Below are 133760 nucleotides of genomic sequence, written 5' to 3'. Positions count from 1 at the left end.
TTTGATATTTACAGTGGAGCATGCTCAGATTCGCCCCCATTTAGCACCGCTCTAAAAAATACAATTGACAAGTATACTTGTCAAAGGCAGTGAATGTTAATATACCAAATTTATTCTGAAGTGTCACTTGAGACACTTTTTTTTTTTTTAATATAAATTTGGTGTTGGTGAAACGACTGCCCATAGTTGGCTTTTGGTGTCCACATGAAATGATGTGGTGGGCCCGGTCTGGCCCCTGAGCCTTGAGTTTGACACCTGTGGCTTAAACCATATAAATCATCAAACACTATAAAGTAATAATAATGAACATGTTCCTAATTAATGGCTTTCACAACAAATGGTCAATTTTCCTGACTTATTGATAGAGAAATGGTAGTCATGCCCCTGCCTGCCACCAATTTCTGTAAGGTTGCAAAGTTTTATTTTGTAAATACACGAACATCTGCTAAAGTACACTAAATCTAAAATAAACATTTTCATCATCCTTATATACCGTTGTACTTATACACCAAATAGTTCAATGTTATTGTTGTAATTTTTTATTTTATATTTTAAAACAACTGGTTTCTATTATTGTGGGATTTTCTTGATAACTGGTTTGCAATGCAGACCACATGGTTTATTAATTTCGCACCGTGGCGCTGTTGTTTGTTTGACGTTGACACACAACCCCCCAGAGGCGACGAAGAAGATCTTTTCCGGAAGCTGCTTTTGGCGAACACGCGGTACGTCCGGCCTTTCTAGCGGCGAAGCGATAAGCAACATGGTGAATCTCTTCTCGGCTCTCTTTTAATTAGAAAATGTAAATGTTTATCGCAGCTAACCGTAATAGCAGATGTCCAATATAAACGCGTAAGCAGCTAAGGCCGCGCTATAGTTGACTTTTTATAAGTAGGCCGCACTCGACAGTAAGAAAAATGCTAGTTTAAACTGCACCAGCACAAACTAGCGCCGCTGAGCTAAGTTGCTATGTGCTAACGCAATGACGACGTGAGCCTGAAAGCTCATTTCGTGGTTGTTGATTTGAAACTACCAACGTGATAGTAATTTAACTGATGGAATTTGTGTTTTATAACATTATTGGTGTAGTAGTCAGTGCGTTAAATGTAATCATGTTACCTAAGAGCTCGTGTAAAGCGAGGCAAAATATCTACGTGCTTCACTTGGTTCTCTTGTCTACGATGATGTTTGTTAAGCTGATGTACTGCTGATGCATTCACAACTGCTTACCAAAAGGCTGAGACTTGAGATGTCAGTTTTGTGCACTGATCTGACTGCATTGCCCCCCAACGAACAAATGTTAATGGAGACCGTCAACTATCCGAGTCTTCGCCTCGTTATAGCCACTTTTTATTTGACATTCTGTTAAATGTCATTTCATGCAGGCTAAGATCAAGGCAAGAGATTTGCGTGGCAAGAAGAAGGAGGAACTGCTCAAGCAGCTGGATGACCTGAAAAATGAATTGTCACAGCTTCGTGTGGCCAAAGTAACCGGCGGAGCTGCATCGAAGCTGTCGAAGATGTGAGTGCTGTGCTGTGTGACATAATGAATTGTTGGATGACTTGATGTGGTTCTGATTTGCCATTATGTGTCAGTTTTGTTGCAACAATGACTTGGCTTAACCACATTTGTCATGTACTGGGGAGAATTGATATGCTGTCACATTGTGAGTTGATATATATAACCTAAATGCTAAGATAGTTGCAAATATATTTTGTTCTTCCAGCAACTTTCTGGTTTCTGAATGCATTTCGTTTACGCTGTACTTCTCTTTTGCAGTCGTGTTGTCCGCAAATCTATCGCCAGAGTCCTGACGGTCATCAACCAGACTCAAAAGGAGAATCTGAGGAAGTTCTACAAGGTGAGGAGGAGCATTTGCAGCCACTTTTCTACTTGACCCGAACGGCACCGCTCTTTACCACACATCCCTAACTCGCGTAAAACCAGGAAATGGGCGTGGGACACGGAGTTGCTCGATTTTTGCTGTTGGCCACGTGACGGCGTGGCTCTCTGCTGGGCCCCAGACGACTGGCAGTGCATAACCACTTGCAAGATGATTCTAAATTTCGGTCCCATTGTAACCGTTCGGCCCCGGAAAAAAGTCAAATGGAAATGCGAACCAATGTTGACCTGCTGTGAAACCGGTCCAGTGGAAAAGTGGCGTTTGAGACCTATGACGGAAAACGTCAAACCACTAATCGTATGTGTGATTGTTGCTGCTGCAATGATTTGATTGACCTCACAAAAATTGAATGTGTTGAGTACATTTTTTATTTTTTAGGTAATGAAAGATGATTGCTGTCTGAATGACACGTCATGTGGTCATACACATTTTCATGTACTCGAGTTGAGGAAATAAATAAATAAATAATGGTTTAGACACTTGCAAACTAAAGTATAGCATTGAGTGCTTGTCCTTGACTTCCTAATGTAACTGGGTCTTATTTGATTGATTTTTAGGGCAAGAAGTACAAGCCCCTGGATCTGAGGCCCAAGAAGACCAGAGCTCTGCGTCGCCGCCTCAACAAACATGAGGAGAGTCTGCGCACAAAGAAACAGCAGAGGAAAGATCTCCTTTACTCGATCCGCAAATTTGCTGTCAAAGCTTGAAGCGTTTTCTATCTACTAAATAAAACAAGTTAAAGTTGGGCCTATTGTCCTCTTCACTATGAACTTGGTTAGTCACTTATGCTCTTATAAACTATACTACGGTAATAGAATTTGAATAGCCGTCATTGTTATTGTATAAAATGCAACCCTTTTGGTGCCTTTTATATAAGAACATGCACTGCTAATGGAATGAAATGGGGGAGGGAAAAAAAGTACAAAAAAAATTACAATTATATTTCACAAATGTGCAAACATTGCACTTTTGTCAACATAATTGCAAAGAAGATATACATTATTGCAAATCTGGTAGAACAGTTCAGACTTAATTTTGAGTTTATTGTAGTGAATTTAGGGCTGTCAAAATTAATCGACAACTACTTTAATAATCGCGTAATTGTTTGGAGCCATTTTTTTTTTTTAAATTGTCCAAATCCTCTGATGTCAGCATATCAACAGTAATTGATCATAGGTTTCTGTAGTCCTTCATGAAAGCAGACTGATTGACTTCTGTTTGATCACAATAAGACAATTTGGAAACATGTTTTAATCACTATACGAATACGAAGTACAAATTAACCACCAAAAGTCATCATTTGGGGATGCTTTTGTAATAACACTTAAATGCAAAATTCAAATGAATCTGGTTAGTTGAATAAGCAATAGAATAATTGATTCTAAAAATGTGATAACGTGTTATCGGTCCGGTTTTATGTGACCTGTACCGACGGCCCAAGTATAGCAGTTGGGAATCACTGCTTTCTTCATCACAGTGGTGTTAGCAGTCCAGGAGAGGTCGTTAAGAGGTCACTCTCTTTTAGAAAAAAAAAAGAGGTCACTCAGTCCCCGTTTACATAGAGTGGATCTGTCATAGTTAAACATGCAAGTTTTCTGTAATATACAATAATACGGTTGTGGCCAAAATGATTAGCCCCGCCTATCAAATTAGACAAAAGTCTTGATTTCTCCATGGAAATGGCCATTAACAACACGTCATGCTATTTGAGTAACAAGTTACAATCCAAAGATGAGCGATCTCTTGTGACTTCCAAGATGAGTCATCACCGTGATGGTTGGGTGTGCATATGTCCATTAAAAAAATAATGTGATATTTCCATATGTGGGTTACAATACAATTCAAGAGTTCACCGGAGTCTTAAAACTTTAGGAATAGCTTTGTAACCTTGCCCGATGCATAACCGTCAATTACAACACCATTTGTGCCAAAAATGTATGTGGAGTCAAGTAAGGACGCAATCAAAACGCTAATGTTTGAAAGATGCTACTGATTAGCATCTGTACACTTGTAACTACTGCTGTTGACTTTGAGTAATTCCTTTCACAGTTCATACTGGCGTACGAGCGATCCATGCCTTTTGATATCGTTTCCGTGACAATTTTGTCTTTTTCCCATATGTGGCCAACAAGTTTGAAGCGCTTTCATTCATTTTGGCAATGCATTCACCTTCATTTTCCCTGACTGATTCACTTCCTGCTGAGCTCTTCCCAGTTTGTCTCTTCAACCTCAGCATGGGAACTTCTTTCCCCGTTATCGGCCTTCCATTGGCGCTGGTTCGCTGTCTCACGTTTCCATTTCCTGCCCTTCTGGTGTGCAAACGGCTGCCTCCCACTGCTCGGCCTCTGCTGAAGGGGGCAGCAGAACCCTTGTACTAAGGCAGCAATAATGAAGAATCCTTAGATGGAGTGAAAGATGGCAATGATGCTGCTAACAACATTTGCAAAACGTTATGTGTGTATTGTTTACTTTTAGTTGGCTGATTAGTGCACAATTTGCATGCGCTTTCAACCCTTTAGATTAACCAATCATTTGTTAGAATGACGGACCCACTAGGACAGGGGTGTCAAACATAAGGCCCGCGGGCCGGATCAGGCCCGCAAAGTGGTTTAATCCGGCCCACGCGACAATTTTATTTAAAAAAAAAAATGTAATGTCTAATTAATCAGTCAGCCACAATCAACATACAGAAAATTTGTAACTTCACAAGCAGTCCTCAGATGAGCAATGCAACTTGTTGTCCTGGATGTCATTATTTTACACACAACTTAAAGTTATGGTTTGTTTATTATTTTAATCATAGACCGAAAAACGTGTTAAATACGACACAAATTCAATTACTGGTAACACAAATAGATATGATAAGGATTAGCGTCCTTATAACGTCATTAACTGCGCCACGCAATGCATTCTGGGAACAATATATATGCAATACAGGTAGATTTAACACGTCTAGGACTCAGTGTTGCCGCGTTCCATTTGCAATTGTATTATTTTTTTGGAACAATATGATTACAGTTGAGCTCTGTAATTTAGGACTGGTACACAAATAGCGAAAATCTGCATATAATTGACGTTAACGTATAACGTTTTTAAGTTATATACCGTTATTTTACCGATGCGGCCCACTTGGTAGTATATTTTCCTCCATGCGGCCCCTGAGCTAACATGAGTTTGACACCCCTGCACTAGGAGGCAATGGAATCGCAATGACATTTTGTGTTGTACATGAATTTGATAACTTAAAATACAGTAACATACACTAAAAATGTGGTGGTGGGGTCGGATTGCAGTACGACGTTTTGTAACAATCGGCAGTGTGGCACCGCACCACAAGGTGGCGCTTTTTCTTTCTGTGTTAGTAGTTTTTTTCTTTTGCCTTTTTTTGTATTTGCCCGGATTTTTCCCTCAACGTTTTTTTTTTGTAATGCGCGGTGGCGTCAAGCCCGCTAATTTTTTTTGTTGTTAGTTTAAAATAAATGTTGCTAACGTAAGTTGCTCTCCCTTTTTTTTGTGTGTGTGTTGCTGTCCCGCTTCGCCGTCAATGGCAAAATCAGCCTCCACGCGTTACAGTTTGTTGTCACCTTGCAGGCCCAGAAGCTCCAAGCGTGTAGGACCCCGTATGACCCCGTAGGACCCCGGAAGGAATGGGGATGTTGTTGACACATGAAACTTTTTTTGGGGCTGGCAACTCCCTTTCTGTTTCGCCCGCACATCCATGCTTTCATCAGAACCAGGCGCTCTCCATTGATCCTTCAGTCAACATGCTTCTGGAGAACAACAAAACAAAACAAAACGCTGGTGCAGGCATGCTGTGTTTGCAGAGGAATGCAAAGCAATGCTTTTATTTGTGGACACGCTGAGACTGACAGTCTAAAACATGTGGTTGCTTCTTTATCTAGCTGCAATGAATTTGGCTCTTGAATCCGAATCCGAATTCCATTTGTCATTGCACAGCAGTACGAGATTAGAAGCTAAATCTTAGAAATGCTACCACAAATGCTACCACATAAAAAAACAAAACACATTCTACAATGACCTCCAGAGAGTACATATGATTGTTGCTTTTGTGTGCGCGTGTGTAAAGGACAAACAATTTTTACCAAAATTTGAGTTAAAGTGTGCAAAAATGTCCAGCTTGGCAATTAATATAAACAAACAAATATACCCAACTAGCACTTTGTGAATGCCGTGCAAGTGGGCATAAGTTTTCCCACATTTTGGAGGTTATTTTTCATTTAATAAATTTTTCTTTTATATGAAATATTATTTAATGTATATATGTATGAATATATATGTCAACACTCTCTTTAAGAATATATTCTATGCTTTATCGATTTGAGGGTTAATCATTTGCCCATTATCATCCAAAGTGTATTTTTGATCTAACTTTTATGATCAGCCAATCACAGCGTTTGGAAATGATGACTCACACATCCTCACTAAGATCAAAATTTCTGTCCGTTCATTGCTCAGAGTTTTCTAAAATTGTTCTGGTATCATTCCTAAGCTAAGACTCCTTGCTAGAATTATTTTTATTTTTTTTTTTTTTTAGGTTCCGTTTTGTTTTCATTAGCATGTTTGGTATTGTAGTAATCCAAAATTACCTCAAAGTAATCAAGTTACGTTATTTTAATAATATGGCACTTGGATCACGTTTCTAATTACTTTTTTTTTTTTTTTTAAGTAACTAGTAACTGTATTGGAATACAATTTTCAAGTAACCCTCCCAACCCAGCCTGTATGGTAGTGGACAACACTGCCAAAAATATCACACACCCAAAAAGTGTCATCATTCCAACATCCCGACTTTTACACCCTTTGAAATAAAAACACAAGGATAGCAGGCACAAACCTCAAGAAGCAATTTAAGCCATTCGGCTGCTTCAGTCAAGCGTGGTTACGACGAAGCAGGTGACGGGAGTGTCGTCACAGTTCGTCATGACGCTCTTCAGATTTTAGTCATTGAGGGACAAAAAAAATTCTATGACTGCACTTACCTGCTCTCAATTAGTTTACACTTGATCATTGCTCCCAGTGGACTCATGGAAATAAAAGTTGGAATTCCTTTATGTGATATTCTTGTGAACATGGACCCACCCAAATGTAAAAAAACAAACTAGCTGGACTGTTAAGTGTCATTTTGCTCGCCTGTTGCTAGGGACAATGTGCTCAGTTTGTGGTTGGTAGGACTAGGGCGGAAGCGGGTATTTTGGGGGGTGTTGTTGACTTCCACTCTCTCTCTGAGTGACACATTTGGATTTGGATGGCATGAAGCAGCTGTTTTAACGATCAGGGCAATATCGTGATATTAAAACTGCCAAAATATCGTCGTCGTCATGTTCACAATATTTAAAAGGAACACATCTGTTAAAAAGGTCAGGTTGATTTCCATTTGTGCAGTTCTAGCACCCTCTAGTGGCTGGTTTATTAGTGTGATTTAATTTTTATTAGGGATGTTTTGGCCTTCTACGTTCAAAATCTATGCTAATTTTCAGAAAAAGGGAACCTAATTTGCTTGTGAAGCGATCAATGTGTACTTGCATTACCAAGTAAGTGCCTCAATATTGTTATTAGAGATTGTAAGGTGGTTTATATGCATTGCTGTTATGTACAAAAGTACAATATTGTGATCTTTTTTTAGTATGAGCTCTTTTTTTTGTTTTGTTTTTTTACAATATTGTGATCTTTTTAAAATTCATTGGTGTGGATTTTGCTGTGTACAGTTTGGCAGATCAGTAAAACTAAAAAATAAAAAAAAATGCAGCTGCATGTCTGGGTAAGAAAAAAAAACACTTTCCAACTTTGTGTCATGAAATATAATGAATTTTACACGCCTTGTTTCTTGGGCACACACTTTTTCAAACTGGCTGAAAAGCAACGTTTTGATTTTGTATTTGAGCGAATCATAGCTTGTAATGGGAAGCATGTGTGTGTGCACTTTTTTTTTTTTTTCCCCTCAGGCCACTGGGGACGATGTTTCACATGACCTTTAGTTGCTGCTTGCCAAAGTCAGATGGCTCTGCAATGTTTCTTACCTGCTGTTAGCAAAGTCAGGCAGTTGGGACATTCAATGGGAAACAAAAGAAGAAAGCAACACTGTACATTGTTAGAATAAAACATTGAGAGTGATCCTTTGAAATCCCCGTGGGGACATTTCTTCAACAATAAACAATCAGAATCATTCATTGCATCCATTTTCCAATTCCTTTAATGTTCCATAACTACACACCCTCATTACATTTCAGGTTTTCCTCATCATTCAAATTCTTTGTACTCCAAATACAAAACAGACAAAAACAATAGAGAGTCAGACATGCTGACCAGCTGCTTGCTGCAGCTTTTTTGATTATGGTTTGCTTTTAATCTGGATTCAAATACAGTGCTGGAAAGTAGTTGAGAATTTCACTTTTGATTGGGTTAATCTTTTTTTTTTTTTCATCATCACATGTGCTAAATTGCTATAAAAGCCATTTGGAAAATTCTATTTTAAACACATGATAGACCTACAACTAATTTCACTGGGCTCTTTTACATAAACTTGAAGTTGAAACTTTAAGTCGACCGAATTTAAGTCACACTTGGTAACATACTGAGCAAATGTAACCATGGATGGACACTGATTCTCATTCTTAGCAATGATCATAAAGTCCCTTTGTATGAAAGAAAAAGTGCCTGGCACCAATTCTAAGGTATAACATTATATAACATTCACATTAAATCAATTATATGAAATTAACTGCTTAGGGCCACACTTTGATTTGATCACTAACAGTCCCGCTTTTCGTTTGCCAGCACATAAGTGACTTATTTTACAGTAAAAATACAAAGAAAAAAAAAGAGGAAAAAAAACAATTTTAACTTTTGTTTAAAAACAATGTTTTCAATAATACTTTCATCCTACTGTAACTTGTCATGTTCGCATTTGAACCATTGAATCTCTTTTGAGATGTGTACGTTATTTATCTGGATTGTTGATTTCTTTTGTCTTCCTTCTCTTACACTGTAAATTTCAATATTGAAAACTGAGTCATTTAGTAGAACCTGATAAAAAACACTTTTGGATAACATTTGTCAGGTGGCTGAATGGAAAGGATCGAGTTTAGTTTATTTTTTTCGTCAATGTTTAGCGATTTGAAGGTAACAAAGGAGACAGATGAACGTCACTTTTTTTTGTGCGGCTATTAGGGGTGTGAATTGCCCAGTACCTGACGATTCGATTCGTATCACGATTCACAGGTCACGATTCGATTCGATACCGATTAATCCCGATACGAATTTATAAGTCGATTGTTGCGATTTTTTTCCATTCAAATTTAGAAAATACTAATCAATAAGCTTGTAGAGTGTAAGATTTATATGAAAATGTATTATTTATTTTTCTGAAATTTCAGTCTTATAGAGGTTGTAATCTGTTTCATGTTTGAACAGCATTAAAATAAAATATTAAGGCTTAATGTTCCGTTCATATAACATTCTTCCATGCTCAAGGTGTTAATCCTAACCCGAAGTCAGACGTTTTGTTGAATATTTTTCCATAAAAAATGGAAGTTTAAAAATCGATTCACACACACAAAAAAAAAAAAAAAAAAAAAAAAAGGCAATGATGATAAGATGTTGAATCGGTAAGACTACCGAATGAACAATTCTGAGCTCTTTAAAAAAAAAAAAAAAAATCATTTTTTTTTTAATTGAATCGATTCGAGAATCGCGCGATGTAGTATCGCGATATATCGCCGAATCGATTTTTTTTTTTGACACCCCTAGCGGCTATGATTGAAGTAATTGTCCAAAAAAATGAGTTCTATTTTATCATTTATAAATACTTGACTGAAACGTCAAGTATTTGAAACGACGCATATCAAAATCTGCTAGGATGAAATGTGGAGCCTTTTATCCAGAGTCAAGCAGAAATAATTGACTGCAAAGGCTTTACCTAGGTCAAGTTTCCACCCCTGTGGACTCCAAGTGAGTACTGACACGTGTGAATGTGGAACGATTCGCCCACACTGCTGCCCTTGTTGAAAGGATCTTGATGTCACTGTGGTTTTGGGGGTTTTCCTGGTTCGATGACATCATCATGGCTCCCTCAGACTCAGCTGTGGGTGTCCAAATTGTTCTCTGTGTGTGGGAGGCAATAAGACACCTGTTCCCTTTTTCTCTTGTGTCGACATACCAAGCGCTTAAAGTGTTTACATTAAACGTAAGGAAAGCCAGCCTGTGTGACTTCAACATGAAGAAATATCATTTTGATATAAAACATGTCACCCTTGCAACTGTTTTATGTTCCAGTTCGAAACTTATTAACGCATCTTATTTGAGTCGGGAGTAGATTTTGTGTCGATGAATATGATACACACTAAACTGTAAACAGGAGCAGGAAATGTGGCCTTCAATTAAAAGGAAAAAGCATGTTTATTTTTTACAGCACCAAACACATTATTATTGTATGTTATTGCCAGAACATTTTAAAATACTCGAGCGATTCCAAAACTCGAAGCCTGTAATTATCCCAATAAAGAAACCCGTTCAGATTTTTCCTCAAGTGTTGCTCGTAGAACATTGTAAACATGTTGCCATAACTCCTCCCCATTCGCTATGGCAACAAAATAGCAGTACAGTGGGAAAGAGTGAACAGAGTAGTGTCACATTTCTATGAGTCCCAAACGACCACCACAGGCAATGCCAAACAGCAGAATGCCTGAGAATGCATAGAAACAAAATTGATCCGCAGGGAAGAGTAGAACCTAGTGGCATGCAAAATAACACGCGAGAAGGTTCCAAGGTTCCACGCTGCCCTTTTTGGTGACACTTTTTGGTGGCTCGTTTTCCCACCCTGGGTCACCCACAAGTCACTGACGATGTTTGTTGTTGCGTTCTTGGGACTGTGCATTAGGGATGTAATGATATCCAAACATCACGATACGATGATATCACGATATTGTGGGGGCGTTGGGGATATTTGAAAAAGATCACAATATTGTAAAAAAATTAAAAAAAAAGAGCTCATCCTAAAAAAAAAAGCACAATATTATGCTTTTGTACATAACAGCAATGCATATAAACCACCTGCAATCTCTAATCACAATATTGAGGCACTTACTTGGTCATGCAAGCACACATTGATTGCTTCACAGGGCAGATCGGTTCCCCTACATCTGACAATTAGCATAGATGTTAAACATAGAAGGCCAAAACATCCCTCATGAAAATTAAATTGCACTAATAAACTAGCCACTAGAGGGTGCTAGAACTGCACAAATGGAAATCAATCTGACTTTTTTTTTTTTTAACAGATATGTTCCTTTTAAATATTATGAACATGACGACGACGATATTGTGGCAGTTTTAATATAACGATACCACGATTCTGCATGCGCGCTTTGCACACAGCAAAAAAAATAAAAAATAAAAAAATCAGCACAAATTATTTTATATATTTTTGTTTTGCAGGTTTAAGTTTTTTGTTTTTTTTTAATATTGTGCTCCTGAGTTAATGTTGGTGATCAGTTTGAATGCGTTATTATTTATTGATTTTATGTCATTTTATTTTTCCGTATCATATGGTTTGACATGGTCAGTCAAAAAAAAAAAATGTTTATAGTTTAATTAAGGATTTATTTATTTTTTTTATTTCAGATGCATGACAGAAAATAATTGAGAAGCACTGCGTTAATGTAACATTATTTCATGCTTAAGTTGTGAACCCTAAGACGTTTTGGTGAATATTTTTCTATCAAAAATGGATGTTTAAAAATCGATTCGGCCGCCTTTTGAATCGATTCAAGAATTGCTCGATGTAATATTGCGATATATTGCCGAATCGATTTTTTTTTTAACATCCCTAGAGTCGAGTATATAATGCACACAGTAAAAAAAAAAAAATGTGTTTCTTCTGTTCCATATTTAAAAAGTTGACTAGCGTGTGATGCTTTGCGAGCGGAATACCTCCTTGGCGCATTGAATGCTCTGGGAACTTAACCTTTTGCATGGTACAGTTCACATACCAAATCCAGTTTCATCAGCTTGATTTGTTTCTCACCCTGAGGTCACTTCTGCAGGGAGCGTTTGGGTCACGATTTCTGGTGAAGAATCGAGTGTGAGGTGCTGATTGCCCAAGGGGAAGGAATGTTTGTGTTTGACATTAGAATCCAAAATAAATAATGTCCTCTTTCATTCAGGTGGCAATAAATGCACGTTGCAATTCAGTGTGAAATTTGACAACCCGCTCGACCAACCGAGCCACGGCTGCTCTCATTCAGTGAGAAGTTTGTATGTTTATGAGATGGATTTGCACATTTTATTTCTCATATAATTTTAATTTCTGTGGTTAGACAACTTATTTTTATATACTGTAGGAGCTACTTAACATGCAATAGATAATGAGTACAAAAATGGACATTGGACTTGTGTTTAATGCTTTTATTGTTCACGTTCATACTTATAAATGCACACATGTATGTTGCATAAACTTATTTCTCTCAATTCAATTATTTATTTTTACACATTGTTTATTTTCCAATTAGCTTTCTGTGTGAGCAGGCAGCACCTTGAATCCTTCTCTAATTTAATCAGTCATAGTCTGTGATCTATCGTATCAAACCTATTTTACAAATCAATATACAAACCAACAGATAATCATTATTTTCATTTATATTTGCAATTTCCTCTACCATTTGCATCACTGGCTAAGGGCTGGTCATATTTTCCCTAAACCCAAACTGGTAGTCAATATTTATTCATTTATTTATTTAATAAACAAATGTAATTGTTCCACAAATAATAAGAAGGGAAACTAGTTTATATATTTTTTTCTTCACTGTTAAAAATTGGATGGAATTATTTTCACTAATTTCCTATTATGAAAATCTACCTGTTGAAATGACATGCTAATCAATACGCTTTCTAATTATTACCATGTGGGCGGATGAGTGGTTAGCACGCTCGCCTCCCAGTTCTGAGGACTCGGGTTCGAGTCCAGGCTCCGGCCTTCCTGGGTGGAGTCTCCTCCCACATTCCAAAGACGTGCATGGCAGGTTAATTGGGCGCTCCGAATTGTCCCAAGGTGTGCTTGTGAGTGTGAATGGTTGTTCGTCTCCGTGTGCCCTGCGATTGGCTGGCGACCAGTTCAGGGTGTACCCCACCTACTGCCCAAAGCCAGCTGAGATAGGCTCCAGCACCCCCAGCGACCCTTGTGAGGAGTAAGTGGTCAAGAAAATGGATGGCTGGATGATTACCATATCAACATGGTTTGTTGTTTGACTTTTGTTTTCCATTTTTCTTACTATTTCTATTATATCAGCCCTAGAAAGTAACATATCATTTATTATGATTTATATTAAATTATAATAACATATGAGTTCATTAGCAATATCTTCTAAATATGAACACTGCTTGAAAAAGAATTTGGGTGTTCATTTACTGTACGTGACCTCTATTACTTATTTTTATTATGTTATCTATTATCATATGAATAATGTGATTTATCACCTTTCAGGTCCTTCAAATATTATTTTAACTCACAGTTTTAATTTATTAATTAATTTTTTTTATAAAGCTTGTACTTTTCCTCCCATCTTGTACACATTTCTGATAAAGTAATGTTTGAATTTTTGAATGCCTTTTTATCAGTAATGGTTTTCTTCTGTGTACATTATTCACTTTAACCTTCCAATTACACAATTATTATACAATTCTATGTGAGCCAAAAAAAAAAAAAAAAAAAAATCATATACATGATTTAGATCATCAGCAGACACATCATCAAATCATAATTTAAACCATCCATCTTTAACTCATTCAGTGCCAATGACGGCTATACACGTCTAAGTAGGGCTGTGCAATTAATCGAAATTCAATTATAATTTCAATTATTACACTCCACAATTACAAAATCAGCATAATCATAAACTAAAAAGATTATTGTGTTGTTTAAATTTATACATTTGCACCTTTTTAAAATTTTAAAATAACTGATTTGATGGTTTTTTTTCATCCAAAAGGAACTTACATAAATATAGTGTTTCAAATAATTTTATTTGTCTTAATATTTTTGTATTTGTTTTTTATGTTTAAAAATTTTCTTGTTTTGTACCAAAAAATTAAAAAAATAAAACAATATTGCCCTACTGCACAGTGCATATGCTGCACTCCAACTTTCACATTTGTGCCAACATAAAAAAATATATATTATTATAAATTATGTTTGGTCCAAAACGTAATTATGGTGTTTCTATTTTTTTTTTTTTTTTTGGTCCTAATATTTTTAAACGCTTAAACATTTTCTTGTTTTGTGCCAAAACATAAATAACCGTTTGAATAATCGTGATTTCAACTATTGCCAAAATAGTCCTGATTATTATTTTTCCCCATAATCGAGCAGCCCTAGTCAAAGATCCATTTTTACTGGGCTGGCAGTGAATGAGTTAATGCATCAATCTCCTCAGGTGTTCTTTTTCATGGTCAATGTGTGTCTGGGTGACAGCCATGTTTGATTGCAACTTCCTTCCTTCTCAAAGAGGTGATTCATCCAGATAGGCCATCCAATACTGTTGTTACACACACACCAACACAGTTGTCCCAAATCCGAGTCATTTTTTGCTGGCACACGAAAATGTCCTCCGGTCTGCAAGAGTTTCCTTCCCTTGTCATCTGCTAGTAGTAACCGGAGACTGTGCATGTCCACCTCTGACCCAGAGTTAAGAACACAGGAAAATTATTTGATCTACTGCATCTGCATATATATATTTTTTTCACAAAGTAAAAAATAGGGAAACATTTGATTTCTTAACTGATATACTGTAATTCTTGATGTTATTCAATGTGTTTATTTATTTATGAACACAGGAATAAACAAAGGACGGCTTGCAATATTTGCCGAGACCTTTCTGTGTGTTCTCCTTGAGCTGGTGTGAAGACTCCCGTGTCATCCAACATTCTAAAAAAACATGCACGGTTGATGGAGTACTTTGAATTGCCCAGTGATGTGCATAATGAGTGTAAATAGTTGTTGGTCTAAATGTGTCCTTTGTGAGTTTCCATCGCTCTCCTAAAGTCAGTTGAGATTCTCGGGGGTTTGCCCCCCCAGTTCGACACCTAGTTTGCTAATTTCCCCTTCTTCTATGTTGTTTTCAAGTACATAACAGTAAGTCGCACACCTATGCAGTGCAATGAGCCGATGGGCTCCCTCCTCCAACTCATATGGCACCACATTCCTACTGAAAGGTATCGAATGCAATTTAGTATTCAGGATCCGAGTCAATAGTTTCTTTTACGCAGGGATTGTGTGACATTGTTGTAATATTAAGCCCACTATAATGTGTCCTTGCTTGCTGACGCAGAATTTATCGTTGGTAGCAAAATGCTGGCATGACATTCCGTAATGGAGTTTGTGTCAGCACTTTTGCAAGCTTTGTATGAGCTGCGCTGTCCCAATTATACCAGCACCAGTAAACGACTGTGTGCAGCTTACACAGAGCAGTAAAGTAAAACACATTTAGCTGTCACAGTGAAATGATTGTGTACTGCAAAAAAACAAACAAACAAACAAACATAATATAATTTGTGGTCGTCGCAACCACAATTTAGATCCTAAATTTGCAACAATACTTCCAGTCATGCAAGTGACACAAAGGAGGGCAATTATGTAAATAATGAAATTAAATCAACAAATCATACACATCGTTAGGACCGTCATGACATTTGATCACTGGCCGTTAGCTAGCGAATCAGTGCATGGGGCAAGAAGGGGAAAGTTCCGACTTCCGGGTTTCCACACATCAGCGCCGTTTCCGGCCACTGCTGGCCGCGTTCCAACACTCGCACCCCCACCCCTGCGCCCCTTACTTTGTTACACGATACCCTAGGAACACAAGTCATATTTGACATTTTGAGATGAATGTTTTAAATTATTTAATAGGGAAAAATGTTTTATAAAGAAAATGATGAAGAGGAAAATTATTCTAATTATGTTTTCTTTCTTTCTTTTAAGAAAAAAGACCTCAAACTGCAATTCAAGGCTCCTTCTACATGGAGAATGACAAACTAGCCTATGTTCACATCATTAAAAAAAAAAAAAAGGCAAAATCCGAAAACAAAGCCACAGTTGTCAGACTGCCGTTACTTTAAAAGCAGACAGCACTCACTGCTAGCAGCTAGCGACTAGCCACTAACACTGGAAACTTGTGCTGAATCACAAAATGACCGCGTAATAAACTAGAGGTGTCTTAGCGGCCTAAACTAGCAATTGATATGATTTCAGGATGGCGGCGTGTTGATGCTGGCACGTAATGGCAATTAAAAACTACGATAAGGCAAACCGAAATGTGTAGAAGCAAGTCAAGCTAGCCGTCACCCGGTCACGCCACCATGCAGGCCAACTTCAAAATAAAAGCTCTCTAAGGCTATTGCATGGCATCAACGTATCCTTTCTTAAGCTTTATTTTGAAGTTAGCCTTTGTTGAGGCGGCATTACTTTATTGAATATTTGTAACTTTCTTGACAAGTCAGCGGCAGCACACTTTGCCAAAATGCTACTTACATGATCGAGAAGTTTTTTTTTTCTCTGCCATCAAAGTCAATGTGGACTGATCTTGTTGCCATCACGTGGACATACTTTTAAATTAGAAGCAGCTTTTTTGGATCTCACGGCGAGGTTGTCATCATCCATGTTTGTTTACGTCTGCGCGCCGCGTTGTGTGCTTCCCAAAGTGTCCCGCTGATGCCGGGTACAGCGCTTCTGAGTTCCGCAATATTTTGAACATTCTGTATACAGTGTTCCCTCGTTTTCCGCTGGGGTTAAGTTCCAAAAAATACCCGCAATAAATGAAATCCGCGAAGTAGTTAGCTTTATGTTTTACAACACTTATAAATGTTTTAAGGCTCTAAAATCCCCGACCGCACAATTTATACACTTTTCTCATTGAGGCATTTACATGTTCTCACATTTCTCTCTTGTTCAAACATTGACAATGTTCAAACCTTCATAAATTTTATAAAATGGGTATATTACTGTAAAAAAATATGCAAATTAAACTTTAAAAAAAATCCGCGATACAGCGAGACCGCGAAAAGTGAACCGCATTATAGCGAGGGAAGACTGTACATACCTTTATTAACATATTTTAACCCCTTCATGTACTGTAACATCTACTGTGCATGTTGTTGCATGAAAGTGTCATCTGCATCATCATCATGACAAAAGTTGCTCTAACAAGCAGTAGAAAGTTTCTAACTAAAATGATGCTACATTTTAGTATTGCTTGACAAGTTATTTATTACTGCAAATCATTTTAATGCAACAAATATGATGATGTAATATTGTGTGTGTGTTTGTGAGTCCATTGCTCACTAATGTCCTGAAAGGGAAATTATTGTGTCAACTTCCATCAAGTTCGTTTTGACGCTTTCAAGCGAGCGCACGCATGCTTGACATTCAGCACAAAGCCGGTTTCTCCCGTAGCTGTGGGGAATGCTGGCTCGGTGACAGCAGCACGAATCTCAGCACATAAAGAATGTGGCCATTGTGGTGACGGTTAAATCTTCTCTTTCAGTTAAGCGCCAACGCTCCTTGTGCCACAAGACAGCTGTTGTCTGGAGACTAATGGGTATGACACATTTCTACTGCGGTCGTCTATAATCACATAGGCCGTATTCATTCAAGAAAAAAAAAAAAAGTGATCTAGACTGCATTCAAATAACTAATGGGAATGTTGAAAGGTCCCCGAGAAGGAAAAAAAAAAAAGTGCTTCCGTCAGTCGGATGAGTTTTTCCACTCCACTTGTGGCGACAACACCGCCGCATGATCGTCAACATAAACACTTTGGTTCGCATACTGCAACCGCTTGGTAGCCCCTCACAGTATCATTTGATCTCCTGTTTGCAACTAACGGCACAAGTGAGCCAAGTGCACATGTGCACTTAAAAGCAGCATAGTAAAAAAAAAAAAAAAGAATAAAAAGCAGCCTAGTTATCACCACGATGATGAGAGTCATGTGTCTGCCGCTCTCTGAGCAACAGCCAAGTAAAAGGAACTTAAAAAGGTCAACCAAAAAGCTTCGGTCCCACCACCCTGGAGTCTTTCCATATATATGATATGGAAATGCTGTGAGGCCCTGTCACCGAGCATAAACGCCTAAAGAGAAATATTAACTGGTGTCTGTAAAGTTGGCGTGTACATCACAACATATGACAGCATTTGTGCAACATACGTACTGTTGCATGAACTTCAAATATACCACACAAGACATTATGGCATGCGATGCACATGCACTGATGAAAATTCATAAGCATGAATGTCATCCATCTGTTTTGAAAACCCGGTCAGAATTTAAACAGTTGGATAAAGCCTCTGAAATGAGTCGATTTGTGAAATCGTTCAATACACATAATTATAATAATTATATTGCTATAAAACATGGAACCTACCAAAAGAAAGATTAGAGTCAGGAAAAAAAGTATACTTCTGTTTCGTTTTGCAGTAATTAGCATTAGTATATAGCTAAGTTTCATTATTATTAACAAATGTGTTTAAAACAGTGGTGAAATGAACTTTTTGCAACATGGCCCTGGTTGATCTCTTATACTCTGCTGCCACCTGCTGGCCGTTTTTGTAATACTACCATTGCTTCAAGCATTCTCTTCAGTTCAGAGGCTGCATCAAAGCCTTATGAATGCTCTAGCATAAAAAAAAAACCCATTAAAAAAAAACGTATAAATATGTCTTTGGGAGCAAATGAGTTAATATAATTTTAATGCCTTGGCCACAAACAACATTAATATTTCACAACACAAATAATAGCTACTGCAATAAAATAAAATGAAAATTCAATTTTAGAACAAATGTGTTTTTATATTAGTGGGGGTGGGGGTGGCACGAACATCTTGGGGGGGCGGGCACAAGAGAGCTTTTAGAAATCCTTCTGGTTAGTTGACATATGCACATCAACCCAATGACAGATCATTTTTCACTTCTCCCTGTGATGGAATTCTCTCTGCACATTAAAACCTTGATGTGACCAAAAATCCAACACCCAGTGCTTTCTCTCACAGATGTTAAATGAGCGTAACCCAAATAAAAGCACTCATAGATCTGATGTTGTAATGAAATATGATTTTAAAAATTCCTATGAGTAATGCTGGTTCAATATAAAATATGTGCGGCCGGATTTATCGCATAACCATGTCTCATGCTTCATGTTTGAAAAATAAATACTGCTTACATTTAGCAAAGTCTGCTCTCAAGATGTCGTTAATATGATTTGTATGGCGTGCAGCAGAGACCCTACGATGATCACATATGGAGGATTATGAAACGATAAGTGAGCCCTCTTTTAACATGATCTGAAGAAAGGTCTTAGACTAATCCTTATGGCCAGTATTTTTTGTATCATTTTTTCAATAGGACTATATCCATAGCGAGAGCAAGCATTGTTTCTGTATAAAGTTATTGTGCACCATGTGACGGATCTCAGCCACATGCTACATCAAATTGGATTAAAAGTCAGATTTCGGCTGAGTTTGTATGACTTCACTTGTAAAAAGTCAAGGGCAAAGTCCATATTTCGATTATTACTTGACTTCATTTGAGTTTTTTTGGGGGGTTTTTTTTGGCCATCACTTATTCAGCAGTACTATTATGCTGGACCTGGTACTGGGCCTACTGTATATAGATACTGTGTTTGTATTAGTCTTCCATTTAATAATAATAATAATAATAATAATAATAATAATAATAATAATTATTATTATTATTATTATTATTATTATTATTATTATTATTATTATTATCATCATTATTATTATTATTATTTTAAATAACAGATTTTATTTACACGGACATATTTTTGGTTGTAAATGTTTTGGTGTAATTTGGACAATAGATTTACTGAAGAACATAAAATTATATCCAGTCAGAGGATAAACACAATACTGTATCAGATCTGATTAGATTTTTCCCTCCAATCGCCAAACGCCACTGGAGCTTCCGTCCATCTATTTTTATTTTTTATTTTTTTCCAGCTTATCCACATTAAGGTTAGAGATGAACTGAAGCTTAAAATGTGAAATGTATAGACCACGTGTGAAAGGTTGTCCAGGGCTACACCAATATGCTCGTCGACAATATTAATTTCATGCATTCATATGATGCAGGCGGCATGCAAGCCAGCTGGTTAGAAGATCAGCGTCACAGTTCAGAGGATGTGGGTTTGTACTTTGATCTTCCTGTGTGGATTTTGCAGGTTCTCCCCGGGCCTGTGTGTATTTTCTACAGGAACTTAGGTTACTTCCCACATCCCAAAAATGTGCATTGTAGGTTAATTGAAGGCTAATTTGTCCTTAGGGGTGGGTGGTTATTTGTGTATGTTTGTCTATTAGTGTCCTGCTCACATATGAACATATCACCATTTTATAAACACCAAAAAAAGATGTTAACAGAACCGAATGCCTTAATTTTTCAACATTTCTAAAATGTGCTCCCAGCATCACAACAAAGTCATATTAGCCACAACCCAAAAGTCCGAAAAAAGTGGCACAAAATGAGGGAATGTTCATGGCTGAAATGTTGAAAAATGGAGGCGAGACCAGTAGGTGGCGATGATGACAGAAGTGAACATTTGCTTTTCTGGAATAGCCTCATAAGCGCAAACAATCGCATGTCCTACGTTTGACTGGAATTTGCTATTAACTCATTCACTCCCAGCCATTTGTCAGTGAAGCAGCCCCCTTCGCTCCTCACTGTTTCACTGGATTTTGACTGATTTTGCAAGGCCCACAGAATATTGTGTTCTATTGCTATAAAACATGGAACCTACCAAAGAAAGATTAGAGTCAGGAAAAAAAGTATACTTCTGTTTCGTTTTGCAGTAATTAGCATTAGTATATAGCTAAGTTTCATTATTATTAACAAATGTGTTTAAAACAGTGGTGAAAAGAGCTTTTTGCAACATGGCCCTGGTTGATCTCTTATACTCTGCTGCCACCTGCTGGCCGTTTTTGTAATACTACCATTGCTTCAAGCATTCTCTTCAGTTCAGAGGCTGCATCAAAGCCTTATGTATGCTCTAGCATAAAAAAAAAAACAACATAAAAAAAAACGTATAAATACGTCTTTGGGAGCAAATGAGTTAATAAAGTGTCTATGTATATTTGTAAATAATTGTTTACAGTATTTATATTCAAAGCATAATGGTGTATTTTTAATGGTAATTTTTAAGACAAAGTTACCTTTAATTATGGTGTAGTTTCACACGTTCTTGACTGCTGAGACTAATTGCTTGACATTTTCAACGGACCACTCCAATTTCCAATGAGGCGACACCTCACTCAAAGCCCAACAGCTGGAAAGAGGTGTTGCAATTTGTTCTCTGGAGTTGCTGTCTGGCATTTGGAGATCGAGGCATTGTGATGGATGGCAGACGTGACCGTGGTGCCCCAAATGCAGCTGTTGCGCTCGTGTTTCTTTGTCAGCCGCTCTTCAGCCAATTGGTGTGGGTGGCGTGTTTTTCAACTACATTGTCGTTGGTCCAAAGACCAACCCAAAAAAAACCCAAGACACCTCCAAAGCCCTAGCATAACATCCAATATCAGGTTTCCTGTCCAACATGATGCTCTCACACTGACTTCATTTGGATTTTTTTTTTTTTTGGGGGGGGGGGATTCTCTTTGGAAAGCTTATGCTTGGCCGGGTTTTATGGATGGCGAAACACTGGATTAGGTCATGGAAGTTCCTAAAACAAATTGTGTGTATTTAGATCAATAAAGAAGACCCCATTAAAGAAAAATATGGATATTTATTGAGGGATGTGAATCTAAGAAAACCACATAACTTGGCACAGGACGCCTGAAACGTGCTCGTGCGTCACCACCAATTGTCATCGAGCGGCAAAATGACCCAGATGCAAGGACATGCAGAGTTGAAAGTTTTTTGTGATAATGACACCGTACGACAAATTGTTGTGACGAGCTCCAAAGTCAGTCCTTACTTCAGTTCAGGGATGGGCAACTGGCGCCCTATGGACCACCCACACACAGTGGTCATTAGGGGTGTGAATTGCCTAGTACCTGACGATTCGATTCGTATCACGATTCACAGGTCACGATTCGATTCGATACCGATTAATCCCGATACGAATGGTCACGATTCGATACCGATAAATCCCGATACGAATTTATAAGTCGATTGTTGCGATTTTTTTTCATTCATATTTAGAAAATACTAATCAGTAAGCTTGTAGAGTGTAAGATTTATATGAAAATGTATTATTTATTTATCTGAAATTTCAGTCTTATAAAGGTTATAATCTGTTTCATGTTTGAACAGCATTAAAATAAAAATATTAAGGCTTAATGTGCCGTTCATAAAACATTCTTCCATGCTCAAGGTGTGAATCCTAAAAAAAAAAAAAAAAAAAGAAAATCGATTCTGCCGATTATTGAATCGATTCGAGAATCGCGCGATGTAGTATCGCGATATATCGCCGAATCGATTTTTTTTAACACCCCTAGTGGTCATTAATCATTTTTGGAAAATTAAAACGTTTACTGTTGCTGAGGCATGATAAAAGTGTTTACCAGTTCCTCCAACCCCTTGCCAAGTTCCCAAATTAATGCACTTAAAAGCACATAGAGCAGTTATGCACATTTACTTCTTATGCTTAAAAAAAATCTAAACTTAAAAAAAAAAAGCAATAATTTGAAAATAAATCACGAATGACATATAAGTTTGTATATAAAATGGATTCTATGATATGTTGATTTGATTTGGATGGATATAGAAAATTGGTAGTATAGTGTGATACTAGCATGTTAGTTGCAGGCACCGTTTCTGTGTATTTTTATTTATTTATTTTGAAATGTTTAGCTGAACGATTGAACTTATGTTGATTTTGTAAAGACTATTATTTTATTTTTCATTTTTGCAAGGGACACCAGGAAAAAAATCGTTTTCCCCATGGTGAAAACTAATGGGCATCGATCCCGTTTTAAACAATCTTTTTCCAGTGCCTCCCTTCTGAGTTGCTCGAAAATGGAAATGAATTTTGGGATTTTCAAATCTTCTGCCAAGAAATCATGCAGCCATGTTCCTTGCAGTGCAGTTTGGAATCAAGATCAAACCGCACCGGGACTGCATCGCAGAGCTAAACGCGGCTCATCTGCGCTACGTTATTGGAAATGAGAAGATCTGAGTCATCATCTCCTCAATAAGAGGCGGGCAAGGCCGTCTGCTTGTCAGTCACAATTTACTAGTTCGTTGCTGATTGATTTGTCTGTTTCACAACACACTTTTTTTTTTTTGGTCACAGAATATTTATTCATACAGTAGAACAGGTTCTGACATTTATTAATAAAGATGTGATGTTGCAATTACTTATGAGCAAACCTGTTTGCTGATGAAGAAATATAACCCGAAAAAAAAAAAAATCATACAATGCTGTTAGAATGATCCAGATAGCCTTAAGGTCCAACGTGTAGACAACCCGTCATCCATTGTCATTCATATCATAACTCAAAGTTATTTGAATTTGCAACACCGGAAACTGAATAGGATAAAGCATAATAAAGCTGCTTGTTGTTCAATTAACTCATTCACTCCCAGCCATTTTTCAGTGAAGCAGCCCCCTTCGCTCCTCACTGTTTCACTGGATTTTGACTGATTTTGCAAGGCCCACAGAATATTGTGTTCTATTGCTATAAAACATGGAACCTACCAAAAGAAAGATTAGAGTCAGGAAAAAAAGTATACTTCTGTTTCGTTTTGCAGTAATTAGCATTAGTATATAGTTAAGTTTCATTATTATTAACAAATGTGTTTAAAACAGTGGTGAAATGAGCTTTTTGCAACATGGCCCTGGTTGATCTCTTATACTCTGCTGCCACCTGCTGGCCGTTTTTGTAATACTACCATTGCTTCAAGCATTCTCTTCAGTTCAGAGGCTGCATCAAAGCCTTATGTATGCTCTAGCATTAAAAAAAAAAAAAACATTTAAAAAAACGTATAAATACGTCTTTGGGAGCAAATGAGTTAATATGTAAATTTGTACAGCAGATGAAGACAAAGATGGACAGTGAAAAACTGAAAAGCTTTTTTTTTTTTTTTTTTTTTCCCCTGATCCTGCAGGTCCTGCATGGTACATTGTCTTCAAGGTAGAACATGGGCACCGGGTATCCTGTTAGAAATCAATATTGTCCATCCTGTGCACTGGTCACTTCAGGCTTAATGGTGCTTCATAATACAAAAAAAAATAAAAAATCAACATTCCTTGTTGATGGCATTTCAAATTTACCAACAAAGGTGTCGATATAATGCAATAATATAACGCTGCCAACAAAGCTGTAAAAACGTCTAGACTAAATATTCCGTGGAATGAGAAAAACAGTTAACAGTAATCATGAATTCAGGTACTAGAAAGCACAAAAACAAATTCCTACTCTTAGAAACTTGTGTACGTGGTCATTTATGTTTATGTTAATATAACACATGCCTCAAAGCACATCAAACGTTAAAAAGACAGAAAGCGTCGCCGGGCGGAATTGTGAATAAATGCAACAGGATTATGAACAAAGTGCTTAGTGATCGGATGGACTTAAAGATAAAAGTCACTTGTTAGGTTTGGCAAACATTTCTCTCTAATCTGAAGTCAGAAATAATCTTATTGGTTGAGTTAAGTGGCAGGGACAAGAAACAAGCGGCTTTTGCTTGTGTGAAATGTTGGCAGTCCATTCAAAGGAAGCTTAAAAACGCAGCTGCAATTTCAGAGCAGTGCGACTAGAGGCTAGTTGGCCAGACAAACAGCAGAAATTGAGTTTCTCCAAATAGATTCTGGCTACACCTCATCCCTAAATGGACCTGAACAGCACTGGGAACAGGGCAGTTTAAAAACTATTTCTAATTCTAAATGGCGGATTTGAATTGAAAACAGCCAAAAAGTAATTGACAAGATGATGCGGCATTTTGCAGTCTGAAAGCATTCCAGAATTTGAAAGTGTCTAAAAGTGGTACAATGACAGACATGTCCTTTCTGTTTGTATATGCTTGTGTTTTGTTGTTTTTTTGGTCACATTACTTAGGAATAGCAAATTTTAAACTCTGACACACGCCAACAAGGAGTACACCTTGCAATGACCAGTGTTTGTGTCACAGATGACATCATCAACTTCTGGTTTGGCCTGCATATTACAAAGGTTTCAGCTGTTTTCGCCGGTATTTGTGATTTTTTTATTTTTTTATTTTATTTTTTATTTTTTTGGAAAGTATCTGATGTGTCCTGTTAGTATTTTGGTAAAATAAAGTATATACCGTATTGTCACTCAACTGTGACAATACGGACCAGAGCTGATTTATAGAGCAAAAGTTGTTGATAAATCTTTAACTTAATCAGCACTGGTTAGTCCTGCTTTCTTAGCTTTTTATTGTCCATCCCCCTCTGCAAAGGTTATAAGGCAATGTGAAAGTATGAAAATGTCAAATGCAAGCCTGGAATTCCCTTTAAGTGGCTCATGTCACTAATTCTAGAGACACATGGGAAAGCTTTTTGATAGCCTCCTGATGAAGAAAGAAAAAAAAACAAAATTCCACTGAATTAACCTGAAACTGATGAGCCAGGAACTTGTCAAACTGAATGTGACAAGCCACAAAGTTTCAGGGAGAAGGTCGTGCGGAAAGCTGAAACTAAACTGGAACTATGGAAAGTCATCTCTATTTTTACATTTTCACCCACTGTGAAACATGGACAAAAATGTGGCATCATTTCTAATAGGGATGTAACGATAAAGGCAATATTGTGATATCGTGATATTAAAAAAGCCACAATATCGACGTCGGCATGTTCACGATATTTAAAAGGAACACATCTGTTAAAAAAAATCATTCACTAGCAGTTCTAGCACCCTCTAGTGGCTAGTTTATTAGTTAAATTTAATTTTCATTAGGGATGTTTTGGCCTTCTATGTTTAAAATCTATGCTAATTGTCAGATAAAGAGGAACCTAATTTGCTTGTGAAGCGATCAATGTGTGCTTACATTAGCAAGTAAGTGCCTGAATATTGTTATTAGAGATTGTAGGTGGTTTATATGAATTGTTGTTAAGTACAAAAGCACAATATTGTGCTTTTTTTTTTTTTTTTTTTTTTTTTTTTTTTTTTTTTTAGTATGAGGTCTTTTTTTTTTTTTTTTTTTTTTTTTACAATATTGTGATCTTTTTTAAATATCGGCAACACCCCCTACAATATCGTGATAATTATCGTATCGTGACAATATCATATCGTGATGTTTGGATATCGTTACATCCCTAGTTTCTAACTGCACTGGGTACAGTGAATTAAAACTAGTCAGTAAATGTTTGATTTATTTATTATTGCTTTTGTCAATTTTTGTCAAATTTTGTCAGTGGCTATTGTTTTTCTTTCTTCTACCGAAAGGCTCTAAAAAAAGGTTGCCAATGTGTCTATTTGTTATTTTCACTACCCAAATAGTTAGCCAGCCTGCTGACGTTTCACGAATGAACACAATATAATATATCTACATGAGCTCTGCCTGTTGACCTTCAAACTCAACCTGTAAGATTATGTACATAGTCTCCGTCCAATCAAGAGTGAGGTCTGTTGTTTGAATAACATGCATCGATACTGGAAGTTAGGTACGTCCTTGGGCTTCGTCGGAGAAAGAAGCTTTACTGAGCACTTTTGGTCCATATCAGCAGTCATGCTGCGAGCTTGCTGTATTTTGTGGCTGTTATCACTGGTCGACAAAGTTGACCCGATATGTGACCTGATGGCCGTTGTCCCAGGCATACAAAACCTTCTCCTTGGGGTTATAATCGATTTGCGTGGTGAACGAGTACTCATTGGTAAAGGCCAGACGTGGGGCGGCCTCCGTGTTGGTATGGGTGTCATAAGCGTAGCGCACCTCGCCTTCCTTCTGGTTGTACACGTTGACGGCATACAAGACGCCACAGATGATGAAACAATTTCCGTAAGAGTTCCTCTTGAGACCTGTCCTCCAGGTTGTTTCCTTTTTCAAGGACAGGTCGCCAGGATCCAGTTTACTAATGACGATGACTTCCTGTTGGCTGTAGTCATAGTCCATTGAGGGATAGATCACCCACAGTCCGCTTTCGTCCACCGCAAAGTCAATATCAGAGTGACCTCTCCACTTCCATGGGGTGGTGTCCTCGTAAATCACGTCGGGCAACAGTGTCCAGGCGGCGACATATCGCATCTTCAGGTCGTACTTGATGATGTTCTTGGTGAAGGCTCTATTGTAGTAGAAGGCTCCGTTATAAACCACGTGTCCTGTGCCAATCCAATTGTAAGGAAGCTTGAAAAGGTTGCTCCAGCGACCTACAGCGGGCAACAGATTGCATTACTTTCAATTAGATCTTAAAATGTGTTATGAAAACAACATTTTAAATGCAACTAATACGCTGTAAATGATTGGTGCATCAAACAAACCACATTCAGGGTGCTTCCATAAGTATACTTTTTAAATATTCTGGCCCAAATCAGTTCATGGCTACACTTCCATCCATGTGTGGTTCCTTTTCATTCAAAATTGCACAAAAAAAAAAAAAAAGCCATGTAAGTCTCTTACAGTCTTCATATTGGTCATTGATTGGTGTAGATTCTACACCAATCAATCTTCTACACTGTAGAAGAACATGAATAGAAAGAAGGTGTGGTATGAAATAGTACTGCAAAATGCAACATGAAGTAAAATTGGCTTTCTGTGATGAAACTTCTAATTCTTGAACGCCGTAGATGACGGGACGTAGCTCGCTCATGATTGGTCCGTTCGATGGCGTACTCAGCTTTTTTTTTTCTCTCTCTCTCTCTCTCTCCCCGCCCTCCGCCCAGATGTTTGACAATCTACTTCCTGCCCCGGAGACCATGGCTGTACGTGTGGATATGTGCGTGTGACGAGAAGGGGGAAAAACAAAACAAAACAAAAAACTGTTCACTAAGCACGTGGCTGTTGTGTTTTGGTGAGTTTACGGCCGATACCGGAGCAAATTGGCATTAAACAATTCCGTTCCTGAATTGAACTTCCTGAATTGTTCATAAAATACAGAGGAATCTGCCCTCTGTGGCGTCCCAGCCGTAGCAACACCCCGACTTGGAGTGAAACGACAGCAGACACCAATGTGTATTGCGACATGTATTGCGAGCGGAGCCTGACGCAGAAGTATGACGAGGCCTTAATACTGTCTTGGCCGCCCACCCACATGGGGGACGACTCAGCCGAGCCCATGTGAAAATGTGTGACCTGTTGTTTTCAACTGGATAAGTGTGCCAGAGTGCAGATAAATAGGAAGGTGCCAAGTTAGGACAGGTCACAGTGACGCAACGGCCCAGCTCAAGTCACCTATCTAATCATTCAGAAGCCTAATCAAAAACAACATCAACAACATTGCATAGAGGCATCTGCCAAATTATCAAACAATACAAGGCTCGCACTGTCACGAAAATCAAAATGTGGCCGATTTTATGCTCGAACGCACCAAAGCTACACTGTCTAGGAATATAGAGCCTTCAGAGTAACACCGGATTTGTTCATTATTCATTTGAAAAATGTTATCCAGTAATTTAATTCTGATTAATATTACCTTTATACCACATTAAACAAGCCGAAGGAGAAAATGAACAGGTTTGATTAAAACTGTTCCTGTAAAAACCCTTTCGGGGCAAGCAGTGGTAATGAAGACTAATCTTTTGAAAAGGTCCGTGAGTTATTAGGCCCAGATCCAAATTCTGTGGCTTAATAAACTTGGAAATTAATCAGTCAAAATATCAGAGCATGTGATATCTAATACTCTCGACACATTCAGGGCATGCACACAAATTGAGACAATTGTGGGAACTCCGTGCTGTATGTTTTGTGCTCACACTGCATCGCATTTTCAGAGATCAATGTAAAGTCACTTGTTCAGGAAGTTCAGCCCCCTCTACTGTGTTACAGTAATTAATATGCTCCACTGTTGTGTGTATGATGATGTTATCTTCAAGGTGCCAATGACAATGTTTGTACAATACCAGACTGTGTATAGAAACTGGTATTATGTGACACGGCCAACGTTGGTTTAGGAATTCACGACTGAACTAACATGTTCTCTACCCCCTGGTGTCATTTTTTAAATCACATCCTATCAGTCCTCCTAACCTTTCAACCTCCGGAAGTCTGATATACATTTGATAATATGGAAAGCCCAAGACGGACAAAAACAGTGTTGGTTGAACACGCCAACCACCCACATCACCAGAGCCAACCCGTACTGCTAATCCCTTCCTACCGGGCCTTGTTCAAAGGCGAGGCCAGCGCACATGTCAGAGAACAGCAGGCATCACCGCCACTCACCAAGATAAGCTAGTCATCCGCACACAGCTGTGAGCTCACCTCACTGCAGGACGCTCGAAATGGACGCGAGTTTCGAAAGCCCATTGTCCAAACACATCTACATCAACAAGCCAAATCCTATGAAGGCAGATCATCTTAACTTTCTGTAATCCAATTCCTCGGGTTGATGTACATGGAGAAGGAGTTGATTTTTCCCACCCTCTGGAGGAATGAAACAAGCAAGACCTAAATTCCTCAGATTCAAGCCGTTTCACGGAGCGCCTGCACAGAGTGAGCTTAATTCCGTGAAACCCGCATCCAATCAAGCTCTATTGTTATGGTTTTAACGGGGCAGCAAATGTGCCTGTCGTACTTCAAAACAACCACATTCGCTTGTGAATTGCGGTCTCGACAATTGGCATGTACAATATATTGTGTGTTTTTAGTAGGGATGCACGATAATTATTTGCAATTATTGACGAATTTGACGTCAAACAGATAAACCAGATAGCCTAATAAAGAAATCCACCAATAGTTATCAATTATCAACCAATTTGACATCATTCAGATAAACCAAATTAATCAAGAAATCTGCTGATAATAATAAACTTGCCACGCTGGTCCATCTGTTGTGGTTGTGGCTCAAGTTGTGGCCGACTCCTCAACCCCTCCGCTCTTGTATGGCAGTGTCGCATATTTGTGACATCATAATGCGCGCGACCTCGTGATCACAGAAGATGGCAACATGGCGGTCACCAGTGTAGGATTTCTTTACTGTGTCTGTTTGTTTTGACAAACTCCAAATGAATTACTGGTTTTCTTTGAAGCAGAGATGTCAATAAAATTCAGCTTCATGGTGCTTTACACAATGTTTCAATGTATTTGTACATGTGAGACATATAGTAGGACTCCAAAGTATATTTGCATTCAATTTTGCAAACAATTATCAGGAGTTCATTCCTCAATCCTTGAATGACTTTCACACATTTTTTTTTTAATTCTTTATTTTACTCTCTTTCAAGTGTAAATATTAGCCTACTCTAAAACTGAGTCTGTTTGGTCCCACTCTAAATAGAGTCAAATTTATTCTACAGAATTGTTGCGTGAGATTGGCCGGAGCCTGTTAACTCTTTCACTCCCAGCCATTTTCACAGAAGCAATCCCGTTCGCTCCCGCCTGTTTTACTGGATTTTGACTGATTTTGCAAGGCCCACAGAATATTGTGTTCTATCGCTATAAAAGCATGGGACCTATCAAAAGAAAGAAAAAAAAAAAAAAAGTATGCTTCTATCTGTTTCCGGTTTGCAGCAATTAGCATTAGAAGAGAGCTAAGTTTCATCAGTTTTCACAAATCTATTCAAAATTGTAAGTAATTGAGTTTTTTTTCTACATGGCCCTGGTTGATCTCCTTTGCGCTGCTGCCACCTGCTGGCCGTTTGTGTAATAACTACCATTTCTGCAACCGTTCTTTGCCGTTGAGAGGCTGCATAAAAGCCTTCTGTATGCTCGAGCATAAAAAAACAAAAAAACAAAAAAAAACGTATAAATACGTCTTTGGGACACTTGGAACATAAAAAAAAAACGTTATTGGGAGCAAATGAGTTAATAATAACATAAATGACTGTGTTAAAATAGTCTATTACCATTGCGACTTTCTCTTGCCTATCTTTTGGAATACCCAGGCCCAGTAGACCCAAAAGTATTTTGAGGGTCTGCCTGGAATGTCTGACAGTCCCCTGTCAGAAAGACTTTCAACTCCTACCACGTGCCACAAGAGGCATGGGACATTGAATCCAAGTGGACCATGCTCTACAGCTGCTTGTGGAAAGTGGCTGATGCCAGTCACGGCAAAAATGAACCGAGGGATGCTGTCAAGCTAAAAATGATTTCAATTGGGCCTTTTTGGCAAGTGGGACTATGGCAGCAGTTTTATGGGTAAGGAAAGCCAAATGGAATATGGCGTCATTACATGACGACAAAAACCTGGGCATGGGAGGACTTGAGTGTAGCAGTGCACCATCAACACTGTGTGGAGTGGAGATGGGTCACTGCTTACCTCAACTCAGGACATCGTGGGGAGAACACTCCTTAATTCCACCGAAACTCCTTCAAATGAGGAAGCACATTTCTGGTGACTTTGAGGTGGGCTCTAAAAAGGCACTCCACCTATGGCACCAATAGACCAGAGGCCACCTTTTAATTTAATGGGCCATAACATAGACTGAAGATTAGTGTTATTGTATCCCTATATATAGGAAATGATAGTTTCTGACCCCGTAATTTTGTTTAGACAGAGATGGTGGATAAAATTGCACACCTTGTTTGAAGTTCTCCAAGTTGCGAAACTCCACCAGGTTGTTGCCATAGTAATAATTGGTGACATAGATCTTTGAATCTTTGGCCAGTGGATCCTTCATCCAAGCTCCTTCATTGCGGCCGTAGCTGTGTTGTTTCTCTGGCTGCTCAATTGATGCGAGAGTCCCTTCACAGTGAAGGATTTTCCCTGTCAATCAAAATGGTGAACAATCACAATCAACTATGTTCCATATATGGACAAACAACCAAAACTTCGACTTCGATTGTGTTTTTCTTCCCATTAAAAAGACACGGTTCTCAGAAATATTCTTTCCCCCGAATAATCATTTGTCGATGATATTTAGCACTGTTCTACCTACCGATGTCACTAGGGATGTTCCCAAAAAATCGATACGGCAATATATCGTTGCAGGCCTCATTACAATACACGTATTGATACGCAGGCGTCAGAATCGATATTGCTCTTTAGCTTTAAATAGGCAGTTAATGTTTGCCTTTGCAGCTCGCATTGTACCTGAAAAAATAAAAACCAGGATCGTCTTTGTAGTTAATTGCCTTAAATTAATGCAAAAATAGCTCACCGGTGATTGGACACTGTCTTGGCTAAGAAAAATTAAAGCAGAGGAAAAATATCAACATTTATTTACTTATACGTGTCGATTCGACTATACTTGTCTTAATATACCAATTTTCCTATATTTTGTTAAAAAAAAACAAATTAAATGTGCTACATGAAAAAAAATGCTGTTTTTATTTCCCCAAATATTTTAAATAAGCACATTTTAGAGCTGTAATTTTAATACTTTGATATTTTTGCTCATGCCTATTAGTAAATTTTCCCGGTGTGTCTGTGAAAACTGCTCCTTGCTCCGGAGTGCGTACACATTTAGACCAGGCATGCTGCTTGGTGGTAAACCAGAAGAGTTACTTAACAAAAAGATTGTTGTCATCCAGCATAATAAACATATTCTTTAGGTATACATATGACTGTTATTATAAAATGCAAGTAAATTAATGTAAAATATTGGGATACGTATCGCCTTTAAGATCATGTATTGGGATACGTATGTATCGCGATACGTATCGTATCGTGACCCCTGTATCGTGATACGTATCGTATCGTGAGGTTGGCGGCAATACCCAGCCCTATATGTCACGTGATCAGTGGCAAACTGAGACCTGTTTCGAATATTTTGGTACATATTAAGCAACCTGAGAGGCTTTAAATATATTCCATTGAGCATTCATTTTTGAATTGAAAATGTAACCTGCTCTGTGAAGAGTGGGTCGACTGTTGTTGTTGCTGTTATCGAGCAGTAGCACAATAGTCGGGGCCGGCCTCTCGGCAGCCGCTGTGCTTTGGCTGGTGACGATCGTAGTGGTTGGCGCGATGGTAGCGGTTGGCGCCGTGGCAGCAGTCCCAGTGGTGGCAGGCGTGATGCCCGTGGGCAATGCAGTGGGTGCGGTCGCCTGTTCATCTGTAGAGTCCATGGTTTCAAGAACCATTTCAGCTCCGCCGTCCTCAGACTGGGTTTCGGTGACATGATGGCGTGTGTATGTTTTGGCTGGGTTATCTGACAAGGAAGCACAAACACTGGTTAGTCAGCCTTGGTGACATAACAACATATGAACGACCGTAAATTACAGTAGCTACGAAAGTAGGAGAATCTTCTGAAAGATCTTTTTGTTTTGAATGAATGAATGCATTTGTCAAAAAATGTAACACGATCTATATCAAAATCAAGGATATTACTAGTGTTGTTCCGATACCGATACTGGTATCGGCAGAGGTGCCGATACTGCATAAAAACAGGGGTATCGGTGACTACTCACAAGTAACATGCCGATACCATTACTTCCAACACTAATATAGGATTTTGGATGCAGCATCTTGTGTCTTGCTGGTGCACGACATTCACTGGTATGTGACGTGCTCACTGCATGCCGATCTAAGATATCCTATTGGCCCTTGAATGCTCTGAACCAATAGCAGGACAGCTTTTTCATGTTGAGGAAAAAAAAAAACGTAAGTATCGGTATGGTATCGGTATCGGCCGATACTGCAAAGCTGGGTATCGGTATCGGTATCGGTATCGGGAGCCCAAAAACGGTATCGGAACAACACTACATATTACCACTCTAATGTGCCCAGAAAAACAACACAGCATTTAAAAAAAAAATTATTTTCATGTCTGTCATGAACCACCCCAATAATTAATCACAGGTTGAGTCCCTTCGGCAGCAATGTCAAACAGGCACTTCCTGTAGCTGCGGGCAATGTTCCCTCTAATTTTTCGTGTTGTCTGAGCATTCACACAAACGTCTTGAGCGTTCCATGGACTACGGTTGGCAACATCCACTGATTTATATATCAAGTGTTGCGTTCCTGATGGGAATACTCAATCTACAGTAAATGCGTACAGTGTGCAATATGAATTTGTTTCTCTATCCCATTCATGTCAAGAGGGAGGGAGAGATTGGGAACCGGCCCCGGAATAACTGTCCCCAGCTGGATTTTGACCGACGTTGATCCCATCCGTGGGCGTCTGTAATTTGTGGCGATGATATATATAGCACCGCAAATTACAGCCTCCATTGCCACTAAAATAAATAAACACCTCAAAGCCATTCAAATACAAAGTGAACATTACGATCCACATGAAGGCCGTATTTATTGCCGGAATGTTGTATACAGTTATATAACACTGATTTAATCCATGTCTTACTTATGCAAATATTGTCTTATTTATACATATGTATATATTTTGCATATAGTCTGAAGCATAATTAATAACATTTAGGTTATATTTACAGTTATCTTTTAAATCCATCCATCCATCCATTTTCTTGTCCGCTTATTCCTCACAAGGGTCGCGGGGGGTGCTGGAGCCTATCTCAGCAGGGTCTGGCAGTAGGCGGGGGACACCCTGAACTGGTTGCCAGCCAATCGCAGTATCTTTTAAATATTCCATTCAATTTTGATGAATGGAAGTGTTATTTTTACGGTGATAATGATTTATACAGGATCTAAAAACTTCCTCCAACAACGCCCGTGAGCAAATGTTGAAGGCCAGCTGCTGTGGTGGAACTGCGGTCATCAACAGACAACTTAGGAAACACTTAGCTGCTCTCAGCGAAAATGTGAGTAAGTGTTTGAAATAGCCTCTGCGGCATCAAGCCTCTTTACCTGCCAAAGATAAAAATACAGGTATTCTTTGAAAAGAGCGTCCTGCTATTTGTCAGAGATTACGGATGTGCCGCCGGAGTTTTCGCTGATTTGACAGGGATGGCTGAGTACTTTGAGCCTCACATACATGGCAGAAACGCCGGTCTGACAGCGGCATGTGCGTGTGCCCTGTGCAAACGCAGCATACCTATTCACTCGACTAGACTTAAAAGAGGATTGGAAGGAGTCAGGAAATGTTTTCTCTGCAATGGTGAGGGTCCCCACGCATTGTTGTGAGGAGCGAAGCCGAGGCATGTCATGGCCGTGGCAGCGCTCCATTGACACAGCATTCCATTTGCTCCATCTATTTTGTCAATAAAAGATTTGGATTTCCTGCTCTCTGAATGCACAGCGGCAATCCAAACCTGCAGTCTCGTTAGTTGTGTGCAAAACTGGGGTAGCTTTATTGAGTTGCCGTTAAGTTTATAATTTGAACAACCTTCCTTGAAAATTATTATTATTATTATTATTTTTTTTTAAAGAGCTCAGAATTGTTCATTCGGTAGTCTTACCGATTCAACGTCTTATCATCATTGCTCTTTTTTTTTGTTTTTTTGTTTTTTGTGTGTGTGCGTGCGTTTGCGTGTGTGCGTTTGCGTGCGTGCGTGCGCGTGCATGCGTGTGCGTGCAAATACGTATAAATTTATACTCATTAATTCACCTAAAGCCTTATAAATATCCCATTACCCTTCGCCTTAACCAGGTACTTCAGAATCTTGCCAGAATCGTGAGGTTTAAATGGTCAGGAGACCAGAGAAAAGGTCAGAAAAAAATAAAGAGAAAAGAAAGATAAATCAAAGTGAAATCCAGCACCGACCAAACACTTCCTGCATTCCCTATGATTACAAAATCAAAGTCTTACGCCAACCCCGGAAGCCTCTAAATTCCAGCAAATTTAGCGAGATCTCAAGAGACCAGAGGAAAAACTAAAGAGAGAAAGGAGGGAGCAAATAAAGATCTTAATTGCATAGCCTCTGTTTGATACTTATCCTTTTTTTCTTTTTATCTAGAGAGAGCTCAGAATTGTTCATTCGGCAGTCATACTGATTCAACATCTTATCATCATTGCTCTCTCTCTTTTTTTTGTGCATATGTGTGCGTGCGTGCGTACATGTGTGTGCGTGCGTGTGAATTCGTGTAAATTTGTACTCATTAATTCACCTAAAACCTAATAAAAATCCCATTACCCCTCACCTTAACCGGATACTTCCGAGTCTCGCCAGAGTCGTGAAGTTCAGAAGGTCAGGAGACCAGAGGAAAGGTCAAAGAAAAGAAAGATAAATGAAAGTGAAATCCAGCACCAACTGAACACCTCCTGCCATCGAAATGGTTCCAAAACCAGAGTCTTACGCCAACCCCAGAAGCCTCTAAATTCCAACAAATTAATATCTCAAGAGACCAGAGGAAAAACTAAAGAGAGGGAGGGAAGGATAGATGAAGCAAAGTGAGATCCACAGACATCAGCACCATCCAATCCATCAAAGTGAAATCCAGCATCAACTAAACACCTCCTGCCATCCACATGGTTACAAAATCAGAGTCTTCCGCCAACCACAGAAAACTCCAAATTTAGGAGATCTTAAGAGACCAGAGGAAAAACTAAAGAGAGGAATGAGGGAAGGATAGATGTGTTTGATCCTTATCCAACAAAGTGTCAAGTGGGGTCAAATGAAATTGCTGAAAAAACCCATTTGGATCATTTTCAACACACTCAGTGGATCATGTAGAGTTGATCGCACAAAGGTTGGTGAGAAATGTACAAGTACACTATATTTGCTTTAGGTGTAAAAAGTTCGTGCACGTTGCTGGGCAAACATAGAGGTGAAACTTCCAAGATGAAAACTCTCACCTCCTCTGACCTCATCCTCGTCAGTCTTGGCAGCCTTGTAGTACGTAATGCCTCTGACCACACCTGGCTGGTGGCCAACCACCTTGGCTTTGGCTGTCGGATCGGGCTTCAGTGGTTTCACAGGTTTACTGACCTCCTTCTTGGGCTTGATGACTTTTTCTTTGGGTTTGGGTGGGGGCTTGGATGCCGGGGGCTTTTTGTTGGCTGGTTTTAGGACGCTCTTCGTCTTGGGATCATCGTTATGCTGGAAACATGAAATTACTCATTTGAATGAGTAACAGCTCCAAGTGCTTATACTCCTTGAACATTTTCACATTTTCTGACTTTGCAGTCACAAACTTGATAGACCGACACAAAGTAGCAAATAATTGTCAGGTGGAAGAAAATATGAACATTTTTAGCGAGTACAAATCTGAAAATCAATCTAAGCAATCTAACCTGTGAAAGACTTGAGATTCATCTTCCAGCAAGACAATGACGCCAGAATAAAAATGAATAAAAATGCAGCCCACATTCTTCTATTTACCTAAAATTTTGAAAACTACAGTATGTCATTTCCGTTCCACTTCAAAATTTTGTGGTATTTTACATGTGCTCATATAAAATCTTAATAATAAGATTGAAGTTTGCTGGTGTAAGATGGTCAAATGTAAAAAGGTTCAAAGGTTATGAAAACCTAATCAAGGCACTCTACAACATATCATCAGCTACACACTTCAACTTCTCGTTAATCCACAGCATGTTTGAGTACTTAAAAAACGGAAGCTCTGCTATGATATTGAGATTTCTTTCTTTCTTTTCTTTTTTTTTTTTTTAAACATAAAACCCATGAGGGGCAGTTCATTGGGGTAAAAATGAGAACTGAAGATGGGGAAACATTTGTCTGGTGAGGCTGATGAACCGGGATTTCCCCTGTAATATTTGGTCGGCGGGGTCAGAAATTGTTGTAAACAACTTGAAAGCATAAATCACTCCTTGTGTTGGACAAGTGGTTCAGACTATGTTTAAATGCTGTTGTGGATATTTACTTGCCAGACAAGTAAACTTAAGGTTACAGCTTACTCTATGCATTGACCACTTTTAGCATAATCTAAAATTTTACAAATGTCAAATAGTCCTTTGTTTTTCTTGTAACTCGTGTTGCTTGGCAACTTTGTCATTCGGTATGGTTGGGTCAGTATTTCCCATTGGTCCATCAGATTTACTATACGACACAGCCCTCCTTATGTACTTTGTAGTTAATTTGAAAACTGTGTTCTTAAACATGAAGACAGGTTGACTTGACTCAAATGGACTCCTCGGTCAACACATCCCAATAGGTGTACTCGAACTACAGGCACAAGCACGATACCCTTCCTAGCAACCAGGATGGTCGAGAAACAGTTAGGTTGCTCATGCTAGCAAACATGGACAGTGACCCGGTTTGAGTGCGCTCTGATTGAAGAGCTTCAGCTAGCTTTTTAGTAACTGTTCGTGCAATCATTAGCCAGCGGACACATACTGTATACAGGACTGTAGCAGCACCACTGACTGACTAACACGCACAGTGTGTACTGTAACTCATTAATGCAGCTGTGGTCCAACTTGGACAAGCTACAGTGTCACTGAAAGACCCATTTGGAGAGCTGCGTGGTTATTTAGTAATGAGAGAGGTTGCTGATCTATAAGGAGACTTCTAAGGCTACTTCAGAGTTTAATTCTATGTCTGAAAATGCTGATGAAGTGAAGTGACAGACACTTAAAAGGGAAGTCAACCAAAGGATGTTCTTTACAAAAATATGTTATATGTGCCCCCACTGGTCTATAAAGGGAATTTTTTACATTTATATACACATCTATCTATCTATCTATCTATCTATCTATCTGTCTGTCTGTCTGTCTGTCTGTCTGTCTGTCTGTCTGTCTGTCTGTCCGTCCGTCCGTCCGTCCGTCCGTCCGTCCGTCCGTCCGTCCGTCCGTCCGTCCGTCCGTCCGTCCGTCCATCCATCCATCCATCCATCCATCCATCCATCCATCCATCCATCCATCCATCCATCCATCCATCCATCTATCTATCTATCTATCTATCTATCTATCTATCTATCTATCTATCTATCTATCTATCTATCTATCTATCTATCTATAGTTTTAATTTCCATTTATATTTGTTGTGTTTAATGTTTGAATTATTTTTTTATGATCATTTTTATTTTCAGTGTGGGAGATTGTTCGTCTCTGTGTGCCCTGCGATTGGCTGGCAACCAGTCCAGGGCCAGCTGAGATAGGCTCCAGCACCCCCCGCGACCCTTGTGAGGAACAAGCGGTCAAGAAAATGGACGGATGGTTGGATTTATATTTTCCCTTTTTTCATTCATTTATTAATTCATTTATTTATTTTTAATTTTGACAGTTCTGGTCCTCCATCGCATAGAACATATTGTAAATGATGTTTCTGGGTTGACTTCCCCTTTGAAGTGTAACCAGTTTTTGTGTTCTTTTTGTAACCTGCACCTTGGTCTCAGAAGAGTCTTTCTGAAGCAGCTGTAGACTGAGACCAGAGATCTCTTTCTTGATGCTCATCATAATGTTGGAGTAGTTCTCATATCTCTTAAACTGGTTGGTCAGGCTCATCATGCTGTCACGGACAAATTCATTCTCTCGCGTTAGGTTGGTCTTGATTGTCTGCAAAAGGTAACATCGGCATTAGAATAGCATTGTTAAATGAATTACAATAAAAATGCTTCACAGTGATCCAGCTTTTGAAAACCGCGATGCAAAGATTGTCTACCTCTTCCAGGGTGTTCATCTGAGACACCACCTTATTGATGTATGAGTGGACTTTCATCAGATCCATGCTGTAAAGGGTTCCCTCGAGGAGGTCCACCATAGATTGGAGCTGGCGGGTAATCCCATAAAAGCAGTGGTTATTCATTTTTCATAAAATGTGTTTTATGAGTCTGACATTATCCTAAGTGCACTAAAAACACATTCGCTCTGATTACAACTATTGACATTACAGTAAAAAAAAAAAAAAAAAAAAAAAAAAGCAGAGGAGTTCATTTCAGAGTCCATTTAGCATTATCGAGCTGATCTTGAGTTAATTTAGGTCAGAATCAGGATCACGAGGCCCCGCTTTCAAGGTTGGTACTACTCATACTGAAAATTAAAATCAAAGGAGTTTTTGCCCTTCTGCAATCTGCAACACTGCAAGTGTGTCTGCTTGATAAAAATGGAAATGAAAATTGTGTCCTAGTCTATAGAGGTATCTTCTCATGTCATTGATTTACTGCACAATGCTGAGGACTGATTAGGCATAGTGTATACTTGGAATTTTCATAGAAAATTGGTACTTTGCATGGTATTTGCATAAGTAAACAATCCCTTATCACCCCACTGTAAATCTCTTGAAAAGTACAACCATGAGTACAGTGTAGGGGTGTTAAAAAAAAAAATCGATTCGGCGATATATCGCGATACTACATCGCGCGATTCTCGAATCGATTCAATAATCGGCAGAATCGATAATTTATTATTTATTTATTTATTTATTTATTTATTTATTTTTTTTTTTTTTTTTTTTTAGGATTCACACCTTGAGCATGGAAGAATGTTATATGAACGGCACATTAAGCCTTAATATTTTTATTTTAATGCTGTTCAAATGTGAAACAGATTGCAAACTGTTTGTGTACAGTGGCTCACGGTTATAAGCCTCAAGTTTTAGATAAATATATTCATACAAATCTTACAGTGTACATGTACAAATTTACTGATAGTATTTTCTAAATTTGAATGGAAAAAAATCGCAACAATCGACTTATAAATTCGTATCGGGATTAATCGGTATCGAATCGTGACCATTCGTATCGGGATTAATCGGTATCGAATCGAATCGTGACCTGTGAATCGTGATACGAATCGAATCGTCAGGTACTAGGCAATTCACACCCCTAGTACAGTGTGATTTTTTAAATCTGCGTCATCAGAGCTGTGACATCTCATAGCTTATGTTTAGGATTTGAGCTCCGCTTTCTTGAGTCATTTTAAAAACTGGGGACGTCAACTTAACTCATCCACTCCCAGCCATTTTCACAGAAGCAGTCCCGTTCGCTCCCGGCTGTTTTACTGGATTTTGACTGATTTTGCAAGGCCCACAGAATATTGTGTTCTCTTGCTATAAAAGCATGGAACCTATCAAAAGAAAGATTAAAGTCTCTTCTTTCATCAGGAAAAAAAAAGTATGTTTTTATCTGTTCACGTTTTGCAGCAATTAGCATTAGAAGAGACCTAAGTTTCATCAGTTTTCACAAATCTATTCAAAATTGTAAGTAATTGAGCTTTTTTTCTACATGGCCCTGGTTGATCTCCTTGGCTCTGCTGCCACCTGCTGGCAGTTTGTGTAATAACTACCATTTATGCAACCGTTCTTTGCAGTTGAGAGGCTGCATCATAACCTTCTGTATACTCTAGCATAAAAAAACAAAAAACAAAAAAACGTATAAATACGTCTTTGGGACACTTAGAACATTAAAAAAACGTATTTACACGTTATTGGGAGCAAATGAGTTAATTGACTGACCTTTAATAACTCAGGGGCCTGTTTCTTTAGCTTCTCCATCTTCCACTCATTCTCGCAGGGGTTGAGGGAGGATGGCGGAGCGGTGCAGGAACATTTGCAGTCGGACCCCGAGCTGACTGTTTCCACAGTATAGAAGTCCTCCACGCGGACGCTGCCAGTGCGCAGCCGCATGCAGGCATCCCTGCTCAGAGGACGCATGATGCACTTGCAGCGGCAATCTGAGCCCTCTGATACCATCCGGACAGGCTCTGTCTCTCCAAATATCTGAAAGTGGAAATACATCATCAGGATATTTCATTGGTGAAAGTAAATGACAGTCGGTTTGTAGTCTAACAACCTGATGATATATTCTTGCTTTATAATGAACAACATGCACCTCACTACTGGAACTCAAATGTAAATATGTCATTCTCTCTCCTAGCAGTGAGTTGTAGGGATAGACCGATTATCTGCCGGGCCGATTATCGGTGCCGATATTTGGCAGTTTCACAAATATCGGTATCGGCCTTTTGACCAATCTGACGGCCAATAAAGCGGGTATTTTGAACACATTATGATAATTTTTCACCTTCTGCAAAAATCTTTTGAAACTTTTTATGAATCCTGTTGAAAACCCCAAATTTGCTACGTTTGCATTCATTTTTTGCACAGTGAAATACAGGAACTTTTCATTCATGGATCTATTTCAATTTCCACTTTATAAATAATGATGCTGACACTGGGAATTCCCTACAAAAAGTTAAAAAAAAATAAAAATGTTGAAACTCCCTGAATTTTTTTAAAATATATTTTTTAAACAAAGCTGTCAATATTGTTTAAAATTAAAAGAAAAAGTACTTTTTAATTTTTACACTAATATTTTCTCCTCTACAGCAAATAAATATCGGCTTGAAATATCGGTTATCGTTCTCCTTGACTACTAATAATCGGTATCAGTATCGACCTTGAAAAAGCCATATCGGTCTATCACTAGTGAGTTGTCCCACTCAACTATTGTATCTCTGCTGAACTTACACAAATAAGTATCCATATTTTATCAAAGGAAAACAAGCAAGGGAAGGAAACTGATCTATACAGAAAAAAAAAAAAATACATGCTTCCTCTCTGTTGAATATTCACTGTTGTGACTCAGAGGAAAGCTTCAAACAAAGAGACTGCAACATTGCGGGGACTTCATATCCCGATAAGCTTCAGTTGTCAAACACCGTACAGTATGTTCGCTGGGCTTTGATGGCTGCTTTAAAAAAAAAAAAACAGGAAGCAAACCATGGAAGCTTGGCCAAAACAGCTCACGCCTGCATGCGTAATAGAACAGACTCACAGAACTCGAGCAACAACTCAAAGTGAACTCAACAGATAATTTGCTCAAGTTGTCATCAAAGTCAGACCACACAGCAACATCGGACATGCTGATTTACAGTCCAGCTGAAAAAAACAAAATGATCATCATAAAATTGTCTACTTGCATGACCAAATCCCAACGGTTGCCTCATTTTGATGTGTTGGATTCACGCAAGTCTTGGATTTGCATTATGCATACAGTGCAAATATTTGCCCAATTTTGTGGTCATTTACTTTTTTATTGTGTACATATTTTATGTTAATTAATGCTTTTGCGAGAAGAGCCTGCACAAATATAATGTATGTCCAAAATCCTTAAGTGTGTTTATTTAGTCATTTATTTATTTTGAATTTTAGCAGTTTTGGTCCTCCATACAAGATGGCCGTGGTGCTTCTACTGCAGTTTCCAGTCAAGTTAATTGGAGTACGTACAATCTTAACGAATTAGGCATTGAAATCTTATTTACTTTTTTAAAATCAGAAAGATTATTTTCTTTGTAAAGCAATAAGAAATACAGCAAATGCACCTTTTCGGTTCTTGTTTTAGTTTTCGTCTACATTTACAATGGAATGGCAAGCTTAGTGGAGACAGTGGTGGTGGTGGGGGGGGTCAGTGATTGGTGGTGTTGGGGGCTCATTAGTGGAGGAATGCAGGCTGAGGTGTAGCGGGGGTGACTTGCCTTCCATCAATACTGAGGAGGAGGGGTATGTCTGAAGCAGAGCAGACTCCTGCATGCAGAACCAGACCCAAGCTGACCCGTGTCAAGTGAAAACACAGCAGGGTGACAAATGCTACAACCACATGAAAACAGAGTGGATTAGCCGATTACATTTGTTTAGCAGAGAAGAGCAGTGCTGCAGCTCCTCAAAGCTCTTGATGGCTTAGCATTGCCCAATTTCCTAGACTATCATTTTGCCCTGTAATGTTCATATCTATGAGATTAATAGAACAGCAGACGAAGTGTGCCCCTCATGGGCGGATATGAAACTTTCATCTCAGGGTCTCAGACCTCGGATTGTTAACAAAAACTATTTCTCCCCTCAAACACTGATTGAAACTTTCTGACTATATCCAACGGACTTTTATGTCTTTTTCAGAGCTCTCAAATACATTTGATTCACATTGTTACATCACGTTGTTTTCCCTCAGACAATGTACGGTCGGAATGAAAATTCCTAATCCAAAAGTTGTCCTGTGAATACTTTGTGTGACTCCTTATTCAGAAAAAAAAAAGCGGCTAATTTTAAATATAGTGTTAAGTTCTGCACAAAACTTACTCGGCTCTCTCGGATTTACCACATAGCCAGTTAAACACCAAAAATAAAAATAAAAACTTTACAAAAGCAATGCCAATACGCCCCGCTGAGCTATATTGTTTTACGCCAATCAATGACTGGCCCAAAGCACCCGCGTAACTTGCTTCAATTCGTAGATCTTCGTTCTTCAGTACTTCACCTTTCGTCTCATCTTGAAAAAATCCCAAAGCAAAATCACAATCAGAAATACTTTTGCATATTCTGCCCCTTGATTCTGTCTGAATTGTGTGGTTGTAAACCTTCCTGACTGTTGCGCGTCTCGTGCCAAGTTGAGCTACAGCATGAATTATGAGAATGAGTAATGAAGACTATGCAGTGTTTGAGTCTTTGGCTAGACCTCTGGTGCGATCAAGTAGAAGGTCAGAAGAACATGTCTCAACCCAGAGATCATGTCTGACTGCACATAGGGAGGGGAAAAAAAAGCAGACTAGCCACAGAGAACTCTATTAGATCATTTAGAGCTAACAATTTCTGACAGACGCGAACCTCCAATTGTACTCAGGGTTGCGAAAACACATGATGTGCTACACAGTAGACAGTGCATTTAAAAGCTTTTGCTGGCCTTACAATTTCTTATCGTGTGGCCCTTTGTATGTATAACCACGTTCATATAAACAAACATGTCCCGCCTGTGTCATGCCAGCAAGTAATTAGCAGCATAATTGTACGTTAAAAGGCAAGCAGGAAGTGGTGTTGCCCTCCGACAAACCTCAAACGCTTGGCTGTATGTTCCAAGCTTTGTCCAAATAGAAGTGCTTGCTTATGGCCACTTTTCGAACAAATGTCACCATAAAATCACATTCTACTCAGTGCTTACTCATACCAGGTCAACTTTGAAGAACAGAGCTTTAAAATCCGCTTTCATGGACACTCAGCACTTCTCGCAGAAACATTCCAGCCAAAATATGTTTTCTGATTTTAAATGAACAGCACCGCATTGTGTCGCTGTGAAGATCGGCCATAAAAATGTGATGTAATAAGGGATGCAGTGTGCAAGCCTTGGGAACTTTCAGAGTTACAACTTAAGACATCGGTACTGGGATGTTAATGAGCTAAAGCACAAACTGCTTTTGGGAGTACATATCTACATTCCTGCTGTGTCTCATTCTGTGTCTAGATACTCTCAAGTATTTACTCATCACAGTACATTGTCATGTCGAACAATACAGACAAAAGTGAAGACATTTGAAAGACTTTTTTTACGTTATGGTGACCTCAGATCTCAATGGAATGATAGTATTTCCCCTGAATAACTTAATAAAACACATATTTCACATAAGTAAGACATTAAAATATGCCTAAAATGGTTGAATTAAGTTGATGCTAATCACAAGTGAATCACAGTATTTAATAGGGGTGTTAAAAAAAAAAAATCGATTCGGCGATATATCGCGATACTACATCGCGCGATTCTCGAATCGATTCAATAATCGGCAGAATTGTTTTTTTTTGTTTTTTTTTGTTTTTTTAGGATTCACACCTTGAGCATGGAAGAATGCTATATGAACGGAACATTAAGCCTTAATATTTTATTTTAATGCTGTTCAAACATGAAACAGATTACAACCTCTATAAGACTGAAATTTCAGATAAATAAATAATACATTTTCATATAAATCTTACACTCTACAAGCTTACTGATTAGTATTTTCTAAATTTGAATGAAAAAAATTGCAACAATCGACTTATAAATTTGTATCGGGATTAATCGGTATCGAATCGAATCGTGACCTGTGAATCGTGATACGAATCGAATCGTCAGGTACTAGGCAATTCACACCCCTAGTATTTAAGTGTTTTCACTTTCATTTGCATTCCAACATTTTGTTTAATTAAGCAGCTTGTTGGACTACTAGTTAGCATTTAGCACACATTGAAGATATTCTGAGTTCCAATCTCGTCCTCCATCTTCCTCTCATGTTCCCAAAACATCATTTTCTGGCGACCAGTCCTGATTGGACCCTGCCTTTCACCCACAGGCTTGGTACCTTTGCAATTATTATGTTTTTAATTGGTCAATTGGGAAATTAAGGAAGTGCACCGTACCGGTCACACCTCTTTTGCTTGACACGTACAACTTTAAAACACTATTGATACAGTAATGATTTTTTTTTCCACCATGTCTATATTACCATTGGAACTCCAATAAAACTAAACTCCTTAGGGGTATAAAAAAAAAAAAGATTAAAAAAAAAGATTTGAATCAGAAAATTGGTTTTGACTTAGAAGATGAGAGTGCATCAAATCGAATCGAATCTAATTGTTCCACTTCAAAATATATCGACAATCAAATAGTGGAGAGACATACCTTTGAAGGAAATGACACATCACAATAACCTCCTGATAGTTTCATTCGTTTTGTAAAATGACAACAAGAACCTCATTGCCATCTCAAACTCAGCCGTACTATACTGAAGTGGAATCCCACAGAATCAAAGCACTTCACTCTAAAAAATAATCATCTTTGAGTCCAATGGCACCCCAATGAATCGAGATACGTCTCAATGCACAATATAAACTGGTTTCAGCTGATTTTTTAAATTCCATGACAATCAATGCAATTGATTACTTGAACGTCTTAATTTCATGTGTGCTTGTTTTGGCTTTCCCAAGCATATATGAAAAATGACAACAGTGGTCTGATTTTCAACAATCATCCATTCACAGTGTAAGCACATGACTATTTTGATGGTCTCATGTTGACCCGATGTTTCTCATGCACATACTCATCTACATTTGCAAGCCGAGCCAAGTGGCTCAGGTCCAAAATCCACAGAGATGTTGCCTAGAAGACATTTCATGGGATTTTACATTGGATGTAGAAGAAACAAAGGTATGTTTTCCTTACCCCTATGTTTCTGTCAAAGATATACAGCATGCATCTGCTGAGAGGAAGAAAACATCTAAAGGCAAGATAATACACAGATGGGGAGGAGAGTGATACGTTCTGAGGTTGGATCCCAAAAGCGCAGACACAAATAAGATTTTAACTCTTTACTCGCACAACATCGAGAGGCATAGAACAAACTTGACTAGACGAGAAACAACGAGAATGCATCGAGAATCACGAGACGCCAAGCCCCCTTGGGCTGTGGAGATGCACAGAGGAACAGAGGTAATAATCTGACAAACACACACTTCTCGTTTTGGCTTAAACAGTGAATTGATCGGATTGTCTGTGGCTAGACATGTGGGTAAGAGGACTGACATGGAATTATCTGATTGGCTGTTGACCAAGTAAAGAGATGAAAGATTCTTGACATCACATAGCTCCTGACATCACATAGCGTTTTTCCAGTTGAAACCAGATGATGGTTACATCAGTTCAAAACAGACACTTGACCTCACGGTCATGACCCAAACATAACCCTTGCCTGACCCAAACTTAACCCTGGCATGACCCAGTCATGGCAGAGAGAATTATAAGGACCTTTTTATGGGAACATGCAATTGATGAATGAGTCAGTAAACGTGTTTGGAATTATTAGTTTTAGGCAGACTTACGTCAATCTATTAATTGTCCAAACGAAGGAAGTATACATGGGGAAAATGAATTCATAATGTATGTGCCAAGACTAATGTGTCTCTTTTATGCAGGCCATCTGACATTGTCAAAGCTTTTCCATGGCTCACTGATCGGGTAGAAGTTGACTCTTAAATTTGCCACATTTGAAGGTAGCATAACAGACAGAACAGGCAGAAAGCTGCCAGCTGCAACCGGTGTGACAAGATTAACACATCAGATTCACTTCCTATTGGGACAAATTGCAATTGCCTTGTAAATTTGCATCTTGGCAAGTTCTGCCTAAGCCTCGGTGAATAAATCCCAGCCCTCTTGTTATGACCAAGATTTGCCGATTTACTGGGAACGTAGTGTGAAAATGGCTATTGCCTTCTGATAAAAGATAAATAAGATAAATTAAGCTTTTCTTATTGCCACTTTTAAACAATACTTCACATTGATCAGACTAAATCAAGCCCTGTATACCAACCCTAGCCAAACGATGGAATGCCAAAATGCTCATTAATTCAAATTTTGGCACTGATCAAACACAACAAAGAAAGGACTTCTAAAGTTCATTTAATGACGCCAAGTATCTGCCACTGTGCCAAAGCACTGGACACAGTAGACTGAGCAACTGTCTCCTTTTTTGTGGCCACTCACCCCTGACCTTGCGCTGATTGTCTTTTGGTTTGTTTATGACCAAAACATGGAGCAGGTGCCTGCACTGTTTCCCACGCCACTTGATGGTGCCCTCCATGGCCCCAGTCTCTTCTGAAAGGGCTTTGTTTCTCGTTTTGTCACTGGCACCAATGTGGCTTCAGAACATATGACCCTTCCGAGACACGTGTTTTGGAGGCAATATAGCATATTGCAAATCATATAGCAGCATGACGTGTGAATACTTCTGTCACACCATTTTCTATACACTATAGGCCTCATTTGGATACGTTGATTAAACCCTAGACCGATCACAATCACAATCAAATATAGACAAACAAGACTCACATTCACACCACACCACAGAGTATATGCAGTTAATCTAACATGCATTTATTTTTTCAAAATGGTCTGAGACTGCATTTACACAATAGTCGTAATGTGTGATTTAGTTCCTGTAGCTGATTTTTTGATTCTCTATTTGCATCTATTTAATGCAATGATTATTATCCTTTATTGAGCCATTTTAAGCTAAAAAAAAAATAAATAAATAAAAATCTCGCAGCACACCACCAAACAAAATTGTCACAAAAAGTAGATCAACATTTCAATTATATGCTTTCTGCTATTTAATAGAAGATCATTTATTTGTTCTGTCTCCATAAGTTGTTGGCATGAAATTGCCCAATTCTCTCTCTCTCTCTCTCTCTCTCTCTCTCTCTCTCTCTCTCTCTCTCTCTCTCTCTCACTCTCTCTCTCTCTCTCTCTCTCTCTCTCTCTCTCTCTCTCTCTCTCTCTCTCTCTCTCTGCCATTCATTCATAAGAGCAATTTTAATTAAGCTGATATATTCAGTCTGCATTCTTATGTTTCCAAAAGGTGCTGGATGGAACCGAAGTCCAGTTCTATATGCAACATTCATTTCTCTTCCCAAAAGATTGTGCACAATGTTGATGAAACAAGGAAAAATCTGAATTATTTGCCATTGGCTGAAGTTTTGGGTTTTAATTCCCCATTAAAATGTGGAGGGAATACGATGATGCCCAACAGGCACACTTGAAGTGGTACTGAAGTTTAATACAGCTTCTATGGTAAGTCAAATTACTCCCCTAATTAGGGCTGAACCTGCCACATGCCACAACCTATGACTTGCTATATGGCAGCTTTACTCTTCAATGACCTCCATTCCTTCCCCCCTTTGATTGTATCCAGAGCAGACAGTTGCAAGACAGTCTTGCACCATACTTGGGCATAGTTGAGTGATTCTGTGCTAATATGTATGCTGTATTCAGTAAACACTCGTGGTATGGAGTACAGAGTGTACAGAGTGTATGGCTACATACAGATGTGGGGCACTAAAGTCAGGCAATTATGTTGTTGTTGTTGTTGTTTTTGTTGTTGTTTTTTTTTTGTATCTGAAGTAACACTGCAACATATTTGACTCAGCTGTCCAAGTCCTGCAAAATTCAAACATCTACTCTGAGCAGCAATCTCTACAGCAGCTTTGGACTGTTTTTTTTTTTTTTTTTTTTTTCCTGCCACACCATTTGATGATACTCATCTTTTTTGGCATTAAATACTGCACAATGTGGTTTCATCTACATTACATTGCAAACTACTTGATAGCGTTAGACAACATTAGCAAAGTGTAATTAAAATATAAATCAAAAGTCTTTTCCTAAGCTACGTTTACGCAAACAGGTTTGAAATAGTTTTCCTTATTCAAAAACAATGATAGCACCAATTTTATTTGATTTTTTATTGCATTTCCAGAGAAAGTATGAAGCACTTGCTTTTCATATCTAGAGCTGCCTGACTATCTGCAATCACTATCTCCCAATTCCGCACCTCAATTTGGCTTTCAATAACTTTATTAAAAAATTTTGAGTAACAAAAAAATATTAAATGCATAGGGTGTGTTGGCTATCTAGGAATGACGTCAGGTGCTTGAGCAATATGTGGCAGTTTCACCTTGCACGTGTGTGGACTATTGAATGTAATTCCAGTTGTTTCTATTAGTACATTTATAGATGCGTGATTGCCTTCATCTACAAAAAATGAATACAGTGCTGAAGTTCGCATAGCCTCGAAGTCTCCCATTGTGTGTCCTTTGATTGGATGGAGTGGGAGATTAAATGGTTACTGGAGCTCAGCAGCTGTCTAAACAAGGTCAGCCAGATATTATTTCTTTCCCAGCAATTGTCGTCCGTCAGTGCCTTAATTCACTCAAGTGGCATCAGGTCAGTACGTTCGTGCTATTGATAAATGTGTTCCAAGATCCCTTTCAGAGAATTTCCTCCACAAGTGATACATTACACACATGAGAGATGTCTGCAGAAACACGTGGATATGTTTGACGTCTCCTCCCCCCCCATGTGAATTAAAAAATACACATACTTGATGTAGATAAAAACAACCAAATAAAAAAGCAGAATGAGTGTCAGTTGAAACGAGATTTTGGGATGTTCGAAAGTTGCTTAACTGTCAGAGATTTGCATTTGATCTCCACTTACCTTGCTCTGTGAAGTCGCATCCTTGCACAGGACCAGCAGACACGCAAACACGTTCGTGTATCTCCACATCATCATTTCTGCCGTGAACACTCTTAAACGATGCAAACTGCCGGTTACTGCATTCAGCCTTTAAGTGCCCATAAAGAGAAGGGCCCCTAATTCGGCTCCATTTCACACAGGAGGATCAGTGAGTGACCGTGTGTATGGATAGAGGGTTGCATTCGCTGTCCTCCTCTTGGGAGGGGCTTACACAAAACTTGTGTCTACAGTCTGAGCAAAGACAAAGAAAGCTACAGTACATCCTACTAGCCTATTAATAACAGCATAGATCTATTATTATTCTACTAAGAGCAAAAGAGGAGGCTTAAGACTTACTTTTTTAGTTTGGCATTTGATTGATTTTTATTTTATTTTATTTATTTATTTATTATTATTACTATTATTATTATTATTATTATTATTATTATTATTATTATTATTATTATTATTATTATTTTTATTATTATTATTATTATTATTTTTTAATCCCCTTTTATTTATTTAACTATTTTAATCTATCTTGTCTTGTAGCTTTGTTTTTATTTTTTTATTTTTTATTTTTTTGTTTAACTGTTTTCTTTTAGTGTTTAAATGTTCTTATTTGGTAGTTATTAAATTTTAAGCTCCAGTGTTTTCTCATGGGGGAGCTTCCACAGTGAGAGGGATGCTTGGTCTTCATCCATCTCACTGTGGATGAACTCCTCCTGGGTGCCTTTCCTTACAGGGTACTTCTGTGCCCCGCCATGTTGTGGTTTTCATGTGTTTGTTGGGTTTTGGGTGTGTCTGTGGGTACGATCATGGGGATGGGGGGGCTTTTTCTTTCTTTTATTTTATTGTATTATGGATGTCCAGCACTTTGAGTTGCATTTTAAATGTATGAAAGGTGCTATATAAATAAAGTTGATTGATTGATTGATACTACCAGTAACAACAACAACAACAACAACACTAATAATAATGATACTGTAGCCTAATCAATTTCACCACCACCACCATCATCATCATCATGAATATGAAAGATGAAAAAAACTATATATATTTATATATATAATTCTCAGTTGCCCATTAGACAAAATTACTGCATGCATGAAAGTGTGGATTTGTATCACAGCTCATACGTCAAGTGGGAATTTGATCGGATAATTGTTATGCATAGGCGCCAGCACCCCCGCGACCCTTGTGAGGAATAAGCGGTCAAGAAAATGGATGGATGGATAATTTTAATGCAATGCCATTAGCGCCATCGTGTGGTTACTCATTACGTTGCAACTCTAGATCCAGCTGAGGCAAAATCGCATGTGACTATGAGTAGCCCTTCATCCCCCCCATATTTATCCAGAAATTCGGCATGTCTGAACTGTTTTGAACATGTATGAAACAGTTTTTTTTTTTTTTTTTTTTAATAACCCAGCTAGCTTCGGGCAGTAGGCGGGGTACACCCTGAACTGGTTGCCAGTCAATCGCAGGGCACACAGAGACGAACACGCATCCACACACACAAGCACACTTAGGGACAATTCAGAGTGCTCAATTAATTCTGTGCCATTGTTTTTGTCTGTGCTGGGGTACGCCCTGAACTGGTTGCCCGCCAATCATGGATGGATGGACATTATTAAATAAATTACTCACATTTTTTCCCACAAGTATTTCCATTAAATAAAAATTTCATGAAAACAATATGTAACACGTCAAACCTTGCAACGTGTATTGCTACTGCCATTTTGATATTCATTTGCAAATAAATGAAGAGGTCTATATGTTTGTGACATTCAGTTAATTTTGGGGTTATATGGACATCTGCTGGAGAAAAACACCACTCACATTTGCCGGAGGACACATTACATTGCAATTAAAACTATAACTCCTTGATTTAGTTTTTTTTTTTTTTTTTTCGAAATGTGAGCACATGCACCGAAACAGATGGAAAGACATCTAAAATGCGGATGAATAGCTGAGTTCAAGCAATGAAATGGTCTCTCACCTGGAAACATGTCAGTCACAGGAGAGACCACGTGACAGAGACACAACAAACGGCTATATCAGCCAGAATTCCTTGTGCATTAAAAAGATGTAAACAAAACGTGCCAAACGATATTTCACAGATTTATATGATCATTTAATTGCTATAGCTTATCCTCTAGATCTGAGGATAGTTAAAATGTATAAATCTGTTTAAAAAAAAGAAAAAAAAGATTGAAAAGTAGCACTGAGTGTCATCTTTGATTTTGGGTTCCCTATAACCTCTTATCGTCATTATCCTTATTTCACTATAACATGTACAGAACCGTTCTCGAATCACTACGTTCTGTCTGTTAGTGATTAGAGATAGAAATAGCAGGTGATGGGAATGGAGTGGACAAATATGTTCCCTAAACCACTGGCTCTCATCCCGGGTCCTCAAGTACCCCTATCCAGCCTGTTTTCCATGTATCTCTCAGCTAAACACAGCTAAAGGATTGTTATCAGGCTTCATGCAGAGCTTGCGGATTAGTTGGTCGTTTGAAACACCTGTGTTGGCTGTGGGAGACATGGAAAACAGGCTGGCTGGATCGGGGTACTTGAGGACCGCGGTTGAGAAGCACTGCCACTAAAATGTACTTTTGATGAGAGGAATTGCGGAACGTACAATTCTCCTTGGGCTACATGTTTATGTTTGTTTTATTGTCAGAAACCCATTTTTACCAGTGGATTTATTTATTTGTTTGTTTGTTTATTTATTTATTTTTAAGTCTTGATAAAAACAAAACAAACAACAGAAAAAAAACCAAACCAAACCAAACCAAACCAAACTTGACCAGAAAGGATGCGCGGCCAAACTTCCCACAGGCTCCGAACGCACCACGCTTGTGGGGGTGTGATCGTTTGCTTCCAGGCCGGCTGGCAGCAGTCAAGCAAAAAGCAAAGCATGGGACGCGGCAACGAACGCTGAGCTATCCAGGCTGAGGACAGCCCCGCTTAACCTGTATGTGCCCGCTCACTTCAGCCAGTTGTGTTCACTGCCCACTTTTCATCACTCGCTGACATTGTCATTTTGGGGGGTGGCGGTGGCAGAAGAAAGCGACGCGGTCTCTCAGTCCCCGGAGGAGGATGGAGATAGAGAAGAGGACGAATGGCTTCGACTACCCGGAGAGAAGCAACGCAAAGCCAGCTAACGGTAGGCTAACAGCAACGTTTTGAAATAAAAAGTTTAACTTTCCCCTGAGGCTGTCACTGAACACATCTGTTACTCGAGCTTGTCACGGTTGGGCCGCAAATGAACACAGTATACCTGTGACACAAAGCAGTTGTCACAGTCGTCAAGTTAAAAATGTTACTTCTGTAACGGATTCTTGTTGTGTTTTCGATGTGAGTGTGTTTTTTTTGTTTTTTTTGTTTTTTTTTGATTGAGTGGCAGTTGAATGTAGGTGTATCTCCGTGACTTCCTGCCTCTTGGAGTGCGCGCGTTTGCGCGTGCGCGTCTTAGGAACAGAGGTCGGAATGTTTTTATTTGGTGGTGGTCAGTCAGGCGCGGGGTGATCGTAAAAGGTGAACTTTTGAACTTGGAAGAAACACTGACGCCATTAGTCCCCAAATCCGGTGTTGCACGCGCTCCATAAAATGGAAAAGGGACCCAAATGAAGACGGTGAGAAACTCGAAGATGACAAATTTTCTATTAGCATCCCTTTTGAAGTCAGCTGTGCTTCCGGGGCTTGTAAAGTCCCCATGCTGTCGGTGCACACACAGTGCCCTTGCTCAGATGAGTAGAGAGATGAGCCTCGGGTCCACATTAATACTAACTGTGCCTTACAGCATTGTCTGTGTCAGGCGCCAGTCCATATCGTTGCCTGGCGCGGGTGACTGATGATTTATTGACTTTCCGAGATTAAAATTTCTCTAATCCCCAATGACGGATACGAAGACTGTTTGTTTGATTGACGGATGTGAAGACTGTTTGTTTGATAGAAAGAAGAACAATTGACTTAAATTATCCCAATTAAAAACCGAAGGCAATCAGATAAATGTAATTAATCATGCAAAAACTGTACTGCATCATAATCATTTTAACAGTGCTAAGTGTAATTAAAAAAAAAAAAAGGCTGATGAGCTACATGCCATTCTTGTAACAAACAGATAATCCAACAGAAATTTATATGATTGTTCTGAGAATAGAATCAGAGCAATTATTTATTTTTGCATACATATATTTTTAAAGTCACTATTTGACTATTTATTGTATATTTAATTACCCATCTAATGACTAATTGGCACAAACTAATATTGGTACTAGAGCTGTCAAATTTAATCGATAAGTAATCAATTACAAAATTAGTAGATATTATTTTAATAAATATTCATTTGGAGCCATTTTTATTTTTTTTTTAAATGGTCCAAATCCTCTTATTTCAGCATATCAACAGTAATTGTTCACTGATTTCTGGAGTTCGTCAGAAAAGAAGACTGATTATCTTGTATTCATCGTCTGTGTTAAATCATACTAAGACATTTGCAAACATCTGTTTTTAGTTTGGAAAACAATGACTGAACCAGTAACACAGTACATCCAACCACCCCCCATTTTTTTTTTAATCACTATACGAATATGAAGTACGAAATAAACACTGATCACTGGTTAATAAACAATAATCACTGAAAAATGCTTTTGAAATACACTTTAATGCAACATTAAAAGGAATTCAATTAGTCAATCGATTGAATAATAGATGAATCAATTCTAAAAATATTCGATAGTGACAGCGCTAGTACACATTAGAGATGTAACCATGAATGAACCGACACCTAATCAATTATCAAATTAATCATCAAGTATTTTTGATTATCAATTAATCATTTACATAACATTTTAAATTCAAAATTGTCCAAATCCTCAGAATTTCAGCTTCCCAACAGTAAATATTCTGATTTCTCTTCTCCTCGATGAGACTGATCATGTTTATTTGAGCATGGAGAACAAATCATCTTTATCGTGAATTAAACATTTGCTTTTACTTTGGAATAATAATGTGATTATTTTTCTATTTTCTGACATTTGTAGACCAAACCAGTAATTTAATCATAAAGATTTATCTTTGTACATTTTTTACATTGTCGTTTCAAAATAATGTCCTCTTTTTGACTAAAGGGATGGAAATTAAAACTTTTGTTTTTGTCCCGACTCATCGGTTACGAAAAAGAAAACAAACAAACAAACAAAAAACAACAAAAACAAAATTGTTCTTTATACTGTACCATTGTGGTTCAGAAGTTAGGTTTTGAATTTAAAATTTATAATTCTTTCCCATTTAATGAAATAACAAAGATCTATACTTAGTTAATTTCTTGATTAACTGATCGACTTCTCAAAGTGGTACTGTTTTCCTGACATTTTGACCACTTGATCAATTTTCAGATGGTTGTCTACTGATAATATTTCCCTTATTGCTTCATATGTTAAAGTCCAGCTGGTCAACCTGTCTCTCTCTGGACGGAGAAGTGCAGAACTGTTGACTATTTAAGCCTTTCTATTAGCTCACATTGTTTTCCAAACAAAGCAGCTTAAACCCCCCTCATCTACCTTCTGTTGCAGCCCCTCCGCACAGCCACATTTGAAGAACAAATTCAATTTGTATTGATATTTGAATTGAGAAAGAATATCACTCCACCTTGCTGCTCGATGAAGTGTGCAGGTATTAATGTAATTAAGTTCAGTGGAAGTAGAGGACAAAGCAGCAAAGACAGGTTGGTTAGGAGGCTTGCATATGTTTGGCCCTGGGGGGGGGGGGGGTTTGAAGGCTGGCATGGTGGGGCAGATAGGCTGAAAGAAAGTGCTTTGTCAGCTCCTGCTTTGGCTCGGGTGTAAAGAAGTTGGCTGTAGGACTTGTCCCGTCCCTTGGGGTAGGCTGAAGGGGACGGCTGGCAGTGGGTGGGGCAGTGACAGGATGCAACGCAACCCCCTCCTCTCCTGCCGAGATGCTTGAATGATGAGCCAGGAGGAGTACAGTAGAGGAGGAGCTCATGCAGGAGCAGGGTGGAGGGGTTGGGGGTAGAGGCCATTAATGAAGATGTGATACATCATGTTGGTGTTTCCTCCGCTTTTTAAAAAAAGCTATACTTCAAGAATATAGCATGCAATGTGAAAGCACATACAGTATGTACATACATTAACATGTATACATCCTACTATTTTGAATTAATAAAAAATAATTAGAAGTTCTTTTGTCAGTTTCAATATTGCTGCTTTTGCTGATGTTTTGGATTTTTGTCGAGGTACCGTTTCAGTACCGGTATCGAGGTATCGAAGTCAAAATTTTGTTATTGTGACAACAATCGTTCCGATACCAGCATGTAGTTCGATACTTTTTGTTACTTTTTTCCAAATCAAAAGACAGCTAAAAAAAAAAAAAAAAAAAAGTCATTAAATACTGAGAGAATATGAGAGAGAGCAAAAGAGAGAGAGGAAATGAGAGAGAATGAGATAATATGAGAGAGAGATAATGAGAGAGAATGACAGAATATGAGTGAGAGAGAATATGAAAGAGAGAGAATAAGACATTAATTAGTAGTTTTAAAATTCGGATAAACATAGTGTTATAGTCAGGAGCGGCCCCTGTTCTTTTTGTGTGGGTTAAAGGGACACTTCACTTATTTAGCCCATTATGGCAATAAAAATTAATATTTTGTCTGTAATTAATTTGATACTTTCATTATTTTTCACGTACAATTAGTACCTTTAAAAACACATTTTGCAACTTGCTGTCGACTGAAAATAACATCACAGGTAACCAATCACAGCTCACCTGTTTTCTAGGTTTGGTCATGTGACAGTCACAAGCTGAGCTGTGATTGGTTACCTGAACCCTTGTGATGTCATTTTCAGTCGACAGCACGTTGCAAAATGTCTTTTTTTTTAAGGTACTAATTGTATGTGAAAAATAATGAAAATCTCAAATTTATTATAGGCAAAATATGAATGTTTGACTGCCAAAAATGGCTAAATAAGTAAAGTATCCCTTTAAGGATTTAGGATTGGAGTTTTACATCACATTAACAGTGCGTTCCGCTGAAGTCTCGCTGCACCGGAAGGTTGGGTGCGCTCATCCGGCGAATGCTTTTTAATGGTCTTTCAACAGTTTTGTAAAATAAATTTCCTTACAAAAAAAAAAAAAAAAAAAGAATAAAAATCACCCAATACTCCGGTCCATTTTTTTTTTTTTTGTCTTCATGATGCATTTTTGACTGGTGCGACTTATACTCTGGAGCCAAGCATAGTCAGAAAAATATGAGAATCAGTCAGATGAACGTCCAAAGGAGAAAGAGTTTTAGAACTCCACCCATTTAATTCCCCCACCTTCAAGATAAGTGTTGAGCCAGGTTCATTAGCATTTCAAACAGTGCCAAGTGATTCATCTTACAGCACACACCATGACAGATGGTGAGAGCAATTTAACTACACTGTTTTGATCAATGTAGTTAAATTGCTTTGTTGCTAAAGAGCAATTCAAGAAATCATGTATACAGTATTGGCTTTGTCATACGCATCACTAATGTGGTTACAGTAGTAGTCAAATTACGTTTTTTAAATGTATTTTAAGAGCAAAGTATAGAGAAAAATATTAAAGAATAAAATAAAAGAATAAAGAATAAAATAAAAAGCACAAATTTACTCTATGCGTAAGAAATATGAATAGGCAGACCATGGAAGGGTAAGCACAATAACAATACATTGGGCTGTGCAATTAATCAAAATTGTAATTACAATTTCCATTATTACACTCCACAATTACAAAATCAGCATGATTGTAAAAAAGATTAATACTAATTTTTGAGTTGTTTAAATTTGTACAGTTGCACATTTTTTAAATGTTAAAATAACTAATTTAATGAATTTTGTTTCATCCAAACAGAACTTGCATAATTAGTGTTTCAAAGAATTTTATTTGTCTTAATATTTTTTTTGTTTTTTACGTGTAAACATTCGACCTCCTGCACAGTGGACATGCTGCACTCCAACTTCGTTTTTGCCAACATAAATAAATACATAATAATAATAATAATAATAATAATAATAATTATTATTATTATTATTATTATTTCTGTTTGGTCCAATAGAAACTTACATAATTATAGTGTTTCTATTTTTTTTAATTTGTCTTAATATTTTTAAATACTTAAAAATGTTCTTGTTTTGTATCAAAAATGAAATACCGGTAATTGTTTGAATGACCGTAATTTCAATTTTTGCATAATGATGATGATTATTTTTTCATAATCGAGCCGCCCTAACAACAGATTTGCGTACCAATATGAATTACTCCAGCTATTTCGGTGATTTTATGATTATTTATTTCTTAAATGATACATGCAGCTGAGAAAGCAATTGACCAAATGCACTACTTTGTGTTTATGTTTCATAAGGAAATGTCAAAAATGTTAAAATAGCTTGGGCGCAGGATGAAACCATCAAGCGCTGCAAAAGCGTAGAATTCAACTCATATTGCAGTGTAGGTCATTGCTTTCTTTCACGATTTGTTATTGTGTTGGTTGTAAACCACCACACTTAAAATATTTGTGTGAAGTACCACTTCCAGAATATTTATTTTATCTAAATGTTTACTTTTAATTCCCAACATGAATTATTGATGAAAAATATTATTATGCTATGTATTGATTCTGACTTAAGATAAAATGGCTGAGTCAAAGTCGGTTGAAAATGCTCTGAAAATAATTGTAATAAAGTTCACAACTAATTGACATCTACAGTGTTGGAAATAGCTCAGATGTTATTTCCTGAAATTGTGGTCATCATCAGCCATCCATCTTCATGTTTGTGGGTTTTGTTGTCGTGTGAGATGTGACGGTCGCGCGGGGGAGGTGGCAGCAAGCACTATGGGAACGGTGACCAGGGTCAGTGGGATGTTGCTCTTGAAGCATTAATGGCCTGCTCTGCTGACCTCCACGTAACCCGGGAAAGTATTTACAGCCTCCACTTGATCCATGAGCTACAGGCTGCATGACAGTGACGCTGCTTTCGGAGGTCTCCGATTGCTGCATCCTGGCACAACCCCAGGCTGAAATAGCTGCAAGGGGAGCAAGTAACAGGATGGGCATCAACCATATTTTGAAGGCGAGCGTGTCCCAAGTTGTCAGGGGGAAGTGGTACAGTAATGCTGGGTGAGGTGCCAGCTATGCTTTTATCAGGCCTGTGTGATATTCAACACGCCATAAACATCCTCAATTTGAGTTTGAATTTGGGAGGAAGTTGAGTTCACAGGCAGCTGCAAAAGTCTGAACTTGGTATGTCAATTAGAAATGGCTTGCCTGTAAAATTTCATGTGCTCCTGGAGGACGCGGTTGTCACAGGGTTGTAAAGGAGCAGCTGAGAAGGACCTGATCAAAATGGAATCATAACATCGTGAGTGTAGCTCTGTTGTGAAGTTGCTGCTCTACCTGGGTTAAAAAATGCCATGAAGATGCTTGCTGGTTAATAAAGTCCACCATGTCTTCCAGCAGCATGTCCTCCCATGGTAACTGGTTCGCAGACACAGTTAAGACAGCACAGACATTTCACAGCCAACAGGAAAGACACACAAAGACTCTTTGCAAAAATATGCTAAAGTCCTTTAGTTCTAATTACGGACTTAAACAAACACATACTGTTTGTCAGCTAAGTGGGGTGCACTTTTATTCTCAAAAGACTGAAAGGTATTTATGTCACAATCAGGGCTATTATAGTTTTGGAATTTTCATTTTAGTTAGTTTTTATAAAAAAAAAAAAAAAACTACAAATAAATAAATAAATATATTACCGGTACTTTTCTGCAGTATTTAATAGGGATGTAACAATATCCAAACATCACGATACGATAATTATCACGATATTGTGGGGGGTTGGTGATATTTAAAAAAGATCACATTATTGTTAAAAAACAACAAAAAAAAAAAAAACAAGCTCATACTAAAAAACACACAATATTATGCTTTTGTACATAACAGCAATGCATATAAACCACCTACAATCTCTAATAACAATATTGAGTCATTTACTTGCTAATGAAGCACACATTGATCGCTTCACAAGCAAATTAGGTTCCCCTTCATCTGACAATTAGCATAGATTTTAAACATAGAAGGCCAAAACATCCCTGATGAAAATTAAATTGCACTAATAAACTAGCCACTAGAGGGTGCTAGAACTGCACAAATGGAAATCAACCTGACTTTTTTTTTAACAGGTGTGCTCCTTTTAAATATTGTGAACACGACGACGACGATATTGTGGCAGTTTTAGTATCACGATATCACGATATTGCCCTTATCATCCCTAGCATCCCTAGTATTTAATAAACACCATGGTAAAATGAAAAAAGTAACACATTTCTTACCTAGGCTCATGTACTAAATTGATAATGACCAAATTATAATGACCAAAGACTATTTTCACCATAATTATAGTTAGTTTTAGTTTTTTAAATATAAAATGTAGTTTCAGTTTTCATTTAAAAAAAAAAAAATCATTTTTATTTTATTTAGTTTACAGAAAAGTTTTAATTTTAGTTTTAGTTATTTCGTTAGTTAACTAAAATAACCTTTCTCACAATTTGTATACAGTGTGCAGCATATCGCTGGCGTCGGGCCGAAACCGCATAAGTCACAATTTGGCAAATTGCATATTTCAAAAATCTACATTTTTGGTCAGTCCACACGTGTGGCTGTCGTTTTTACTAATTTCTGACCAATGTAAAGTGTTGGAAATTTCTTGTTCTCTTGGATGATGCAATGTTAATGGTTGAAAAAACAAACAAACAAAAAAAAACAACGTTGTTTTTGGGGTCTCTTAAAAAGTGACCATTTTGGAGGTACAAGGTTTTGGCCCGACGCCAACAATATGTATGGTATAAGTAATCATGTCCATCCTGTTATAAATTTGTTTTAGTACATTAAAAAAAACAACATTTTGTATAATAAAAGTAGTTTGCGTGGCTGCAAACGTTATTAACCCCCCAACACACGCACACGCGCACGCGCGCACAAGGCCTTAGGGGAGTTGAGAGGTCAAGAGTTGCTGCCCATCGCAAGAGGAAATCCTGGATCTGCATATTATGATATGTATCGACACTTTTAAACTTGAATGGGTAACGTTGGGCGTGTTTCTATAACGTGATGATGATTATCAGATGGCTTGGTGCTTCGCTTGAGTTTGCACAGTGCAGTATGCTGACTGACTCTGCGAGGTAGTAAAACTCTGACCCCTGGCATGATGAAAGGGAAGTTGCTCCTTTGAGCGTGTCAAGCCACGGTGAAGAAGCCCCCACCCCATGACCACAACGTGACCCTCAGCCGGGACGCCTGCCGGGATTAGCGCAGATAAAGACATACATTCATTAGCTTAACATAACATACGCTGATGACTGCAGAATGCTCAACTCTGAGGGGCTATAAAAGTGGCCTTCATCCTATTGTTTGATCTGAAAAACTGTATTTACTCTGTGGCCAACACTGAATAAAACAACCCTAAAATAACCTGAAGTGGCGGCAACATTGTGACACATTTCTAATCACTGATTTATTGTAGATTTGCAACACAAATAATGTAGCCGGATACTTTACATAAATCCCATGCAGCTGAAATGTTGCCTAAAGTTTAATTCAGGGGCATCCGTTTTCTAAAAGAAAAAAAAAAAAGGCTTGCTTACGGATTACTTTGTTAAAACAATAGATGCAATGCTTTCATTATTTTCAAACTATTACTATGAATTACACTTTATTTTCCACAAATACATTTAAGTCCCTTTAAAGGCCACTGTGTTGTTCATTGCATTGGCTGGTTTGCTTTTGTTCAGAGAGCAGGCTGGTTGGATTGATTCCTCCATGTTCATTTAATTACAAAGCTGAACTCAAGAGTCAATATGGTTTGTTTAGAATAAACGCCAAATGCAGAGTAAGCAGCTAGCCTGGCTGATATGCAGTAAAATTGCCATTTAGTTATACAGTTTAAAATCTGGTTTTCATGTGGAGTTGTCAAGTTTGCTCGTGCATATTAAGGGCCAAACGTCTTATGAGGCAAGTTATATTATTTATGTAAACTTTTTTTTTTTTTTTTTTTTTTAAATCAAACTGAATAGATGGAACTTTATAAATCCATCACTTTCAGGTGGTATAGCAATACAGAGATGCTGTGAACTTGAGTGGAACTGGGATGCAACACCACAGGGACTGTGCGCTTTGTCAGCCAGAAGCAGCGGGGAGGATAGAGTAGACATTGTGCTGAACTGTGTTACATACTGAGGTCAAGGGTCAGGTGTAGAGGTCAAAAGGATCACCATAGAACAGTCTGTGAAACCAACCCTCAAGTTCCTTCACAATCTGTCATATGAGATGCCGTGAGGAGCGTTACGTGCCACGTAGGGCTGAACCATTTTAGGAAAAAAAATTGAATTGCAATTTTACTGACAAATATTGCAATTTCGACTTTCTTCAAATTTAGATTGCGTACAATATTACAAAGTAAAATAATGTTACAAACATGACAGAAAATGACATACCATCAAAATATCAAAAGCGATTAATAATGTTCGGACACTTAAGAGGTTGTGTGAAAGTGACAGTCCTTTTTCAAGTTTTTAAAAATGGTTCAAGTTAAGGCAAGCTCTACTGTACTACTTGCCATCATCTTTAAATATGCAATTACTATGTAAATAAAAATACATTTTTCAACCAAAAATGGGGGGGCGGTCAGACACGCGTCCTTTGACATACAAATCTACTTCCGGGTTAGCCAGCCCGCACGCTCGCTCGCCGACCAATTGATCGCTCACGTCATATTTATGAAGAAAGCTTCGTCTCCTGCTGCTTTTTTTGTGGAGTTTAAAAAAAAATAAAAAAAAATAAAATAAAAAAAAATAATAATAATAATAATAATAATAATAATAATAATAATAATAGTGATGCAAAGCGACGTATTATAATGGAAGCCATGATGGATTCAAAGCGATCTTTTTCACTCTTGTGCACGAGCCCCCAAGATTTCCTGTTTTACACCATTTTCAGCAAAATAAAAGCATGGCTTTCAAAATAAGTCAGCATAAACGTGAAACTAATTCAAAATAAGAGTCAGCATAAACATTGAACAAATAAACCAAAAACTCTCTCAGGGTAGATAGAATTGATAATCCATTCAATGAATGTCCGAGGGAAGCAAATGCAATGTTCTTTGTCCGAATGGTGACGCAGTTGCACCGCTCATTAAAACATGCACTCGCGCTGTGCAACTGGATTAATTTCTTTACCAGCATTTACAGCTGCCCACATTTGCGGCTGAATTGGTCGCAGTGTCCTGTGAATGCCATGCTTGGGTGTCTCTGCTGCAGGGGTGTTGGACCAAGTGGTGCCTGGGGGGTGAAAAGCTCATCTCGACTCTGACCTCACAACAAGACCAGCATCCATTCTGTCCTAATGCAGTGTGAAAACAATGATCTATTTGTGGCTACAGTTTCCTCCCATCCATCTTACAGTTGGGAGGTCAGATTGATTGATTGATTTTGCCGAGTGCTGCTGTTACCCAAACCTCGGCTGTATTGTAATACAATTTCAATGACTGCCTGTTCATTTGTATATTAGTTACAAATAAACAGGCGTTGTATTAAATGTGTATTGCATTTTAAACTACAGTTACAAATAGGTGTTATAATTTTCTGCATAAAAGTTTAAATGTTCTGTGATTGGCTGGCACCCAGTCTAGGGTGTCCCCCACCTACTGCCCAGAGCCAACTGAGATAGGCTCCAGCACCCCCCGCGGCCCTTGTGAGGAATAAGAGGTCAAGAAAATGGATGGATGGATGGAAGTTGAAATGTTTGCTGAAGGAAATGGACTAAACAAAATTTTTTTGTCGACTAAAATTGGATTAAAACTAAAATCGGATAACTAAATTATGACTAAAATTTTAATTAATAGACTATAACTAAAATTGTTGTTCATTGGCCTGCAAATAGTCAGTTTTGTTAATGGAAATAGTGCTTGTTGCTATTCTCCAAGATGAAATGTTTTTTTTTTTTGTTGCTGCCCAAAAATACTGGACTCGCAAACGGCAGCATATTGCTTTGCCCTTAATATATGCTTGCGGCGATCTGCTTTTAGAGGAAATTAATGAGGAACTTATTCAATGTCGATCATCGTTGAGCTCTCTTTTTCAACACCATCATCCTGGATGTGTAATTGTGTATGCAGACAGATTTAAGAGACTGTTGCTGGGTGGGCTTGATTAGAACAGAACTGGCCCAGATTTTGCCAGGCTGGCAGGTAGAGGCCAAGCTGCTCGGATAACAAGCTGGCGTGGCCCTCGGGTGGCCATGCGTAACCTCAGCCATCTGTGAGTGAAACACAGGGACAGTGATGGACTGATAGAAGAACGGTAAATGCTGGAGAGAGATTCCAGACTCTGCTAATGCATAGTTGTCGGTTGAGCATTTCAAAGGGTAGGGTACTTAGTGTACATTCAATATCTTGCGTTTAAATCATGGTTGAAGCTTCTTCTTGTGGCCTCTTGCACAAACAACACCACCATATGGTGCCTTCCGTGAGGAAAGTGGATCAGGTTTAGTAGTTATATAGAATTTGATTGAGCCCTTTTTTTTGAGAGAGAATTTCCACAATTTTGGGTGATTTATGTTTTCCTAAAAGTGTATTATAAGATTTTTTCCCTAAAGACAATTTCCCTTAACATGTTCACTAAGAGAAATGCTAACATACAGTTTTTTTTTAACATCTCTTAGACTGCTTAATAATGTTGTATTCATTCAGTCACCTAATTCATCATTAATTTACAGCCATGGTAAATATACGACTCTCTTTTATATTTGTGTTTCATAAGATGGGGCGGTTAAAGTGCAAAAAAAGTTAAACACCATATGCTTTACGTACATCTGTTATGATAGCAAATCATCCGTCCAACTTTCTTATCATTGGTGTATTCAAGAACTGCATGAGAGAAAGGCCTGATAGGGGAGTGAACCACCACAGTAAATGTCTGACTGAGCATTCTGGTCTACATCTAAGGAGAGATATGTAAGACACGAGCCTGTATGTTATTTTGATGGGGAGCTGATAGAGCTGGAGGTTGTGGAGGTTTTAGAGGTGAAAGGTTAAAGATGCAACCTTTCTTTGTCAGCACACAATGGGCCACAGCAGACCAGGCTCCGGTTGTATTGGCTGCTTCTTAAAGCTTTCTTAGCCTCTGGCTATAATTATCAATAAGATGTCGTGAGGATTAGCAGCAGAGACCAACACTGGTCATTTTCAGTGCACACTTCTACCTCAGAGAACAGTAGAGACAACGGCAAAGCGTATCCTCGTCACGGAAATATCTGATAAGTAGATGTCTGGAAGATTAGGAACATAAGGACAAGGGATGGGATAGTTGATAATAGCATAAACCATGATAACCTATCAATAGTTTGCCTTTTCACTTTTAAGTCATTATTAATACCATATTTGGTTTAATGTGCTTGACTGTGCATGTAGACCTTAAGAACTGACTGAGTGAGTGAAATAAAGAGAGAGACTAAGAGAAGCAAGTGGCCAAGCTGAAGTGTAACTTGTGTGAGTGTCACTTTGCACATAAACAGTAAAGCATTTGGATTCAGAGAAAAGCACAAAAAAATAAAAAAATAAAAAAACATGACACAAGCTACATTTAATTGAATCGTAGTCCCACTGGATTTAGACAAACTGAATCGTTCCACTTGAAAATATACTGATATACTGTTTGGGAATCGTATCATACCTCATGCATCGAGAAACGTATCAAATTGTCTCTTATGGCTTCTTGCTATGTCTCCTGGAAATATCGTAAATTCTGTTTGAGACCAAAACAAATACATCACACTGGATGCTCAGACATCTTTGTGAGTTAAACTTAATGAATTGTATTTTATTCATGTAACCTGTTCGATTCCGAATAGTCGTAGTGGGAGGTAGTCATGCACAGCAGCCTGTCCGCCGCCTGTTTGTGTGTCACATGTCAATATAAGTGTGTCTATTCATGGCGGGCCACCAAGGCACGTGTGTGTTGGAACAGAGGTTGCGTGGGTGAATGCTCCAGGGAAAACATATGCTAGTGTTGACTATGGGGCCGGGGGTGGTGTGGTGGTGGGGGGGAATGTGGTGTGTGTTGGGTCAGGGGTCTACAGCTGTTGATAGGATGGTACGCTGATATAGATAGGGGCATCCGATGCTTTGAGAGAACACTCCAAGCAGTCGCCAGGCAGCATGTCCAAGAGGCACAAGTTTTGAAGTCTCGAGACGACGGGCACACAGATGGGATTGGCATGATGGTTAAAAACATAATTAAAACACCAAGCAGGGAGATATTGCTTGGTTCTCAGTATGGAATGTCAGCTCAATTGAATAGTACCGCATGCTAAAACATTTAAACTTGTAACCTGTACTAAATTATCTCTTTTTTTTTTTTCTTTTTTTTGTAGGCTTTCTTGGGGACCACTCACAAGAGACGGAAAGTAATGACAACATGGGTAAGTCATTTATTTACCTACCACCACCTACGTACATGAATCATCCACCCAACATCCATCTATACTTAATCTCTCTAATCTAATCTATATTGCACAGTGCCAGTCATCAATTAAGATCATAAAGAATAAAACAATAAAACATAATTATTTTGAAATGGTGTGTTAAGCAAGACTTTTATTGGATTCTTTTCTCCAGTTTTAACATAAAAAAAACAAATATTCCACATCAGCCTAGAGCAGTGGTTCTCATCATGCTATCAATGGTGTACCCTTCTGTGATTTTTTTTTTTTTTTTTTTCCCCAGCCAAGTACCCCCTAACAAGTGCAAAATATTTTTGGATTGGAAAAAACAAACAAATTTTGGGGTCACCCTTGTATAAAAAGATCTTGATCTCAGTGGGTTTTTATATGGTTAAATAAAGGTGAAAAAAAACAAACAAATATAACAAAAAAAGAAATGAATAATTAACTCTATTATAAATAAAGATTTGTGCACATAAACATAATTATTGACATCAAGTGTCCTTCTTTGGGATATATATATATATATATATATATATATATATATATATATACACACCTTGACATACCCCCATTTGAGAACCACTGGCTTAGAGCTTCATCTACTGTAACTATGAGCATGCTAAATTTACTGCTTGGGTAACACTTCCCAGTGATAGCCACAAGAGGGGAGTGCAGACTCAAAAATAATGCCTCATGTGCAGGTCAGAAATAAAACAATGGTTATTTCAAGTGCCAGGAAAACAATATTATTGATGTACTTTATTATCATAAAGTCAACATAATGCAATTCAAATGCAAACCTACAGTGCCAGGCCTACAGTGTGGGATCATAAGATGCCAGAAATGTGCCCCATTCAGGAAGAGACGTCGAACAAAGAGGCAGGGGTGAGGTGATGGTCCAATGTTAAGGTCCAGGTTCAGGCGAAGTTCACCCAAGACTCTCATTGCTGCCATTGCAGTGCCAGGTGGCACGTAGGAAGGGTCAGAGGTTGAACACAGTTCAGAAAACGCTGACCTCGACATGACTCGCTGCCCCGATTGTCTGAAGCTCTCCTCCAGCCTTTCTCATCACTCCCTCTATAAACATGTGAGAGGAGAATCGGCGGGGTAGGGGTGAAAAAGTGGAAGGAAGTCAGAGAAGAACTATTAAACCTGCACGCCGAGTGAATAACCAGCATTGTTGTGTACAGCAGGAGGAGTCTTGGATTTATGAGGCCAAACCTGATAGGGTTGTAAACTTGACGAGAAGGGCTTGTGGCCGTGGCGACTCTCTCGCTTGCTATTGGCCCTATTCTAGCCTTAGGATGCCTCAGTGCATGCATCGGGTAAGGGTGATGCTCAGGTCAAGGGGGGCTGAGGCAGGCCTTGTAAATGTTCCAACAGGGGTGGGAATTCTGAGACCCCCATTCAGTGACCAGAAACCTAGGTCAGGGGCCAAATAGCTGCGTTAGCAACAGCTGTTTTCAGCACTATCTTCTAGATTAAGTTCCAATCACCTAAAATATATCCCAAGTGAGGTTATTTCCGATTTGCGCCACAACATTTGAGTTCCATGGTAAGTAATTGTTTTTTATTTTAATAAATTGAGTGTACTGATGGTGGGTTTAAGATGTTTTATGAGGCAGGGGTGTGGTAAAAAAAGAAATGTACCCCAAACAAGAAACACAACTTAGAAAAAACAAACAAAAAAACTTGCTACACCTGTTTTCAGGACCACTCAAATCTATTTCCATTCATCAGTCAAGCTATTCAAATCCAAACTTGACCTATGATGTTAAATGGCATTAATATAAAAATCAGACAGTGTTTTATCATGCACATGTTTACTCTGTATCCGGAGTTTCCATGGGTTTTTGCATCACCCCTGGAAACATGAAACACGCACGCACCCCCGCACACACGCACACACTTTATGCCAAATAGCTGCAGTGACAGACTGGTTATCAAGCTTCTTTGGTGACTATTTATGGTCCATTGTTAATCATTACCAGCTGCCTATTCGAACACAGAAACATACTTTTCCCCTCTTCAATAATTTCACAGATATTTATTATTACATTATTGCGCTGAAGACCTGTGTACAGTTAGTGTGTATCCTGGGAAAATGTTTGATTGTTTGTCATAAATTTGCAGAAATATCACTTCTTAGTTAAATTTCTACTGCACAATATTTCATATATTATGGTTTCTAAATTTCAATACATTTTTGCAATTGAATCAGATTTGATTAAATCATTATTAATTTGCAGCAGCAGGAGTCCTCACTTACTTTGAAGGACTCCCGCTGCACGACATGTTCAAGGCCAACAGAGGGCGGTAGATGTATGCTGGAATTCCATGTTTTGCTTGCACCCACGTGTCACCTGGACCCAATGAACTCCACATCCATATGGAAGTACTTGGCTGGAGCCCAGCTCGTGCTTTCCCTTTGTCTTTGCATATCTGGGCTGACTTTTTTTTTTTTATGTTTGAGTCCAAAGTCAAGATGACCAGGTTTTCATTTTTCTGGGAGCAAAGTAGAAGAGCACTCAAGTATTTCACACATTTTATTTTGTTTGCTTTACTGTTGTTTTTTCATCCTTGAAAAAATCATTTCAGCTGATGTTTTCACTATTTGAGTAGAATGTTTTGTGCTCAAGCAGACTTTTATTTGTATTTTTATAACTGATTCTTCTATCATTGGTTTACTCTCTCCCCCCCTCTTCTCTCTCCTTGTCCATGAAATATGGCACGAGTGAAGTAGCGTCTTAAGTACCGTATTGCTGTTAGCCCTCATGCTTTCTTATGATTTCAGCTTTTAATAATTCATGGTTACCCTAGATGCTATTCACCCAACTCTTTTGCTCGCTTGGTGTCCGCTGTATTGGCGTTCATCTCAGGGGTTAGCCTGCGGAGTGTTTCCAGGTCGGAGAGAAGTGGGTCACACTGTTCCAGGGTCATTGCTTATAAGTTCAGAATTTGTGCGGACATAGCTGAAACTCCATGAGGATAAACAAGCAGACTTTTGTGTTGTCCTGCCCTGAAATAAAGTATGTGGCAAACAGTATATCTGGTCGCACACACGCTTTACAGTTGCATGACTTTCCTGTGTTGCAATTTCACTTAGTTAAATTGTTGACACGCAGTAATAGAATATTATACATATTCTCTCAGCAATTCCCTCACAACTGTTTATTTTAAGTTTTACAAATTGAATTGAATCATTGATGAATACACATATACTGTATGCCATATACAGGATGACAAAAAAAAGGGGACTTTTTTTAACAATCCAAAAAAAACGAGTGTTTGGAAAAACCCCCCACATTTTATTCATAGCAGCTTAATTGAAACCTTAAAACATGCCATCTAAGAAACAATGCTGGAATTTACTTTCTTTTTCTTTTCTTTTCTTTTTTTTTTTTTTTTTTAAATTATGTCCTGTAGAAGACCTCCTGTACAAATCCTTTGAAATCTGCTGTTGAGATTCCTCATTGATCGCTGAAACATCTCAGCTGGGAGAGCTGGGATTCCATCTTTGTTTGATTGTAAAAGGCATGTTTTAAGGTTTCAATTACGAAGAATAAAATGTTTTTCTTTCATCAATCTTCGTTTTATTGCATTGTTAAGAAGTTCACTTTTCTTTTGTGTCACACTGTATATTATACGAAATACACACCTTTCCAGTAAATGAAATATCAGTCTTGTATTTAATGGTCAGAATGGATAATTTCATTCACTCTGAATCAGAATCAACATATTTTCAATGTAAGATTTCTGTCTACATGCCATTAAAAGTGAACTAAAGAAAAACAGATGAAATGTATGGAGACTATTGCAATCACATACAGTATCTTACACTCAATTTTTTTCAACTTCAACTTTGTTTCCTTTATTGAATTAATAAACAGAAAAAAAGAGAAAACGTTTGGTATGTACCTAAGTTTTGCCACGACTGCAGGGGCTGTTTGATTTTTTTTTTTTTAACCCGTAAAGTTTATCTAGCCTTTATGAGGCAATTAATCAAATATTATTATTTCCAAATGTCTATAGGTCATCCATGTGGTTCAATACAATTATAGGTTCAGGTTCTTATCACAACACACTAGCGCATTTCTGTATTTTCTATATACATATATAGAATATATATATTTTTTTGTTATTACGGCATACAGTGTTTCATATATTTGTCAAATTTGTCGAAGTTGCAAGTTCTGCCTCAATAGTAGATCAGTAGCAGGCGTGGCATCTTTATGTTTGGATATTATATTTATGTAATTTTTTTAGGCCATGGATTTTGTTTATTCTCTGCCTTAATGCACATGCACACATCTGTTGCAGTTGATTATTCCCGTCCTGTGTAGGCTATCAGACAACATTACAAGTTTGAATTCTTTCGTTCAATTTGTAATCGAATTATGAGTGGAAAGCAATTTATCATCTATACATATTGGTGTGAAACCTGTTATTGTAACACGAGACTCACAAATATGTCTTCAATTGATTCCACAATGAAGACAAACCTCAACAAAACAATATTTAAAAACAAACAAACAAGCGAACAACAACAAACAAGACTTAACATTACTAATTAATTGTAAAATCAAATAGTAATGAACTCAACAAAGATATATATATATATATATATATATATATATATATATATTATTATTATTTTTTTTTCAAAAGAGGCATAGCCGCTGCTATATTCTTATTTCTTTTATCCGTTTCATGATCATCATCATTGCGTTAAAGTTCTGTTGAGTGACATCTCCTCATGAGTCTGATCAGGCTCTTTGAGACATTTTACCGCAGTTTGCATTCATTGATCAGTGAGTTATTCTCATGTAAACCCACCGACAGCAATGAATGTTTATTGCAGCATTTACAAGTGCAGCCGAAATGCCTGATCCCTCCCTCTAAAAGTGAATTCTTCTTTAGCAGGCTTCCAGTATGCATCCCGGCATAGGTGAAATGCTCCCAGTATATTTCAAGAAGATAGTGGAACACGTGCTGTGGCGCCCCTCAGGGTACAGTCAACGGTCGATGGTTTTGGCTGAGTTCAAACTCACCGACAGCGTTGAATGTTCACCGTGGACACCGGGACGGATTTTGGGCCTCGCCGTTGCTGTTTGATTGATGGCAGATGTTTAACTGGCTTTATAAATTCAACACACGCAAGAATATGCAAGAAAAAAAACAAAACACTACTGAGTTCATTTCCATTGGTTCCAATGCTCTTGCTGTAGCTTCAATTTGTCTCGGACAAGTGAAATATCCCACTCGACCCAGACCCGTTATTTTAAAATTCCATATTTAAATTATGTAGTGCTAGTAAATTTGCCACAGTATCATTTATTTCTGCTATTTTGGTTTCATCAATCGGTTAAAAATGGAAGCCTTCAAAGCTAAGTGCTGTTTAACTTCTTGCTTGCGTGTTTCTCTTGGCCTGAGTGGGTATGCCGAGTGCCAAAGTGTGTTACCACCCATGCTCGTGTTGTGGTTGAATTGACGTTGACGGCGAACCAGGAGGAATGAGGAAGATGATGATGATGATGATGATGAGGCTTGGCGTTCCTTAAAATAGCTTTTCAGATATGGTGGTAAACTTGCTCATCGTTTTATCTTCGTCCCTTCCTTCTTCAGAATTATGAGCAGCACTGTCTTCGGTCTCCTTTGCGCCTGCAGCAGAAGGGGGGGGAACAAAAGAAGGGGAAAACATCTGAAATAGCATGAATAAAAGGGCAGAACATGTTGTCAGTCTGGCTTGTGGAAGCAGTCGAATTAATGCTTCTAAGTGTGATCAGAGAATGTGGCTGTGCCCCACAGCTTAGTGCACTGCAGTGTTGTGCTAGTTAGAGATTACTGTTCCCTTTACCCTGCGCTGAACCTCAGCTTCTGCTCTGGGAGTGCGCCTTCCTGTGTTCGCTTCTTTGAGGTTGGAAAAATCATGCAGCCATGTTTTATTAATGCTCTCAATGTCTGTCTATCTGTGCCTCCGCTACAATACACTGTCGTCCTCCTTGCTTGCTTCCTTCAACACAGATGAAGAAATGTAGAACACTGTACCGTCTTTGTTCTCCATCCTTTTTTTGTGATAAATTTAGGCTACTCAAGTAGTTGGAGTTTTTTTTTTTTTTTTTCTTCACAAGTGAAACCTTGTAGGTACTAGGCAATGCAAGTCATTGCCAGGAGATTTGTTGCAGCATTGTAGGGCTGGCGTTCTGTTTGATCAGTACCCTGAAAAACGAGTATGTTCAACCAGAAGTTCAACTGGATGGGTCTTCACACAATGTACATCTTGCTGAAGAACATTTTTGCACAAATAAGTGAGAAAAACACTGACAACTTGTTAATTCCAGGCCTAGCATGTTACTATCCATAAAAGTCATGGAGGTCATAGAAAATACTAGATATAGTCATTTTTGTTGTGGGATGCATTCATTTTTTGCATTAATTAATTTGATTAAACTGAAGATTTTGTAATCTATGCATTCTATAGCCAACCTTACTTTCATGTTGCGAGTTAAGTGCAGTTTGGGAACGTTACTTTATAAAAGTAATGAGTTATAGTTACTCAACAAGGCAAAATAACTATTTTCACTATTTAAAAAAGTTTTATATCAAATAATTTGGGTGTGAAATTTATTATTATTATTATTATTATTATTATTATTATTATTATTATTACATTTTTCATACAACGAATTCAAATTATTATTATTTTTTTAAGGAGTTGTCATGGTGCTTGTGGAGGTGCTCCTGTAATGGTTCTTAGTGGAACAGACTTGTCAGTAAATCGTTCCTCATGGCAGCTGTTTTTTGGCATACCTCTAACAATATTATTTTGACTAGACTTTACACGATCAGGACTTTTGGGGCCGATCACCTTTCAGCAAGTTTAAAAAAAAAACGATTTCCGATCACCGATCCGATCATAAAATCAGACAATTTGTCAATTTAAATAACTTGATTATTTACTGCATATATCATACTTGGAGTATCAACAGAAATATTCTCAAACCTTTTTTGCCAAGGTCAAACGATCTTTGCCATGCCCAACTGACGGAGATGCACAGGTCAAAACAACAATGGCCTCCAGAAGACATTCAAGAACTGGCCAGGCATAAAGTGAATGTTCAGTCAGGTGAAACAAAAACGACAGAAATAATGGCTTCAACAACTCACTGTAATTAAATTACTTTTGAAATTAAATTACTTGACAACATCAGGTAAATACTGCAAATATGTTACCAACGCTACAGCAAACATTCCTAATACTGAAATTAAGTCACACTAGTACAAATTAAAGTGTCTATCCCTGTGTAGCTCATTTAGACTGGTATCGCCACAGTATGTGTGCCTGGGGAGGATGTAGCGTGGCTCAAAGTATGCTAGCAAACGCTGAAATGCGGGGTTCTCCGCTTTATTAAATGGGAGATGGGCCAGCAAGATGAACTCCACAAGTTTCCACGTGGCAACTCTTACCTTGTTACTATCACGGCTAAAAGGAGTCAGGACGGGTGCTGTCTAATGTTGTCCGTTTAGTCATTTGGTTGGAAAAAGTTGCGTTTCTTGAACTCTGCATGCTCGTCATCGTGTTCCTTACACAGGTGTCTAATTAAATTTGTCATGTGTAGGCTTTTGTAGACTGTCCCCCACGAGACACTGCAGTGTTGCACAGCTTGCAAATAGCTCGACTTTTATCCGTCTTCGACAGCACGAAGAATTCCCACACCGCTGACATGTTTTTCACTGAGCTCGCTAAGCTAATTGACCGTCGCGCACACACTAAGTCATAAGACGCGCGGCAGGAAGTGAATACATAAATACATAAAATAAATAATACACACATAGCTTTTGGATTCAAAACATGTAAGATGTCAGCACAAAATGTCTACAGCGTAAAAAACTATACAGGATTTTGTAGGCTGTGTAATTTGCGGAGCCAATCAATGACATCATTGATCGATCGGCCAACTTATGACATTACATACTGATCATTCATAAAATGCCAAAAATCGGCTGCTCACGATCAAGCTGACCAGATCGGCATAAAGTCTAATTTTGACCAACATCAGTCTTGTCAAGCGAACCGCGAATCAGTTCCAGGCTAGGTATGTGACTCTTGCTAATAATGCTAACATGTTCATTTTGAAGGAAGACACGTTGCGTAGCATACAAAATAAAAGTCATTACACAATCCAGCTGCCAAGACACCTAATTTGTGACGAAGTGCGCCAACAACAGTGCCTCTAACTGTGCGCAAGACATTTTTATGAATGGACTCGGAGCAAGCTTTCCAGAACAGCGCACACTACTGCGCAACCTACTGTAAGCTTATTTCAAGCCTTGAAACTAATAAATCAATTGTAACGTAATGCACTTCACGTACAATAACAATAACGGCGTTTCAAATATGAGGCAAATAATTATTCAGATTACTCGGTTTATGAAAAAAGGATGGCGTTACCCACGCCGTTATTTTAAACGCCGTTATTCCCAACCCAGGCATATATTCTACAGAAAACATTTGTCAACATTTTGGAAATTGTTCTTATGTTCATTGAGATATTGAAAAAACCTTTAATTTTTTTCGAAGGGAGTATATTCCTACATGCTGAGCACTGTATATATTAAGGATGGGTGAGTACCGATATCAGTTATCGGTAAAACCCATGGTCAGGGCCACTTTTGTTGTTGTTTTTTTCTCTCCATGTTGCTTGTTAGATACCTCCTTGCCTCATGAATGCATCTCCCCCCATTTCCTTGCTCTACGTGTTTCCATTCACAGACAAGTAGTGAATTAATAGTTTTTCTGTCCGTCTGGCTAAGGCAAAAGTGGCACTTGGACTACAGTTCAGAGACCCCACCCCCCATGACAAAATAGCTTTTTACTACCTTTTTACTTCCTTTCTTTTATGTGACAGAAGTTGTAGGTTAACTTACTACATTGTAAATGGTAAGCATGGCAATACTTCCTTGTCCATGTAAATATTGGCACTGTTTCCATCCCCAGAAACTTTGAATGAACTGACAAACTTGCCAAAGTATAGCATTTGAAAATAGCTGGGCAAGCATGAGAGCTTGACAGGGCTTGAGTGAAGAGTGCAACAATGTGACTGAACTAGTGTGAACCCTGCATCATCAGCACATTCCAGGGGTTGGACAATGAGAAGCACACAGTGTACTCTGTCGTGTTGCCGGCCGGTCTACAGCCCAGGCCACCACGCTGCTGTATTCAAAGCCGGTACAAGCTGAAGAAACATTAATGAAGTCATCGCTTCATAAAATTGACTTGGTACTTGTGTGAACTAGAAGGTTAAAGGTATGCAGCGTGACCATGGCGCTGTGATGGAGTGAACATATGGGAATCTATTTTCATTGCCGGAGCGCACCGGATGTCAGTTTGAGCATCACACTAACAAGAGGAAATATTTTACATTTCTGAGAACAGTCTGGATGCTCAAAAGAAGCTATGTGTGAATACATTCACCCCCCATACACTACACCTCCGCATACACATAATTTATCATTTACAAGACTTGATATATAAGTAACGTCACTCAATAAAGAACTGTCACTTTTATTACAGTCGTGCCAGTTATTGATCTGTCATGCAATTTAAAATAATCTCCCGATCAAGGCAATTAAAAAGCTGAATAATATGAGTAAAACATGCTTAGGAAAGAAGTCGGATCACCTCGTTTCATGTGGTACAAACATTTTGTCATAGTTGCAACCTTCACAGATGCCTGCTTAAAAATACGACCAGCAAATGCACTTACACGCTTCACTATACCATCATCCCACATTTCAGTGCACAAAGATTTCTTGAAATGGAAATACACAGCAAAATAAAATCTTAATCACCAGCATTGAGTGAGCCGCTCTTCATGGCCAACTCGATCAAATTCAACAAATATGCTTTAATTACTGTACAAGCCATAACAAGCTTTTAGTCAGATGTTTCATGTCTGTCTTGAAGTAATATGAAAATTTGCCACTGCAGCTGCATTCAGCTTATATCCTATATCGTGGTCACACTACGAAATTGCAATGTAATAACAGCGCAGATATGAAATGCAAAAGTTGGGCTGGAAATAATTCTCAATATTACAGAACAGATAATTTAATTGGCGATTTATGTACTTTAAAATTGCAGATTTGGTTTTAAAAGATGTAATTAAATTGCAGTTTGTTGATATGTTATATAAATTGATGTTAAAAATTAGATTTTTATGTCGATGTACTTTCAAGGATGTTCCTTCCACTGATTTTTTGTGAAGCACAATAGATGAAGTCATAAAATGTTAACTGTTTTCCTCACTTTACAACTTCAAAGGCATCAAAAGCACAATCTAGTATTTGTATTTTTTTCCTCAGGTCATAAGAACAAACCCTAGAAATCTCGAGGGAACAACTAATTCGTTGTGTCTTTCACAGCTTCCTCGTTTCCTTTTCCGGTGCTCAATTCTAATGTATTTAACTGTTTGGAGTCATCAATAAAAGAAAGTGTCTCGCTTAGGCACTAGTATCAGAGGCTATCCCCGGCCCTGCTCCAGTTGAGGGACTCCTTCGGGCCGACTGCCAAGCCTTTCCAGAATCACTCAGCATCCACGTGCCGTGGATCATCCTGCCAAGGCTGCAGGCATTCACTAGCAACCTTCACTATAGCCAAGCCAGCCTTCTTTCTCCACTGCCAGCTCGCTTCTCAACATTAACCCGTGACTCTCAATGGTGACGCTTTCCTCGAACGCATCATCCGCCCGCACTGTTTCTGACTTACCTTTCCCTGCTTGTCTTTTCCTCAGCTTGTCCTTGTAGCCGTCAGTATTCTTGCCTTTTCCTCTGCTGATGGCCCTTGTCTGTTTACTGCGTTTTTTTTTTTTTTGGTCAATATCTTTCGTATCTCTTTGCTGTGCACCTTTTTGAACCCAGTACAGAAGCACTTGATCATGTCAATCTGGCTCTCGTTGACTTATCCACTTGTGCAGCACGCCTGAGAGAACCGCATTGCATGTCACACTCCTCGCTCCTCTCCTAAGCTTTGTCGGCTCATTTCATGAATGCTGAGGCTGATGAATATGTATCGCCCGATTTTTTTTTTTTTTTTTTTTTTTTTTTTTTTTTTCGCTGTAGTTTGGAGAATTTCTAACAGAGTGGGATGAAAGCGCCCTTTTGTGGGTGTCATCTGAATTTAACCGTGACATTTCTCTGGAGTCCGCAAACATTTTTTTTCATCTTCAACAGACTCAGACGTGCAGACTGGCCGCACCCTGCAGTCATATATTGAAATGTATCTATCTATAAGACCCTACTATAGATAATATTATCACAATTGTGAGGTTTTTTAAATCTTATTTTTAATATCAGTGGGAGACAGAAGGATAAACCAGACTGTTTGATTCTGACTTTTTCTGCCCACATGCAGTCTGTTCTACTTTACAGCCGGAGCATGAGGCTAGATGTCTTTTTTCTTTTTTTTTTTTGGCCAAATAACCAATCAAAAAGAGAAGTTATATGCATAGAGTAGTTTGAAATGATCTATGCTGTTATTTATGTATTTTTTAAAACTTGTAATCTTTTTAACATGTATATTTAGCAATGACCACCAATGAGTAAAATGGATGTTTTAAATGTTACTTTTGGTCTTATGCAATGAATCACATATTTAGCATTTTTTTGGTTGAATACCCAATAACTACCTACTGAGACTAAACTATGTCCTATTTTGTCACGGTGCTCCATGACTCCCATAAATATTTTAAAAAACAAAGACGAGTGCATTTCTGCATCACCCCAGCAGGGACACTGTGTCCTGAATCCGCCACACCGTGTTTTGTGTCCTGGTGGCCTAATCAACTTCGCTAAAGTTAAGATAGTCTTTTTGTCCCACTGTATTACGACACACATGGTCTTGTGGCTCTTTCAACGCGATGCCTAAAAGCGTGAAAACTGGAAGTAAATGAATACTTTGGTGGTGAAAGTCAGCTAGGTTGAATTCAAACGCTGATCCGCTGCATAGAACTTTGATGAGTGTTGAGGCCGGTGCTTTTCGGAGTTGCTCGGAGACTTAACCCTCCTCCCTGGCACCTTCCTCCTCTCTTGCGGAGGAAAATCTCTGCTGAATTCATGTCTTCTTTCAGATTTCTAAGAGGCGTTAAACCTTTCTGGATTAAACGAGGTAATCTGACAGGCAGAAGATTGTATTAGCCGGAGTGTTGGCAGAGCTTTTAATTTCTCCTCTCTTTTCATTTTCCCGCTCACAGCCCGTCTCTCCTGCTGACCTGCTAGATGGTATTATTTTGTCTTTCTTTTGAATTACAGAAAAAAAAACATCCACATCCTCACCACTATTCACTCTCTTCTCCCTCTTTCACTATCTCCCCTCATATGCTTTCCCCCTACCTCTCGCGCTTCTCGCAGTGACAGCATACTTATGTGAACCCATGATTTATCATTTGCTAATCCGTGCTGATTATGGAGCTTTCCGCACAGTCCTTATCTGTTGCTGAGGCCGCTTTTCACTCCATAGCTGCCAATTATCTTTCAGGCTGCCTGCAAACAGACTTGTCTCTGTCAGCCAGATGCAGAACTGCCACCAAAACCGCTTACATTTTATATAAAGGACACATGCGCGGCTCTCCAACAACTAGCTGCCTGGATGGTTTTAGTTAAGGCTTTTTGGGTTTGAGTACTTATTGAGATAATTGATGGATATTTCCAATTAAGTCTTTTTTTGTTTTGTTTTAGAAAAGTACACTATCAACTCAAGCCTTCATCTTAAATCATTTACAAGTGCAGCAGCATGATGAATAGTACTAAACTTCCTTCGTGAACAAAGGAGTGGGGAAAAAAATGCTTAATTCTGTCATGTAAAGTTTTTGTTGTTATTTCAGGTTTAAATGCTGCTTGGTGCCAAAACCAAAGAGCGTTTATCGTTTGGCTTGCGTTCATTTCACATGACGCGGCACGACTTGAAGCTCAGATTTGTTCGCGTCAAGTTCAACGTTTTTGCTTGCGTGACCAATCTACCAGCGACGCTTTGGTCTGACAGCCGCAGTGGCAATGCCTCGCTGTGACTCACGCCACACTTCTTGAAGCCAAGGTTAGTGACAACATGAGGTTACGGCGAGCGAGGCTACGCCTGTGGGGAGGGTATGCAGATCATGGCGCACTCAGCTGATGTGCCGTCCAATTGTCAGAGTAATGGGAAGTGACGTGCACATCAGAGCAATGTGGGTCAGAGCGCCAGACGACCGGCCTGCGGCCTGTATCTGCTTTATTAGGCAGGCAATGTCTAATCTGCTGAAGCTCGACCAGACAAAATTCTCTAATCGACCCTGATATTCACTGAGCACACATTACCATCTTCACTCAGAAACGCACTTTGAGCACGGATGGGCTTGCGGATTTGTCATGCAAAAAAATTCAAATGTGGAATGTTAAATTATTATTGTTGAGTTAACCATATCGTTAAGATATGTGCTGTTGTGGTTGGCCAAATGCGGATGAGCCAACTTTTAGTTCCAATGCTTTTTTGCACATTGAGACAAATGAAGCAGTCATATTTAGAATATGATTTGATTGGGCTATTCTTCCTTGTAGTTAAAAAATAATCAACAAAGGAGTCCTATTTTAAAGGAGAGTTTTTTTTTGTTTGTTTTTTTTTTGCAACGTGGACTGGATTCAGATTTTTCAGCAGGCGAAAATGGGTCGGATCGACTTTGAGCTTAATAGGATTCCCATGACATGGTCAGAGGCTGGTGTCTGCAGGGGAGGAAAAAGCCGGGAAGGGAAAGGTTCAAATATAAAGACGGAGTTGGGAGGGGGGGGGGGGGGGGGGGGGGAGTCAAACTTTTGCGAGTGTTTACTTAGCACCTGTACAAGTCCATTGGAGCCAGAGAAAAGTAGCACATGGGGGGCCTTGAAGTGTTCTGGCATTTTCTGCTCAAACAGAATTTTTTTTTTTTTTTTTTTTTTATGGCAGTGGGAAGACGCCTAGAGGAGTTCAGTCTCCGCGAATCTGCCACAGCCTCATCAAAGGCAGTAATTTCCTGTTCATTTCTGGCTCCCATCCCCCCACTCGGAGCTCTTGTCTGCTAATCCCACCCCTGCACACAACCCCCACTCCCACCCTCTCCCAATCCCCACCCTGGGCCCCCCTGCTGCTGTCCTGCCTGCCTATGCTTCAGTTTGCTGCACTCCCGGTCTGAGGACTGCGGTGGGAGGCTATATATGCTTTGTGTCCGGGGCTTGCAGTTCAGTTGAGCACTAACAAATCCTCATTGTCCCGTGCAAGAGTGGTGTCAGAGGAGACCGTCACTTGTGTGTGTGTGTGTGTTTTGTGTTTGGTGGGTCGAGGGGGGGGGGGGGAGTTGCACTGCTGTCTGGTTTCTATTCAAATCCAGGTACACACAGGCCTGGGAGTGAACAAAGCATGTAGAGGGGCTGATAGAGCGTCAAGCATGGGGCCAAAGGCCTTCGAGGGCTCAGCTCAGTCCAGGCAGGGCTGAGTTGAAGGGTCGTAGGAGCTGCTTACACAACTGCTGCCCTCTCTGCACTGAGCACTCTACATTAGCTCTACAAGTGATGCTAGGAGGTCCCATCATCTGAGAGGCATCACATTTTAGATACTGAGCTGACAATGGAAATCCAAACTAATTATTATTTATTATAATCTGCCCTTCACCCACCTTTTTATTTGGTTATTTAAAACCCTTAAATGTAAAAGTAATACTTTTAATTTACCAGTTTGCAAAGAAAATGTTTTTCACCATTTTTATCAAGAAATATCTAACATGGGAGACTTTGAAGTTTGAGTCAAGCCGCCACTGAAAACGCGTCTGCGACGTTAACGGTGATGTGGGCTTGATGTCTATCAGGATGACAAGACTCTACATGTGCAGGTATTTTACTTTGTTTTCTACCAAGGAGGTTAGTACACTCATGGAGCTCTCTTATATGAAGACGTGTTTCTCCATGAAGGATTGTTGTTGTTCTGCTGGCATTAATCCTCCTATGTTTGCAGCAGCCCTGTGTACATCTGTAGGCTGTAGGGGATGTTTTTGTTGTTGTCGTTACTCTCTTACGCACTCAACATTTTGCAGTGGATTAAGAGCTTTGGACAAGAGCAGACCAGGACAAAAAAAAAAAAAAAGGACACATAGGAAAAGCCATCGTTTCCTGTCACGAAATACATTCCAATTTCTCCCCATGTGAGTTGACGGGGAAAACCAAGGAAAAAGGAAATATCGCCTCTGCGAAAAAGACATTCTCTCCCATTCGTCATCTATATTTAACCACCTCTAAATTTAGACTTCCTATTCTGCATTTCCCCTTTCTTGTCCGCAGATTTGAAAACAGTGGCAAGGAAACAATTTTTGAATACAAAAACCTCACTGCTACAGAATGATACACGCTTAAAAGATTTACACCAATGATTCTTATCTCATTCAAGTGGCGTGCAATGCAAGTTGAAGAGGCCCGGGAGATTGTTTTGAGAAGCAGAAAAAAAAAAGAAAAAAAAGGAAAGGGAACAACCCTTGTGGATCACGTATGTCTGGGGGTCCCCTCCCATGGCGGCAGCAGCTGGCTGCCCCGTCCCTCCGCTTCGGCCTCTAATGGCTGACCTGCCCTGTCTGGACTGCCCCGCTCGCTTTTGTCTTCTGTCTGGCTCAGTTCCTCCCAGTCAAACATAGCTACTGCCTGCTGCAGTCTACATTCCCACAGAGCAAACACACGCACGCACGCACACACACACACACCTATGCACGCGCACACGCAGACACTTTTCACACTCGGCACACTTTGTCCAGCACACACAATCTCTGTCTCGTTGCTCTCTCTCACATACATTCTTCTCAAAGTTCTCCCACACACATAGTCTCTGTCTGCTTTCACGCACACACAACAAAATGTACATCTACATCCACATTAAGGTCATACAACATGTGGTTTCTGGAAGTAAAACAGTTAAAACATTATTTGACACACTAGTTGTTTAATGGCCATTAAAATTTCAAACTTTTAACATTATACATTATAGTCAGGCAAATAATGTACACATGCAAAAGTGCTAGACGTGCTTTTTCAGTAAGATTTTTAAGTGAACAGAGAAGGTCAATCAGTTTAAATACTTACCGGCAGTGGGACCAAAAGTTGGGCGGCAGCAATCTATGGTGGCTGTGTAGTAGAAATGGGGCAACACTTCCATATTCAGGGGTGGCTCGTATGGGTAAAATGGAATTGAATGCGTCCCCTCTCTGTCTGTATGTCTCACCCAGACACATGCACAAACACACACTGGAGCACGATCCCGACATGCACTCTTTCAGTCCGATCTCCCTGCCGCCAGTGGGACCTCAGCCAGGAGTTTGCAAATACAAGTGGCTCACAAATCTCTCTCTCTCTCTCTTTTTCTCCCTCTCTCCCTCACTCCCACCCTCACGCCGTCCCTCTTTCCCTCTCGCGCCTTCTGCACAGCTACATAGATAAACAAGAAACCACATTCCCACATGCATCCACCCCCCACTTTGCGCAAATTCACGCAGTCACGTGAAAAAAATATACACGCAAACACGCACAAAAGACAAGACACAAGTTAGGAAACTGCTCCACATTTTCATACATGCACTATATGAGACATTTGATGGACAGCAGCACATAGTGTCATGTGTGGAACGAGGGTGTCTGGGATTGGCTGGAAGCGTTGGAGCGGAGGGGGAACACGGGGTGCTGTGATTGGTTTGAGCTTACACCATTAAAAAGAGAATGCTTCTCTATTGAATCGCAGCCAGCATGGGTGGAGTCTTTGTGTCATGGCTCTGAAAGAAAAAGAGGGTTTAAAAAAAAAAAAAAAAAAAACATCCACAGGAACATATGATAGAAAGTATGATCTACTTGAAGGTGCAAATCAACATTGTTGGAAGACTTTACTCAAGAATACAACTGAACACTCCATGGAGTATACAGTGTTGTTTATAACTGAAGCTTATGTGTGTGTATATGATTTTTGGGTCTACGATGGTATTCAGAATTAATTTTTGATTCTCGATTCAAACGATTTTCGATTAAAAATTATTTGAGTGACAAATGATTTCTGCTTCAATTTACAGATATGCACAACATTGTCATGATCTACTCCAGTCTGCTTTGCAAATGACAATAGAGACATTAAAGTTTTTTTTTGTTTTTTTTGTTTTTGTTTAAACATTTAGTAATTTTTGTATTGTGCCTTTTTCCACAAAAACAGCATTTGGGCTACTTTTTCCCTTCTTCTTCATTTCTAATTTAAATAAAATTGATTTTTGGATATTAATATCGATTCGATTCGATTAATAAATGAGAATCTCGATTCTTTTATGAATTGATTTTGGCACACCCCATATATATATATATATATATATATATATATATATATATATATATATATATATATATATATATATATATATATATATATATACATATATATACATACACACACACTGGTATATAAAATCAGTGAATCGCCTGAAAAAGATCTTTTAATTTAAAACAGGACGTTACTTCAAATTGACAGATTATGATTCATTTACTGGTTTGGTCTATAAGTCAATATTAGCACACATTTTGATTATTGTTTACCTAAGTAATAGTAGATGTTTGTAAATGTCTTATTTGGGTTAAACACAAATTTAATCAGTATGCTTTCATGGAGGACTACACAAATCAGAATATTTAATTTTGAAGTGTTCTCTTTATAGATGATACCTACAAATTTTACACAATTTTAATTGAAGTAATATAATGATAGTTTCATAAGCCTGGTTTACATAGCTCTCTTGTAATTTGATCCAAAACACAAATTGGAGCGATATATTATGATACGGTTGCTACCAGTGTCCTTACAAATCAGTTATGTGTATATCAGTATGTGTTTCCCTTGATGATGACGTAGAGGCCTGGAGCACTGCCAAGTTCTTTCATTCACAGCTGATTAGATCACGCTGACCTGGATAACGTAGCGCTTCATGCTAAGCAACTCTCTGGCACACAGGCTCTTTTATCAAACTGACCAAACAGGGTCCTCGGGAAGGGAATGGGCTCTTGCACATAACACTCTGTGATGTCATTTCCTTTGCGGATACACGCTTTACGCTATTCTGGCTCCACTTAAGCCCAATATGATCGCCGTGTATTCATAGTCTCAAACAAACTTGCTGGCATGAGCCTTACAAAGGAGTGATTTGTTTTTTATTTTTACCAAAAGGATCACAAACAATACCTTGAACATCGTTGTGTTGCTGTCTGTTGCAATGTGCACATTCTAATGCCTTTTAAGCGATCACGGGTTCGCCAACCATGTTGAACTTGCTCATGATTATGTATATGAATAATTGTGATTATGAATAATTTCAAACTATTTAAAATAATTTGTTTCTGCTAAAATAACTTGAAATGTTAATAATGAATACATTACCACATGAATGTTGTATTACCAGCTGGGCTTGTTATTAATTAACATATTGATCACTAATATCTGACGTAACCACAAAGTAAAGAAGGTTATTGATTTACCTTCATATCTGTGGATGTAATAAGTATACAACTAAAAGCCCTTAACTAATTTGCTGATGTTTGCTTTAGAGGAGGAATTGCAAAGACAATTTATTTTGTAATGTTAACTTTGAGCAAGTCCTTAAAACACTGCATGTAGAAAAATTAAATTTTTCAAAACCAGGAAGGACTGACCAATATTTCGGCAACATGGGAGATTACATGCAAAGCGATGGATGTGTGAGTTTGGTGTTTTAAGAGTTTGAGTGGCCCACATTTGAGATGAGGTAGCATAGAATCATGATCATTTTTGTTTTTGATTTTTGGATAGTCACAGCCAGATTGTCATATATTTATTTGGCTTTACAATCAAAATGGCGCTCCAAAGGAAACCCAAAGTATGCGCTTGACATTCCTATCTTAAATCACTCCAAGACCTTGTATAAACATGGAACAATTAGAAGATTCATAGTGCTGCTTTTGCAACGTGCTTTACTCCTACTGCATTTAATATAGAATAGGAACAATAATTCTATTGCAATTTTATATGTATGAATACATTGTGGGCGGCACGGTGGTTGACTGGTTAGCACATCCTCCTCCCAGTGCTGAGGGCGTGAGATTGAGTCCGGGCTTCTTCCTTTCTGGGTGGAGTTTGCATGTTCTCTCCGATCCTGTGTGGGTTTCCTACGGGTACTCCGGTCTCCTCCCACATTCCAAAGACATGCATGGCAGGTTAATTGAGCACTCTGAATTGTCCCCAGGTGTGATTGTGAGTGTGAATGGTGGTTCGTCTCTGTGTTTTTGGCTGTTGACCAGTTCAGGGTTTACCCCGCCTACTACCCAAAGCCAGCTGGGATAGGCTCCAGCATCCCCGTGACGCTTGTGAGGAATAAGCGGATCAATACATTGTCTTAAAGTCCTTATAGTGTCAGTTTTTGTTTTATTTATTTTATTTATGTATTTATTTATTTTTTAGAGCTCATGGTCTCGACAGTCTTGAAATTTTATTGTACCCTGCACAGATACTGGACACTATTGAGTTGTAAGCAGCAATGCGCCCCGAGATTATCATGCTCTGAAACGCCTCTTTGTTGTGCTAATGTATTATCTCTGTCCACATCATTCTTGGTTGTGTAAAAACAACATGGAGGGGATGCATCATTGTACATTGGGTCGGGTAGGTTATGTTGGAGGAGGTTGTTGCTGCAGCATGTCCTGCAGCTGTGTTTACGATGACAAGCCTGTCCTCAACCTGCCGTAGCCAGACTAAACACATCAGACAACTTTACCTGCAGGGCTTCCTATTTCTGTTCCGTTTGCCGTTACACTTGACTTGTGAGTTCAGCAGGAATGTGGTAATGTTTTAGAGTCTCTGTGACATGGCTTTGCATGAAAATGTGTACAAAGTAGTACCAGTCTCCATGAGACAGTATCACTAAGTGATTAGTAGGTTGGTTGCTAATGCTTACCGATTTGGACTAACCTGATTGAATTCACTGAAGCAGGTTTTCATATCCATGAAACAAATGTAACAAAAGGTCACTGAACTGTGACGTAATTGGTGTCTCTCTTGTTGTATGTACTGTTTGTATACCAAATATCCGGTATGTGTCAAATTTGACTTTTATATAAGGAATTTAGGAAATTCAAGTGGCTGTCTTCAATGCAGCCTTATGATTCCACTTTGAAAGCTGGTAGCATGCGTAGAGGGAAGAGAGCAAGATGAAATTCTCATCCTTGGTTCAGATCCCTAAGAACGCTTTGGATGGCAGGATCTTATTATCACAGCAAATTTGCAATGTGGAGAGTGGGGAAGATTAGATGCGTCTTTGCCTTTGATGTGTATTTTCCAACCATTGTGCAATGGCAAATTCCATCAAGCGTTGGGGGAAGCTGGGCTAAGAAGCAGGGGCTATGAATGCTGCCACATTAAAAGCTGTCATTTACGAAATTTGATAACACTTTTGAAATTCTTCATTCTTACTGAATGAAAATTATGTAGCCTATTTCAACAGTGTCATTCATACTGGACCGGAGATTATACTACACATATAAAAGTGTTATACAAATACATATGCAGTGTGCTACATATGCTACTTAACATAACGTGGTACCTTGGTATCATTGGAACTATGAGACAATGTGTTATTTAGTAAAGGATTCAGACGAACAATATTTGTTCTTGAAAAAATCATATTGTGCTGCAGATAGGCAAAGCATATTGTTGTATATGAAGATTGTCAAAATGGCTGAAGTACAATGTAAGATTGGTACATAAGGACAAATCTTTACACCGGGGCTATATGAAATTCTGAATTGGATTGAGAATCACCCCTAAATTCCAATCCATCCATCCATCCATCCATCCATCCATCCATCCATCCATCCATCCATCCATCCATCCATCCATCCATCCATCCATCCATCCATTTTCTTGACCGCTTTTTCCTCACAAGGGTCACGGAAATTCCAATCCAGTTGTTGAATTTGAATTGAAGTGGCAAGCAGGAAGCAGAATTGCAATTGAAATTCAAATTGCAGGAAGATTTGAATTTGATGAAATTCAAAGAAATTCATGATGTCATGTTATCAAAGTCTACGGTATTTGTATTTTAGAGGACACTGACCTAAATATTTTCAATGATTTTCTTTTGAAGAGCTCGGCCAAGCGCCGCTTAATAGCTTACGAGGACGGAACGCCACTGCCATAATAACTTTGGTCACCCAAGCGATGCGGCCGAACTCAATTACTGTAGTTGGTTGCTCCACACTGATGATATTGACTATCTATATGTAACGATGCACATTTTAACCTACAGTAGATGCAATTTGTTAGCCAGTTTATGCCATTTTACATTGGGAGTTAGCATTAAGCTAGTGGAAGTCAAAGTTGTGTAGTTAAAAATACATGCGAAATTCTCTTTGCTTTATGTTTAACTTGATATTAAACAGCTTGAATCCTGTTTCCTGTGTGTGTTTCATCAATTTATTGGAAAATCTAAGCTGAACTAAAAAAAAATGGTACAATCTTCTGGTTCTCATCTGTTATCCTGATAAAATGATCAAAAATAGATGTGGAGGTCAGCAGGCGAGATCAAAATTAATTGACATATTAAGTTTGAGTCACTTTCAATTAATGAGTTAATTGATTATTGATTTAATAATTAGCAATTATTGGTTTAATAATTAATTGGACGGATTTCCCTTACACTGCAGTGACCTCATTGCTCCCAGTCTACAATTTCAGAGTTCCTTAGGGACGGGAGAGCCTTGGGCTACGAGGACATCCCGCGGGATCTAGCTGAGGAGTGACATCCCCAGTCTGTCCCTCGGGTCCGGTTACAGCATCAGACCAAATACAAACAGTGTCAACTTTGTCAAGCTGCTCGTGTCTCAACATGCCAGGGCACATATCGTTTCTGCAGTAGTTCTCTTTTGTCCTTTTCATCTTGTGAGTCACACAAACTAGCCTGCACGAATACTGGTGTTATTCATAGTCTCAGTGATGTTCTAGGCAAGATAACTTTTGCTAAATATTTAATATACTGTATTTATTGTACCTTTCCTTTTAAAACAGTTGAACTATGCTTAAACACAGTGAGGTGTGTTATCCTTAGGTATATGTTATCTTTGTTTTAAATATGATCTTAGAAACAAATATACTCAATCATAGATAAGAAATTCCCAGGGGCACATTTGTTTTTTGTTTGAACCGTATGCATGCTTGCATGCTTCTCTATTCGGTGTACAACCCATGACAACTATGCTGTGTCTAATGACAGGTCTCAGCTGTGACGTTCAATACACAACACTTCTATGTATTGTGTTGAATTGTTTCTCTCCAGTTAAATATTACATCACACAAGAAGACGCCGGCGCAAACGATGTTACTTATCTCTTCAAATGATTACTGTTTTGCCTCGGTGAGATCTTTCTGAAAGGTGACTGGGTTCTGCTGTTATTTCTCCATCCGTTATACTGAAGCCCTCCATGAAACGTGATTCTCATAGCTGGCTTGGAAACACCGGGATGTTCTTCCAGTGGAACTAAAGAAGGTGGCTGGAGACAGGAAAGTCTGCGCTTCTGGCCTGGATTAGCCGGGGCTAAGTCATTCTTTAAAATTTGATGTAGCTGACTTTTAGCTCTTTCCTGACACAGTCCTCCAATTCATCCGTGCTCGTGATCGGCAGTGGAGTGGCATGGTGCGGGGGAACTGGCCAAAAATGATGCCTGTGGTATCTGCATTAAGGGCTTTGGTCTCAACGTTGATAGCTTACCGAGCTTTTTCTACGTAATTTTATCTAAAGCAAATATCCCACGTGTCCGGTGCATTCCTGTCTCCTTGTGCTGCAAGCTGTACGGATGCTCACTGGTGTCCTCAGAATAATTAATTTGATTCTTTGATAAGTGATAATGGACCCAGTAAGGTATAATTCATATGCCCTAGATAGCTTTAGAGTCTGTCTTCTACAAAGTGCCCCACTAACTCCTTGTGTCTGCCGCTTTCAAGACTCCTGTCTTGTTGAAAAAGGGCCATTCATTATTTAAATAACTCCATAATTCATCTCTCACGCACAATGCAACTTCTGTTACTCATTTCTCATCGAGTGTAAATGAGCATTCTATGTTGCTATTTGCATTGCTCACAGGTCAGAGAAGGTAAGGAAGTGGAAGGGGAGAACATCAGCTTTGTTCAGTGGTGCTTATTTCTGGAGTCATCCTTGATGATTTGATGCTGGCTGACATTTTGAGTCTAATTTGTAGCCCAAAGAACCAAACAGCTGTGTCCTATTTTGTTTAGCTGTTATTCGGGTGATCTGCCTCATAAGGCCGCCTTGCTCTTGGCACTCAGTGTGAGGATGTCAGGAGCATTTTGTTAAGATTCTGATAAGGAGGACAGCGGTTTGGTAACCTTTTTATATTAGGCTGGTAAATCATCCAGCATTGCTTTGCACATCTCGGACAGCATGTGCTCTGTGACTCAGTTGTTCATAGTGTATTTGAAGAGTTGTTTTACAAAACACAATAGATCTATATGATTTTTTTCCCAAGTTGTTTGTACCTGGACCCGATCGATTTAAACACAGGAGGTCCAGGTTTGACTTTCTTGGAAAATGTGTGGAGAATGCATGTTCTTCCCTTGTTTGCAAGGATTTTCTTCGGTACTATGACTTTCTCCGATACAATCATGCAGGTTGGGTTTTTGGTTTAGTTTGGTTTATTGAACATGTAAATGCAATCCAAAATATAAAATGAAAGTGAAAGAAAGAAAATAAAAGTTGAAAAGGAAAATAATTATTAGTCAGAATTTACATATTCAAAGGGAGTAGGAAGTACAAGAACTCTAGTCCTACTACCCCCCTTAACTTATATCATGATAATGTGCAATATGTTATTATATTTAATAATTTATCATTAAAATAGAAAAAAAGCAAATGAAGAAAAAAGAATAATGAAAAACAAACAGAACACATTTTTCTTAAATGCACATATATTAGTTTGTTATGCTTACGCAAAAAAAAAAAAAAAAAAGATAAAATATAGCCCTACATACACAGTTAATCTAATCACGATACATTTCCAAAAAATTTTGTACATACATGAACACATACAGCATGCTTATACCCATACATACATAATATAATGTGTAATTTGTGAGAAACAGCAAAGGTATTCAATATGGAAGATTGAGTCCGTACCAATACGATATTGGGAAATGAATCCCCAGAATTTTTTTATTGTATGTTTCATATGGAGCCTCCCATTTTTTTAAATTTTTTTTTTTTAATCCTCAAACATACTTGAAAGAAGTTGTAATAAGAGCAAGGCAGATTACTCTTTTTCTCCACACCAGCGTGACTCTCATCTCATTTCCTTTGCCTGCCTCCATGATTAGAGGTCTCCTCTCGTCGGCCTTGTCAGGGCGTAATGACAGAATTGTGTTCCAGTCTGTATTCTGCAACTCCAATGGACTAATAGTCACGTTAGTCCACAGAGCATGTCATTAGCTCTCCGCCCGAATCCCAATCAGGGGCATGGCTGTCATTTCAAGGTCCAAATCACAGGGCTGGCAAGCCAGAGATCACAGTCACATGGGTGCTCTGACACTCCAGTATTTCCACCCATCTTTACTCACTACACTTTATGTGCAACGTACTACATTAACACGGCGGAATCTCAGCGACATGGACTTCAGGAGGCAAGTGGAAGTCAAAGAGAGATGATGTTTAGCTGATACTTGTAATCATACCATCACAATCATTAGTGGAACCACACTGCTCATTTGTGACAATGATTGGATGATTCATGGTCATCATTCAGATGCTGTCGGCTTGTGCAGAACCTATCAGAGTTTGCGGCTAATCTGCTTTGATTATTAGCCCCTAAGCCGCTCGTCATGCTGGCTTGTCGAGGGCCGAGTGATGAGAAACTATACTCTTGTCCTATTTTTGTGGTTTATGCTTACTTGCCCAACTAATAAGTGTGTGTGAGTCATGATTAAGGTAATTTTGTCATAGTTTTTTTTTTGTAGTTTTCTGTAACTGAGCATTCATCACCTAGTGGTCCATAATATTGGTGTGCAGTATTATTACAAAATGTATTACACACCAAATTGATTATACATATTGGTGGCGTTGGGTGGAATCCTGGTAGCTTCAAAATTATCACTTTTCTGGAGACCCCCAAAATTGCATATTAATTCAACCATTAACTTTACATTGTCAAAAAATGCAAGCAATATTCAGCACGAACAACAACAACAAGAGCTGCAAGCATCTATAAAGGGCTTTCGCAGCTGGGTCGCTTTGGGGTACTAGCACGTTGGGGTATTGGCACGTTCGAAGCAGAATTTCTTAGAAAATGGCATAATAAACCTTTACATATGGATTTTATTTTTTATTTTTGCCAAGAGTGATGTGTGTGAAGCTCAATCAATTTTGGTCAATGATAAGACCCTCAAAAAGCAGCGTCTTTTTTATTTATTTTTTTATTATTTTTTTTTTTTTTGGCAATGAGTTTCCCCGGTTGTCATTTTTTAAAAAGTGCATATACATCATAGTTAGTTTTACTCATAAATGCACAATATTGCTTTTATTGTCCATAGAGGGCATCATAAAGAAAGAGAACGAAAGAAAGAAAAAGTACATATGGATGGATAGGTCTGATGTCACTGAACATTTTGAGTGGTGTAAAGTAAAAGAATATTAATAAATGACATAGTTGTCACACTTACAAAGTGTATCCAAATCTTGTACAAAATACCGTATGTGGGGTATTTATTTTTTTATTTTTTTTGCCCCAAGGGGTAGGTGGTGCTATATAACTGAATATTGTCATGGAGATACCTTCAGGACATGATGATAAACATACATGTGAAGTTTGGGATTTTTGAAGTCAATCAGATGAAACGTGTAGGAGAAGTGGGCAAAAGTATGCCCCCTTTTTACCCCACTGTTGCAAATTTGGGCTTTTTCCTGTCTTAATATTAAAAGGCAGCCAGTATCAGATGCCATTTTCTACAACAGCTGACAACTGGGGTCCCAACGGTATTACTTCTTTAGCCCTTCCCCTCCTATATTCTTTATCCCTTCTTTGTCCATATCAAGCTCATCCCCTCTTCTCGCTCATCTAATGTTTCCCCTCATATTCCCACCCACACCCCCCTTCCATCTCTTTAGCCCAGCACCTCCCCACTCCACCTCCCGTTCTCTCTTCTCTCTCTCTCCTCCTTTTTTGTGCAGCCCTCCTCTTCTTGCTCCAGAACTGTCAGATGGCATTAGTTCTTTTCACACTCACGGCCTGTAGGAATAACAGCCATGAACCACGCCGAAGAGCGCCATTCTCCTGCTCCAGTTAACGCTCCACTCAGTACAGGCTGTTGCGCAAATGCCAATCTTATTCCCTTTGTGCCCTTCACTTAGAAACATGCACCACTAAAGGCCAAAAAAAATAGGTGCAAATCTTAGCAGAGAAGGTCGTGGCACTGGACAAAGATGCAAATGTATCACTAAGTCACACTTGCAGTCCGTCTGCAGTTATCAGCATGCGCCCCTGATTCAAGGATCGACGCACGGCTTTGGAATGATCTGTTTCACACAGATCAAAAACAGATCCACTTCTTATCTACTTAAGAAGCTGCGGGCCTGAGAATTGAGTTAATACTGTATATCATGCTCAGATTATTTCCATGAAGTTTCAGCTGCAGGGCAAGTTATTAAAAACCCACTGTGACCAATAACTGTAAAATGTGCAGAAGTTATTTTGTTTAGAAACAGGCTGAAATGATTGCATACATGCAATAATGATTCCGCACACATCGCCACAGATGATAGAAAAACATGTAATTCAGTCTGAAAAACCATTGCATTTTCCACATCAACATGGGTAATGTAATCATGATATATTTTAATTTAAAGGGTGTGGGACATGAAAAAGAGTCACCTTGAAAGCATTTTTTTTTTTTTTTTTTAAAAAGAGTAAAAGCGCTCAGTTCTTACTAGGGGTGTGAATTGCCGAGTACCTGACGATTCGATCCGTATCACAATTCATAGGTCACGATTCGATTCGATACCGATTAATCCCGATATGAATTTACAAGTTGATTGTTGCGATTTTTTTTTACTCAAATTTAGAAAATACCATTCAGTAAAGTTGTACATGTACGCTGTAAGATTTGTATGAAAATGTATTATTTATTGATCTGAAACGAGTCTTATAACTGTAAGTCACTGTATTTAACAAACAGGTTGTAACATTTTTCATGTTTGAACAGCATTGAAATAAAATATTAAGGCTTAATATTCCATTAATATAACATTCTTCCATGCTTAAGGTGTGAAAGTTAGACGTTTTGTTGAATATTTTTGCATCAAAAATGGATGTTAAAAAATCGATTTGGCTGCCTATTGAATTTGTTGAATATTTTTGCATCAAAAATGGATGTTAAAAAATCGATTCGGCTGCCTATTGAATCGATTCGAGAATTGTGTGCCGTAGTATCGCGATATATTGCCGAATCGATTTTTTTTTTAACACCCCTAGTTCTTACAGTATCTAGTGGCTGACTCATGCCAAAAAGTCCAAGTGCATAATCAAAGCCCAAAAATCCAGACAGCTGAAATGGTGAACAAGTTGAATGCTGTATCTCTGCAATTCAGTACTATTTTCCTTCTCTTTGCACATGTTTTCCGCACTTAAATTCAAACATATTGAATGTGTTTAGAAACAAATCACTGAAATCACTTTACAGGGTCTTTAAATAGCCTACATCCCCCTCGGTTTATGCTTTGTGCACCAAAACCAGGTAACAATCTCAAACCTTTTTGGTGACTTCTGAGTGACAACAAGCAGAAAGTGGCATCTCTGTCTGTGTGTCACGTCTGTAATAATGGGTTTGGTTGGCAGCAGGTGTCCACAGAGCCTTTCAAAGAATCTGCTGCTGAAGCTCAAGCGGGAATCCAACCTGTCAAATTATAGTGGGATCCCGCTTCACTTCACCTTCCATCTGCCTGCCGTCTCGTTCTTCACCGACGTGCCTTTTTCTACATGTTATCACTTGCAGATACAAAAATAGTTTGTTTTTTGTCTTTTTACATGTCTTTTGTTTTGTGTTTTTCTTTTTACTGCACGACTAAATATTGCATTGTCTTCCAATTATTAATGAAGAACTGGACACAGTTTTGGTTTTGCAAAACTTTAGGAGAAAGAAATAAAAAACGGGTGTGTGATTGGCTACAATAGAGGCACATTTTCGCCAATGGACATTAGGGATGTAACGATAAGTGTGATATCGTGATATTGTGATATTAAAACTGCCACAATATCGTCGTCGCCATGTTCACGATATTTAAATGCCACACATTTGTGAAAAAAGTCGGTTTGACTACTACTTGTGCAGTTGTAGCACCCTCTGGTGGCTAGTTTTTTTTTTTTTTTGTGCAATTTAATTTTCATATGGTATGTTTTGGCCCTTCTACGTTTAAAATCTACATTAATAGTCAGATGAATTTCACGTATATTCAAGTTTGTTTTTAGCTTTCCTCAACTTTCTCAATATTTTCTTGCCCTGTCCCATTGTTTTCAGAAAGTGTCACAGTTATCAAATTCAAAATACCGGTATGTGCAAAAACAAAACAAAACCAAAAAAAATACGATGTTCTTCAGTTTTAACATTAAAGGATTTTTATTTTTTTTTATTTATTTTTTGTGTATTCAAATGAATAAAGGCTGAAAGGCATTGGCAAATTATTGTGCAGAGTTCCCTTGCTACTTTGCAGTTCGGTTATTGTGGCTTCACTCTATTGCAGGGTTTTTATTTGTGACCATAGCTTCATCTTGTTTTTTTGTTTTTTTAATCCATTTTTGCTTGCTTGCTTGCTTGCTTACTCTTTGCCCTTACCGCGTAATTGAGATGAGCATTTGAGAGAGGCACAGAATGCTGCTGCTTTTGAAAATAAAACTGATGATCAGTAAAATACGTTTTTGCTCCAACCAATTGGCATGCAACATTCGTGGGAAGAGCGCTTCTTCTTTCTGCCACAACCTCTCCCTGGGTGGAAACATGGTGAAAGGTATTACAAGTGAGATGCAGTCACTTTTGATATTAAATTATTGTAACTCGGTGTCCACCCTTAGCAACAAAGGAAGGCAGTGAGTGCTATATATAATGGCCTGTAAGGGTGATTGGAGTTACAGTTGATGGACAATTCGACAGTCAACATAAGATGACGTGGATACTCTTCATTTACGGATTGATTATGTGTGGGCTCCTCTCCTTCCTGCCAATTTGAGGCCCGAAATACAGGACGGCCCACCGGGAATTGTCCCGCCCCTCCAGATGGCCCAGTCCGGGCCTGCTCCTACAGGTATCATGAGACTAAGAAAAGTTGCTAAACTGGCATTCCAAAGTTCAGAAGGAGTGTTGTTTGTTGCTGACGTATGAAACTGATTTAGAGGCCATTGGTTTCACTCCAAAAATATTAATTGTGCTGAATGAGTTTGTGTCGCATTGGAAAATCACTACATGGGAATACTTTAGCTCATGACTTGTAATTTTGATCTACCGGTTGGTGCTTTTCGAGACTTAAAAAAAAAAATGAAAGGGGATGGTAGCAGCTTTAAAGGTAAGAGGACAGATAAGTCTATCAGTATCACAGGTAGCTGTCATCTATAGATTATAATGGCTCCTTTTTCCTATCTCTCGTGTTTCTCCCAGCTCCGCTTTGATCAGCTCCTGGAATTTCTGAGCAAACACTCGAGTTCAAACTGCTTATCTGGTCAGCTCATAAATATCCAATATTTGTACTAGACTGCCCCCTTGTGGTACCGTGGGTACTGCTATTCAGCTGAAACCGCCATCTTCCTGACGATTGTGGCACTGCTACAAGTCAAGTCAGATGGAGACACATGAGTTAATGGGACTGCCAAGTATTTCGTGCTGTTTCTGACTTAAAATCAGAGAAGTAATTTGAATTTGTTTATGTCACCAGCATGACATACTAAATTCCACAGTGACTTGAAAAAAAAACAATACACTTCTAATTAATTTATTGCAATGTTATTATATCTATCTACAATTCTAAACAGACATTCTTGGACTTTTTTTTTGTATTAATCTAATTTTTTTTCTCCATATTCCATTGATATGTATAGATGACTAGACTTATGAGGTTCAATTGTGGTTTACAAAAAAAAAAGTCATCATGACTTCCAAAAAAAAGACCTCAGAGGTTAAAATGAACACGCGTACACGCACGCACACAAACAAAATTTGTGACGCATCTGCTATTATGACCTTACAATATAAGTTTACAGTGTTTGATCTGGTGTCCCAATAGCAACAAAAAAGAAATACTAATTGTTGCCAGTGTTTCACCACCAATATTTTTAGTTTTTTATTGAAATATTAGAAATTCACTGTTATATCCATCCATCCATCCTCCAAACCGCTTTGTCGCGGGTGTGCTGGAACCTATCCCAGCGTTCTTTGTAATGAATACCTTTGGCTTAGTATTTTGCTGTAGTAGTTGATTTTTGTCAGCGATTAAAGTGTTTTTGTTGACCTAGTTGCCAGTATTGTTTTGTTCTTATATTATGTGTATAGGATGAACCTGATTGTGATGATCCAATGGGGCAAAGCTTCAGAAGAAGTTTGATAGAAGAGTAGACACTTTTCACTGTTTATTTGATCTCACACAATCGTTAGGGCTCAGTGACTCCAGTTTCAAACCATCTCAGGGTTGAACTGATTATTCAATATGCCTCTTTAAGTTTGGATCTAGCCAAACTAAATGTATTCTTGGAAATTTGCAAGTATGTGCACACAATGCAGCTCTTCGTACCTTTTGGCTAAGTTTTGGCGTCGTGTTTCAGACGGTTTAGTTTCGCGTTTATGACTTGCGATCATTACCAAGCCTGGTGCCGAGTCACAGGTGTTTGGTGAGCTCACAAAAAAAAACTGTCCCTGTTCAGTTTGACATTAAAATAAACTGAGGATATCCATTCTCAGTCTATAGATGTTATATTGTATATTGAATGTATATATTATGTACAGTAATAATGTAATTGGATCTTTTAGACAGTAGCTGAATGTCATTCATCTAGAGATGAATGTCTTTGTAAACCTTCTGATGTGTTTCTAATACTGTAAGCAGAGGTCCTTGACATGCTCGCGCAACCGGAGTACAAGTGTGCGTACGTGCGTGCGTGTTTGTATGTTTGGATGAGAACAGGTGCAGTGTGGTCTGTTCCTGTTTATCTTGAAGCTCTTTGTCTGAGAAGCAGAAAGGTTTGCCTTATGTGACGGTGTGATGGGGGGAAGGGGAGCTTTAACAAAAGAAAATACCCTTTGTTACTCTGATGCTTAGGGAAATGCTAAGGAAACAAGACAAGAATCATCTCGTTTGTGCTTATTTTGAATCACAAGCGGTGCTACATCAAAATGTGTACAGTATTCATTTAAAACTCAGCATGTCTGTCAGAAGGAGGAAAGTCTGGTTGAAAGATAAACAATTGCCAATGGCGTGTTTAAAAACACTGAACATATTTCTTTTGAATACAATTTGCAACTCGCTGTATTCTGACTATATTATAAAAATAAAACGTCAAGAGTCAGAGTACAAATCAAATGATTATTTTATTAATTCAAATTAAACTCTTCATGTGTTATACATTTGATACTGGCCTTTTTATTTCCTTCAGATGCATTGGTGCAAATATTTACATCAGTTGCTTTGTTTTTCGCGACAGATAACTAAAGAACAAAAAGTAATGCATAACTTGAGAAGTAAGGAGTGCAAACAACAAACCATCTTTTTGAAACGATATTTTACAGATCATTTACATGCTGAATTTGTTGTTCCCTCCTTCACAAGAGGATTAATTACTGTGATGTATGTTTGTAAATATGTGAAAAGTGACAGAAGCAAAGTTTTTTTTTTCTTACTAAATAGTCGCAATTGCTGCTTTCAGTGGTGTATGTTCATATTTACTGGTTTTACTTCGACAAAACTGTCACATGACAAATTAACAGCTGTCCTCACTCCTGCCTACTTCAAGGTTAAAGACAACATAGCTGATTATGCAGTTTATCCGCATTGGAGGAAGGGTGCTTAAAGGTCAAGGGTGACATATGGCGGCTCAGGTTTGATTTCCTAATAGTATCGACAACTAAGTTTGACAATCAGGCTGAAAATATGTCAGGTTCTTTTCACCCGACAAATAAATGTTTCTCTTCAAGTAAGCCCTGCTTGTTTGCACTTGTACTTATTACAGCACATGAGTTGGGTTTTCTATTTACATTGATAAGTCTTTACAGACGTATGTTAAACTTGAATGAACATGTTTAAGTTTGCCCAAACCTTGAGCTATTCAGTGGTGGTAAAGAATCTTTGGGTTCAAGTACTTAACCAACTACAACAGCTTGGCTTGGTCTTAAGTTATGTTTCTGATGTAGTGACATACGGTAGCAAGCTCTTTGGTATTAATGCAACATAAACTGCATTACCTTCGTATTTTGACTGGTGCACCAACCTGCTCAATACCAGCTCCACTGTCTCACTTGCAAAATATCCTGCGCTCAATAGCTCATATTTGCTTTTTTTTTTTTCCTAGCAGGCATGAACTATTTCTCTGAGTTGCGTTTAAATGTGAAAAGCTTCTTAAACAGTATGTGATTTAGTGTGGCCCAGCCATTAGCATTCACTTTGGGGGTGGAGGGTGTTGCTGAGCTGCTGAGAAAGTGAGCATGTGGTATTAGTTGGGAGGAGCAGTGTGTAAAGGGTCAGGCAGTAGACAGGCCGGAGGATCCGGAAAGTCTTGTCCGCTACAGTGGGTGGTTTGTTGCAGCTCGAAGGCATGTCAAGGTGGGCTTGTACACTTTTAGGGATGAAAACACAGGATCGTTCTCATTTTGCACCTCTGGTCAGACCACTGGAGGGGATGAAAGAAGAATATCTACTGATTGGGAAGAAAACCAATCAGTGTTCACTTAAGAACAATTCAAACAGCCACAAAATGTCCCACATTATATGCAAGTAAACAATAAATGTGTTTACCTGCCTGGTAAATAACATGATAGCCTTGTATTGTTGTTGTTGTTATTATTATTAATAGTAGTAGTTGGAGAAGTAGTATTTTTGCACATTTATGTTGATTAAATCTACTGCAGATACCATTTATGTGCAGATGTCATTTGTATACTCACTGGTCTTTTATTCCTACCAAATATCAGAGGTGGGCACATCCATCAGTCGTCAATTCCCATTAATGACGATGCCCATTTTTCGGAAAGCGCACATTAAGTGCGTTTCCATTACCCTGAGTTTTGCGCAAAAAGCAAGTTGCGCAAAAGTAAGCTGGTCATGGAAACATTTAAAAAAAACAACAACAAAAAAACGCTCAAATATCACAAAAAAAGTTTTTACGTGCTGATGAGGTGGTTTTTGAGACGTGTCGAAATAGAAGTATTTTGCATCGGCAAAAGGTGGTCATCGTTATTGACGTGAATTGACAATTGATGGAATTGCCCACCTCTGCCAAATATCAAAGTGATTTTAGCTAAATGTAGTTTTTTTTTTGTTTGTTTTGTTTTTAATCTTAGACAATATACTTCATTTTTAATTAAAAAAAAATGTTCAGGGAGCTCTTAAGGTTATCAGTGCGTCTTAAAAAGTTAACTGGAACCTGGAAACAAATTTCTTTGTTTTATTGTCGAACAAAAACAAAAGGTTCAGAAGGTTCCCATGGTCAGCAGCATCTCTTATAAAGTTAACTGAAAATTTAAATAGTCCCCTGAGATTTAAATGGTTTTAGTGTTACTTTTTATTAGCTGTCAGATATTGAAAAAAGGCTGATACCGATATTCGTCAAAATGCCCAATATGGGCAATTATCGGTCTATCTATACATTATATGACCAAATATTTGGGATAGAAAAGAGGTAACCCTCTTGTTTTTGTGTGTGTTTTTACATCGCCTTTGAAAGCCTATTGCCAATATTTGGGTTTTGATTGGGTTATTAACTGGGTGTAAACATAGTTTTACGTGCCGGATGCATACCGTATGCCCATGTCAACCTCTGAAAATATAGTTTTAAAAAATGATCGCACCAATAATTTGTACTTTATGAATGAATGGCGTCATTGTCGTCCTCGCTCCCAGCTGTCAGAATTTGTGCTAGTATAGGATTAGAGCAATATTTTTAGTGAATAGGTGGTTAACACATTCATTGCCAGACTAGCAAAAAAAAATGCATCCTTTGACGTCTTTTTCCGTCAATGGCAGTGAATGAGTAAACTGGGAGCAGACTGCGGGTGCAGTTGTGGAGCAATATTTTGCGCTCTTAGCGGACGCAGCACATTCTTAGTGAATCTACCCCATAGTGTTCAGCTGCTATTGCACTCAAAGATGAGTAACAATGTACAGGCCTGTGTGTGGATGGAATCTGTAAACAAGAAAGCATATATAAATACAGTATATATATATTTTTAATGGCATGTTTTTGTGATGGTGGTGTGAAAATGACAAATGGACCGACTGTAACGTGTCACACTCCACACTCCAGTATCGCCACGGTGAGAACACCAGTGCCAATAATTGGTATGGTACAGATTGATATGAAAGACACAATGAATTGCATAATGCGCCGACGCAACTCAAGCACTTGATGGAAATGTGTCGGATTTCTCGCCACCCTGTTGGTTATGAAACCGGAGCGCGGAGCTTTTCCCGTGACACACAAAACGCTTCAATTAGTTAATGTTGGTGTGTTTTGTCAGCTTGAACCTGTGTTTATGCTTGGACATGCACTTTGGTCCTCTTCCACAACTGCTAGAGGCATAGATGAGGGGAGGGGAGGCTAATTTGGAGGAAAAAAAAAAGGCGGGGGGTGAAGGGGTTGTATTGTAGGACGGCAGTGAAAATAGGACTATCAGTTCCACTCAGATAACCCCTAGCTGTCATTGGACCTCAAGCCAAGCCGCGACCCCAGGGCTTGAACTCTGTAGTCATGTGACCAGGCAGTAAAGTGACCAGTGGTGTTACTTGGCTCCGGCTGTGGTCAGAGAGGAGCAGGCTGTCGAGGAAAGAGGTTGCTGGGGTAGAGAACAGAGGGGAAGGGGGGAAAAAGAAGCTATGAAGCAATTCTTCAACAGACTCCATGTTTGAATGGGTTCCAGGCAACCTGGGAGAAGCATGAAATGGATACATGGGAAGGTAAGTGCGGCTATCATTGAGGGCTAATCATTTCTTGTAGAAGGCCAAGATTTTACGCAACCGTTTGATGCGTGATTGACAAATATATGTGAAAGCGAGGAGTCTATTTTTTTTTTTGGTGGCCAGCATGGTTTTATTGCCACAAAGTTCTACTGAAGGCTTTTCTGTAACAAGGTGTTGCTTAAATGGCAACAAAGCTCAGTCATTTTCATTTGTATGCTAATAAGATCATTTCAATATTGGTGCATACTGTACAATGTAGTTAGTCATTTTGCTAGTCATTTTGAGGTTTTTAGTCCAAATCAAGAAGAATAAAGGGATTTCAGCTTTTCGGTGCTTTGATTCATAAATGTCTTCAGCAGATTTGTGTGATTGTGAGTAAGTGGGTATTTAGATGTGGTTGTGAATTTGGTTGGTTTTGATGTGTGGCTGCAGGATTGCACAGTTAGCAGTTTTTGAGGGATGTTACTGTACTTGTTAATATATTAATCATTAGGCTCATTTTTGCTCATTCTTCTTCCCCATTTTAGGAGTTGGCAAAGTCAAAAAAAATTTTCCTCGTTTTTCAGTATACAGTCTTGCTGAGAACCACTTTTGACAATTTTCTTTTAGACTTGTTTTGTTTAACTATTTAAATTGAATTCAACTGATTTTTTTTTTTTTTTTAATGAATTAGTAAAATACAGAGTAGAATTTTCACCCGACTACAAATCATCAGGGCCACACTTGCACCCCACTCATGTATCACATGAAATATGGAATGTTAGATGACATAACCCCATTTTGAATTAACCAAAAAAAAAAAAAAAACATTTATGATTTTTCATTCCACTCAGATTTATTTCAAATATCACTAAACTAAAATAGCACAGATATTTAGTCCTCTTTCTTTTTTTTATTATATTGTCCTTCAAACTTCTGGCGTAGCATGTGGAGGAATCATTCTACTGTATTCGTCCCCTCCCCCATCTTAATCCTTCAGCTAGCAGCCATGTCTGTTGTGCTCCAGCTAAGACAGGGTTAATGCTACACTTCAACACATTGCATCACATTTTTAATCTTCTTGCGGGTCTTGCTGGTTGAGAAGTTGTTGATTCCTCGCGTTTAAGAAGTCACGTGAACTCAAACGAAAAGATGGAAGAGAAAAAGTGCTCGTGGAAGGTTGTGCATATGATGCAGATACAGGCGACAGGAGTAGAAGATCAATAGTAAGGGTGGGGGAGGTCAGGGACTCTGTAATACTCAGCTATAAATAGCAGATGACAGAAGCTGCTCATTCACACGAGTTACTCATTTTTCTCATTTCACTGAAACTGATCCATTATTTGGGCCACTGCCTTGTAAAACCAAACCATCAAGTCAATCATGTTTCAGACCTTTGTCTTTCAAGGGTGTGTTATTTCAACTGGACTGAGCCCTTCCCCCAGTGCACACGCACACACGCACACGCACGCACACACACTGATTAATTTTCAATATGCCTGATCACTTCATTTGCCTACAAATATGCAACACATTTTGGAGTTAATTGCAGTAGTGGGAACGTTGTTTTAGTGTTTGTTTTTTGGCACTAAGGTTGATGAATTCAGACGTCGCCTTCATTTATCGTTTGTCGTTTTTAATCAATTGAACTGTAAGACTCACTTCATCTCTCACATCGGTATGTGCTGGGAGACTCAACCCAAAATTAGATCAGACTGTCTGATTTGTATGATAGTGTAAACCATAAATTAAGTCATTCAATAAAAATTGCAGTAGGTTTTGCTTGGTTACACACACACATTTATTTATTTATTTTTTTGCTTCTGTCAACATCATTCAGGCTGCTGTTTTGCTCCCTAATATATATAATAATAATATATAATATGTGTGAGTAATATATATATATATATATATATATATATATATATATATATATATATATATATATATATATATATATATATATATATATATATATATATATATATATAATATATGAAGAGGTGACCTAAACACCCCCCCCCACACACACACACCCATATATATATATATATATATATATATATATATATATATATATATATATATATATATATATATATATATGTATATGTATATGTATATGTATATATGTATATGTATATGTATATATGTATATATGTATATGTATATATGTATATGTGTATATGTATATGTATATGTATATGTATATGTATATATATATGTATATGTATATATATATGTATATGTATATATATATGTGTATATATGTATATATATATGTGTATATATGTATATATATATGTGTGTGTATGTATATATATATGTGTGTGTATGTATATATATATATATATATATATATATATATATATATATATATATATATATATATATATATATATATATATATATATATTAGGGGTGTGAATTGCCTAGTACCTGACGATTCGATTCGTATCACGATTCACAGGTCACGATTCGATTCGATACCGATTAATCCCGATACGAATTTATAAGTCGATTGTTGCGATTTTTTTTCATTCAAATTTAGAAAATACTAATCAGTAAGCTTGTAGAGTGTAAGATTTATATGAAAATGTATTATTTATTTATCTGAAATTTCAGTCTTATAGAGGTTGTAATCTGTTTCATGTTTGAACAGCATTGAAATAAAATATTAAGGCTTAATGTTCCGTTCATATAACATTCTTCCATGCTTAAGGTGTGAACCCTAAAAAAAATAAAAAAATAAAAAAAATCGATTTTGCCGATTCGAGAATCGCGCGATGTAGTATCGCGATATATCGCCGAATCGATTTTTTTAACACCCCTAGTATATATATATATATATATATATATATATATATATATATATATATATATATATATATATATATATATATATATATTTATATATGTATGTATATATATATATGTATATATATATATATATATATATATATATATATATTTATATATGTATGTATATATATATATGTATATATATATATATATATATATATATATATATGTATATATATATATATGTGTATATATATATATATGTGTATATATATATATATATGTATATATATATATATATATATATATATATATATATATATATATATATATATATATATATATATATGTATATATATATATATGTATATATGTATGAATAAACTGCATTCCTGTAAATGAGTACCAAGAGTTCTGATTCCATGTCTTGCATGGTGAGATTTTCATATTTGCATTCATGTGGTCGGTTGATTATTTTGAAATAATTGTGTGTGCTTATCATCAGCTTTTTGTATTAATTGGTGTTTAAAAATGTGTTACTAATCGAAAGGTTTGTTGACAGAAACAAATTCTTCAGTCACTGTAGATTATTCAAAATTTAGATCAAGATGCAAACAAAGCGGCGACTGATTCCTTACGTTATTTAACCAAGTCACTTTTTGCGTGTGGCTGCATTTACATATAATTAATAATATGGAGCCCCTGCTTGGTGGAGTATTATACTTTATGCTAATTATTTAGCCTTTAAGCCTGGGTGTATATTATCAAGACGGCTATGTCAACAGGTCACAATTGTTTCTTTGGAAGTACCCAATCTACAACTGCATGCACATAACTTAGAAGATTAACATCACAGTGTGGCTTGCCAGGAATTCGGGATCTTAGTCCCAGAGGGTTTTAAGATGCCTTTAACCTCTGTGAATGTGTTTGATGTGTGTCATGTACATACCAGTCATAGTCAAAAAGTTTTCCACACCCCCGCCCTTAGTCATCCACGGGTTATAGAGATTAGTAAAGGAGAAGAACAGACATGATATCTGGAAAAATAGGAAACGAGTAGGCTTGGAAGGAGGGGGTGTGGCTCAAGCGGAAAAGTACAGCAGATTCCTCCAACCCCCGCTCCCTGTCTCAGCTGAGCACGATTGTGATGGAAAGCACAAAACAAAACCTGAAGAGAGAAACCCTTTAGCAGCAGGCCTTGTTGCTCTGCCAGCCCCTCAAAAGGCTGCTTTACACTATGCACCAGCCATTGTGTGCTCATGGTGTGGACAATAGAGAGATTTGGCCACCATACTTGTGTCTTCTCAGCATGATGAAGCTTGGAGAGGCTCGGACCTAGAGAAAACTTAGGAGAGCTAAAGATGCATCAGCAATGCCTTTTTTCTTTCTTTCCCCCCTTTTTTTTTCTTTTCTTTTTTGCCTGTTAGCTTTAAATGATTTTACATTCTCAACCATTGTGCTCTTAAATGCACCACTCCTGAACTACCTAAAAGCAAACAAATGGTCTAGTCTACATGGCAAGTATGTCTCATTCTGTCATCAGGCTTACAGTGAGCTGAAAACGTGTGAACAGTTGGAAATGCTGTTGGTTTATTTCTATGACATCACCTTAAAATGCTCAATTTTCGTTTCCTGGTTTGCGTTAAAGTTTGGAATGAAACCCAGGCTGACCTCTATGAAACAATGCAGCCTTTAATGGGTGTTGAGGGTGGTCTCTCTCTCTCTCTCTCTCTCTCTCTCTCTCTCTCTCTCTCTCTCTCTCTCTCCCCCCCCCCTCTTGCTCTCTCTCTCTCTCTCTCTCTCTCTCTCTCTCTCTCTCTCTCTCTCTCTCTCTCTCTCTCTCTCTCTCTCTCTCTTGCTCTCTATCTCTCTCTCTCTCTCCCCCCCTCTTGCTCTCTATCTCTCTCTCTCCCCCCCCCTTCCCTCTTGCTCTCTCTCTCCCCCCCCTCTTGCTCTCTCTCTCTCTCTCTCTCTCTCTCTCCCCCTCCCTCTTGCTCTCTCTCTCTCTCTCTTCCCCCCCCTCCCTCTTGCTCTCTCTCTCTCTCTCTCTCTCTCTCTCTCTCTCTCCCCCCCCTCCCTCTTGCTCTCTCTCTCTCTCTCTCTCTCTCTCTCTCTCTGTTATTTTATATATATATATATATATATATATATATATATATATATATATATATATATATATATATATATATATATTATATATATATATATATTATATATATATACCGGCGCTGTCTTGCAAGTGGACCACCGCCGTTCCTCTGCGTTGTGCTATCCCGTTGCATTGGGTTCCATCAGCCAATACCACTGAATGAGGGTTAGGGTTGGCCTGAATGAGTCATCGAAGCTTTTGAACTTCCCGATGTCATTCACGATGTGGGATGTTGCTCCTCCGTCCACCATGATGCCTTAAATTGTCCTTTTTAGCTTACGAATGTGCAAGTGCCCGAGGAATCTTGTCTCCCACAGGTCATACTTATCTTCAGAACCGTTAAATAAAAGTTGTGACGTGATGATTCCTGCCGTCGAGTTCACCATTATTGCAGCTTGTGACGCGTGTCAATATCACTTGCGGCCTGTTGAAATGTTTGTTAGCTTGCTCAACTAACCCGTTAGCTTCTTTAGCCTTTGTGTTAAACTCCACGACTCGCGTTTCACTTCTTGCGATGAACTAGACACGTCCACTTCACTCCAAGCTGGTACACGTAGCTTTACTGTTAGCCTAGCACGAGTTCCGTGTCTATTCTTCGCGGTAACTTCTTCCGGTATATTTGTCTGGCGCTCGCCAACTTACGTTTTAACTTGTGTCCAAACTTTTCACTCGGTACCTGGGCCCATAACATTTTAAGATCAGGTGCAGCGGTGAATCCTTCCCAACTCGTCTTTGGGTGGTGGAAAATAAATAGGACAATGTCTTACTTTTTAGCCGTTAACTGGCGCGTTTATTTAACATTAACTTCAACATAACTTGCTCAGTTCTGCACTAATGCTAGAGCATTGTGACATCATCACCCATTCTTACTCGGCATCCAGTACCGTAACACACAGAGTAAGGGCGCCCCCTTAAGTCAATACTTAACTTTTTTTTTTTTTTTTTTTTAAACATCTACCAGGACTTACTTAATTTCATTCAAAAGTGCCTTTTCCACCAACACTGTTAACTAAAGTTAATTAATACTATGATGCTTAAATTGCCATTCAAATGTCAGCAAAGTACAGACTCTTGTAGATGCATTTTTTTCCCTTTTTTAATTAATCCCAAATTAAATGACTTATGTACTAATATTGTGTACTATTTTTTGTTTCTTTGTTTTTCACCTGTTTTCTACCCCATACGTTTTGGCTTAGGATGTTGTAAGCTGTAATACCACATTGCTCAGAAACCTTTAAGGAAGTGTAGCCCTTCAATAAATGTCATGAATATTTAACTGTCATCTGCTGAAATCAAAGGAAAAGGAGGAGTCATGGGACATGACATGTTGAGATCAAGTGTGTGAAGGTGTGAATCAGCCTGATTATATGGCGGCCATGCACTTGAAAGACAGGGTGATAAATTTGGCAAATAAGCTTGAGTGAAAGCCACTCGAGCTGTTATGTTTTCTCCTCAGTGAAGGAGGCTCGGAATTTCACAAAGAGAGGTCAGTGAAATATATGGTTTTAATGTGTTTTCTGAATGAGCACATGGGCCGACAAATGGCTGGCTTGCAAAGGTGAGGATGCATTGCACCATTTACAGTATATGATTCTCCTCATCTTCAGCTTCAGTATATGATTAGAGCAATATCCTTAGTGAATAGGTGGGTAACTGGGCGCAGACTGCGGGTGCAGTTGTGGTGCAATATTTCGCGATTTTACCGGACGCAGCGCATTCTTAGTGAATATACCCCTTTGTTTGGTATGGTTTTACTGAAGATGACAAATGTTTTGTGGATCGATTTTACAATGGATTTCAATGGAGCTGCAAGGAGCTTGATGGAACTTGACCTTTGGGGGCGCGGTTTTAGGCATAGTTTCCGAAAGGTCGATTCATTGGCTCAACACGTGCAATATGATTCACTTGAGGCGCTCGTGCTTCGTACACCCTCCTGATCGTGCAAGAGGATGCTTAAGTCTCTGGAAGAATACGCACACCGCTAGATTTGGCAGGGAACGCCCTCATTTTGATGTCGCCCCACCCGGAATACGTACATTTCATGGAGGTGCATAATTGACGCAATTAAGTCAATGCTAGAATCTGCACATCCAAAAAAGTGCAAAGCAGCTTTCCTTTTCTGGCTTAAGCACATGGGAGAATATGTTCCAAAATGAACATCCAGCAGACTGAAAAAAATTGAGCCTTAAATGACACTGTAAAATTCTGCAAAACAATGTCAATTTGAGTGTTTCCTCCCAGCAATATTCAAGAGTTAAAATTTTCTGAGAAATTCAAGGTAAAAGGTTTTCAAACCATTTTTAGACTGCCTTAAAAAATTTGTTGGACAATGCTGTTTGCCATTCTAAGCATCTTTTACCCCAATAGCTTTACTGCAGATGCAGTATACAGTGTTTTGTGTAGTAGAAAATTAACACCATTAATGTTTACTTTTCATTACTAACTCCAGAGGCAGGTGTCTCTTCTTCATTCTCCATTCTTTTCAACTGCAGATGCTCAGTGGCTCTCTTTAATATCAGTGATAATGTATCATAAAGCAGTAGCGGTCCACATATGTAACATTCTCAGACTGCAGCTGGTTCTTCATTATTCTAATAACGAGATAATTTTTTTTTAAGAGTAGACAGTAGCCTAAAGAGTGAATTTCTGTAGCTGGGTGTTGCTTCTTCAGACAGTCATCTTAACCTCCACTTAGTGTTAATCACTAACATAGATAAATTCTAATCCCAGGATGACCTGTGTGACGCCCCTTTGTCTCATATAATGTGGCTTTCCCAGCACCACTCTGCTGGCAGCAAATTTAAACCTCAGGCTCACACCCTTTAAATGGTAATCTGTCTCTGGGCGTTAGAAGCCCTCAATCCACCATTCTGGAGACTTTATACCATGTGCCCCCTACTAAACAGAAACACCCCCAGTCACCCTCTTTCTAATTAACTTTAATACATGAACTCTGGAGATTTCTATTAAACCCCCACCCACCTCTGGCTTGTCTCAGAAAGGCTTAGCTTGCTACTTATGCACGTGCTGCTAGTATGCAACCTTGTGACAGTATATGCAATCCTGTTCATTTGAGTTTTCAAGATGATTGTTAATTACTGGCACAACAGTACACTTTGATGGTTGACCAATTGAACTATTGACAATAGTCATTGACTAGTGACTGCGCTGCCATTGGAGGACCCGATGGCGACCGCAGGGACTGCACCTCCGGAGGAGGATCTGATGGTGGCCGTAGGGCGTGCCCCGCCGGAGGAGGATCCGATGGCGGCCGCAGGGCTTGCGCCGCCGGAGGAGGATCCGATGGCGGCCGCAGGGCTTGCACCTCCGGAGGAGGATCTGATGGTGGCCGTAGGGCGTGCCCCGCCGGAGGAGGATCCGATGGCGGCCGCAGGGCTTGCGCCGCCGGAGGAGGATCCGATGGCGGCCGTAGGCCGTGCCCCCCCGGAGGAGGATCCGATGGCGGCAGTAGGGCGTGCCCCGCCGGAGGAGGATCCGATGGTGGCCGTAGGGCGTGCCCCGCCGGAGGAGGATCCGATGGTGGCCGTAGGGCGTGCCCCGCCGGAGGAGGATCCGATGGTGGCCGCAGGGCGTGCCCCGCCGGAGGAGGATCCGATGGTGGCCGTAGGGCGTGCCCCGCCGGAGGAGGATCCGATGGCGGCCGTAGGGCTTGCCCCGCCGGAGGAGGATCCGATGGCGGCCGTAGGGCGTGCCCCGCCGGAAGAGGATCCGATGGTGGCTGTAGGGCGTGCCCCGCCGGAGGAGGATCCGATGGCGGCCGCAGGGCTTGCGCCGCCGGAAGAGGAGCCTTTGCGTCATTGTGTACTCGCCAAAAGGTGGGTGCTGTTAACGACGGGAAGCGACGGAAGATGGAAGTGCCCAGCTCTGATTATCAACCTTCGCATTTGGATGTATAATGTCTGTTTGGACAGAAGATCGATAAGATGAATTCATCACTAGGTTTCAAGAGAGACCAGCATTAAATTACAGTACCCTAAGAGCTTGAGGGTGTTCTTCACGTGGGCGTACATCGTGAGTTAATTGTGAAATGATAGCGATAGCTATGCTTGTTTACGTTTTTTTTCCCGCCCCTGTAAAGAGCTTTCTGGTTTCCTTTTTTTCTAACAATGAGGAATAGTGACTACCGCCACCAATAGTATGGAGGAGTATTACTTTTCACGCATGTGCAGAAGGTACTTAATAGTCTGTGTCGGTGTCCGTTTGTTGCGATATGTATTTCCATCATATTTCCTGTCTGTGCCGACGGTCAGGCTGACACCACATACGGTAGGAATCGGTTACATTCGGTTGACGTGGGATTGGTGTGTCGTTAAGAACTGCGAAGAAGAACCTGTCTATCTAGGCACAAAGCAGTGATAGCTTGATGTGCTGTCCTCTCTCCTATGTCATGACGAATAAATGCAACCATATACATGCCAGCAATGCCGAAAAAATACCCAGAAACGTTAACAATTTATAGAAGTTCTCTGAAGGAAAACTGCTTCAAACCAATGGCGACCACGTTACAGAAAAGGTACATTATGAGATTTTCCTGGACATACGTCACAACACTCCGTGCATATAGTCCATAAAATAGGTCTGGGTTGTTTTTATTTATGTTAATGCCAAGAGTGTAAAAAAAAAAAAAGATGCATGTAAAGCTCGAGTCAATTTTGATAGAGTTGTTGAAAATTTGTATTTCACAAGAGAATTGTTCGCTATTACAAATCTTTGAAGTGAAATAATCTTTCTATATGATTAGTCTACATTAATTACAAAATGTTACTCAAGTAAATATTTGTGAGAAGCTTCGTAGAAAGTTGTAGATGTAAAAAATACAAATTAATCATGCTAATTGTCGTTTTTTTAAATAATACAATTTAAAAGATAATAAAATACATTTAATATTGGAGTGTATTACTAGCGTTTGGTGTGGTTCTTTTCTCTTCACCAAATGTCTGTGTGAAAAAATGATCTGCACAAAAAGACTTTGCGGAAACAGGAAGTCTACCTCTGTTATTTATTAGTTGTGTAACCTCCACATGCAGTCTCGTAGGAGGCTAAAGGTCCCTCTGCATTACACAAAAGTCTTACATTAATCAGATTTCCAGGTCAATCTGTTGGCCCGGCAGGTAGCATTAACCTGCTGGACAGTAGCTTCCGACCTGTGTGTAACCCAACCACCCTCCATCACCGGCCTTCCCTCCTCTGTCTGTGGCAACACCTGCCTGAGGAAGGCAGACATACAGACACCCTTACATCAGACATGGAAATGTAATCCGCCTCAGGATGTGTTTAGCATAAAAAAAGTGTCTTTACACAAGCGCATTGAGCAGATTTAGTAACGTGAACCAGCAATTCTTTGTTGTTTTGTATTGTAGCATTTGAAAATGACATTATGGGGATATTATTCATCCAAGTTGTGATGTTTTTATTTTACTTGAATATTAAACAACAAGATTAAGTATCGTATATCCTAAAAGTGAAGAATTGGCATTGATTGATTGATTTCCAGAATGCAAGTCTTCAATCTTTCAGAAATTATTTCTGTCTGAAAGCAATTTGGTTCACAGGATATTCAATACAAAATAAAACAGCATGGGCGTATTGGTCAAATCTCAAAAGATCAAATCACTACATAATAGATAGAATTGGCTATATAAGTGTTCATGTATACACACGGGCATTTTTGCCATCGCTACAGAAAATAACACAAGAACGCAGCTGAGAAATCAAATGCAGTCAAGTTAGGCTCAATTAGTCAGAGGGGTGATGTCGTGTATACAAGTTTTGTACTCCGACAAATCCTTGAGAATAGAGCCTGCCAAATTTGTTTATATGGCCAAATATTCATGTTAGAATAGGTGAAACCCAGAGTTTTGAAAGGGCTATTGATTGCATATAAACATAGTCACTGTGTTTTAAGGAATCACAAAATGCAAAATGCTTATTTTTATCTTTGTGTATGATTTGGCAACACAAATATACGGCGGTGTTATAATCAGTGTAGTAAATGACATGAAAATATTGGATGCATTGCAGCATTACTAATCAGTGGTGGCCCAAATAATAAAAAAAAAAATAGTAATAAAAAAATCAATTTATCAACTCATCTGCTATACTATGATGATCCATCCATCCGTTTTCTTAACTGCTCATTCCTCACAGGGATCACTGGAGCCTATCCCAGCTGGCTTCGGGCAGTAGGCGGGGTACACCCTCAACTGGTCGCCAGCCAATCGCAGGGCACACAGAGACGAACAAGCATTTACACTCACAATCACACTTTGGTACAATTTAGAGTGTTCAGTTAACCAGCCATGCATGTCTTTGCAATGTGGGAGGAAAACGGAGCACCCGAAGAAAACCCACGCAACTCCCCTCGGGAAGGCCAAAGCCCGGACTCGATCTCACGTCCTCAGCACTGGGTGGCAGATGTGGTAGTCAGTCATCCACCGTGTCGCCTGCTATGATGCTATGTGCTATGATGATGTGTAGCATTATTAACAGCAATCAACGTATGCTCGTGAACATTTTCCTTGTAGAGTTGATTATGTAGCATAAAGGTAGATGGTGTGTGTGTGTGTGTGCATTGGGGGATTAAGAAAAGCTTTTTGATGGTTTCCTCAAACTGCTGTCGTAACATTTTCAGAGCACCTACCACGTTGAGTATAGAAATGTCTTGTGCAGACTGCAGTCTGATGTGTTTCTCTTTAATCCACTCTTAATTCTCTGCTACACCAAATATCAGCTTCAAAGACTTGTTCTCCTCTTGCCATCTTAATGGCTGAATATTTCACCACTCTACACATGTACCATGAAATAATAAGAGGATAAGTTTTTCTTAATTTTTGACTTAGTATGAGGTTCACCTGATAATCATGGATGTTGTTTGGAGGAGAGAGAGGTGAGACTGTAAACAAATCCTCGTCAGAGCTCCTGAAGAAAATATGCACAAGACGTATGTCCTTGTGCTGATTATACCTCCACTTTCACAAAATGAGAGTTGTAGCTTAACATCCCACTAGATTAGCCAGCGCCCGGCAAGCACTTAAGCCCCAGCCACCCCCCCCAAAATCACAATTAAAAACGTATGCCTGGAAGGAGGTTTTGCACCCACATTTTTTTTCACGGAAAAAGATTTGGGGCAACAAAATCCTCCCAGTGAAGAGTGATTATTTTCTTCTGTATTTTCTTTGAACTTGTGCAGATGATCCAGCTGAGCAACGTACTTGCCTTATCTGTGGAGATCGAGCCACAGGCCTGCACTATGGCATCATCTCCTGTGAAGGCTGCAAGGGCTTCTTCAAGCGCAGCATTTGCAACAAGCGGGTGTACCGATGCAGCAGGGACAAGAATTGCGAGATGTCACGCAAGCAACGCAACCGCTGCCAGTATTGCCGCCTACTCAAGTGTCTGCAAATGGGGATGAACCGCAAAGGTACAAAAAAAAAAATCTGATCCTGTAATATGCAAAATGGATGGAGGCATCTGAGCTCTTTTTTTTTTTTTAAGGTGCTTTAAGAAGACTCAAGTTGCCTCGATTGAACCTTTGCAGATTACCATGACCTGTAACCATGACTTTATACACACAGACAATTGGATACCAAGAAAATCATTGTCCCCCATTAACATAGTGTACGTAACCTTTGTTAAAGAAGGAAAATCCACAATTAAATGACATGTTGACTGGTGTTTGCCAAAATGCATGTCCACAATCCACAAAGCTTTACAAAGAATGAAGCTGCGTAGTTTGATGAGTTGAAACTGAAACTGCTTGACAAGTCCTTGATTTACAGATTTCAAACTGAATCCTAAAAATGAATATATATATATATATATATATATATATATATATATATATATATATATATATATATATATATATATATATATATATATATATATATATATATATATATATATATATATATATATATATATATATATTCAGTCTCATTTTTTACATGGGTAGAGTTAACCATTTGTCATTTCCAGCCATTTAAAGCCATCAAATTTTACTTTAAGAAAAGATTCATGAATAATTTTGAATTAATGTATGTATGTATATACACAGAAGATTCATGTAATATTTCAACGTGTGGTTAAATGTATTGGCACTTTAGAATGTTACAGTACTCTATGAATGCTTCGTCAGTTCTTTACTGCCCCCTTATGGATAATTTGTGCGTCACACTTGTAATAACCTGTCAAGCCTGACGGCTGGAGAACATTAGATTTCCCAAAAATTTTGAGCACAAGACGCATTTCTTGACTCAAGAAACATATTTGATCGCCTCCTATTTTAAAGATAAACATCTTCCGAAATGTCCTCGTTTCAAAGAAAACCCCTGTCGCCATGCCAACCAAAACAGAAAGTTAGAATTGGGATGCATTTCACATGACACTTAACTTTTGCATTCTTCTTTGAGAGTTTTGTTTCAGCCACTAGATAGAGCTAAAGTATTTCTAATCACTATGTCTCTACTGATCCTCATATTGAAATTAAGAATAAACATTCTTATTATTGTTATTATTATTCTTTCTTTCTTTTCCCCCCCACACAGCAATCAGAGAGGACGGCATGCCAGGAGGGAGGAACAAAAGCATTGGGCCGGTTCAGGTGAATAAGATGACACTTAATTAGAATTAAAGATGTTCTCTCTGGAACATTCCCAAGCTTTCTTGTACTGTAAAACAATATTCGCATTGACATTGAAGCCAGGATTTTGTTGCTTGCATAATGATGACAGCATACACTTAAATAGTGGAGAAGCGCAGCTGCAATAGAGTTGGTGGGAGGAAGCTCGTGAAGTATGTAATGATAGTAAGCCTTGACCTTGTATCATCACTATATTAGTACAGTATTCTCTATTCAGTGTGGCTTTGTTTTTAACTTTGGCAAGAGTGCAAATGGTTAGGAAATAAAAAGTGAGACATGAGGCTAAGTAACACCAACACACAATTGAGGAGAGGTGGAGATGTGCTCAATTCATTCCAGCTCAATTCATTGGATAAAAGGAAGAAAAACTGACATGTTGGCATGCATTAAAAGGCATAATCGTTTATTCCATTGAGAAGCCATGAATTGCTGTTTCAGTATATGGTCTGAAACTAAATTGACCCTGGACAGAAATTTTCAAATACACTCATGACATACTCATTTCTTAAATATAGCGTTTTGTCAGTTCTCTCGCATGGATACGCCATTTTAATTATGTACACACTCCACACACACAAAAACACGCACACGGTCGTTTCACACAAGTTTGTTTCGTTCTCTCAAGGTCGCTTTCATTGTGTGACGGCGTCCTTGCTCCTGAACATTTGAGTGAAAAGCACAGTCCTTGTACTACATGCTAATTAACGGAATTGAGCTACTCCGTGCTTTAGGTCGAAAGGACATGCTGTAAATCCCCCCACCCATGTCCACGTTGTGTATTTCAGATCACGGAGGAGGAAATTGAGCGCATCATGTCGGGTCAGGAATTCAAGGAGGACGCCCCGGAGCACACATGGGGCAACAACGGCGACAGCGACCACAGCTCTCCCAGCAACGGAGCTTCGGAGGGCAATCAGCCGTCACCTGCCTCCACGCTGTCATCCAAGTTAGTTGCTCGTCTCATCCACTCCACTGCGCATCACCACCACTCGGTCCGTCACTGAGATAATGAGCCGGCCCTGACAGTCTAATACCTCATTCATCTCTACAGACTTGAATTAAAGTATTCATTGCATGAAGAATGCCTTCGTTTGCGGCTCGTCAGGCATGGTGATGACATCAAACATAAAGAACTCGCAGCGCTATCAGCTCTTCTTGTAATGGAGACGCGTGCATTGTCTATCTTTACTCAACAAGGACAAATAACGTCTAGGCCCTTGCGTGGCAGCATTTATTTTAGCCCCATTTTATATAAGAGGCTTTATCTCCTCAGCGTCGCAGCTGATAGCTAATCAAGGAAATAGTCGTCTTTGTCTTATCAAATGCAATCTAAGATAAAGTAGGCCCGAATAACAAAATGCCAATGTGAAATGCGCCATGGCATGCAGGTACTGAAACCGTGTACGTTTTGTGTTCAGTGGATGAGATCCCACTTCCCTCTAGAATAAGGTTAAATGCGATCAAGCATGTCATTGTGAATACATAAATGTGTATAGATACGATAAGCGTGATATTGCGATATTAAAACTGCCACAATATCGTCGCCGTCATGTTCACGATATTTAAATGCACACATCTGTGAAAAAAAGTCAGGTTGGTTTCCATTTTTGCAGTTCCAGCACCCCCTGGTGGCTAGTTTTTAGTGCAGTTTAATTTTCACAATGCATGTTTTGGCACTTATATGTTTAAAATCTACACTAATTGTCAGATGAAGGGGAACGTAATATGGCTGTGAGGCAAGTCAATATGTGGAGGAACTCAATGTGTGCGTGCATTGACGACATTACATAATAATAACATAGTAATAATAATACTAAAAACGTAATAACATAACATTGATTTTTTTTTGTTTTTTTTGTTTTTTAGTATGAGCTCATTTTTTTACATTATTGTGACCTTTTTTAAATATCACAAACCTCCCCACAATATTGTGATAATTATCGTATCATGAGCTTCATATCGTGATAACATCGTACCATGACGCTTGGATATCGTTACATCCCTAATATATACTTCTAAGTGTAAAGGATATATTTTGTTAACTGCTCCTTTACTTTTTTACAGTCGCTCCATCGAGATGAATGGCTACACAGCAGCCCTCAGAGATCAATACATCAACACCTCCATGTCAACTCCCTACCAGCTCCTGCCGCACCTCTTCAGTTATGCTGCCCAATCTGGCCTGCTGGCCCCACAGCCGCGCAGCCTTTACCCACAGTCCCATCCATTAGTGCTGCAGCTGGTGGCAGCAGAAGACCTGGCCCCCCTGGCCACCCCTATGCTCATAGAAGATGGGTGAGTGCGCAAACATGGCCCAACTTGAAATAGTTCTCTGCTGAAACGATCACAATAGTCAGTCCATAGTCTCTTTTATCTTTGTTCTATTAGGTATTGATGAGTCAATGTTTTTTTTTTAAATCCTTATTTTGAAAATAAAACATAACAAAATAGTATACTCAACAAAATCAAAATAAAGCAAAAAACAAACAAAAACAAAAATCAATAATGAATTAAGGAAAAATGATAAAATAATACATCTTTCATGAAATTATTTATTTGGCTATTTTTTTTTTTTTTTTTTTATCAATTTCCTCCACCAAACTTCACAGAAATACTTTAGGGACGGTTCACACAAGCCTGTGCCTGAATACAAAGAAATGTCAGGCCTATGTGTGAACTCACAAATGCTATTTTGAATTCACAACTTTGTGGAGAGTTCCCTGAACAACAAAAGAAGCGGCTCACCTTTTTTTTCTGAAGCTGACCTGTGATTGGTTGTTACCTGAGTAATGTCATTTTCACTCCACAGCCAGTGGCAAAATGGCTGCCTTGTTATATTAATAAAAACTGATAAATTTTGCTGCTAAACTCATATTCCACTAATGCAATATTAAACAAAATACTGTAATTAAACTACTGGGGCTGCATAGAACATGTTATTGTCTTTTTTTTTTTCAAATTATACAAATATTTGGAGATGTTGGTTAGCATTTAAAAAGCAATCGAAGTGTTTTTGGATCATAGTTTGTGTGGTATATGTGGTTTTGGTCGTTTATATAGTAAATTTTAATCACTTTTAGGGGGAACGCCATTTAACTCATTCACTCCCAGCCATTTTCACAGAAGCAATCCCGTTTGCTCCCGGCTGTTTTACTAGATTTTGACTGATTTTGCAAGGCCTACAGTATATTGTGTTATATTGCTATAAAAGCATGGAATCTATCAAAAGAAAGATTAAAGTCTTCTCTCATCAGGAAAAAAAAAGTATGTTTCTATCTGTTTCCGTTTTGCAGCAATTAGCATTAGAAGATAGCTAAATTTGACCCTAACCCTGAATTGAAAATTTTAAGTAGTTGAGCTTTTTTTCTAGATGGCCCTGGTTGATCTCCTTTGCTCTGCTTGCCACCTGCTGGCCGTTTGTGTAATAACTACCATTTCTGCAACCGTTCTTTGCAGTTGAGAGGCTGCATCAAAGCCTTCTGTATGCTCTAGCATTAAAAAAAACAAACAAACAAAAAACGTATAAATACGTCTTTGGGACACTTAAAACATTAAAAAAAATGTATTTACACGTTATTGGGAGCAAATGAGTTAATTTTAAAAATCCACAATTCATAGCCTGGCTCTGTCCCTATGCCCGTAAATAGCAGGTGTCCACTGTATTCACATTTTTAAATATTAAACATATCAATATTTTTCATTGTACTACAGTGAATCCAGCAGATGGTTTAACATACTATGACAAAACCTCCATTAACTGTGTGTATAATTCTCCCTCTCCTCTTTAAATTGTCCCCCACCCCACATAAGCTACAAGGTTACACAGGTGGAGCTGTTTGCCTTGCTGTGTCGTCTGGCAGACGAGCTGCTCTTCCGCCAAATCTCATGGATCAAGAAGTTGCCTTTCTTTTGCGAGCTCTCCATCGAAGACTACACCTGCCTGCTCAGCTCCACCTGGCAGGAGCTCATCCTGCTCTCCTGCCTCACAATCTACAGCGCCCAGATCTTCGGCGACCTGGCCAATGTCACGGCCAAGTACACACCATCCGATGACGAGCTGCAGGGGTGAGCGCCTGTGGCAACCCTTTATTTTCAGCCTATGGGTTTAATATTTGGATTCCAGTCTATGACTCTTCCCAACAACTTGGTTAAAGATAGCAGCCAGATCATGCTCCATTTTAACTCCTCTATCAATAATTGAGAAACAGCTAAATTGTGAGCTGACATACTGTAACACAAGCACAGAGAGAGTTCCTTCATTTGTTTATTTTATTACTCCCGATCTTCATCTTACCAGCTAGAAATGCACGAAGCGCCTCTCGCTGTTCAACATTCAACAAGGAAACGGTGAGTAATTCTACAAGAACAGAATTAATTGTAGCATCCATTCGTCCATGTTAGGTTGGTTTGTTAGCACCGGCGTCGGCACTGGCTTCCTGGTTTCGTCACAGTTGCATGTCCCGCCCCAAACACAATGTCGCTCTGTGATTGGTCGGTTCGAATCGGTGGAAATTAACGGGCTCGGTACAAGATGTATTCTCCGGAGTTTGTGAACTCACAAATACCGTGAGAATTCATCTTGCGAGAGCAAGGTTAGTTTGAGTAGGGAAACCTCTAAAACCTGCCGGACTCCGGCCCTTGAGGACCGCAGTTTTCTGCCCCTATGTCAGTACCTCAGATAAGTGGTCTAGACATGCCTCCGCGCCCGGCTTCCCCTTGCAGTTTCTAAGGAAAGTTTACTTTTACACACTGACTGATGAAAGCATGTTGCCAGGTATACGATAACTAGCATATTTGTACAATAATTTTACCCTCTGTACGATGTACGATCAATAATCCTAAAAAAAAAAAAAAAAAGGCAAATGCACTATAATTTGACCATTTCATATTCTTGCGTGCAAAACTGACAATTTTTTTGTGAACTCTGAAGGTATCTGTTCTCATGTGATGTAATACCAGCCAATCGTGCTTTGCTGAGTGTTAGAAATTAGTGACGTCCACATGCATTGATTGGTCGAACGATAAGCGCCCGCCCCAGGAGACGCTCCCAAAAAAGAAGTTGAGAAAGATTCAAACCATCAAAATGACGCAAATAAAAGGCAAAAGCAGAAGAGAGAGAAGGAGAGGTAAAGAGAAGCAAAATGAATGGCGCTGAAGGGGACAGTGAGAAGGGAAGTGAGGCAAGAAAGAGAAATAAATACCATTGCCCACAAACTTACAGACTACTTCCAGAAAATAGTGGGAATGCCAGGCCAACTTTGCCAGTTGGCTGCAACCTGTTGCGGGCTCGGAAAGGCCTTTTGCCGTTGTTGCAACACCGAGCTGTTGGCTGAATTAACAGTTTTAAAAAACTACAGCAAATCAAAAAAGCACCCTGAACAACTAAAAAAAACCCCCCAAAAAAACAAAATGGCGCCAACACAATAATCAATAATGAATGAACGAAGCCCTGAGTGCTGTAAACACTAAAACGACTATATTTGACTGTAGCATATTTTGGTTATGACGGGTGTATGATAATTTCCATCAAAATCTGATAATTTTAAGTCTATGGTACAATAATCCTACATTTCCCACCTGGCCACGCTGGTTCTGTCATATTTTAAAGCATATTTTGGGTAGTCATTGTTATAAATCTAATAGAGACATATTCGAAAAGCTTTTTCCACTTCCTTCGTTTGACATTTTATACTTACTATCTACTGGCTGTTATTGCCTCCTACTGCTAATTTATTTTTTTTTTTCACTAAGAATGAAAGTACACATCACAGCAACAATTCTCCCGAGACAGCCAGACGTTCTAGTCTGTTAGTTCTATATCTCCAAAATGGTTTATAATTCCCCCTATCACTTTGAGAAAAATATAATTGGAATGGGGCCATCAAACCAGTCCATGAATAAGACGACTCCCCAATGCAGAGCTGTGGCTAGCACCATCTGTCTGGCATGTGATGTTATGTCTCTCACTATTTGGTAATAAAGGATGTGTGGGGGGTTTGGCTGAGTGTATAAATCAGGCTGGAATTATCTAACCTCATGACACACTTCCTCTTAATATACAGCGCAACGCTGATGCCTCAGTTTGTACTCAAGCAGTGAATGTATGATTTAAAGTTCCAGCTCCTATTTCTATGTTGCTCTGATGAGCTAGATAAGAATAATGACGTTTGGTGATGTGAATTAAACTTTGTGGACCTTACGAGCTGATGAAATCCTCATTAGTAGCATTTGTGAGACCCATTTAAACCTGTTTTTTTATGCACGGTTTGTGGAAATAGGCCTTAAATGAAATGGCCCATGCTTATTCCTCAGTTTCAGTGAGGACGGCATGGAGGTGATGGAGAGGCTGATATATCTATTTCGCAAATTCCACCAGTTGAAGATCAGCAATGAGGAGTATGCCTGTATGAAAGCAATCAACTTCCTAAACCAAGGTACCAGAGCACACATTATTATTTGCTTTAGTTGTCGAACCCGCGCTGTATTCCTCATGTCCTTGTTATTATGCTTTTTTGCGACAGATATCAGAGGACTGTCAAACATCTCTCAGCTTGAGCAGCTCAACAAGCGCTACTGGTATGTGTGTCAGGACTATACTGAGTATAAGTACCCGCACCAGCCCAAACGCTTTCCTGAGATCATGATGTGTTTGCCAGAGATCCGATGTATAGCAGGTAAGGCCAGAATCGGTCAAACAATGAACAGTTTGGGTTTTCTTTAGATCAGAGGTGTCTAAACTACAGCCCGGGGGCCATTTGCGGCCCTCCGTCCATTTTTTTTGCGGCCCACGACATATGCTAAAAATGGCATTTGACTCGGTTCAAATAAAATAAAAACGTTTGGAGATGGCCAAAGTAAGAAGGGCGGGTCGAAAAACACAGGTGCTATTATTTTAGTTAACTAAAACTAACGAAATTACTGTACTAAAAAAATAAATAAAAAATTTTGTTAACTAAATAAAATAAAAATAAAAATGCTTTTGAAAAAAAAATGAAAACTAACTGAAATTACAATTTATGTTTAGAAAACGAAATAAAACAATAATTATAGCAAAAAATGGCCTTCGTTTTAGTCTTTGGTGTGATTTTTAGTAGATTTATTTTTATATAAACTGGAATAATGACGTATGAAAGTATGTCACACAGAAGTGACGTCCTTCAGAAGCCTTCAGATGACATCGCTCCCATGGTGTTTTTTTTTAATTTTTTTTTTTAAATATTGCGCACAAGTAATACGCATTTAAAAAAAAAACTAATACTAATATTAAAATGAACTAAAACTAAACTAAAACTAAGCATTTAATAAAGAACTAAAACTACTAAAAACTAACAGAACCACCCTGAAAACTAATAAAAAAATAACTAAAATGAAAAATTCCAAAATTATAATAACCCTACTGCCATAGTACAAATAAAATTGTTTATGTACTGTAGTATTTTTCTAAATATGCGAATGCACAAATAAATTACTTGTACAATTTTTAGGACAAAACACAATTTCTCTTCATAACATGATGTGGCCCTTGCGTCCTTATGAGTATTTGTATGTGGCCCACAAATGAAAAAGTTTTGAACACCCCTGCTTTCGATGCTCGATTGCTGAAAGACACAAGTCAGGAAACTGCTGCCAATATCACCCCCGTGTGCAATGTTGTGTTGCTTTATCCTCGAAGCAAAAGGACAGCTAAAGCAGTTGTGCGTGTTTTTTCAGGGAAGCTGGTCAGTGTTCCCCTGGAGCAGCTCCCCCTCTTGTTCAAAGCAGTCTTGCACTCCTGCAAATCCACCTTGACCAACTTCAGGACCGGCCCGTCACCCTGTGTGACCGCCCCCTCTGGAAATTAGAGACCTCCCTAACCCTAACCCTCACCCCCCCCCCCCCCCTCTTCCCCAACCTCACCCCCCTCGAGGCGAGGGAATGGTCTCAACCTCTAATGAATGTGACAAGCAGCTAGTTTGTTTTTAATAACGTTTTTCTTTTTATATTTATTACACGACAGAGCTGAATGTATGCTGATTTACACTGTGCACATGCTTCTGTACAAAACAAATGCTCATAGATGCATTGGTCTTTGGAGTTTACAATTGTGTATCCAGTTTGCTCAATGTGTCAGTGTTGCCATTGGTAGAGCTAGACTTAAAAAGAAGAAAAGAAAAAAAAAGAGTTTATTTTATGCAGACGGGGGCAGAGATACACACGTGACAAGTGTTTTGAGACTACCTCAGGAAGATGTTTTTTGCTATTTTTGCGGCGTTAATAAAGAGTTGCCCAGTCTTATACAAAATTCCAGTGGATGCTTTGGCGCCTCAATCAGAGTCTGGATGTTCAAAGGAGCTGTGCAAATCAAACCATGTTGTATTACATGGGCAATACCAGATAGTGAGAAATATTAGCTACTTTAGCTGCATGGACTCTTGGACATTCTGCTCATGGGAGGCGTAACATTCCATGAGTGAAGGTGATATAGCTATTTGGATCAGTGGGATCTTCTTTGGAAAAGGAATATACGGGTATTTTTTACAATCATAGACTGGGGATGTAAGGCTTTATTGCAAGGGTAAGGCAGGATAGCTAGTTTTTTGTTTTGTTTTTTTTGACCAAAGTATTATGCAATGCTTTCCCCCCGCCCCTTCCAAATGCCCATTGATGGGTATGGAGCTGATAGCTCAACAAAACATTTCTTGTCAATGAAGGATAAGTATAAGAAATGAATCAATCTTTAATCAGAGGTGAACCCCTTTGATGGACAGATGAGCACATTGCCAGATTTCCTCCTAAATGCTGCTAAACCTGCACCCACAAATGCGTTCAGCAGATATGATTCCGTATCATTTGGGGGGAAACGAACAACTGATCAGGAGCTCTCGTTGAATAATTTCATGAGCCAGTTGTCATGAAGAGACCCCTTTGCCTATCGGCCTAGCAAAGACGTTTGCTTTTATTAGACTTTTATCAGGTCCTGTCGTCGAGTCCGATCATGTTTTTGCACAGACCCAAAACCAGTACAAGATTGGATTGGTCCTGAACCCGACCTTGTCTCAGGTACTGTCTAGCTGGTGTACAGTTAAGTTTGATTGGGACGATTGACTCTACGGACGAGGAAAATGAATGTTGATGCGCTGATTCAAGTTCAGCCACAAAAGATTGCAGATAATCATTTTATGATGTGCTGATATGATTTTTTTTTAGTGTGAGCGGTTTGGTTTTGAGCATCGACCAGACCCCTGGCCCTTTGCTCTCCGCGAGGATACGCACATTATTGTGGAAAATTGGTCTTTTAATTTTGGAACTGCTTGAGCGTCTTTCTGTGAGGCCTCTAGTTTCGAGCAGCTTCATGAAGTGCAAAACCGTTTGAAATGCAGTCATTGCAACGACTCTCTTTTTTTTGCACACATCGGTGACGTTCAGAGACCTTTGACCTCGGCCACTGCCCACCCAGTGTGTTCCTCTCTCAGGTCGCTATTGGCCTGGATCGAAACAGGGTAAAGTGAGTGTTATGTATTGCATTTCAGGAGTTACTCCAGTGACCATGCTGATGTGCTTGTTGTGTTAGTAGATGATAGTTGTCGGGACATAGAACGTCCTCTGTAGGATATTTTGTTCCCGCTTTGATTTGCATGACGGTCGCGTCCTGCCCCCCTTCATGCAGGTGAAAGTGGATTGTAGTTTGGAAGTGAAGCACGGGAAGCGGATGTGGGCTGAGGCGCTGATTGTCGTCAGTCGCCTCTGCAGAATGTTTGCTTGTCCCGATGTTGCCGTTTTCTCCGTGTGCATCTGCAGCCTTAACATCACCACGATAGCAGTGCAGTGTTTCTCTTTCAAATGTTCTCTTTCATTTTTTTTTTTTTTTTTTACATTTTCATGTACAGTACCTATGTAGTTTTTTCCCCCTAATGTTTTGTGTTGTTGTTTTTCCTCATGTATTAATTGTTCTTTTTTTTTGAGTGAGGATAACGCCTCGTTTTCTGTTTAACTTTTTTTGGTGGACTTGATTTAAGATCCATTCCCTTGTGCACAGCAGTTGATGACAGTGTTACTCAGGTGATGTGATGCCAGACACACTTTATGCAACAATACTGACGTTTAGGAAGCTTTTATGTGTTAGTTTAGATTCAAAGTCAGCAGGTGTTTTGGGATTCCAAATTGGTATTATGTTTGTTCCATTTTCTACAGCGGCAAAGTACCGTATTTTCCGCACTATAAGGCACACCTCATTATAAGGCGCACCTTCAATGAATGACATATTTTCAAACTTTTTTCATATATAAGGCGCTACAGTAGAGGCTGGGGTTACATTATGCATCCATTAGATGGTGCTGCGCTAAAGGGAATGTCAACAAAACAGTCGAACTTTATTAATAGATTACAAACCAGATTTCCGACAATTCCATTCACTCCCAAAATGAATAAAAAGCTGTTTCATTCAATCCAAGATGGCGGGATCTTCTTCGCATGCGCGTCACCGATCGTGCAGGGTCACCGATAGCGTCTTGACAGCGAGACCTGTTGCGGCTCAATATTGATCCATATATAAGGCGCGCTGGATTATAAGGCGCATGGTCAGCTTTTGAAAAAATTGAAGGCTTTTAGGTGCGCCTTATAGTGCGGAAAATGCGGTAATTGTTTCACATCACCTCCATTGGAAGCCATGCAGAGAGACTCAGTAAATATATATTATTTTTTTTCACCAATATATTTGTGATTGAGCTCTATTTCCTGTCCTCATCGGAACAACCTTTTAAATCCCGATCATTCTTAGATAACACACAGTTGTCATTCACGGTAAATCTCTTCTGCATGGCTGTTTTTCGGCAAATTTGGAGTTTTAGGATCTGAGGTTGAAGCACTCATTTTCAACTACTTAATCTCAGGGACTTGGAAACATTGATCGATGTGTCCTGTTAAATGCAAAGGGACCCCACTGATCTCCACTGAACCTGCATCGGCGGCCGTGCAGGCCTCTCAGGCGGAGCAATATTGATGCAGTTGAAGGGGATGAGAAAAGTTCAGGGTGGCCAAAAACGGCGCCGCTACCAAAGTAACTTGAGGAATGCATTGAACATCACACACATCTGAGATCTGACTGTAGAAAAAAAAAAAAAAAAAAAAAAAAAAGATCTGAAGGGAGATTTTTCCTTTCATGTAGCATTCTGTTACTCAACTCAAATAACTCAACGCCACTACCTTAACTGCCAATTTCAGTTATAATTAATACACATGATTATGGATTTTGCTTTTCTTTTTTTGTTTTTTTTTCTCTTTTACACAAGGAAAATGTCATTTGCAATATCTGTGCTGAAACTACCTCTTTGTCATCATTTTATTGACACAGCAGTGATTTTTTTTTTTTTGTCTTTATTTATTGGATTCATTAATTTGTCGCTTATCTCAACCTCTCAGATTTATGAAAGTGCTTCAAACCTGATTTTTGTAACTTTTGTAAGCATGTTGCTGCATGTTCCTCTCTACCTCACACTTGCTGCTGTTTGTCTCAGCCGCTCATTTTATCCTGACCTCTGGCTGCAATACAACACGTTTTTTAATCTCTATTTTCAGGGATCCTTGTTTAGCTTTGTTTCATTTTCAATTAGCGTCATCTTTTGTTTCTCTTCTGCCCTGTTATCGTGAATCCCAAAACCAAAGATGAAAGAATGTCCATGACAATGTCAGCGTACTGATTGTTATTCACGTGAAGCCGCCCTCGTGCAATGCTTTATTTTACTGTGTTTACTTTTTTTTTTTTTTTTTTTTTTTTTTTAAACAGCTCACTATCTTGTGAATGGCGGTTGGTTGTATGTATACATGATATTCAACACGTCATGATATGCCAGTGTTTTTTTTTTTTTTTTTTTTTTTTTTAATGGGCGCTACATGATTGCTGTTCACCATTCAAGGTAACACAGTGCTCACAATGCGGCTGCTTATCATATGCTGATGCTGCTTTGTGATCGATTATCAATCATGGATTATAGTTGTGGTCGCGCTGACATCCTGTGTGTACATGTTTCCGCCCCGTCGAGTGACCCTGGCGCTACGGCACGAGACTGCTGCGGTTTTATCACTGGGTTTGGACTCATACGGGCTTCTGAATTGAGGCTGCAGCTTCACTTGCTCATAATATTAACTAGGGATGTTCAATACAAACATTTTTTTTTTTTTTTTTTTTTTTTTTTTTTTTTACAGACCAATACCAGCAAAACTACTCAACTCGTACTGAAAAACGTGATTTGTTGGACTTTAAAAAAAAAATAAAAAAAAAAAAAATAAAAAAAATTAAAACGGCTGTGATTTGTTCCAGCTATTTTTTTTTTTTTTTTTTTTTTTAGTTCTCATTATATTCATGATTTGGTTAGATAGCATCATTTTCAATTTAATAGAAATCAAATACGTTTATTTTTTCCCGAGTATTAAGTAACTTTTTACTTTGGAATAAACAAATTAAAGTCAATTTTAATACTTTAACCTGAATGGAATTTCTGATTCAGTATGAACAAAATTTGCAGTGTACAACCCGAGCTGTTTGACCAGACAATTGTAGGGCTCACATAGATGGAAAACACAAAACACACGACCACGTCAAGGGACAATTTAGTGTTCAATTAATGTACGTAGGCTCAGGGAGAACATGGAAGCTCCACACACTAAAGCTGGTACTCCAGGTACATCACAAAAACATGAATGGCTGGTTCGTTGAACACTAAAGTGTCCCTTGATGTGTCAATTTGTTCACACGTGTGCCCTACAATTGTCTGGCAACCACCTAAGTTTGAACCCCACACATTTTGTTTATACTGAATCAGAAATTCGATATGGGGTCAAGTAATAAAATGGACTTGAATTAGTTTATTCTAAAGTAAAAAGTTACTTGCATGCAACTATTGCTTGGCTTGGGAAAAATAAATGAATTTGATTTATATTAAATTGAAAATTGTGCTTTCAAACAAATCACAAATATGAGGAAAGACTTTTTTAAAAAAATAGCTGGAATAAATTATAGCATTTTTTTTTTAGTCCAACAATTTTTTATTTTTTATTTTTTCTCAGCGATAGTCACTGACACCAATACCAAGTTAACGATACCACTATACGTTTGATGCATAAAATTTCCCACAAAACAACAGATAATTTTAAAGAAAGACTTACATATCCCAAATTCCCAATACAGATTTTTTTTCTTGAAATTGTGTGAAATTAAGGGCAATTTTCTATTCTTCTCATTTCTAGTTCTGATCCTAAAATGGCCACAAGAGGCCACTGCCGCGAGTACCGATACCTAAAATAAGGCCTGCTATTGGCCCGATATTACTTTTTCTGACCTGAGAGCTCGTTTTACTCTTGTTTTAATACCACAAATCTGCCACCATTTAAATGTTCGAATGTTTTCTCTTAGTGTACGTTTAATATACGTTTGAATTTGCCCGTCATATGTTGTGTTTGCTGTATCTCCGTCTATAATGCGTCCAACCCCAGTGATGCAACACGTTCATAGCCTGTTTTACAGGAGCACAAGGCGAGCAGAGTCCGCAACTGAAGTCAAAAGAATTTGAAAAATGAAATATCTCAGGGAATACAATGATTTACACACTGTTGTTTACTGTGAACAGACAATGGAAACTGCTTCGTGTTTTTCTCTTCAGAAATCTTGTCTGCTCTTGTTACTTTAACTACCTGTGAAGAATGTGATCTATTATGTGTTAAAAGCATGTTTAGAATGTGTTAGGAAATTCAAAAAAACCAAATAAATGTGAACGTTATGCAAGCATATCCACGTTGTCCTTGATTTTTTTTTCTATTCATTCCGTTTATTTTAGTCGCAGAAAGGAAATACGAATAGCAACTGATTAGACGCTGGTCTCATCCGGTGTTGTTCGAGCCTTTTGATGTTTCTAAACAGAAGGTGTAGAACTGAAAGCTAATTGGAACATATGTACTTTTTAGTTCATTACCGCTTGGCTTTGCAAACTTACAGATTTGAAACATTTAATCTGATTTTTCAAATGGTGACGCCACACGATGAGGAATGGATGCGTTCTTACTGCTCTTAGAGTGTGTAGCAGTGGCAAGTGCCCACAACCATACGTATGAAACTGAATATCAGCACTTTCACATCACAAGTATAAAAACCATCAATACTATACACAAATACGATGTTACACCACACAGGAAAACGTGCCGTATACGTGCATCCAACCATTTTCTGTACCAGTCATCCTAACTGGGTTGCTATAGTGAGACAGAGCCTATCCCAAATAACCTCAGGTGGGGTACAAAAAAAAAAAGTTAATAAACAAACAGTTTTTAACGATCAAATTAAAAAGTGTTGACCTCCTAGACTAGAGGTTAAATCAGGGGTGTCAAATTTACGGCCCGCGGGCCACAACCCACTCGCCAGGTGATCCAATCTAGCCCAAGAGGACAGAAAACAAACTGACTGTTGTTGCTAATTTTGTCCACTGGAGGGTGCGCTGATTGACTGACATGAAATTTGGCCGGGTTGATACAAAAAAAAATAATGCGCTCGTTCTTGTTAAGGAATTGCGGATTACTCTAGGGAAAGATAATAATAATAATAATAATAAATGGGAATATTTTCACAATGATCTTTAAATTATTTTGCACCCCCACCCCCCGCAAACACAAGGGGGAAATTTTGACCTGTCATTATTTATAGTATGACTCATTGTCATGTGTCATTCACTGTAAAAATAATTAATTGTTACTGCCAGTTGTCAGGTCTGGGGACCCATGAGAAACCAAAATAAATATAAAATATCGATAGTAGTGCTTTGGTATCGATCCGATATGGATACTCACGTTAAGTATGGATTCTATCGATACTTGGATCGATCTGCACAGCCCTACTAGCACAGGGCACATATGTCACATTCACACCTTACAAACAATTTAGAGTCTTCAGTTAACATAATATGTTATAATGTTTTTGGAATGTGGGAGGATGTCAGAAAAAAAACAAACAAACAAACAAAGCATGTAGAGAACAGCCAGAAGACCGGATTTGAATACCCATCCTCAGAACAGTGAGGCAAATCTCTGAACCACTCTGTCGCCATGACAACAAAATAAAAAATAAATAAATAATTAACTATATGAAATGTCTCACCCTCACCAGACAATTGCTGGTTATTAGATGCATTCATGTGTGCAAATCACCAAAGACGTGATGATGATGATGATGATGTTTATAATAAATATGATAATAAATGCAATGATGATGATCATGATTGTTTTATTATTATTATTATTATTAGTAGTAGTAGTAGTAATAGTAGTAGCAGTAGTAGTAGTAGTACCGTATTTTCCGCACTATAAGGCGCACCTAAAAGCCTTCAATTTTTTCAAAAGCTGACCATGCGCCTTATAATCCAGTGCGCCTTATATATGGATCAATATTGAGCCGCAACAGGTCTCGCTGTCAAGACGCTTGACAGATCCCGCCATCTTGGATCACTAGCTAATACTAATACTTTACCTCAGAGAAAAGAATAAAACAGCTGTTTATTCGTTTTGGGAGTGAATGGAGTTGTCAGAAAGCTGGTTTGTAATCTATTAATAAAATTTGACTGACCTATCTGACTGTTTTGTTGACATTCCCCTTTAGCGCAGCACCATCTAATGGATGCATAGCGTAACCCCAGCCTCTACTGTAGCGCCTTATATATGGAAAAAATTTGAAAATATGTCATTCGTTGAAGGTGCGGTAAATTGCTACTAGTCCAGGATGTCAGCTGGTTAGGCTTCAACTCACCTGCGATGTGGACAAATAGTATAGAAAATGAAAGGATGGATAATGAGAAACACAAAGAATGATAAGTAGTGAGTTTCTGATAAACATGCATCAAAATGTATAATCATTTCTACTATTTCCTATTGCATAGAATGTATAGTAGTAGTGGTTGTTGCATTTTGTCAACAGACCTACATCACGAGTGTGATGCAGGTCAGTGATCCAGGGTGCATCGCTTTATCTCCTCAAGGTTGACGGATTGGCTTTTGACAGGCTCGCCTATAACCCCTCCCACCCCCACCCAACAAGCCTCTAATCAGATCTGGGCCAGTCAAGGCTGTGGATCCCCCTGAGTACAACAACACCCATGGTAGGCAGCGGTGGGCGGTCCCATGATGGATTTTCCTGCATGAATATATTTGAGAGGACTCGAGCGCCGCTATCAACTGAGCGATAAGCATCTCGCAGGAGAGCCGACATGTTTATTATCTCTGTCAGATGTGTTAGTGTCTGTGGTCTCACCTTGGCACGTATCAATGCCAACTATTACGTTTGTTTTAGCTGCGCCGCATGTCCGACATCGTTCTCAATGATAAAACGTCCTTCTGATTAAACGATGATGAACGACCCACCAACTGCTTAAGAGGATACATCGTGTAACATTTTCACAGATCACTTGGATTTTTGTTTTAGGTTGGATTATGAGTTTTAATGGCCAGGGGTCATTGGTTGGGTAATGACTGACACGCCTTCACAATTTCACTATGATTGAGTGACAAATCTGAGGTGTAGTCTGCCATTCCCAGGGTTGCTTGAAAAAGCCTATATGGTAAACAAATGTACAAAACACAAGCGACGTTAGCATGACCAGAGACACAGCAACACAAAAACTGTTCAGGCTGCTCCAGCTATATTAGAGAAATGCAAAAGCAATTGAGGCAACAAAACTAAAGATTTGTATCATGTTATATCCTCATCCAGTGCCATCAAAAATATTTGAGAATTTTTGATTGATTCAAATTCAAATCAAATGTGTTGCTTGCTGTTCACGTTCGAATGTGAATTTGGGCTTGGACTGCTGGATTAATCCATCTTGTTGAAACTTGGCATACGTCGAAAGGCTGCTGGATGACAAGTGGCACAACCAAATGCCACTGAACTGTCCCGTGATGCTGCAGCTGGTTTGCATGAATGGCCAATCAAAAATAACATAACTAGTGTTGTTCCGATACCGATATTGGTATCGGCAGAGGTGCCGATACTGCATTAAAACAGTGGTATCGGTATCTTGTGTCTTGCTTGTGCATGGACATTCACTGGTTTATGGCATGTTCACTGTATGCCGATCTAAGATATTCTATTGGCCCTTGAATGCTCTGAACCAATAGAAGGACAGCTTTTTCACGTTGAGGAAAAAAAAACAACTTAAGTATCGGTATGGTATCGGTATCGGCCGATACTGCAAAGCTGGGTATCGGTTTCGGTATCGGGAGCCAAAAAACGTTATCGGAACAACACAACTTATAACACATCATCTTTGACAGCAATAATGGTATTTACAGGAGTTCCAAATAGCCATCAGCAAGCCGTACTAGTACACAAAATGTGTTTTACTATCATGTGTAACTAATTTTATTATTTCATAAATCTGTGGCTAAAAAGCGAAGCGTAGAGAATCTTTGTGTACTCTTTTGTAATCTGCTTCGACCTTCATTTGTTGTTTGTATCCATCCGTCCATCCATTTTCTTGACCGCTAATTCCTCACAAGGGTCGCGGGGGTTGCTGGAGCCTATCTCAGCTGGCTCTGGGCAGTAGGCGGGGGACACCCTGGACTGGTTGCCAGCCAATCGCAGTTGTTTATAGTTCAATGAAAAATATTAGAGTACATGTACAATATAACGTGGAGCCTCAAAACACCGTAAAATATTTCTAGCTTGTTCTCTGTCTAAAGAGGAGTTCTCTTCATTAAATTGTGTACTGTACATAGAAGCAAGACATGGTTCAGTGCACCAATGAATGTTTCCATTGCATTTATCTGTTTGGAATTACAACGTGGGAAGACTATGTCAATATTGTACTTCAACAAATGACCTTGAATAGGTTTAG

The 133760-nt window shown here is 38.8% G+C and overlaps 3 protein-coding genes across 5 annotated transcripts; 2 read left to right on the top strand and 1 right to left on the bottom strand.

Moving 5' to 3' along the window:
- The first annotated feature begins 622 nt into the window (after nucleotides 1-622).
- On the top strand, nucleotides 623-2650 carry rpl35 (ribosomal protein L35). Its single transcript, XM_077522909.1, has 4 exons — nucleotides 623-766; nucleotides 1386-1522; nucleotides 1781-1862; nucleotides 2462-2650. Exons 1-4 carry the CDS (start codon nucleotides 764-766, stop codon nucleotides 2609-2611), a joined length of 372 nt encoding a protein of 123 aa, XP_077379035.1. The 5' UTR covers nucleotides 623-763; the 3' UTR covers nucleotides 2612-2650.
- A 23434-nt stretch (nucleotides 2651-26084) lies between these two features.
- On the bottom strand, nucleotides 26085-50688 carry olfml2a (olfactomedin-like 2A). 2 transcript variants are annotated; one of them, XM_077522141.1, is made up of 8 exons: nucleotides 50513-50688; nucleotides 41182-41445; nucleotides 39391-39498; nucleotides 39114-39284; nucleotides 36624-36867; nucleotides 32817-33122; nucleotides 31550-31735; nucleotides 26085-27242 (listed from the first exon to the last, which is right to left on the bottom strand). In XM_077522141.1, the coding sequence occupies exons 1-8, from the start codon at nucleotides 50585-50587 to the stop codon at nucleotides 26638-26640; spliced, it is 1959 nt and encodes a 652-aa protein (XP_077378267.1). In that variant the 5' UTR covers nucleotides 50588-50688; the 3' UTR covers nucleotides 26085-26637. The 2 variants fall into 2 exon arrangements, with proteins under 2 accessions (XP_077378267.1, XP_077378268.1); XM_077522142.1 differs by lacking the exon at nucleotides 50513-50688 and adding an exon at nucleotides 46688-47122.
- Nucleotides 50689-53386: 2698 nt separating this feature from the next.
- Nucleotides 53387-127663, top strand: nr6a1a (nuclear receptor subfamily 6, group A, member 1a). 2 transcript variants are annotated; one of them, XM_077522824.1, is made up of 11 exons: nucleotides 53387-53513; nucleotides 53603-53705; nucleotides 67008-67055; nucleotides 114460-114690; nucleotides 115817-115872; nucleotides 116697-116857; nucleotides 117976-118206; nucleotides 119722-119976; nucleotides 122224-122345; nucleotides 122433-122585; nucleotides 123622-127663. In XM_077522824.1, the coding sequence occupies exons 2-11, from the start codon at nucleotides 53639-53641 to the stop codon at nucleotides 123750-123752; spliced, it is 1455 nt and encodes a 484-aa protein (XP_077378950.1). In that variant the 5' UTR covers nucleotides 53387-53513; nucleotides 53603-53638; the 3' UTR covers nucleotides 123753-127663. The 2 variants fall into 2 exon arrangements, with proteins under 2 accessions (XP_077378950.1, XP_077378951.1); XM_077522825.1 differs by lacking the exons at nucleotides 53387-53513; nucleotides 53603-53705 and adding an exon at nucleotides 54055-54174.
- Nucleotides 127664-133760: the final 6097 nt, after the last annotated feature.

This window comes from Festucalex cinctus, chromosome 5 (assembly GCF_051991245.1).
Source record: "Festucalex cinctus isolate MCC-2025b chromosome 5, RoL_Fcin_1.0, whole genome shotgun sequence".
NCBI classification, from domain to species: domain Eukaryota; kingdom Metazoa; phylum Chordata; class Actinopteri; order Syngnathiformes; family Syngnathidae; genus Festucalex; species Festucalex cinctus.
Note: the sequence above shows the minus strand (reverse complement) of the source record. Positions and strands in the feature narration are given on the sequence as shown.

What these genes read in the sequence shown, in the direction of transcription:
- rpl35 (XM_077522909.1), top strand. An exon ending in GCATCGAAGCTGTCGAAGAT is followed by an intron (nt 1,523 to 1,780) that starts GTGAGTGCTGTG and finishes TCTCTTTTGCAG; the next exon opens with TCGTGTTGTCCGCAAATCTA. An exon ending in ATCTGAGGAAGTTCTACAAG is followed by an intron (nt 1,863 to 2,461) that starts GTGAGGAGGAGC and finishes ATTGATTTTTAG; the next exon opens with GGCAAGAAGTACAAGCCCCT.
- olfml2a (XM_077522141.1), bottom strand. Translation starts at nt 50,587, where the DNA reads ATGATGATGTGGAGATACACGAACGTGTTTGCGTGTCTGCTGGTCCTG. An exon ending in ATGCGACTTCACAGAGCAAG is followed by an intron (nt 41,446 to 50,512) that starts GTAAGTGGAGAT and finishes TTCCACTTTCAG; the next exon opens with ATATTTGGAGAGACAGAGCC. An exon ending in ACCCACTCTTCACAGAGCAG is followed by an intron (nt 31,736 to 32,816) that starts GTTACATTTTCA and finishes TTTGATTGACAG; the next exon opens with GGAAAATCCTTCACTGTGAA.
- nr6a1a (XM_077522824.1), top strand. Translation starts at nt 53,639, where the DNA reads ATGGAGATAGAGAAGAGGACGAATGGCTTCGACTACCCGGAGAGAAGC. An exon ending in GGAAAGTAATGACAACATGG is followed by an intron (nt 67,056 to 114,459) that starts GTAAGTCATTTA and finishes GAACTTGTGCAG; the next exon opens with ATGATCCAGCTGAGCAACGT. An exon ending in AAAGCATTGGGCCGGTTCAG is followed by an intron (nt 115,873 to 116,696) that starts GTGAATAAGATG and finishes TGTGTATTTCAG; the next exon opens with ATCACGGAGGAGGAAATTGA.